The following is a 144,179-nucleotide window of genomic DNA, read 5'->3' as shown; positions in this document are numbered from 1 at the left end:
GGCTCAACATGTCTTCAAATTTGCGTGACTGGGCGCGCGTCACAACACAGGACTAACAGCAGCGGACGCAGTCGGACTTAACTCAAGCGCAGGATTTTCAACAACCTCAGGTGTGGGAAAAACTCTTTTTCCTGCCAGATCATTCCCGAGGATGAGAGTCACACCTGACATGGGCAAATGCGCATGTATGCCAATTTTCACAGGACCCGAAACAAGTGAGGAACGCAGAAATACAGTGTGCAGCGGAGCTCGCAGTGTACTCATTTTCACACCCCACACAAGGGCATCAGAGCCACAAAATGAACTGCCGGAGAAAGGCAAAACACTCTGCAACATCAGGCACTGATTGGCTCCCGTATCACGCAGAATTGGATCAGTACCTGATCCACATCTTCTCCCGTCAGAGAGACTGAACCTTGTAAGATGACAGGTTTGTAACCCTCATCAACTTCCTCAGTTACTTTTTCAGGGGGAGTGACAGGAGGCGGCACAGTAGCAGACTGGACAAAACCCACACTTTTCGGCCTTCGGGAGCTCTGGTTGTGCTCTTTGCGCTGCAGCGTGGGGCAGGCGGCGATACGGTGCCCTGTCTCACGGCAGTAAAAACATTCCCGACTATCGGAAGAAGCGGTGGGAGGACGCGGCGAGTGGATTTTAGCCATGTTCACGACGTGCAGAGGAAAAAGCAACCCGGTGAGTCAACACAAACTCATCTGTCAGCACGGCAGCTTTAGACAATGACTCAACTTTCTGCTCATTCAAGTATAGTAAGATTTTCTCTGGTAAGCTAGTTTTAAATTCCTCCAACAGAAACAGTTCGCAGAGATCAGCGAAAGTTTTCACCTCGCTCGCCGCACACCATTTATCCAATAGGACAGATTTTTCTCTCACAAACTCCACATATGTTTGGTTGGCAGATTTCTCACAGGTACGGAACTTTTGGCAATATGCCTCTGGAACCAATTCATAGGCACGTAACACGGTGGCCTTTACTATGGAATAATCCAAACTTTCATCAATGGATAAACTTGCACACACTTCTTGGGCTTTTCCCACCAGTTTACATTGCAGCAACAGACGCCACACCACCTTTGGCCATTTTAGCGTTGCTGCAATGCGTTCAAAAGCTTTAAAGTAGGAATCCACCTCACTCTCTCTGAATGGTGGCACTAAGGTAATGTGTCTACTTACATCAAAATGCTCTGGACATACTCACAGGGGTGGAGGCAGCTTGCTGCCACGGCCGGTCTAGCTCCATGGCTCTTAGGCGCAGGTGCATGAGCTCCACCTCACAGGTTTTTGTTTGGAGCTCGACCTCTCTCATGCGGAGAGCCAGTTTAAGATCCTCCATATCTACCCTGACGTAGCATCGCCAGTGTAAGTGTTCAGTTTTCTTTATAGCCTTGCTGCTACTGCTAGCTAAAGTCAAGCTAAGTAATGAATTAGCCGTTTGACCAATAGCCTTCACTAGCAGAAGTTAAGTAATGTTAGCCGATGCAAGTGAGCAGGGTTTACGTAGTAGACTCATGGTAAATAATCGTTTTCCAAAATGCATTTAACTTGTTCTATCCAAATTGAGGTGTTTTGCGTTGGATGTCGATTGTGGTATAACTCCGGTGAGTGAGACTGTTTCACCCTGATTTGGTTGAATGCACTGCACAGAATGATGGTGGAGACTTCTTTTGCAATTTAGTCACTCTGTTGTAATATAGCCTTGCAGTGTGTAGCCAATGCAATACAGAGAATGATGTCAACATCGTATTTACAATCTAATGAGTTGTATTTTTTTCTTGCTTGATTAGATTTTGGCAATGCATGTTTAATCACATCTAGAGGACATACGATTTTAGAAATTGTATGGTGGTGTAATTAGCTTTCCCTTAAATTGAAATTGCCAAAATTGTTAATATGACTTTGTAGAGGACTCTATTATGCACGATGTGGAAGAAGATTGGATAGGTCTCAGTGATTTTTAAATCACATCTAGATGTGACAAAATAAATTGACATTCATGTGTCCATGGACATGTCCTATCTGATCTTTCTCTGTCATGGATGGAATTGGAACACATTCTTTTTTTGTGCAGCATAGCCAGACCTTTCAAAGAAAGTTGGTTTTGTTGGGAGGTGGGTTGCATTGTATACCGCTGAACTCGCGGCCTGTATGCAATCAGGGGAAAAAGCAATTATCATGCTGTAAAAAGTTTAATTTGTATGTGCGCCTGTTCTGTTTTTTCCACACAGTCTCAGAATTCAGTCAGACTCAGCCCAGCGATGATGCTGATCAGACACTGCTAGGAGAGGAAGTCACGGCTACAAGTACAGGTGTGCACAATGTTTTAGGTACAACAGAGGATAGAATGCAGTGTATAGGCTAAACAAAATGCAGAAGTTCATTAGTGAAATATGAAAGGGAAATGTAATGATTGCAACATATGGAGAATGATACATTATATTGGAAAGACATGTAAGTGTGGATTTTTCATATGCAACTCATTTTTATACATCATTTATGTAATTGCGTTGCATTTAGCCATGTAGTGGTAATACTGTTGATAATAGCTGTTTTTATCTTATGTCATCTTAACCAGACATAGAGGAAGGGGATCTGTCAGTCAGTGCAAGGGAGAGTGAAGCCTCAGGGTCCAAGATAGAAACAGAAACTGATGAGGAGAGGGACAGAGGCTGGACCAGCTGAGAAGGAGACTGAAAGTGTAGAAGTTGGACCAGCTGAGGTGGAAATTGAGCGTATAGAAGTTGGACCAGCTGAGGAGGAGATTCAAAGTAGAGAGGTTGAACCAGATGAGGAGGAGATTCAAAGTAGAGAGGCTGAACCAGCTGAGGAGGAGATTCAAAGTAGAGAGGTTGAACCAGATGAGGAGGAGATTCAAAGTAGAGAGGCTGAACCAGCTGAGGAAGAGATTCAAAGTAGAGAGGCTGAACCAGATGAGGAGGAGATTCAAATCTTCAATTATTTTACCCATCCCAAGTCTAAAGATCTGTCTTTTTTTTCAATATCTGCCCCAACAAACCCCAAGAAGAACCTTGCCTAATATTTTTCATAGTAGGGATGGGATCAACTGCAAGTGGTTGACTTACTGTGAAGAAAGCCATGCTTATCATTTCAAAAAACAGTGTTAAATACTTAGGTGTTAAACTCACTAAAAAAACAGAGTTACTTTTTAAATATAACTTCACAGAGAGATTAAATGCCCTGAAAAAGAATATTGAAAAATGGAGAACATTGCCTCTGTCATTGATAGGCCGAATAAATACAATTAAAATGGTTTCCCTGCCAAGATTCCTTTATTTGTTTCAAAACATCCCAATTTTTATCCCAATGTCCTTCTTTAAAATGATTGACTCTGTGATTTTACCATTTATCTGGGGATATAAGGCGCACAGAATCTCTAAACAACATCATCAAAAGCCAAAGGAATTTGGAGGCCTAGGCCTACCATGCTTCTTACAATTTTACTGGGCTGCTAATAGCAGAGCGATGTTATACTGGCAACTGGCTAATGACCCTTATCCACAGACTTCCAGAGATACCATCCTGGTAGTTTGTTTGGCATATTCAAAGCCCTCTGCTTTTGACAGCGCTTTTGTTAGAGGAGGCATGCAATCCTGGAAGCATGTACATCAAAGAATTGAGGAGCATGAAAGAAGTCGTAGCTATCGAGACTGTGCAGAGGCTTACTTCTTGAAGGCACATAAAGGGGACATTGAGAGTAGATTAAGGGGGAAACAGCTCTCCCTGCATCAAGAGCAAGTCAGAAAAAAACGGCAGGTGATGGATCGTGTGGTCAATGTTGTCAAGGTAATAGGAAAACGGGGTCTAAGCTACCGGGACTCAGAATTTGAAGCTGCCTACACTTTGGAAGACCGAAGTTTAGACCACGGTAACATCCTTGAAATGATCATGCTCCTGAGTATGTATGACCCCTGCCTGCAACAACATTTGACTGTATCGAAAAAAGTAAAAAACAGCATGAAGCTGGGGCAAGAGGCAGAGGTTCATTGGTCACTCTGCTTTCAAAAGATACAATCAACAAGGTTGTCAAATTGATCAGTCAGCTGATAAGGGAGACAATTGCCAGTGAGGTCAGAGAAGCTAAAATGTTTTCTGTCCAGATTGACACCACTCAAGACATCACATCCAAAGACCAGTGCTCTGTGATTCTCAGGTATGTCACAGATGTGGTCCATGAGAAGTTGGTCGCTCTGGTCGATTGTGAGACCTCTACTGGGCAGTATTTTCTCAACCTCCTGAAAGACACACTCACAAGACTGAATCTTGATGTGTCATGTTGTGTAGGGAGTACTACAGATGGGGCAGCCAATATGCAGGGCAGTTACAAAGGCTTCTCTGCCTTTCTATCAGAGGAGGCCCCCAACCAAATCCACGTCTGGTGCTATGCACATGTCCTGAACCTGGTTTTAGCGGACACAACAGGCAGTGTTATTCAGAGTGCATCGCTTTTCACTCTCCTAAACGACATTGCTGTTTTCATAAGGGATTCTTACAAACGCATGAAAAAGTGGGAAGAAACCAACACAGAGAAGCGGCACAGAAGAATCTCTCCAATAGGACAGACATGGTGGTGGGCAAAAGATGCTGCTCTGACAAAGGTGTTCGGGTGTTTTGGAAGGCCTGACAGTGCCATGTATGTAGATCTAGTCTTGACTCTAATAGCAGTTCAACTAGACACAACCATGAAGCCTACTGCTAGAGCCAAGGCCAAAGGATACATTGAGGGTCTCCTAAAATATGAGACAATTCTCACAGCCCAAATCTTCTTAAGGATTTTTCATCACCCCTGTCCAAATACCTGCAGACAAGCGGGATGGATCTCCTGACTGCACAACGCCTGGTAGTGGGAACAGAGGATGGGCTGAAGAAGTGTGTGTGAGACTTCAGTGGCATTAAATAAGCTGCAGACCAGTTTGTGGAGTGGGCTAATGGTGAGCTGCTGGAGAAGGAGGACTGTGAGATGGAGGTGGAGGTAGCACTACCTGAAAAACAGGCTAAGAAACAGAAGATCATGCCAGGAGAGCTGGCAGAAGATGAGCCCTTAATAGCAGCTGAGAGGGACTTTGAGGTGACCATACATAATGCCATTATGGACACTGTCACTCAAAGTATTCATGAGCGCTTTGCTGTGATTGGAAAGCTTTGCTCAGATTTTGCCTGCCTTGATCCAAAAAACTTCCCTGAGGTAAGGGATAAGGGACTTCCAGGATCTGCAATGGAAAACCTCAGCAATTGCTTAATGAAATTTGATGCCAGAGGCACTACTGGTACCTTACAGGCTGAGCTGGCAAGCCTAGCCACACAGTGGGAGAGACTAAAGCTGTCCCCCCTAGAGGAGTACAAGGTGCAGAACTCAGGAGAAGATGATTCACCTGAAGGCACAGAGGATGGTGATGAAGAAGAACCATGCGATGTGGAAGGGCCAGAATTGGTCAATGTCAAGTGTTGTATGTGTAAGAATTGTGCCATTTGTGTTTACCTTATCTTGGCACAATACAATTTACTGACAAATTCATATCATGTAATTGGACTGGCCTACAAATTTCTTTTGAGAGAAGTTTTTCTACCCTCAAGTTTGTGAAGAACAGACTTAGGAGCACTATCGCCCAAGTGCACTTGGAAGCATTTATGCTCATGGCAACAGAAAAAAACATTCTCATGTCCTTGGACACTGATGGGGTGATCAACAAGGTTGCAGAGACCAGTGACCTTCTGAGACGACAGCTCATGTTTTAAGGTAGGACATGTTTCATTTGTCAAGATGTTTTGTTTTCATTAAAATTTAATATGACCAAAGTATTTATTCATTATGCTGACCAATTCTATTATGACTTGGTGAAAATGAAAGGCCCTTTTCCCTGCTCATGTTTTTCAGGCCAAAACTCCTACTTCCCACATCCATCTCAGAAGAAGGACTCTACTTTCTGTGCCCCTCAGGAGAAAACACTTATCTCTGTGCCCCTCAGGAAAAGACACATCTCTGTGCCCATCAGGAAAGGACACTTATCTCTGTGCCCCTCAGAAAAAGGACCCTTATCTCTGTGCCCCTGAGGTAAAGACACTTATCTCTGTGCCCCTCAGGAAAGGACATTTATCTCTGTGCCCCTGAGGTAAAGACACTTATCTCTGTGCCCCTCAGGAAAGGACATTCATCTCTGCGCCCCTGAGGTAAAGACACTTATCTCTGTGCCCCTCAGGAAAGGACATTTATCTCTGTGCCCCTCAGGAAAGGACATTTATCTCTGTGCCCCTCAGGAAAGGACATTTATCTCTGTGCCCCTCAGGAAAGGACATTTATCTCTGTGCCCCTCAGGAAAAGACACTTATCTCTGTGCCCCTCAGGAAAAGACACTTATCTCTGTATATAATCAGATGTCTATAGTTAACTATAAACCTATAGGCTACTCAAAATTCCTGATTAATGGTTTGTGGAACTCTTTGGAACTGTCTATATGTATATACTTTAATAGTTCTCTACAAACATTCAAAGTGCCTGGTTTACCAGTTATTTAATTACCTGTGTTATTAGGTTGGCATTGTCTATACTTACTTTTTTAAACGTATACAGGCAACTATTCGAGTGCTATGGGTCTGATACCCAGATACATGTCCTTGCATGATGCTTGAAATTTCTATCCCCCCAAAAAAGCTCTTTTTATACTGTACTTAAATATCTATAGTTCCTTACAAATGTAGTGAAAGTGCCTGGTTTTCCAGTGGTTGAATGGCTTGTTGTATTGCATTAGCACTATCCATAGTTCCTTTCTCCAAATGTATACAATGCTATTACTTTGATTTATACAAAACATATGTTCATATTCAATGCTGGAAATTATGAATGTACAGATTGATATGTATAGCAGTTGAATGGCCTGTCTAGGCCTGTATTGAAAATGTCTATAGAGATTTGGTCTTAGGCATCATCCAAGTAAGGTATAGTTACAAATGCCAGGGCATTAACTTTAGATACTGTAAAATATGTATATGTCCACTATTATTATTTGTGTTGTTGATCCAGGTCTGTCATACAATATAGTTTTATCATTTTATTTTGATGTTATATTTCAGCATCTGTTTATTAATAGAAAACCCATAAAAGCTTTAAACCTACACTTTATTGTCAATAATGTGCATTTGCCTAGTGCCATCTAGTGGTCAGATTTCATATTTCTGTTAAGTCCTTCCCAAATGCGTAGTCTTGGCTGGTGTTAGAACAGATGGAGGAATTCCACTCAAAGAAACATGACATAATCTGTCTTCATCCACATTAAAAAAATAGATTTAGTATTTTAAATTGACATAAATTTTGTTTGTGTTGTTGATATAGTGGTGGTGGTGGTGGTGGCGTTGGTGGGCCGTTGGTGGGCCAGTGCGATCAGAATTTAACCTGTGGATTTTGGTGCCCCACTCCGCCCCTGACTGTAACAGTGAAGTAGAGCAAGTGACAGATAAAGTAAGACAGCAGAATCAATCTGGATAAACTTACCTGTTGCTGACACGCAAAGTGCCAACGACAAAGCCGCAGAGTCCAAGAAGCGTCCACCCGCACAGAATCCTGTTTACCGACCCGTTTTGTTCGGTATCGATTCCTGCCGGCTGAAATGAACACGAACATAAATATTTCTGTGTCGTGCAAGTTGTAAAGATCATTGTACAGTTCAACATTACACAAAGGTCCCACGTCCCGGTTCTGTCCACACTAGGAAACCACATCAAGGGCGAGGCCGAGGTTTGGGAAAATTAAAAGCCCATATGCCATTAAAAGTCAACATCGCAACATCAGAGCTGATGGCTAACTAACAACACAGTGCATAATTGCATGACTTTGAGCGTTAAAATGGTTCCCACACTGCTCGGTTTTTGTACAAAAGAATGAACATTGGAATAACAAAGACGCAATATTGAATCATTGTATCTACATACACAATATATACATCTTAATCAATTATAAGTTACTTTCTCAACTCGTTTTCTTTACTTTTGTTTCAGTGGTTACAATAAAAGCTGATCACAAATCAAACAAAATGGCCCAGAAGCTGTAGGACTTACCTGTGGAGCCATCTGAGGCGTATCTGAGTGCATCTGTTCCCTCAGATCACAGCTCGGTCCAGCCTGTGGGTCTCTACAGCTTTCGACAGGAGTGGAGTCATTAGCCAGTTGCCAGGAGCTGAGGAAGTGGAGTGAGGACGGGCCTCCTTCTCCGACTAGAGAGAACAGACACCAATGTATTACACATTCCCACAAAGAATGACCCTTTATATTATATTGAGTATTGAGTATTTGTCTTAATTATTTTTTTCTCTATTGCTAAAAAGTTGCTTGCCAGGGCTGATCCTACTCTATACAACAAATAAACATGTAGCTATACACATAAGATATTAAAAGCTAAAGCAGTTTTCTTTTTACATAGATTTTACTGACTGAAATGAAGACGTATAAGAAATCCAAAGAAATCTTAAGAATATATTAAAGACAAGCCTTTTTCTTTAAAACAACTACTTATAGGCTTGAATGTCTGCTGCACAGAAAAATACTTAAAACTTTAAGCTAAATGCATCACATTTAACCCAGTTACTTACACTTAAGTTGGCATTTAATGGCTTATACCACACTACAACAAAGTCTCTACATTTTAGGATGCTGAAAAATACGTTTAAACGTTTAAAAGACAGAGGAGGCCTTGACCTAAAACCTAAAACTCGAGAGAAAGAAAATAAGTGTTAAAAGTCATACTTTTTCCATAACTGTGTGGAGGCAGGTCTGGAGTGATGTGAACGATGGTTTTAATGTGGATATATAGTCGCGTTTTCAGAAATCGTCGTGTTTTTTCTGTCTGTCTCTTTCCGAGTCTCACAGGAAAATGTTTGCTAATACCGTTATTCCAAATGATGCACGCGTGCACGCGGGTGGTCACCATGGTGTCACGCAGTGTGACGTCATGAGTCCGAGCGTAGACCGACGCGCTGCAGCACGAACGTGCAGTAATGACGCTAACAACAACATGGTGATTTCAACGACTCCTGTCCTTCATAGCACGTATGATTGATTATTGATTAAGTATTGATTAAATGTAACTATGTGCAATTACTGAAATACTATTGGCTACACATTTTAAGTACATGGGAAGTTAAACGTTTCACTTAACTACAGTTACTTGACAGCTTTAGAGACGAGTTACTGTAGCCTATAAAGATTTTTGCAAAACATACAAAGAAATATGGTGTTTGGATATGAATGAAACTGCCCTACAGTTGGACTGTTATTCAAGTACTACAGCTGAAATGATCAGTCCATTAAAAGAAAATTAAATAATTACAATAAATTCAACTTGTTTTAGCTCATTAAAGTCATTTTGCATTAAACGACATTTAATGGTTTGAGTTTTTCCAAATGTGATGATTTGCTGCTTATCCTTTTAATTATTCTTTTTTAAAAATTTTGTTCTATACTGTGTGGACCAAAAAAGCATTGTGAGGATGTCTCTTTTGGCTCTGGGTAATGATGACACCATTTTCAGATTTTTGCTTACAAACCAAACAATCAATCGATTGATCTAGAAAATATTCAGATTATGATCAGATGACATATTTTGTTAAATAACCAGCTGGCTGCATGGTTATGTAGTCGTATTTCTGGACAGTTGAGCCAAATTGTGTTTCCAGTGGCCTGTTTGGTCTGACTAGGGTCAGTCAGTGTCAGTTCAAACAGTGTGAGCTCTTTACACCAGGGGCAAGGTGGACGACGGACGGACGGACAGACAGACAGACAGACAGACATTATTACTCAGAACAATGCGAATCAAGAATTGTGTAAATCTTTATTTAGGTCATTACTCTTGGTAATACTTTCATTGCATTGGTTAATTATTAAATATACTAGTCACTGTATTTAATTAACTTAACTGCAGCTTCATATTCTTTGCTCAACAGTTGAATCAGGAGCATGCATATGTTACTATAATTTTCCAGTAAACATGAGATCCTGTCTAAAGATCTGATAATACATCTATTCTTTTTCTTACCCATGGACGGCTTAAACATATGGTTTGTGTGGCCTAATGTGGGGGAAAAAGGACATTTATGTGCTTTCCATCAAACCTAGATAAATGAGATTTTTTTTGCATTATTATATTGTCTATACTGTCTGCTAAATATTTGGATAACACTTTCACTAAATTTAAGACACAATTTTTTAATTTTACACACTTGACCAGTGGTGAAATGCTGACAAAAAGTGAGTCTTCTTCAGGTTGTTTACTCATCAACCACCAGGTGGCGCTTAAATCTGCGGCTATGATATGGTAGAAGCCCCAGTCACTTTGTTGTATCATATACTGTACGGTTAGTCAGTTAGGTTTGTCCCTTTTCTCATGATTTTGCTCCACTGCCCTTATTTAAAAAAATTCTCAGAATAATAACATGATCAAGATAAATGAATCACTAGTCTCAAGAAATGAAAACGAGATGACACTAATGATATCAAATTAATTAAGGTATATGACACCTAAAGTAATTTTAAATGTTGTGAGTGTGCTATGGTAATTCCAGTGACACAATCATCATGTTTTGAAGCAAATATAATTCCGTCTGACTCTTGTTTTTTTTTAACTTTTATATTCAACTTTTTATGGTTACTGGGTCATTACATGCTAACTCACCCAGGATTCAGAGCTTTCCACTTTCATGTAATTTCTCGAAAAATTTCATTTAAAGATTTCTATGAAATTCACAGGATCCTATGGCTGTACTCCAAAACACTTTTGAAGTTTGGTGCTCGGAGCTAAGTTTCATCATTTTTGTCATTCTTTGTATTTGTATTGTCAGCCTCACCAATTGCTTATTTTTCTCTGGATTGGCTTGAAATTTGTCCTGAACTTCCAAGAAACCCTATGGATAACTGATAGGATAAGTTGTAGCAGAGTGTATACGGTAATCAAATGATCAAATAATGATAGTATCTCCACTAGTTTTCACTTTCTCGTAACCAAATTCAGATTCTGTGTGGTGATAATGTAGTTCTACACACTTTTTAAGATATTTTGACTGTAGATTTTGTCAAGAAGGATTATTATTATTTCCTTAAACGTTTATTATGTGAAAGTGTTAATATTCATACAAAAAGATGTTTGTAGATGTTTTCTTTTTCTTTAATATTACATTTAGTGGTTTTATTTTATAGGTAGATATTGCTACTGTGTTCACTTCAATGTTTTCTATCTCTTTTGATACCTTTAGAGCAGTTATTTAAATTCGGTACAGGAAAATTGCTACAGCTTGTAATGGCGTGGTTAATTGTAGACTAACTTAGCTCCTTAGCTATTACACATGTATTATTTATACAACATTTTCTGAACTCATTTCTGACATCATCAACTCTGCCAAACTTGAAAAATCTATTTTTACATGAGTGTAGGTTGACAATTGGCTCTTCTAAGATTTTTTTCCCCAGTCGAGCAGGGCTCCATAATCTCACTATCACCTCAAACTGCTTAATGACTTCAGTCCACAGCTGTGATGGTACAGTGCAGGATGTATGTTACACACTGCGACCTGTCAGTTGTATTAGTTAGGTGACTGAGCCATATGTGATAGTGTTTGCTGGATGTTGACACAAATGGAGAAACTGTCTAAAGCAAAGTCCTGCGAGAAACCTTCTATAATGTCACCTTGACTGTTCAACGTCTTCTTGGAAACCTGTTGTACTGTAGCTGATGTATGTGTCTATCTGTTCTCCTGGAGTGATGCACTGAACAGTATGTATGTTGTCAACGATCTGTGAGGGTAACATTACATAGAGGGCAGTGTCCTCCGCTGTTGCCAGAATTGTGCGCACAGCAGACAACCAAACACACAACTGTGCTTATTGGAAGTTATGTCTTCTGTGGCAGCCCAGTTCTTGATCAACAAACTCAACCTGATCATCAACATTCTTCACTGATCCTGCAGACAGCTAGGTGACTGTTCTTTGTATACAATTGAAACTTATGAAACTGCGATGTATAGCATGAGGCGTTGAGTGATTGTTACTGACGTTTTTCTTTGTTGATCACAGCAGAGGAATGTTCCTGTCACAGAAGGTTGAAGTTCCAGTTTGGCATAGGTCTTACATAGCTTTACTCATACTGTATCTGAAGAGTCAACAACTGCACTGAGTGAGGGATTTTCACCATATTTCTGTAAAACAATTGATTATTATCACACAATTAAGGACTGTGGAATTAAAGCTGAGAAGATCTAAGAAGATAAAGAGTTTTGCTGTCATCTGTGTGCTGCTTCATAAATAATGGATCCATCTGAGACTGGTGAGCTTCCAAACACACTGTTAAAAATTGGGTCTCTGCCTTAAAAGGATAGCTTTCGAATAAAAAAGATATTTTATAACAGTCAACAAATAAACTCTCAGACGTGCAAGAAAATATATTTTAATAACAATAAAAGTAATAATAATGATAATGACACTTGAGCCACTGTGACAAGTGAATTTCCCTGGTAAGGGATCAATAAAGTCTTACCTTATGAGACCACGTCATTTTTTTCATCTAAAAGATTTAAAGGTATTTTAAGGTCCCAAACCTTGATTTGCAAGTTAATGAGAGACCAACAACCCTATTAGCTAACAGAGTGCAGTGTAATCACTGCAGGCAATTGCACAACCTCAAATGTATGTCCACTTAATGTGCTTGCTTTAACCACTGACTGACTCTGATTGTGATTATATTTTTTTGACAACATTATAGAAATAATCTGTATGCTGTATGCAGAAGAAAGTGTAGATACGCAACATCTACGCAATTGTGCCCACATAGGCCAAGTTAAAGTTGGATTGCAATTCAAACCTGAAAGAGTTGCCTTGTTTTTCCAGTAACCAAAACGGTAAAACTTTGCTCCATGAGCTGTGAGTAACTGTAGAGTTACCCTGCCATTTATTTAAAAAAGTGTAGTTGCAAGTTTCCAAATGTAATCATATGTCCATTGGACATCGTCTTATACATGTAATGTAAACAATTCCCCCTCGGGGATCAATAAAGTATTTCTGATTCTGATTCTGATCCTAACAGAGTTTTGTGCTGATTAATACCCTGGATTTTGTTATAAATGTCTCTCTATCTGTATCAACATGTCTCATTTTTCTTTGTCAGATCAGCTGAACCTTGAGATGCCTCCTGTTACACAGGACAACGGAGTCAACAGGTGAAGACAGACTATTACTTCATAAGCAATTGACTCACTAAACAATCAAACAGTCAGTCCTCAAGTACCTGTCTTTGTCTCAGTACTACTCCTGCCATGCTATCAGCCCAAAATCAATTGAAGAATTTAAGCAGCAGGCAAATGGATGGATAACTTCCCCTGTGTAACAGTGAACAATGATTCTGGTGGCAGCCCCATGTTTGCACAGAAGAAGCATGTAAAGTACACATTGCATCAACCTTGACATTATTTTATTGTGTTTTACAGATGTATCAGACTACTTTCCTTCCTTTCCCCTGGTAAGTTTTATGAGCATTCTAACATAAAATAATGGTACTGGACGAATGGACAAAGTAATTGTAAAAGTCTCTTGTGTCAAGTTTAAGCTATGATGTCCCAATTCAGGTTCCAAGTCAAGTCCATATCTCTCTTTAACTTGTCATTTGACAATTTTACACAGTGATGAACAGTCTTTATATCTAATCCTGTTTTCGAGAACTAATATTTAATTTACAAGAGCAAATACGTTTGGAAGTAAATGTAAAGGTTGTCTGACTCATGTTTTAAAAAAATTTTTTTATCAACATAAAGGGAAAAAAATGTTACTTTATGTTTCATCGTAAAATATTGATACTGCATGTCACAGTAAAAGGTTCTGGTGATTATGAGTGGGATTGTGTATTAATGTAAGTAATGTTGATGGTAATGAGGCATTCTTTGCCCTTTTCCATTCAATTCATGGGACGCTGAAACATCCTATAGCTGTGCTCCAAATTTTTCTTGTATGGTTATGAATTTTGTGTTCCTCCTCCTCTTTCTGATGACAATCCCTTTATCTTCAGGGGTACCACCAGTTATCTCCATCTTCTGCATTGGATTGGTGTCAGGAGCTGCAGGAGGTCTTCTGCTTGGAGCGACAGCAGTCGTTCTGCTTCAATCCGTGGAGCTTCTGGCTGACAACAGAAACATTTATGAATGACAGTGATCACTTTTTTAATGCAAATAATGAACAAGTGCATGGTATTTGGATATCAGTAATTGCAGTGACCCATGGTGTTCTTTCCTCAATATTGTCAGTAGCTGTAGGTCTCTCTATTGGATATTCAACAAATTCACTGTCTGAACGGGAACAGATTGAAAGAAAGGGTGAAGCAGCGAGTGGGAAGGCCCTGGCTGTGGCTGGGTCAGTGTGTCTCATGGTTGTCACTGCAGCTGGATGCCTTCTGGGCTTCGCTTTAGAAAGTTTTCTATCAATTACTTCATATAGCGCTATTCGGCTGTTTATAATTGTAGTAGCAGCATTACTAATGTTTCAAATAATTAATCAGATTGTTCATCCCTATGTTTCTGCATTTATAGGTTGTATCATTTTTACACTGTCTACAGCATTTGATGCATTTACGATAGGTTCTATGTTGAGGATAAGGTTAATTCTTGTAACTATTTTTTTTCCTGTGACTGTGGCTGTAAATTTACTTCAAAAATCACATTCCTTAAAACTACACACTATAACTGTGCGACTGATGTTGATCATCTCTGATGTTTATAACATTGCAGGGCAGCAGATTGTTGCCTTACAGTTTCCAACATCCACAGACACAAACAGTGTTGTAGTAGAGGCCATTTTTGTTGGAGTTTTAGCTTCTCTGATGTGGACGGTTACTGTAGGAATGTCTTTATTTGTGGCTTGGCAAAGGGGTGGAGCAGGTAAAATCTGTGCTACTGCTGCAGCTACTGGTTCAGCAGTTTTAGGTGCTATAAGGTTGGGTCTACCTGTGCTGGGTCCAGGTCCCACTATAGGAGCTCTGATAGGGGTGGCAGGGGCAGCAGGGGTATCTCTTGCTGCAGCAGGGGCAGTGACAGACCAGTATCAACGAGTAGTACACTGGTATGGATGGTTTGGAAGGTTGGGGGTGACAGTGGGAGCAGCTGTAGGAGCTTTTTTCATGTCAAGTGCCCACAGCGGGCTGTCAGCGATGTTCATGGCTCTGTGTGCAGCTACAATTCCTCCTGGAGCCTTTCTGTTACTGTTTGTACATTCCACATCATTGTCAAAGGAGCGTTTATATCTACACCTTGTACCTGTAGCTGTCATATTATTTACCTATGCTGGTTTATTTTATATAATGCCTTCAAACTTTCATGGAGGCATGTCTGTTTTTTTCATAATTAATTTATTTTTTATCTTTTTGTGGGACGATTTTTGGATCTGTGAATGGGTTTCGTCTAAGATAAAAACAGAAACATATCTGTCCTGCAATTGCATAAAATACAAATAAAAAAATAAATAATTCACAAACATTGGAATGTGTCCATCCATCCGAAGGCAGTAAACAGGTCAGGCACTGTGGCTGCTGAGTGCCCTGGGTTTTCTCCTGACATGGCCCAACCTACTCCCCCCACACCTCTATCCTCAACCTCCCAACCTCCATCATTTTGAATCTTCGTTTCTTTTTTCTCTGTTTTCCTGGTGCCACAGCCTCAACATCAACAACAGTATTATTTACACTGGTAAACAATACTAACTTTCACTTTTATTTTAAAGCTTTTACTTTTTTTTGTTTGTTTCAACTTCATTACAAAATGTTCAGAATAAAGACCTTAAAAAGAGTCTGTGTCCCGTGCCATCGTCATTTCTCAAGGCTACAGTAACAGTTCACTCACTGCCTGCGGAACTGTAGCAGAGAGTAAAGTAACAAAAAGAGATACTCTACAACAGAGTTAGTCATCACACAGAGTTAATCATGTTCTCCATAATTCATTATTTCCTTATTATTATATCCTTCTACAGATATCCCGAAAGGACAAAACTGCTATAACCAGTGATTTTGAGCCCAGAAGCAAAACAGACACACAGACAGGGTTTGAGCAAAATGAACAGGATTCTTTAAAGTTAATGAGGGCTAAGTGGGCGGAAGTGATGTCTGAATGTGGAAATGAGCAGGTAGGTGATGAGTCTCAGAACAGAGAAGCTGTCTGAGCTGCCACACCCAGGGACACACAATTCAGCACAAAAACTGAGAGAGACACACAAACACAAGGAAAGGAGAATAAACATGGCTCCTTGGCCAAGTCCATGACAGAAACCCTTTGGAAACTCTCTCCTAAGCTGCTCTCTTTTGTTTTTACTGTAAAGTACAGCCACTGGGTGCTGCTCACTAGGAGTTATATCTTCTGTGACAGCCCAGTATTTGATCAGCAAACTCAAAACCTGATCATCTAAATTCTAACGGACAAACATTTATTGTAATTATATCTTGTGTGAAGCAACCTGACATATTGTCAGCCCCAACTGCCAGCTCAGTGGACTTTAAACTGATATTAGCAGGAAGTGAATGATTTCTGGTTGAATTATTTCTTCAATCAGACACCTTTTAGATTTTGTATGTTTTGCACAAAATTAATGATGCTGCAATGCCCGCCCGCTTACTGCAATATTGGCACACTATGTCTAAATATGACAGAGTCAGTTGAAAATGACTGATCAACTAGGAACACTTTTTGTCTGATTGTGCTCATATTGCTTCTTTTATAGTTAGAGGTGAATGTTTTATTAATGCAGGGATTTTTCATCTTTTATTTAGGTATTGTAATTCAACCCAGAGACTATTTTCTCTCATTTTATTCTGTGCCTGATTCTGTTCTCTTACTTCAGCTGAGGGTTCACACGACCAAATATTGTGTTGAGTGTCATGTCAGCCGGGAGATAAAAAGCCACACTGATGAAGACACACTGCCTTTAAATGTCCCAGGTTCAGAATTTAATTAGACCCAGTGCAGCCTTTCCAAATAGTTTAAATAAGCAGTTAGTTGATTCCTCTTCTTCTTCTTCTTGTAGCGTAGTTGAAATCCAACATGTCACTTCACTCTCATTCAAGAACACTTTGGTGTTTTTGTGTTGTGATAATGTTCAGATATCATTTAACTCGACAGTAAGGAGAATACTTCCGGGTAGCGGGTCCTCCGGTCCGCCGACAGGACTGACGCAAAGCATTTACTGTACTGATTAAATTATAAATATATATATAAATTGACCAAGTGCCCATTTCTCTCTCACATAGTGGTAGGTAAGGTTTGAAATGCATAAATTTAAAATTGGCGAAACAATGGCGACAAATGTCCAGGTTACACTAGCTGTTGCAAATCCACAGAAGAAGAAAAAATACGTCATCTGTGGGGCGCTGTAAAATCGCCATTTTTTATTGAAAGAGCAGCATCAAACAGCTACATAAAAGAACACAAATAATAGAACAGCCCAGATAACTACACAAAGCGAAAAACGATACAAACAACGTTCAAGCCATGGTTTTCACCGTAGCAGTGTCTATAGCAACCACCATAGCAATGTAGCAGCGTCACAATTTCCTGCCGTCTTCGTAAAAACGAACAAACTAAAGACCACATACATTCACTGAGTGAGGATTATGAAAATAAAGTGCATATTTCTCGATAAAAATGTCATCAAAACACATTTTAATGTAATACCTATCTTAAAATATTGCATTTTTCACTCAAAATAAAAGGAATGGCAGCCATTTTTTTTTTTCTCGCAGCCAGAAAGTTGACGGTCACGTGACGTGGACGCAGGCAATAGAAAAGAATAGGCCGGGAAAAAAAAGTAGACATCTCACAATTAAAGCACCGTTATTGTGAAACTACTACATTTTGCCCTGTGGACCAACGTAGCTATTACACATTTTCACGTGAGACTGGGTTGCCATTTAAACGTTACAACGCTATGAAATGTGGGTAATTCCCTAAGCCACAGCCTGCAGAAATGCAGATTTATGGAGAGTGGCCAAAAAGATTTGACAGTAGGACAGCCCTGAACCCTCGCAGACTTACTGGGAACACGCCTCAATGTCTGTGAGTCTGTGAATGTGGACATTGGCATCGGGTCGAAGAGTCTCACAACCTGAGAAATGAAGCTGCTCTGTTGTCTGGTGGCATGTAAGTGGATACTCTTTTGCCAGATGGGACCAGGGTGAACAGACTGTGGCTGGGGTTGCTGTTGTTTTTTAGTATCACCAATGTCACTGATGCTGAATAAATGGGTACCCATGATGTTCTGGGCGGTTTTAATCACCCGCTGTATCTTTCCTGTCCTGCACAAACCATGTCAGTAGGCTTTCTAATGCCCCCTCTGTAAAAGTTTACAAGAAATTGGCTCCAGAATTAAGCCTTCCTGAATTTCCGTAGGAAGTAGAGCCTTTTCTGTGCTTTTTTCACCAGGGTGGTGATGTGTGATGAGCATGATAGTTTCTCAGTGATGTTGATTCCTAGGAACCTAAAACTGTTGAACCTGCACCACCTCAGCTCCACCAATGTAGACAGGGGTGTGTGAACCTGATCATCAACATTCTTCACTGGTCCAGCAGACAAACATTTACTGTAAAGCCGCCTGGCATAGTCAACCCCAATGTGTTTTATGTGTCTTGGTTTTTAAGTGCCCCAAGTTAGGAATTTGATTAGATCCAACATATTTAATAATAGTGAACTGCCTTTCCACAGTGCACTGTATTAGTTCAATTCTTTATTGTCCTTGTTCTTTATTCAATTGCAAACTATGAAATTGTGTAACAAGAAGCGTTGAATGATTTTGACTGACGTTTTTTTTTGTTGATGACAGCCGAGGAATGTTCCTCTTATAGAAAGCTGAAGTTCCAGTTTACCATAGATCTTATCAAAAACCCTTGAGCAGTCTTAAGCTTGATTCATACTGTATCTGAAGAGTGTTAAACAAAATCGAGTAAGGGATTTTCACTGTGTTTGACCACATTTAAGTAATAGCATAGAATTTAAGGACTGTGCTGTGGATTTAAAGCTGGGAAGATCTAAGAAGAAAAGGAGCTGAAGACTAACTTTTGCTGTCATCTGTGTGCTGCTTTGCAAACAATGGAGCGATCTGACACTGGTGAGCTTTCTTGAAGTCTAAACACACTGCTGAGATCAGTCTCAAACAGTCAGTCTTAAGGTGCAGGGTTATATTGCTGTAAACATTCATGAAGTTTTTTTCCAGTTCATATTGACCATTTAGAAACCTGTTCTAATGCTCTTCTAATGTAAGTTATGGGGGATGAAATCCACACTTCTCACTCACTGCAAAAATATCTTCCAAAGTCAATTTGAGGTTACTTTAACTTCTGAGTTAGAGATAGCACAGTGTAGTTTCATGTTCCCAACTGCAATCAACTGAATTAAAGGGTTTTGTGCAGATTAACACTCTGGATAATGGCAAAAGAGGTCAATAAATGTAATTTTCTCTCTTTCATCTGTATCAATGTCCTATTTTTTTATCAGGTCAACTGAGCCTTCAGGTGCCTCCTGTCGCAGAGGACAACAGGAGAGTCAACAGGTGAACTGAAGACAGACAGTTTATTATCTCAGTTACCAAATTATTCTCATTTTAAGTCTGTACACAATTAAACAGCCAATCCTCCAGTACCTGTCTTTTTCTCATATATCAAATATACTATCCATTTAATTCTTTAAAGTAGTGTTTAATATTTTATTGTAAAATCTGTCCAAAGACAAAAACATCTTTCTTTCTTTCTTTCTTTCTTTCTTACTTTCTTTCTGAAATGCATGTGATGGCATATGTGTCTTTGCATTTGAAAAAGTCACATTTTCTGTTAAATTATACATTGCTTTTCCCTTGACATTATTATTTTATTGTGTATTACAGACAAATCACACTACCTGCCTTTGTTACATCTGGTAAGTTTTGTGTGTTTTATAAACAGTATAAATAATTGGATTGGATTGAGTTTTTGGGTCTGAAAGATGAAGCCGAAGCCAAAGTGCCATAAATATAGATTCTTATTACCGGCCAGCAGGGGGCGTTACCCTCTGTCAATTCATTGATTTGAAGTCACAGGTCTCAAGTTTTTGCCTAAAATCCAATTCAGGTCCCAAATCAAGGCCAAGTCCTAAACATTGTGTTTTTTGAATCCTAAACAGGCCAATATGCCCTCTTCACTTAATATATAGCAATTTTTAACAGACTAACAGTAAAGTCATTTTGATAAGTTCTCTGTCATTACAGTACTTTCAGTCAAAATGTGTAAAATTATAGGTGTGCTTTGTCAATTCCTGTGACACATTTACAGTCATTTGTAACTTTTAGAGACAGAGAGCAAAAGAAATTTTACCATCGGAAAGTAAGGATCAGGTGCATGGCATCCACATATCCATATTTGCCGAGATGTTTGGTGTTTTTTGCTCAGCCTTGTCATTAGCTGTAGGTACCTGTGTTGGATTTTCAATGTATTCATTGGAGATTAAGAGAAAAGGTGAAGCAGCAAGGGGGAGGGCCCTGGTTGTGGCTGGGTCAGTGTGTCTCATGGCTATCACTCTAACTGGATGCGTTCTGGGCCTCACTTTAGAAAGTTTTCTGTCCATGACTTTAATTGTTAGCATTTTGCTTTGGCTTTTTATTTCAGTGTTGCCATGTCTTCATCCAATCACTCTTTTGGTTTTCACACCAGCTGCTACACTGATTACATTTCTATTAAGTTTTTTCTCTAAAATTCGGTTAATTCTTGTAGTTGTTTTTATCCCTGCAATTCTAGAAGCAAAATTACGTTCCATCCAGCTAGACATTGTAACTGTGCCATTGATGTTGACCATATATGATATATATAACATTGTAGGACAGCAGATTGTTTCCTTACCATCACCATCACCACCATCCACAGACACAAACAGTGTTGTAGTAGAAGCCATTTTTGTTGGAGTTTTAGCTTCTCTGATGTGGACGGTTACTGTAGGAATGTCTTTATTTGTGCATTGGCAAAGGGGTGGAGCAGGTAAAATCTGTGCTACTGCTGCAGCAACTGGTTCAGCATTTTTAGGTGTCATAAGGTTGGTTCTACCTGTGCTGGGTCCAGGTCCCACTATAGGAGCTCTGATGGGGGTGGCAGGGGCAGCAGGGGTATCTCTTGCTGCAGCTGGGGCAGTAACAGACCAGTATCAACCACAAGTAGGGTGTTATATATTGTTAGGAAGGTTGGGGTTGACAGTGGGAGCAGCTGTAGGAGCTTTTGCAATGTCATGCACCCACAGAGGGCTGTCAGGGATCTTCATGGCTCTGTGTGCAGCTACAGTTCCTGTTGGAGCCTTTCTTCAATCATCTTCACATTACAGGGAGTTGTATGTGTTTTTGTGGATATGCATGTATACAGTGTTGATATTAGCTACCCACACAGCCTTGTCAAGCCTTTGGTTCATGGACAAATATACGAGGGACAAAATACGTCCACTTTTTCAATATAAAGAGAAATTTTAAAAAGAAATTAAAATTATTTCAGTCAACACGAGCATTTTAGCTCCCTTTCAAAACTGATCCCCGTCCTATACCTTGATCTGCAGCTAAGCTAATGACGGATCAACAGCCCCATACACACACATGTATATGTACAGATTTATTATTGATACATTTATTATGTACTGTTCCAGGTCTTAAACAAACTAACCGCCATGACATCAAAGATTGAAGTAAATCTTCTTTCCTTTGCTTTTGTCTCAACCTAGTACAAATGAACACGCAATTGTGTCGGCACATATATGTAGCTGAGCGGGCCAAGTGATCTTCTGTTTTTTTTAAATGTGGGTTTTAATATCAAATGACATTTACAAGTGATTTGTACAAACATATTGTGAGATATTGTCTGCTGATGTGATGGTATGTGTTGGATGTGGACAGAAATTAAGTGAATTGTCCAAATGAAAACCTTTTATGACGTCACCTGATGGTTCACAGCCTCCTTGGAAAAACCTGTTGTACAGTAGCTGCTGTATGTGCTCCTGGAGTTTGACACATTCACTGTAATACTTTATACAAGACCTATGAGTGTGAGACTGATCATTGTAAATGTGTGGGCTTTTTGTTTTCATCAGAAAGAACAACTTCCTTTATTTGTGCACTTATAACCTGACATTAGGTGTATTTTTTCTACTTACTTCTAGCACTGCATAGAGGTCAGTGTCCTCTACTGTTAATTTACCACAACTGTGTACACATCAGGCAACTCTGTGCATCATTTGAGATGAAATTTGTTTTTGTTTTTTTAGCTGAACACAAAATGTTCTTGTTCCGAATAAAGAACCCAAAGATATTTCTGTGTTAACATTTGAACAGTTACAGGAACAGTTCAGAGCTCTGAGCTGTAAACTAATAAAAAAAGATACTCATATTATGCAATTATAGTTAGTAAATCACAATTTCCTCTATAGTCCATGGGGTTGTGTGATCATCTATGAAGTATTTTCTGTTTTTGCCTCTGTAGTGACCCCAGATGAACTTGGAAAACACTCAGCTGCTCTCTTTTGTTTGATCTGCACAGTACAGTCACTGGGTGCTGCTTACTGGAAGTTTTCTGTCTGTGACAGCCCAGTTCTTGATCAACAAACTCAGAACCTGACCATCAGCATTCTTTGCTAGGCCAACAGACAAACATTTACTGTAGATATCATCTCTGTTTGACATGTGTGCATCTTTAAGTGTCCCATGTTATGACCTTGATTAGATCCAGGGCGGTGTCATTAAAACATTTAAAGTAACATATTTAGTAACAGTCAACAAACTTTCCTCAGACAGCTGTTTTAGTTCCATGAGTCAGTTAATTCTTCAACAATGACAATAACATACAATTAAAACCAGCACAGAGTGAGGAATTTCCATTGTATTTGACCACATTTGAATAATATTGCAGATAAAGGACCTTCATATTAGAGATGGGAAGATCTAAGATATCTTCAGAGAGCTGTTTTAGTTCCACAAGTTTGTAATTTTTTCTCCTAAGTGTATAATAGAAGCTATTTAACTGCAAAGTGCAGCATTAAGTGCTGAATGATTTTTACTGATGTTTATCTTTGTTGAGGAATGTTCCTGTTAGGGAAGGTTGAAGTTCTGGTTCGGTATTCGTCTTATCAAAAACCAATGAACAGTGTAGAGCTTGATTCACACCATCTCTGAGGAGTCAAAAACAGCACAGAGTGAGGGATTTTCACTGTATTTTACCATTTGAATAATACCACTGAATATCAAGGACAGTGGAATTAAAGGTGGAAAGCTCTAAGAAGAAAAGGAGCCAAAGACTAACTTTTGCTGTCATCTGTGGGCTGCTTTATAAACAATGGAGAGACCTGACAATGGTGAGCTTTCTTCAAACCTTAACTTACTTCTCAAATGTGGGTCTCTGCCTTAAAAGGATAGCTTTACAAGTTAATCTGAGGCTTTTTATGTGTATTCTTACTTAAAATGATGGCACTCATTGGACAAGGTTATTACTTACTTAGCATGTCACAATTCAAGTCCATGTCCTAAACATTGTGTTTTGTCTAAATGCACTCTTCAATATATGTGATTAGTATCATATGATATATGATCATTTATATGATTAGTTATTATTATATGAAGCTCATTAAAATCAAGAGGTCGAAGTGAAGTCATGCATCATTCATATTTAAACCTTCTATGGCACAGTACAGGATGGATGGTACACACTGTGAGCTGTCTTTCATATTACTACTAATGAGAATCCCTTTGTCTTCAGGGTTGGTGTCAGTCATTTCCGTCTTCTGCATTGGACTGGTGTCAGGAGCTGCAGGAGGTCTTCTTCTGGGAGCGACAGCGGTTGTTGTCCTTCAGTCCCTGGAGCTTCTGGCCGACAACAGGCTGCTCATGGACCAGTTAGAACACTCTCTGAATGATTACTCCCTGGAAAGGATGATAAAAAAAGTATTACAATGGGAAAGTAATATTGAACAAGTGCATGTTCAAATATCCATATTTGCCGTGATGTTTGGTGTTTTTTCAGTCTTGTCATTAGCTGTAGGTACCTATGTTGGACTAGCAACCTATTCACTGGTGATTCAAAGAAAAGGTGAAGCAGCGAGGGGGAAGGCCCTGGCTGTGGCTGGGCCAGTGTGTCTCATGGGTGTCACTGCAACTGGGTACATTTTGGGTGTCACCTTAGAAAGTTTTCTATCCATGTCTTTTAATGGTAGTATTTCGCTGTGGACCATTATTTCAGTAGCAGTAGCATGGCTGTTTGCATTCATTACTGAGGTGTGGTTTAAATCATATTCTTATAAGACTCTCATTTTATTTTGGATTTTTACACCAGGTGCTGTATTTGTAACACTTCTAGTGAGTATGATGGTAAGAATGAGGTTCATAATTGGAGCTGTTTTGATGCCTATGATAATAGCTTCAAAAATACTTGAAGAACCACATTCCCTCAAAGTAACCGGCAATCATGTGCGATTGATGTTGATCATCTCAGATGTTTATAACATCTTAGGGCAGCAGATTGTTGTCTTACAGTCTACAACATCCACAACAACAAGTGTTGTAGTAGAGGCCATTTTTGTTGGAGTTTTAACTTCTTTGATGTGGACGGTTACTGTAGGAATGTCTTTATTTGTGGCTTGGCAAAGGGGTGGAGCAGGTAAAATCTGTGCTACTGCTGCAGCTACTGGTTCAGCAGTTTTAGGGGCTTTAAAGTTGGCCCTACCTGTGCTGGGTCCAGGTCCCACTATAGGAGCTCTGATGGGAGTGGCAGGGGCAGCAGGGGTATCTCTTTCTGCAGCAGGGGCAGTAACAGACCAGTATCGGCCTGAAGTGGACCAGTATGGATTGGTAGGAAGGTTGGGGGTGACAGTGGGAGCAGCTGTAGGAGCTTTTCTATCCACATGTGCCCACAGCGGGCTGTCAGGGATCTTCATGGCTCTGTTTGCAGCTACAGTTCCTGCTGGAGCTTTTCTTAAACTACCATTATGGGGGTTTAATCTGTATTCATGTATTTACCTCCTTATACCTGTAGTCCTTATGTCATTCTCCTACACTGGTTTTTTTTACATGACGTTTAAGAAATTTGGTATGATAGGCCTGTTTCACATAGTTACAATATATGCATTAATGTTTTGGTATATTGTTTCTTGAATTGTTTCTGTTCTGAGATTGAGAGAAATGGAAAAATGTACATGCCATATTTGCATAAAATACAAAACAAACAACCTCCACCCCCACCTGTCCTAAACCTTGATTTTAACTAAGCTAATGACAGAGCAACAGTTTGATTAGCAACACATATAACTCTATATTTATTATTGATACATGTATTAGTAACTGTTGCTTTCTTAAACAGAGGGCTGTCAGGGAAGTTTATAGGCCTTTCGTAAACTGCTGTATTTATATTCAAGGAATGTTTATAGCTCATACCTATACATTATTTTTCTTCACTGTGTTTAACAAATTGTTTATGACCTTTCAAACATTCTGTTTTTATGTATACATCTTTTTTTTTCTCCAAGTTGTGATTTAATGGATTCTGTTCTGAGTGATGGTAATAATAAGTCACTTGGTATTTATCGAGCTTGACTGTGTTCAGTTTAACCAGAACTCTAATGTGATGGTATGTGTTTGACATCGACATCATAACCTTTTATGATGTCACCTGATGGTTCACAGTCTCCTTGGAAAAACCTGTTGTACAGTAACTGCTATATGTGCTCCTGGAGTTTGACACATTCACTGTAATACTTTATACAAGACCTATGAGTGTGAGACTGATCATTGTAAATGTGTGGGCTTTTTGTTTTCATCTAAAACAGCAACTTCCATTATTTGTGCAATTGTTACTTGACATAGGTGTATTTTTGTACTCTGAATAAGGGTTTTTGTTGCACTCGCAGCGTTATGTACAACTCTAGCACTGAACACAGTGACGAGCCGATGCCAACACACTTTCAAACAGACCAGATACTGTAGGTCCGTGGGGGTTACATTAGAGGGAAGTGTCCTCCACTGTCAATCTACTAGAACTGTGAACGCAGCAGACAACGTGTGCAACTTTTGATTTTAAAGTTTTATTTAATTTTATTTCAGCTGAATACAAAATGTTCTTGTTCCAAATAAAGAAGATATTTCTGTGTCCTGTGTCACTTTAATTTCTCCAGGATACATAATGAATGAATGAATGAATGAATTACTTTTATTATTGTGTCATGCATACATATATGCCCAGCCCGCATGGGCTTATAAGACACCAGGAAAACAAACCGGATCTAGAGCACATCATCAGCACCTCAAAGAAGTAAGAAAACAAACAGGGGTTCAAAACCATTATCTAAAGAAAAAAGAGAAGGGAAGACAATGCCAAGGTTCAAGAGAACTCATCAAAAATTAATTAAACAAATTTACCTGTCTTCTTTTCCAAGCTTGCGAAATAAAGCTAGCAGTTTTAAACACATTGAAGTTAAACAACCACTCCAGCTTCTGCTCATCAGAGCACCAAAATATTTCAGGGTTTTGTCCACAGATTTCATGAAATAATACCTCTCTCAAATCATCATACTTTGTACAATATAAAAGGAAATGGGACTCACTTTCTACTTCATCTAGCTCACACATTTCACATATTCTATTCTCCTCGAGAATATTTTTAAATCGACCAACCTCAATGGCCAGAGGAAGAATACCAGATCTCAACTGTGCAACTAAAGATCTTTGACTTCTCTTTAAACGTAATGTAACATATAATTCAGGTCCAAAGTTAGATTTAATGTGATGTAGAAATCTTTTCCAGCTGGTATCTCCTGGAGAAGCGTTTTAAAGTTGAACTCGAGAATCCGATCTGTATGAGACTTAGCGGATCTCAGATAAACTTTTTTGAACTGGGTATTACTCTTCAGCTTCTGTTTACACCTAAGCACCGCCACCTTGTCCTCCACATTAGCGAAGGCAACTTTCACCACACCTGGACCGGGTCCTCTCGCTCGCATTCTCAGCTTTGCAGCAATTTCTGGCGCAGGTTCACACTCCAAACCACTCTCCAGTAGCTCTCTTACTTTTCCATTCAGATCTTCCCCTTCATCGTAGGCCAGGCCCAGTATCACAATCGACACATCAGGGTCAAATTTATCAGAGGGTTTGGAGCTAGTTGTCTGTATTTTTTCTTCAAGTGAATCCAGCCGCGACTTTAGGATACCTATTTCCAGGTCAATATTTTCTCGTATCTCCTTAACGGACTTCTTCAGTTCAACTTTCATCATTTTTTCAAGGGAACCATACACGCTGTCAACCTTGCTGCTGAACTGTTTTTCAATATTATCCATCTTCGTACTTAGCAATTTCATCTCCTTCAACAACACGTTTGTTTCCTTATCTTCGTCTTTGTCTTTGTCCTGTACTCAGCGCCCACGTCCCTCCGCCATCTTGAAAAACATATATAACATTTTAACAGTAACAGAAACAGTTCAGAGCTCTGAACTGTAAACTGATAAAAAAAGATACTCATATTCTACAATATAGTTAGTACATCATGATGTTCTTGATCAACAAACTCAGAACCTGACCATCAGCATTCTTTGCTGGGCCAACAGACAAACATTTACTGTAGATATCATCTCCAGCGTGTTTTACATGTCTCCATCTTTAAGTGTCCCAGGTTATGAACTTGATTAGATCCAGGGCAGTGTTATTAAAAAGTTTAAAGTACCATATTTAGTAACAGTCAACAAACTTTCCTCAGAGAGCTGTTTTAGTTCCATGAGTCAGTTAATTCTTCAACAATGACAATAACGTACAATTAAAACCTATGAAAGTGTGAAGAGCAGCATGATGTGCCGATTGATTCTGACTGACATGTGTAAGCCACAGTCAGTCACAGCTGGGGAATGTTCCTGTTACAGAAGGTTGAAGTGCCAGTTTTGTCTTATCAAAAACCACTGAACAGCGCAGAGCTGTAGGTTATCCAAAGAGTCAAAAACAGCACAGAGAGAGGGATTTCCATTGTATTTGACCACATTTGAATAATATTGCAGATAAAGGACCTTCATATTAGAGCTGGGAAGATCTAAGAAGAAAAGGAACTGAAGACTAACTTTTGCTGTCATCTGTGTGCTGCTTTATAAACAATGGACCAACCTGACACTGGTGAGCTTCCTTTAAGTCTCAACACATTGCTGAGATTTGGGTCTCTAGCTTTACAAATTTTCAAGTCTGTCTTAAAACAGTTAAGGTGCAGTGTTTGGTTCATATTGACCAGTGGATTTTGTCCGTCACTTACATTGGAAAAACACTTTCACAGTCCTCCCTCTGTGAAAAAAATATATTCTATAGTTTATTTGAGGTTGATATAAGGCTTGAGCAGTCTGAGTTTCTTGTGTATTGGACGTCGTCTTAATATGATATTCATTTTGGAACAGGGTTTTGTGCAGATTAATACTCTGGTTTCAGGTTTAGGGGGTTGATAAATGTAAATTTCTCTCTTGCATCTGTATAAATGTCTTTCTTTGTTTGTCAGATCAGCTGAACATTGAGATGCCTCCTGTCAGAGAGGACAACAGCAGAGTCAACAGGTGAACTAAAGACAGTTTATTATCCCAGTAAAAGAAGTTTCTAATGTTTTCATGTGACATTGTGAAATGCAAATGAAAGATATTTTGTCTTTAGCAAATGAATGGATAATTATCTACAGGTTTAATATTAATAAATGAAACGGAATGATTTACAGGTGATAGCAGTCCAATCCAGTTTCTTGGCACTCACCATTTTTTCAACTTTGACATTTTTATTTCTTTGTTTATTACAGAAATATTACACTACCTGCCTGCTTTACCTCTGGTAAGTTTTATTTGTATTCTTACTTAAAATAATGGAACTCAGAGGACAAGGTCATGTGGCCATTAATTCTCAATTCAGGTCCAACGTCATGACCAACAAGTCCCATCCTAAACAGTGTTTTGAGTCCTAACTAAGTCAGTACGCACTCTTCACCAACAATACAGCCATTTACATGTTTAACACAGTAACAGTAGGCCTGGTATACTCATGTCCAGTTAATAAAATTATATGTGTTGTCTAATTAATGAGCGTCCCTTTGTCTTCAGGGTTGGCACCAGTCATTTCCATCTTCTGCATTGGACTGGTGTCAGGAGCTGCAGGAGGTCTTCTGCTGGGAGCAACAACAGTCGTTCTGCTTCAGTCCCTGGAGCTTCTGGCTGACAACAGGCTGCTCATGGACCAGTTTGGGAAAAAAATTAATTACACTGATCATTACATTGACAGCAATTATCCAAACTATGACATTCAAATATCCATATTTTCACTAATGTTTGGTGTTCTTTCTTCAGTCTTGTCATTAGCTGTAGGTAGCTATGTTGGATTATCAACCTATTCACTGGCGATTCAAAGAAAAGGTGAAGCAGCGAGTGGGAAGGCCCTGGCTGTGGCTGGGTCAGTGTGTCTCATGGTTGTCACTGCAACTGGATGCCTTTTGGGCCTCGCTTTAGAAAGTTTTCTGTCCATGACTTTGAATGTTATTTCCCTGTGGTTTTTAATTCAAGTCGGAGTGACAAGTCTGTTTACAACAATCACTGGGGTGTGTTTCACCTCCCCACCTAGGGATTGTTTATGTTTTTTTTGTATTTTTGCACACATTGCTGTATTCTATACATACCTGTTTTCTTTTATGTTTCAATGTAGGCTTATTCTTGTAGTTGTTTTAATTCCAATCATAATAGTTGCACAGGGATATAATGAATCATGTCTCCGCAAAATAACGACTGTAACTGTAAGTATGATGTTGACCATATATGATATATATAACATTGCAGGGCAGCAGATTGTTGCCTTACAGTCTCCAACATCCACAACAACAAGTGTTGTAGTAGAGGCCATTTTTGTTGGAGTTTTAACTTCTCTGATCTGGACAGTTACTGTAGGAATGTCGTTATTCGTGGCTTGGCAAAGGGGTGGAGCAGGTAAAATCTGTGCTACTGCTGCAGCTACTGGTTCAGCAGTTTTAGGGGCTTTAAAGTTGGCCCTACTTGTGCTGGGTCCAGGTCCCACTATAGGAGCTCTGATGGGAGTGGCAGGGGCAGCAGGGGTATCTCTTTCTGCAGCAGGGGCAGTAACAGACCAGTATTGGCCTGTTGTAGACCGGCACAGACTGGCAGGAAGGTTGGGGTTGACAGTGGGAGCAGCTGTAGGAGCTTTTCTATCCTCATGCACCCACAGCGGGCTGTCAGGGATCTTCATGGCTCTGTGTGCAGCTACAGTTCCTGCTCGAGCTTTTCTTAAACTGCTGTATTTACATTTCACACCATGGCAGTTAAAGGATTGTGTATATGATTTCTTGGTTCCTGCATTTATCATTTTATTAGTCTTCACCCTTTTGATTTTTGTAATGTCCGGAAACGGTGTAGGGATCTATGTAATTTTAAAATGCTGGTGTCAGTTATGTGGTATGGTTTGGGTTTGTCTTTGTTCTATGGATTAAGTTTTGAGGAATAGACAGACATGGAAATATTTCATGTGCCACAACTGCATAAAAAAAAAAAAAATAAACAAACAAACAAACATACATACATAAATACATAAATATACAATACAGGTATATGGGGGCTGTTCAGTCACTTACGCTGTTTAGTCACTGAGTTTAGTGGATTCTCATGCCATCTATCATTAGAAAGCTTAGCCTTGTTATTTTGGTTCATGTAAACAACCCTTGGTCCATGTGAAGCAGAACTTAACTAACATCATCTTAGCAAAACCAACTAACAAATAACCTGACTACACAGAGATCACATTAACATTCGACCAGTGAACAGACCAAATACACCCAACACATGTGCATGTCATTAAGCAAAGTTAAGTTAGTGTTCTTAGCCATGCTATGCTATGCTGTATGCTATCTTCGCCAATGTTACCAGTCTCTGGAGAGAATGATGCTGGTGGTTCATTAGCTGATGCCAAGCTGGGGAAAATAATTAGCCCTGTGCTTACTTGGTTTGTTTCTCTTACTTGCGAAGTTAGTTAGCAGGCTTTGTGTCACAGCTGCCGGTGTTAACTAAACCTAGGTAACAGGCAGGACCTCGCGTTGCTGCCTTCGAAAGATGTTCCTCAAGCCTGCTGGATGTGCAGGCGGCAGGTATCAGCAGATTTTTAATTCAGGAGAAAGAGAGAGACCCGGGTGAGAGAACAGAGGAAGAGACAGAACAAAGAAGGAGGTGTGGGTTTTGTTACCCTGGTCAGGGGTGTAAGACACTCTGACCAATGATAGCTCAAAGCTGGGTCTTGGGGCAAGGTTCACACCTAGCTGTGAAGACCTGGAGGATTGTGCAGAACTGAGTTCAGTTCAGAGTTCAGTTTAAATCCCACAATAAACAATTTCATCTTTGGATCCCAACAAACAAACAAACAAACAAACATACATACATTAAAATACAAACAAGCAGATGAACAAGCATTTGCGAAGATTGGCAACTCAGCGATGAAGCATCTTCTGTGTGTTTCGGTAGTGAATCGAAATCCAACAAAAGCTGTCTTCTCCTATTCCCAAATGTCCAATAGATCTATATTAGTAAAATATTTGGATCAAAACGCAGAATTCCATGCATAAATGGTGACAAAATGGTGACAAAATATATGTTTATGTACATTTTTATGCGCTTTTATTATGTCCAAAAACTCATTCAGTCCAAAACACCATAGATGGCAGCCATTTTACTGACTGCTTACTTGACCAGTTGGAAGCTTCTTTGCCTGCACTAGCGCCTACAACAGCCAACAAGTGATTGTTTAGACAGAAGACCCACTCCTTGTTCCATCTCCTCTCTCCTGAGCCAATTACTTTTCATGCCAGCCACCTGATGATTGATGCATCATGTAGCCAATGAGATTTCAAATCCGGGATTATATACTTTTTGGGGGTTTTGAAGGGGTGCATTTACGCAAGTTTTCCCATGGACGAATAACCTTGTGACAACAGCGGTGTTACTGTTAGATAACACTGGGCTTTTTACAAGAACAGACTGTACAGCACCGTATTAATTTACTGCACAGGCAAATCGAACATTTCTTACAGCTGCAGCTTCAAATTAATCGCATTTACCTTTTGAAACATGGGTTGACTTTTATTATGAAGTAGGCTAGTAGCAGGAAATGCAATGTGTTCCGTAAGTTTAGCACTTACCTCTATCGTTCATCAAAAATGCATCTACCGGGCAAAACAACGCTCATCTTTGGCAATTGTAGACAGTGCATCACAATAAATTTGTCAGGGAATAGTTTTATAGAGTCTGTGGGAGTAATGGAACAAGGAGCAGCCTCAGTTAGCTGTCTGATGAAGAGCTGCAGGCAACAGGCCTCCACCTCCAACTTCTCAGCAAGGCAAAACAACTCCTTTTCCTTCCTTATCAGATTGCTTAGTTGCAGTGGGGTTTTTTTTCTTCAAAATATTGCCAAATAAGTGCCTCTGTTTTTTGCTTTGACAGCAAATCCTCCGCCATCATCTTGTTCTCTCCTTACTCTTACCATATTACAAGTGAAATATGACTCCTACTCTGTTGCTGGCCCTGCTGCTGCTCCAAGGCGTACACACCTGCTGCAGTTTCTAGTTGAAGCGTCCGTCATAAACCTACTACTAAGTATTGACTTTTCAAAAATCATAACAATGGTGGGGGGCAAGTTGTATAATCAGTGTATGGTCCACCACCTTGTAAGACCGGGAACATAGATGACCACGGAAAGCCTACAATTGACCTATTTATTCATTTAAGTATGAGAATGTGTTCAACATAATAGTATGTGTTTGATGTTGACAGAAATAAAGAGAATCATCCAAAGCAGAGTCCTGTGAGGAACCTTTTACGATGTCACCTCATGGTTCACAGTCTCCTTTGAAACCTGTTGTACATTAGCTGCTGTACAGTATGTGTCTATTTGTGCTCATGGAGTGATGCACTGAACAGTTTGTATGTTGTCAAGTCAGATACATTCATTGTAATATTTTATACAAGACCTGTAAATGTTTGATAAATAAAAAGATTGATAAATGTAAATGTGTTGGCGTTTTAATCAGGAAGAGTGACTTTTTGTTGCACGTGTAACTCTTGCACTGAATACAGTAAAGAGTTAATCGCCACACACTTTTAAACAGACCAAATACTGTAGATCTGTGAGGGTTGCATTGCGTGGAGAGTAGCGTCCTCTGCTGTTTATCTACCAGAACTGTGTACACAGCAGAGAACTTTTTTATTTTTTTATTTCAAAGCTTTAACTTATTTACTTTCAATAGAGCACAAAATGTTATTGCTCCACATGAAGAACCTGAAAGATGATTCTGTGTTCTCTGCCACTTTAATTTCTGCCGGTTATATAAACCGTGAAAAGAATGGTTCAAAGCTCTGCTACACTTAAAGTGATAGTTTGGATCTTTTGATGTGGGGTTGTATGAGGTACTTATCCATAGTCAGTGTATTACCTGCAGTAGATGACCGTCAGCTCTCTTGCTGTGCGTAGAAGCAGCACGTAGCAGAGAGTGTAAACCAATGAAAACGTTACAATACAGTCATTAAAGCATGATGGTATGAAGCGTTGTGTGATTATCCACAAGCCATGTTTGAAATTAACCCTTTACAGACACTCTCCTTAGTTGCACTCTTTTGTTTTTACTGTAAAGTAAAGCCACTGGGTGCTGCTTACTGGAAGTTATACCTTCTGTGTCCCTGTTCTTGATCAGCTCAGAACCTGATCATCAGCCTTCTTCACCTGACCAGCAGACAAACATTTACTGTAGATAACAACAAGTAAAGCTGCCAAATAACCCTGCTGCATCCCAGGTTATGTATTTGATTAGATCTGGGGCAGTCTTTTAAAATATTTTAAAGAAGCATATTTTGCAATACTTAATACAACTTTCCTCAGTGAACTGTTGTTATACCAAAATTGTTCAAAGGATATATAAAATCACAAACTCAGTATTCCTAACTTTCTTAATCACTGGCTTTATACAATGGATCTTTATTTGTGTGTCTTTGTGAATGCGTGCCACATAATAAACCCATGAATTTTCAAGCATGTGTGTTTGTGCCATGTGTGTGTGTGTATATATAAGCTCCACATGTGATAACATTCTCCCATTTCTCTCCGTGGAAATATTTATGCTAAGTCCTCATTTGAGCGTGCAGTTCAAACAGACAGGGTCCGGTGTTCTTTCCCCTTTTTCCAGACGTAGTCAGCCTCTGGGGGGCCTTCCCATACAAGACGAAGCATTGTGAGCGCGGGCCGCCCCTCCCCTTTCCCCTGCCTTTATATACGCGTGTTTATATCAAGACCTGATATCCATTTTCCATCACTCACTCTTGTAGCTCTGAGTTATTTATTTTTAGCAAGCAAGGAACAGTTTCAAGGGAGCTGTGATATGTAAATAGTTGTGATCTATCACAGGTGTCCCATCGCCCACAGAGAGGACGCTCGCTCTGATGATGTTTAAAGAGAGGAAGATGAAAAGGGATCAGCCAGTTAGGCAGTGGCCTGTACACAGGAGTATATGGAAACTACTTTCCACAGCAACTGGCAGGATTGTATGAGATAAAGGACTGTTACCTTAACTCTGGCTTTCTAATGTAAATATTTCACACCACAATGATTGTGTTGATATTAATGTGATCATGTGACCGTATGCCTAGTTTTATCACATAAAGCTTGAGAAGGTGTTTATCACATACTCTCTTCAAACCGTCTTCTTTTTAAATTGCGCAGCGCTGTATTCCCCCTCTGTTTGAGACAATCTGTTGTAGCTCCTGTCTCTTTCAGGCCCGTCCTCCCGAGTACCCAGTCTGCTCTGATTGGTCAGCTCGCACAGGTCTGAGCCACCACTGCCGACCGTGTCTCAGGTCAGCTCTGCTGGTGTTTTTAGCTTCCATTTAGCACATCTACCATTAATTTCCACAAGAACCACTTCTAAACGAAAAACTTAACACGTTAGAGAAAGATCATGATCTGTATTAGCCTCAGCCTCACTGCCCACATACTGGTGAGGATCCCGGAGCAAAACGGCCTTCATATAACAAGAAAGCTAATGCTAGCTGAGCTAGCACTTCAGTACAAACACAAAAAACCTAAAAAAAACTGTTGATCCAACCTCCTACTCATTATCTAGTTGGCTTCAAATGAATCTTAAAGCCTACACAGTTTCTCTTGACTGTCTCTCAGTATTACAACATTAAACCTGGAGGCCTACCAGACATATTGGAAGCATCTCTGTCGTTATGAAACAAAATGTATAAATGGTTCTGCATTGTTTACATCCATATGAACATTGACTGGCAGTCCTCCTCCCTGCCTTTGCTGGTGCATTGCTGTTACTTGGCATGTCTGCTGGGAACTGATTAGGGAAATAGCATATAACATGCAGGAATGTGTATTGCATTGCCGAGTGGTTGTGGGTGTTTCATACGGCACAAACAAAACAAGGCCCTGATCTTAAAACCCCTGCTGCATAGTGCTATAAACAAACTCAAAAACTCAACACTTTGCTTAGTTTACACATGATTATTCCCCATGGGAAATTCTTAATGTGTTTTTTTACATTAACTATTTGGAGGCAGTGGGCAGCCCCAGTACAAATCACGGGCACCAGTTGCAGTTAAGACCAGGGCCTTGGTCAAGAGAAGTGTAGACCTAGTATAGGATGCAAGGATACCAATGTACCAAGCTACATGATATAAGGTACAATGTGGAGTCTTTTTCTCTTGGATTTGTACAGGCTATAGAGGAACAAGAAGATATAGAAGAAGAAGAAGAAGAAGAAGAAGAAGAAGAAGAACTACATATATTCCACATACAAATGCAAATATTGTTGTGCCATGAAAAACAAACACCGTCATGGTGAGCAGTTGCGTGTGCACAAGAGAAACGGTATCATCTGTGGTCAGACAATAGAGTTTTCTTTTCTTGTTGTGGACTTGAGCCATCTTTGAGTTGACTCATAGGAGAGACTTTGAGATTTTCCAGCTCTGTATCCTAACAGTGCCTGTACAAAATAATTTCTCTACAGTGTTTTCATCAGAGGGAAGTGTCTTGCCTCTGAAACACAAAATGCTAACAATCAACTCAATTATTTTGTGGGGGTGTGGCTGTGGGCCATGCTGGAGGCTCACCCAGAAGTTTAGAGAGCAAAGTCCATGTTGGACCAGGACCGATGTTTGTTCGAGATGTAGCTAAGTGGTTGAAAGAAACAAAATGTCCCACAGGCCTCTCCTGATCCACTCACTCTTTCCTTTATACTGTGATTAGAGCTCAGTGCTGCAGTGCTGACTGAATGCCAGCTCCGTCCTCCCTCCAGGTCTGTGCTGAGATACTACAGCCAAGTCACTGGCAGTTAAATAAAACACACTGTCTCTGTTGTTTCACAAACAAGAAGAACTGTATTTTGATAAGAGGTGCTTTTTCTTGTAATATTTTCAATATTTTCAATTATATATTCAAGAGATCTTGATTGTGTATATTCATAGAACACCAAAAATTATTTTTGTTTTGGTTATTTGCCAAATGATGTCTGTTTATGTTATGTTACAGAAATGTTTCAGTATTTTATGTTGTGTTATGTAATGTTATGATAAAGAAATGTTACAGTAATATATGTTGTGTTATGTAATGTTATGATAAAGAAATGTTACAGTAATATATGTTGTGTTATGTTATGTTTAAGGAATGTTGTGTTATGTTATGTTATGTTATGTTATGTTATGTTATGTTATGTTATGTTTAAGGAATGTTGTGTTATGTTATGTTATGTTATGTTATGTTAAGAGAATGTTACAGTAATCTCCAATATGTGATTTTGTGTTACAGCAACATTTCAGTAATTTCTGTAATGTTATGATAAAGACATGTTACAGTAATATATGTTGTGTTATGTTCTTTTATGTTATGTTATGTTTAAGGAATGTTACATTAATATTTGTTGTGTTATGTTGTGTTATGTCATGTTATGTTATGTTATGTTATATTAAGAGAATGTTACAGTAATCTCCAATATGTTATTTTGTGTTAGAGCAACATTTCAGTAATTTATGTAATGTTATTATGTTACAGTAATCTGTTGTATGTTATGTTATGTTGTGTTATGTTACAGTAATGTTACAATCATTTCTATAATATAATATAATGTCATGTTACAGTTATTTGTTACAGTAATGTAACAGTAATTTCAGTTATGTTGTGTTATGCTATGTTAAAGGAATGTTACAGTAATCTCTTTTATGTTATTATGTTGTGTCATATTATGTTATGTTACGTTATTTTACAGCAATGTTATAGTCATTTCTATCATCGTTATGTTATGTTGTGTTATGGTAACATTATGTTACAGTAATGTTACAGTAATCTCTTTTATGTCACTTTTTTATGTCATGTTATGTTTTATGTTGCAGTAATCCCTGTTATATTGTGTTACGTGAAAGGAATGTTACAGTAATTTCTTTTATTTTAAGTTATTGTAATTTCAGTGATGTGGTGTGATGTAACAGTAATGTTACAGAAATTTCTATTTTGTTATGTTGTTAGGTTCCAGTAATTTCCCTTCATCTTCATCTTGAATGAATGCAGACCTGTCACAATTGTAACAGTATCACTTTGTTTTACCCAGCAAAAAACAAAGAATGAAAGAATGATTACCTAAGTCTCTGACCATTACTTCATCTGCCTGGAATGTGTTGTGTTAAAAAATCATCATATTTCTCTGTTTACAGAGCAGACATGCCATTTGGCTGAAAAATCTAGATGAACTCTCAAACCAGAAACAAAAACATTTGTGGAGCTTCCTTTAGAGTTTTTTTTTTCTTGCTCTTCTCTGAACTATATTGAAAGCAACGGCTGATGGTGCTGATTTGTGGAGAGAGAGGAAGGGGGGGATGAAGAACCAAGCAGCAAGAGGGGGGATGGTAGGACTTGCTTTGGAGGAAATCTGGAACCTATAAACTTGGGCAACTTCTATGACAAGAGGCAAACGTCACAACGGTTCAAGTTGGTTGGCTGTACGACACACCTTTGTCTCCGCCTCGTCGCTTTGATCGGACCAATCGCTTAAGATTCATTCTTCCTGTTGTTTTAAGCTCAGCTGTCCAAAAAAACGTCCTGCGGACCAATAAGTGAGTTAAATGGGTGGGCAGCTGAAAGTTTCATGGTTCCCTCCCTTTAAAAAGTCAGATTCAGGTTGCTGTTGTTTCACATGCAGCTACAGAAGCGGGACATGAGAACAGTTTGGTTTGCCGATGCAGTGTACATTCACAGAGACTGGGCAGAGATCATTGGCAGGTTTCCTCATCTGTGGATGAAGAAGCACTGTGGCAATCCTAAACTGACTGCTGATTACTCGCCTATTTTGGCTTGGTATGCTTAGATGTGACAAAGTGTAGATCTCACAACTGTTGGGGAAGAAGAACAACATAGCAGAGGGCCGGAGAAACACAGAGCGTAACAGAGGGAGTTCCTGAAGAGAAACGGAAGAGAGGAAAACTGCGTGAAAGAAGCAGAGTGGGAGAGGAGAGAGACATATTGACAGAAAGAGAGAAGCACTGGAGATATTCAACGGAGTGAAGGATACACATACAGGAGAGAGAAGACAGAAGAAAAACGTGGCCAAGCATGAGAGAGGAGGAGCAGTCTAACGATGATCACTCCGAGGGAGGGGTGCTTTCCAGCAAGGAGAACACGGGACGACTACGTTCTAACGCCTGTCCGGTCGTTGTAGCAACACCGGGGGTCACCGGGCATAAACGGCAGATGGGCTCACAGATGGAGGATCAGGTTTCAACAGTTTCTCCCACCACATCAGCAGACGATGGCAAAGTAAAGCCAGGGGACGACATCCAGATCTACACCCCAACTGGACCCAAGAGACTCAAGAGGAGTCCTCAGCATCGGCTGCCTTCTTCCGGCCCGTCCCTCTCTCCTGTCCCCGGTCCTAGTCCTGGAGGTCTCTCACCCCTCGAGGACCCACACGGCCAGCGGGTCATTGCCAACATCCGGGAGCGCCAACGGACGCAATCTCTCAACGACGCCTTTGCCTCATTGCGTAAGATAATCCCAACGCTGCCTTCTGACAAACTGAGCAAGATCCAGACCTTGAAGTTGGCATCGCGCTACATTGACTTTCTGTACCAGGTTCTGCAGAGCGATGACATGGACACTAAGCTGGCTGGATGTAACTACCTGGCCCATGAGAGACTGAGCTATGCCTTCTCTGTCTGGAGGATGGAGGGAGCTTGGTCTACCATGTCTGCTGGACACTAAACCGAACTGAAAGCAAGGTTTGTCTATTGATTGTCACCCTAATACGGATGATAAATCCTCATGAAAGGGACATGTTCTTACAAGTCACGGAGGGCTGAAGAGACGTCTGCTCATGGTGAACACTATTTCACACCTCAGCTTAGATCATCTGCTTGCTGCAATGCTGATGAAAGACAATGATGAGAAGAAGTTTTATATGAGCATTTAGACAGCTTATTGTAAGCAACTATCCCCTCATGAAACTCTTTTTCTTGCTGTCAAGCAACATATCAGATGTAACTATGGACTCTTGTGATTCTATTGTTTTGCTTGTTAAAAGCAACATTTAAGTATTAGAACAGGGAAAGTGTGTTCAGTGTATGATTCCTAGACATTTGCACTCTGTGTACATAGATGACAAAGAAGGACAGGACAGGTGAGAGACAAAAACAGCTGGACATCATTCTGTATTCATTCAACAGTCTGATGGTGGAGGACGTCCTGTCCTAAATGTTGCCTCAACATGACAGCACAGAGCCCTCTGTCCCATCAGCTCTCTCAGGTTCTCAAGTTTGACCTCTGGTTTCATCCTCAGCAGCACCCTTGATTTTATCACCCTAACTGCCATCATCATCATCATCATCATTACTATCGCCATCATCATGCATACTTTGGCCACATTTAAACTTCACTTCATGTTTTTTATTGAACGTCTTTTCTGCCTCAGGCTTGCAAGTGTAACAAAGTCTTGTACAATATATAAAGTGCAACAACAAGAGAATGCAGATGGAGGGACTGGAAGAAAGACAGAACTGGAAAGACAAAAATGGATGTTTCATGACAGATTGGACCTTTGACTTTTCCGTACCCTTTCCATTCCTACTTATCCAAGATCCTGACATGTTATGAATCCCTGACCACCTCTGAACCCAAGCGACAGTGGAAAAAGTAGCCGTGGGCAGCCGTCGTCCTGACTAAAGTTTCTCCTCTTTATACCCAAACCAAGCCCCTTTGTTTCTTCCAGTGCCAAAAAAACTCTCCTCTTGAAATTCTTTCCTCTCGTTCTGGCCCAAACTTGCTTGCGTTGCACGAAGCCGTGATGCAGCTACAGCGCGCTGACGAGGAGGCGTAATGAAAACAAACGGTCTCTAAAAGCCATGAATCATGTGTGTCACCATCAAAGGGGAGGCTGATGTGGCTCCCTGCTGGGCTCCCATAAACCACTGGAAGTGATGGAGGAGGTGAGAGCTGATTTATACACACACAAACGTGCACGCATGCATAGGTGTAGCCGTGCACGCACACACCATGCACACAAGCGCATGCATCCCCCATGTCTTGGAGTTGAACAACAGTGCCATTTTCTTTAAAAGTGAATATTCATAATTACCAAATTTTGCATGCAAAACAGCGATAAAAAGTCAGTTTTATGTTATAATACCATTGAGTAACACTTAATTATAACAATCATTAATAAATTGTACATTTATAGTTAATTAAACATTAGCTAATAGTTATTTAACGGTTAACAAATAATGAAATCTGTTTTCTCATTTATTAAGTGATTGTAAATGTTTTTGACTTAATAATAGTTATCCAAATAATGTCTATAGATGAACTATACAATATTTAGTCACCATTTATTAAGTATTATAAACATAGCTGCAGTTTAATAATAAACAATTGCTTAATACATGGCTTATAACGTCATTATAAAGGGTTGCCTACCACTACATTTTTTTTCTTGCACAAAAGGGATCTAATGCAAAGCAAACGAACATCACCTGCAAGGTTTAGCTTTAATTTCATATAAACAACCAAACTCTAAAGAGATGAAGGATGACAGACTATTTGTATTCGATACATATCCATGACAAACCACTTCTCCCTTCACTGCCAATACGCATGAAGCCCAGCAACCTATCATTACAGTGTCCCAGGGAGGTAGCTAATGTTTCCAGCTACCATGAGGACTTATTAAGTATTTTACTGAGCCCCACAGTCAGCACAGTGTGGTCTCACAAGGCTAACCTTCACTGACATGTTAGAAGACACTTGACATTTAAAAAGAATTCAGTTTGGGGCCAAAAGAGAAAAGCAGCCCCTGTGTATTTTGTATTTAAAGTTTGAGTGGCTGGCTCTATGGATCAGGGAGATGATTTTTTGAGTGCACATTAAATTTATATAGCATTTGTCTATATACTAAGACAGTATGACAGCTGCTTATTGGTATCAAACAGTGATGATGTGTGGAAATTGGCAAATTTAGCATCAGCAATAACCTAAAGTGCATTTAGGTTATTTAGTTCAATGCATCTCCTTGTATCATGTCATTTAAATGAAGTTGTATCTGTATTGGTCTATTAATGTTAGGATGTTATGATCAAAAATGTATATTTATTTCTATTTCATTTCTTCCAGTGTTGAAATTAATTAACAAAATAAGTTCTTTCTTCCTCTTGTGGCGCCGTAGACCATGTAAACACGGCGGCCATTTTCCTCTGCAAACACCGTCAGGGTGGGAAGCTTGAATGCTGGGATAGTGTAATGCTGCTGTGTTTCAGGTTGCAAGTCGTGGGGGGGGGGGGGGGGGGGGGGGGTTGCTTTAGGACTAATTTGTGCCTTTTCTATCGTATCCTGTAACACCATTAAATGGTAACGTTAGCAAGGAAGTGGCTGAATGCCAACGGTAGCTTGCTGTTATTTTTTGTCTTACAGAAGCTAATGGGCTATCAAATTTGTAATTTTACATTGAAATACAGCCCGATGGCCCTCCAGATTTTCATGATCCATTATCTTTTCAGTTGCTGATCAATCAGGAAGCAGTGAAATGATAACAATATGTGAGATTTTCTACGTTTATACGACTTGAAACCTGGAAGACAGCATTACGACATTTGAGCTTACCACCCTCACCGTGATGAGGAAAATGGCCGCCATGTGAATAGGGTCTATTGATGCCCATGTTGTTTGGGAGCAGTTTGTCCCGAATACAAAATCAAAGAGTAAAAATAAAAATAAAAAAATTGTCCAACATCCAATGATGAATACATTTAAATGTGTCTAATATGGCCCCTACATACCCTTTAATGAATACAAGTGGATACCACAGTAACACACCTGCCTTCTTGTCTTCCCAGCTGCTGAACAAAGTGACTGTGATCCTCCCTGCACATCTCTGCTCCGTGCTACATTTCTGCTATTCTAATGGACTTTGATGCAAATGGAACTGTTTAGGTACCTCAGCCTCGGAGAAAAGAACCATATAGGAATATTAATCAGGATGCAGACTGACATGGGGAAAGAGGACTTTTCTCTGAACCAACTCAGCCAACAAAGATATGTCATTTACCACAATGAAACTGACAATACAGGTTGGATTTGTGTTCACAATTTGTGTTTCCAGCTATTTTTCATGCAGTTAAAGCCAGACTTTCAACCCGGACAGTGATTAATGTATTTGTCTGTTGTCCACCAGTTTACCGACAGAGAGGAGCATTTACTTGAAGTATATACAGTATGTGGTGCTTTACGAAAAAAATAACTGACACTGATACAGTACTACTGTCTTGTGATATAAATATCACAAGCAGGAGAAGCCCTGGAGAGCTGGATGTATGATACATACAGCACATCATTATTTTTCTTAAAAATAAAAGCTGTCCTCAAACTGTTCACGAGATTCTTGTTGTTCTGGTAAAACCAGATGATGAACGGTGAAAAGCTTTATACTGGCACCACACCCTCTGTGTCTCCTGTCTCTCTTGTTAAACTGTCTCTCTTGTTTTCCTTGACTTCCTCCTTCCCCCGGTCTTTTTTTTGTTGTTGTTTTTAATGAGGTCTGTGTGCCTTCGCCTGGTCAGTCAGGAACAGTTAATTCCTCCACAAAGAACACGTTAATGTGCAATTAAGGGCTCTGGGAATATTTATAGCCTGTTTGGACCTAGACTCTTAAGTTGTAGCTTGATCTTTTCAGCTATGCTACAGTGGCCTGCAGGTTAACTGTTGTGTATCCTGATAGTTTAGCAAGAGTTCAGTCATTAAAGCTTTCACACGAGGTTAGAGTAACACTGAACCAGGGAAATAGAATGACAGGACTACATTGATCAGTGTTGGCCATATTTTATGATGTCAAAGGATGAAAAAGAAAAAAATCAACTAATAGTCACATAACTGTTATGAGACCTCATATATAGGAACAACAATGCTCTCTTCAGTCTGCTGACATGGTTAACATAGCACCCTTGTTTTTGTGGCTTCACCATGAGTACAGTCACATGTAACGTTTAGCTATAACTTAACTTAACCGGTGCTCTGTTCATCCATTCTTCTACAACAAAACAGCATGCTTTGAGAAACAGTTAACAGTAATGTGAGCTTTATTAAATTCTCATGCAAAAACATGCAAAACACTGGTGCAACTAGTGAAAAGGCTCTGCTCACACCCAAACAAGAGTGTTCCTAGTTTTGGTGACCACGCTCAGGTCCGCTCAGGTTGATTTGTAATGGAAATGACACGATGTCAGCAAGCTGTGCAAATGAGAGCGATAAAGGTGTAAATTGTCTGGAATTAACTGGTGCGACAAAGCTAACAGCAGAGTGAGGGAGATCACACCCACGCAGTCCTGAGGAGCGGCCTAACCAAGCAAGTGAGCCACGGCTCTGAAGCCTTTTTCTTTTCAGTAAAAGAATCTTAAACCCTGTTCTTAAAGTCTCTGCAACTTCTGTATCAGGTTAAGTAGATGTTTTACAGGGAAGGCTATTTAATAGCGTGCTGTGCTGAAGTGCTGTTGCGTGGCTCAAAGTTCTGATTAATATAGTCTGCAGTGTATACTATATTGTTTAAGTGCAATCAAGTTTTATTTCAAGTTTCAAGCCTCAGTTTTATCTTGGATGAAGTGGGAGGTTTGCTTGTTCTGTGGAAGTTTTTAACAGGTGACTGGTCTAAGAGGATGAACAATAATATGTGTATGTCTTCACATCATTTCAAGACAGACAGTCTGATTGAAACAGAAATGTACCCAAGTGCTCACATAAGATTTAAAAAAAAGAAGAAAGGAACAAGGTAAAAAAAAAGGTTGTAACAATGAGTCAAAGTGATTACTTACTTATTAGGTCTACCATTCACAGAAAAGATGGGAAATTTATGAACTAGAAAATAGTAGTCAGTTCAATGTATGATTATTTTATCAGTGTACACATTTAAAATACATATTGACATCATTTGCACTGAAATGGCACGTCTTCCTATTCAAATAATGCTTTATTTTTTTTTTTAAAAAAACAAGCAGTTGTTACTGATGTTAACAATACTGGTTGTTAGCTGCATCTTGGATGTAACAAGCAATACTTTTTCAGACAATGTTTAACGTTATAGATTAATTTGTGTTCAATTTTGACTGTTTTCTTACTTCTCTAGTTAAAACTTCCATTCAAACGTTCGGAAATAAGTCGTTAGGGACAACCCTAAATAGAACCATGTGCACTTATAATATAACAAAACAAGGTTTTGAATGATGGCTGAGGCAGACATCCATATTTATTTGAGTTTTCTGGCAACATTTTAAGGAGTCGCTAAAGGAAGGAATTGACTTTACAAAAGATACATTTAATTGGATTACATACAGTACTAGCTTGATAATTTGCTCAACATTTTCCAACCTGGTAATATTCTGTTCATTCATTTTGACGTCTGTTGACGTAACTTTTCAGAAGCACATAACATTTCTTTTTCTAATAAGCTTTTCTTCTTCCTTAATTCACTTAAATTACTAACAAATAATTGTTATACACGCACACGTTATCTGCAAACAACAGCTTTTATATTATGATGGTTGGACAAAAAGGCAAGACAGCAAGAGTCTTTTACTTGGAAATTATTTTTTTAATCAAGAGGAAAAGACAAAAATAACAGTACAAAATAGACAATCTTTCTATACATACACATGGTAGGAAATGTGAACATGGTAGGAAATGTGATAACACATGTAGGTAAATAATAAAGAATAGCATGAAACAAAGATTTCAATGTCATGTTTATAGATACAGAGTTACTGTAAGTCCAGTTAGTTAAGCGTTACCAATACACATACTACTGAATGCGTCAAGGCACATGTGTGTCATGTGTATTTTGGTCTTGGAGTTTCTATTTACAGTGTCTTTCTTTAAGAAGAAGGTACAAATGACATCAGTAATAAAGGGAATTAAGAGTTGAGGCAGTACTGGCCTCTACATAAGACTAAAAAAACAGCCACTGGGAATATAATACAGGAGAGGTCATTTACAGTATCTGACGGACAAACACACACACTCTCTAACACTTACAGATGCATTAACAAAGCACATGCAATCACTAACATTCTCTCTCTCACACTCACACATATACTCAGACAACATTTACTTCATAGACACCACGTGCACCGGCTGGGCACGCTGTATAAGAGAGACACAGCATAGTTTAAATGCCGTCACTTGCTGTTAAGAACACTATGAACAACACTAAATTAATGACACACTTTACAGTTGCACCCATTATAGAACACCAATGTAATAATTCCTACTGGGATGGAGCAGTGGGGCAACAGCAATGCGATGGCAAAGTCTTCACTTTTGGTTTCCACTGTCCTCTTGTTTATTATCAAAGCTCAGAGGCCTTCTGTTGGGCAGACGATGCCCAGGGTCTGACTAAAGCAAACTCAACACTCATAGTTTCCTACGTGAATGCTGGACTGAAAATACTTCCTTCGGTTGGTCATATTAACTCATTGTGCAGATTGTATTTATCTAGATTTTACAAATGCGGCAAATCAAGTCTCTCTTTATCAAATCTTTGCTCAGAAGAGCTGAAATATCAGATTGTGCTGCTTCAAATGCAATCATGGATGTAAAATCTCAAAGGAAAGCTCTCAAGCAACAATTCTCAGACAAAGCCTTGCAAGAAGCAGCTAACTAGTCAAATCTGAATTTCATTAGTCTCAGTTTTAGTGTCTAGATGCTTTTAAGTAGCACCCTGAAAAAAAAAAGTCTGGCCACAAATTTAAACATTTAGACTCGACTATCTGCAGCTTTACTCTAAAAACATTAGTATTGGTCATCAAAAGTCTAAACAGATCAAACCTTGTGTGCATCAACAAGCAGTATTTTGCTACACCTCCAAACTAAGAAACACGATCCTGTTATTTTTCCCTTCTGGAATGCAGAGCCCTTACGTGCTCGTGTAACAGGGCAGTCAGGAAATTCTTTGAATGAACGAGCGACATGACCTCGACTTCAAACATCAGCTCAGATGATGGACTGACACGTTTAGCGTGGCACTGTCTACGTTGACTGTAAGAGCTGCTACTATGGAAAAACACTCGAGTTCACAAAAGACAATACCTTACTTTTTCTTAATTAGACTGTGATAAAGCCTGTAACTCCTAAAAACAGCATTCAAACCAAGCCAGGTCACTGTACACATCATCAAAACAAACGGTATACAAAAGTCTGCATATATGATGTGAACCTAAATCCACAGGTTCAAACATTGTTTTTTCAAAGTAGAGTCGCTGTAAGAGCAGTAATCATACTGGTCCCTTGTGTTGCTTCCATACAGTTGCCAAGTGCAGGCTAATTTAAGGCAGTTTTCTTTGGGTGATGTCCATTAAGTGCATTAACATTATTGCTACTATAAGAACAATACAATGGTCCTCAGTGGTGCCACGGTGGAATGAACGCTCCTTTAGTCTCTAATATAAACAATATGATACAGTATTCAATACTAGTGGTACATCAAAAGTTCATCATTGCTTTGTACATGTGTGTGTAGGTATGTATATGTGTACGTGTGTGCATTTAAGACACTGAACAGCAGTGAAAAATATCCTGCTCTTAAAATCTTGCCTACTTTGCAGATTAACTTCATAGGAAATCTGACTCGTCAATATTTCGGCTGATACGTGTCCTTAGAGTGAGTCAGAGACTTCATAAGACATCTCAGAAGAAGAGTGGGAAACGTATAAGAAACATCATCCAGATCATCAAAAAACTATTAAATAACCTACAGAGAGGAGTTGGATTTTTTCCCAGAGCTTTGGAATTTCTTATGGTTCACATTATGGAATGAACAGTGCAATAAAACAACAAGGACATTTGCCTCTTCTTTGTTTCTACAAAACCACAGTTGTCCATTTTGTGTCTTCATTTTCTCTTTCTCACTCCAGTTCTTTGTTGTCTTCTTTAGTGGTTAAACTGTGTGTAATGACATCATTAAAACAGACAAATCTCCATATTCTTCCTTTCTGTGTTGTGGCCACTTCCTCTTGTTGAAATTTTTGCATTTTATTAATCAGCTGTATGCATATATATGCTTTCACCTGATGTCATTGGTTCATTCTGCCATTTGCATCCCATTTGGTCTACTTTTGCTTCAAAGTGGCAGAAGAGAAAGGAATTTATAATCCAAAGTCTCCATCTGAAACCTGATGTTGGTCCTTACGTTAAGGCAAAGTTAAGGCAACAACACAGCTGCTGGTACATAGTGCTTTGAGAAGAATCAGAGCTAGACTCTGAATTCTGTCTGTTCTTTTAAGGTTTGTGGTCACAGAGCTGTGGTACTGGACCTCCAACAACACACACACAATCCACTGTCAGTCAGCAGACATGAAAAGTCGATTACAAATCTTCTGGTATTGCTCTTTGGTGAGGTTTCAGAAGGTTTCTCAGTTGCAGGTAGTGCTGCTGGCTTCAGTTGAGTGGTGACCAGCATTGAGGTGCTCATGCGGCAGGTCTGAGGAGGTTCAGCATGGTGTGTCGGTGGATGTGCATGTGTGTGACTAAGGCAGATGGGCGGGGCTCAGTGGCATTACAAACACATCCCCTTTATTGGTCATGTGACAGCGCAGGAGATCCGAGGCTTCAGGTGCGGCCCAAATCCTGATAGTGAGTTCTGTGAGGTGATTGGTCAGATTCTTCTACATGGAGTCACTGTCGTGCTCCATTGGCTCGTCAGGGATGCTGGAGGAGAGGGTGAGAAACAGATGTGAGCAGAGAGCTGGGAGAGTTAGTGTCAACATCAGGCGTGAAAATGTGTGTGTGTGTGTGTGTGTACCTCTTGTTGGACAGAACTCCCACAGAGAGTGAGGCCAAAGCATTGACGGCATCTGTTTCCTCACAGTCTCTTCTCTGAGCAGCCAGGTAGGACAGACCTACTGATCCACTGTAGGCCTTCAAACTCTGCCAGTACTGACCTGCAACACCCACATATATACAGGTTACTGTAACTGTTATCATGCAACACCACACTGATGTGGCTGCCGTTTGGTTTCAGCAGGATTACATACAGAAATAAATAAGTGTCAAAATAACCACAGAAATGTGTACTGCTCACTTTGTAATTGTATGACAGTCTGCAGGGAGCGGACTGCGTTAGCGTTGGGCTTCTGGAGCAGGACTTCTTCTGCCAGTGGGTCCTACAGAACAGAGATACAACAATGGGACAATCAGCATACTTGTATTCTGGCATCTTTTCAATGGCTACATATCTAGTTAAGAAGCAACTAAAGAGATATAATAAAAGATATTCAGCTTTATATTGTTATCAGGGTCAATATTATATCCACAGCAAAACAATAAAAAAAATACTTCAATTACTGTCCAAAAGTACAGATACTTCCTGAGTCCATAGACGTATATAAATGTAAAAATGCATATTTTCTACAGTAAGTCGTATTACACTTAACTATGTATTCCATAATTAAGTGTTTCTATAAACTATTTGTTTAGTACTTTCTTCATTTTTAGTTGAGAAAAGTAAAAAGGAGAAAAATAACAAATTCCATCTCTAAATTTCGCTGATATTTTCTGTCATGTCTGACCTTTCCATAAATTCAAATTCCACAAAGCCTGGAAAGCATTTCAGCACTGAATACATACAATTCCTTCATCTGTTAAATAAACAGATGAGCCTGTTAAACAGACGTGTTAACAAAAACTCCATTACCCAGCATGCCTTACCTGTATGCCCAGGAGTGCACTGACACAGGCTTCAGAAGCGTCACAGATAGCTGTAAGGTCGTGACCTCCCTCAAGGGCCAAAACCACACGACCTCCTGCTAGAGACATGAGCTGGCGGGTCAGGAAGCTGAAACCTGTGGTGGACACACACACACACACACATGTTAACATGTTGTATGAACAATGACATTAAAGCTTAGCAATCATGAGACCTCTTACTGTAAGACTTACCAAATGAGTTATGTTAGAATTTCCAATATTGTATGAAAACAAATGTATATTTTTACCTTGTGGAGCCTCCCACAGAAACATACCAACTACTGATTACTATAATTATGGTTACATCAGTGATGCAGGGATCTACAGCAGAAGGCACAACTGCTGCTCTTCGGTCCACGCTTGACAGGAGCTGTAATAATCTATTAATATCTCTAAATACCCACAGGACCATAAAGTTCTTACTGGTATCCCTTGCTAAAAACGAGACTCTGAGGTAAAGAGTGGAGGAGACTGTGCAGTCTGTGGTAGAGTACTGTGCTTACATTTGGCGGAGACCTTGTACCCTCCCAGAGGAGCGGGGTTTCCCTCGGCGGCATCAAACCCAGCTGACACCAGGACGACGTCCGGAGAGAACTCCTGAGCGATGGGCATCACCACAGACCTGTCAACACACAATCACACAGGCCACTGTCACTTCACTGTGCTGTTGCAGTTCCTTCTGGTTGCCAACAGAGGTTGACACAAGTCATATATTACACAACACTGGCTAAAGGAAAACACCAGTGTGTAATTTTTAGTTATTTTTTCATTTAACCAATAATTCCAATGAAAAGCCTGCTGCGTTTGTTCTGCTGCAGGTTTGTGTGATCTCCTGGCTGTAACATGCACCCATTGTTTTATAACAACACACCAAAGAGGTCAGACACACACTGCTGCAGAGACAAACAAAATCCAACATTTTAAATGACGTGTGTCGTAGATATTTTCTGATATGTGCACATTCGAGCCTTAATTATATAGTTCAACTCAGAGAACAGAATGAGAGGAAACTGGTCATTTAGTCAAAGGAAGAGAGAGTTCCTATACAAGTCTCAATGATAACTTAAGAAATCTGGACTCTGAGACTCAAATCAACACTATTCTACCCGTCCACATACATAGTTTTGACCAACTATTTGAAAGCTATAAAAGAGGAAACTCTGTGGTCAATGCTTGTCAACTTGCAGCAACTGTCAAAAAGCAACGCTTACTACTGTTACACTGAAAAAACTACTGTTAATATTGCTGTAGTGACAACACCACTGAGACATCACTGAGAAGAGCTGGGTTTGGTATTTAGTAAGTCGCTTGGTATTAAAGCAGCATGGTTAAATCACTGCTGACATGTTGGCAAAATGCATTTGTATTGAACAAGATAGAAAGTAAGAGGAAAGAGGAAAGTACACTTATTAAAAGAAGCACATTGACCAAACAATCATATTACACATTCACAACCAGTTGCAGCCCACATCTCAGTTTATTTAAAGTTGCTGATGGATGGACTTTAACTCTGATTTATTTCATCAGTTTGCTCAGTAAGACCATCAGTGAAATGTAGCAGTTTCAAATCAAACCGGGCAGTCTCCTGGTGATGACACATATTTATGATCAAATCTAAAGAAGTTGTTAACGTGACAAGTGAAACCAAGGTTTGCTGATCCCAGACTCACAGCTCAAGCAGAGCTGACAAAGGACTATTGTTTCTCTGCTGGAAAAGCTGCACAGCCTCCAGTAAGACAAGTCTGCTTGACAAAGTCATATTGTTTTGTCAGTTCTTATAGCTGCTCCGTGTTATGTGTGGACTTCAAACAGATGAAGATTTCCTTAATGCTATTGTTGTCAGGAAGAGAGCAGTGCTGTCCCAAGGCGGAGAGAGGCTCAACGCTGCGGCTCGATGATGTCGGCGGAGTTCAAAGCCTGAGTGTGTGAGTCTGTTTCCCATTAGAGGCTTGTCACTCTCCTCACGTCATTGACAACACAGAGAAAAGAGGAAAAACAGTCCATCTGGGATCCATTTACCTTCATTATTCTGCCTGGGGACTTTGGAGACCTCCCTCCCTCCCGTTCATATACACACACATACACACACACATATTCGAGCACACACGCACATATCCAAACACATACTGCTGTCATGACTGCATGCAGATGGACAACATGAGCTCATGGACAAAAATGAGGACACACAGAGATAAAACACATAAAACGCATTCCAGTATGAGCACATACACGCAAACGCACAACACACACATATACAACACACACACATTTACAGATGCATGATAAATAAATAATCTTCCTGTTGGTGGAAATTTTTATTCATTAAATAATTTCAATCCATGAACAAAAACTTTATCATAGTCTTGTGGATATGAAGCACATTGTGCACACACTCCTCACTCCTCCCCACATATACACACACACCTAACCGCAAAACCCAGCCCCACCTCCCCTGTAGACCCATTAAAGCTGCCAGGCTCCCCCCAGAGAGAAACTACAGACAAACTAATGGAAAGATGGAGGGAAAGAGGGAGGGCGGAGGAGAGGAGGGGCCTCCTTATGAAAGATCAATCAAAGGAGGAGAGGCAGAGGGAGAATGTGTTTGTGTGTGTGTAGGGGGGTGGTGGTGATGGTGGTGGTGGTGAGGGTCGAGGTGATGGAAAAAAAGACGGCTGAGGGTGAAGGATAAGGTGCAAATGCAGCAAAGCTCCCCTCTGAAGTTGAAGCACTCACAAACTTTAACCCATAAAATGTATGCCATTAAATGGCTTATACACTTAATTGCATTTTTTTTTTTTCCACTGACCGTTCAACATTTGCAAACTTTATTAATTACAAAGCGGATGCATGGTGTGGAAGTGGTGGGTGGGAGGCGAGGGGCCTTTTAGATTTGGACTGCATGAAAGGAAAAATGCTGTTTTTGAGCTGTTAAGGCAGCGTGCCTCTCCATTTAAGCTTGAAAATAGATTATGTGGACCCACAGGTTAATCACAATGACTATTAGTGATTATTTTCAAAACAGCACAAAATATTAACAGCTTTTCATTCTCAGTAAATGCAGGGCATTTATTTACATATTCTGCACCTTTGCTGCAGCTATGCTCTGGACAACAACATGCACTAAAAAGATGAGATTTTAAAGATCTTTTTATTGTAAATTACCGAATGTCAAATTAGGGTTTGGCGACCGCTGATGTTTTGGGTCTGTAGGACATTGAGACATTGCATGTTATATGGCGCTTTACAGTTAAACTGTACTGTGACCTTTGACCTCAGTGGCTAAAATGGTGACAAGGTAATCGTTCAAGTCTACCTTTGATGCATGCAGGGCTGCAACTAACAATTATTTTCATTGTTGATTAATTTCTTGACTAACTGACTAGTTGTTGGATCTGTAAAACTTGATCAATGTTTCCCAAAGGCAGAGAAGACTTCCTCAAATGTCTCTTTTTGTCCACAACCTTAAGGTATTCAGTTAAACGTCAAAGAGGAGTAAAGAAACCAGCAAGTATTCACATCCCAGAAGCTGGAATCAGAGAATTTTGACTTTGTTCATAAAAAAATGACTCAAAATGATTAATCGATTATCAACATAGTTCTAGTAAATGACAACAAATCAACTAATTGATTAATCATTGCAGCTCAGATTGCATGCCATCTGTCTGTTGAACCACATTTCCTGTCATACATCTAACTATATATGAGCTAACAATGGCAACAAGTGACCTAAATGCTTACTTATATCTTGTACATATAAATGGCACGGATTCTGTTTTTCTATTTGATCGCATTGGTAGAAATCTGACTCTCTATAGCATACAGCTTCAATTTCATCTGGAACCTGGGATCACATCACATCTTAAAATCATTATTATTTTCTATAACTGAGCAGACAATGATGTGAAAAGTCTTGATGTGGTGAACTTTCACCATCTGGGGCTCCAGGCAGATTGAAACAAACAGAGGATTACTTAGAACTTCTATTAGGTCCAGATCTGAAAACTGGGCCATACGATTGGCATTATGTAATAAAAATGATACTTTGAATCAGTTTTGTCGTTCCCATTGAAGTTGAGGAGGCACATCCCTCTCAGCTGTCCCTGGATCTGATGACTTTGGACACTGGTTCAGTTCAATTTTGTCATTAAATACTTGTCAAAACATTTTCTGTTTTAAATTTGAAAACAAAAAAAATGTTTTTCCGTATTTTATCATGATATTGAGCTCTGGAAGGTACAAACATCTCTCTTTGATGTACTCTACATAGAGAACACAGAAATGTCCAAAAACTTTAGGGAGGTCCCTCACCATAAAAACAGAACACTGCAGCATTACCTCGTCCATTGCACTCACCACTTTGTCCAGTTCTGATGTTAAGGAACAAACAGGGAGGGACACATTTGAATCTAAATTATGAGCAGATGGATCTGCAAACATCAAATGTTACACAATTCAAAGCTACATTACATTATTTTCCTCAGACTCTAAGATACCTGAGACACTACTTGATTTCAGACTAAATCCAGTAAAATTGTTTTTCTCCAATCACTATCGAAAGGTCAATATATACCTACATTATAGGACCACTTTTGTCACCATCAGCCAGATGAATATTACACTTTTTCTCTTTTAACCAAATGCTTTGACTATCCCCCCAGAGACGTAATCTAATCTAACCGGTCTTGCTCAGCTTGCAAGTAAATTTTGAGTGTAGGCAAAATCGGACATGCCGCTCCAATGGAGGTGAACTGTTCCTCCTCAAAAACACTGGGTGCACAACCCCCCCTGCTCTGAGTCATTTTCATTGGTAAACTTGTCTTTCTGCTGCTGTGCTCTACAGGAAGGTCAGAGGTCAGGGTCATGCTATAAAGTGCTTGCAGGGAATCAGTGTTCAAAAAGACTTAAAAAGGCAGGACAGCCTCCTTAGCATCAGGGTTTCTGCCTTTTGATATCTAAAACTCCCCAAATGTTTGAATAAATCTCATTGATTGTAATGGATCTTTTGTTTTGTTGGAGATACACAGTAATGACAGGAGCTAAAAACACTGAGGCAGATCAATGGTGAAGATCGTTTTATGTTGAGCGTTTGAACTTGTGTGTTTGTGCACAAGTACTGTATATAAACATATGCATGAATCAAAGTCTGTGACTTTGCTACTGTGCCTCTTTTCCAGTAACCCTGCGGTTGCCACAGTTAACTTGGGGTTAGATGCACCAGACAACCAAAAAGCCCACACTACTGAAACTTTATTGGTGCCAAACACCCACCGATCACAATTATCCAACCCACAAGCAGGAAGTAACGGTCTGCAATCTGTCAAACACAAGACCTTGAGACCGTTTACTGTAAAGCATCTGAAGTTATTGGAAAAAGGGTGCGCCAGACACATGCTCTCCAAATGACAAAGATTATTAATTACGCAAGAAGTACGTCAGAGGCAATGTTAAGCTGATCAGAGGCTCAGCTTAAGTGTGTTTGTTGTGGCTCAGTTTAAAGGAAATGAGGGAAATTGTCTGATTAAAGCTCCAATGAATATCCTTATCCTGATCAATTAAAACTGGAACACAGCTGGTGGCAAAACTATTGGGACTGACTGGTGTCTAATCTACTAGATTTCACATCCAAGACATGAATTAAAGACAGATAAACTATCTGCTTTCAATATGTATTTGGCTAATGTTCAGAGCATGTTGAAACAGGAAGAAAACATCTATTTTTGTTCACTTTCTCTGATCATGGAAATTTTTTTTGCTCCATCCTTAATGAAAAAGAGCTGCTATGTCCTTATAAATAACTTGCAGGCCACCATTTAAGACAAAATAAAGCGAAAAAGGCATGAGTCAGCCATTTTACACTTTCTGTTGTCTATCACAGACACAACCCAGAAGATTTCCATGTTTCCATGAATGCCCCGCAACAACTTCCCTACATTAGATTCAATAGACAAGAAAAGCTTTTTAAACTTCTTTTTGGAAGTCTCATTTGAGAAGTGGTAGTATACTGTAAACTGTACAATGTGTCTGTACAATTCTGTCAATTGACAACCACAAACACACAAATGAGTGACAAATCAAATTTAAATAAGAAAGTGGCAAACCATAATGAATGCATGTACTTCAACATAGGGCTGGGGAGTATGGCCTTAAAATAATATGCCAATATTTTATGTCAAGACACACAATATACTGCATGTTATGAAATCTCCTTAAAGGTACTTCATAAATGGGACTGGGCAACAAAATCAAATATAATATATAATATCAAGCGTAGCGTTAGTTCTGGCAGGCCACGACGTCAAGCGCTAAATCAGCTTCAACAGCGTAGCTGTCAACACGGAGCAGATCAGCTGATGGCTCAGCTGACTCCCCGTGCCAGCTTCCTATTGGGAAATTGCATTCAGAGCGCACTATTTAAACTGCTCTAGCCCGACCTCACTTGCTGCTTCCTCTGCTGGCTCTTTGCAACAACCCACCTCCACCCCAGCGCCTCCTGTCATCTGTTATGAATATTACCATTGTATCTTGTCGGTTGCTTTGCTCTGTCTGGGTTTTTCTTTGCTGCTGCGCTCCCTGCTTATGCCGTTCATGATGGCTCATGAAGGGCAGGAAGGTGTGCTCTTCCTGCCTCAGGCTTTCCACGCAAGCGCGTGGAAGAGCAGGGGGTCCCAGAACAGTACCATACCGCCAAATGAAACTTGTGCAAGTAAATAAAGATTATTTTGACAAAGTGGTCCTGACTGAAATGATATTTTTAACCAACTTCCTTGAAATCGACACTGCAACAATACTTCAGTGATGATTATTGGTACTTTAAACAATTATTTTTTATAAATAATCATCAGTTATGTGTATATAATGACTAAGTGGATAAAGGCAAGTAATAAAACAACTAGAACAGTCTGGTAAGTTCAGGAAATTATATCATTACTCTAATGCAGCCTTTAAATCCAAGAAAAGACACTTATGCCATAACATGATACTGTAAATAATGATATATATTATATATAATACAGGTATATTGGCCAGCTCTATTTCCATTAAAAGCACAAGGCGTCACTGAATGTTTTTATGAGGATGCAAATTATTTAAATCATATTCTCTCTCCTTTGCAGTCACCAGATCTGAACCAAACTGAACACCTATGGGAGATTTTGGAGCAACATGAGGTGGTGATCACCCCTGCAGTGTAGTTCCAAACACTTGGAATACATGCTGTAAAAAACTTAACAACACTTAACGTTGGGTTTTTCCCCTAATATGACACAATCTTATCTTATAAACTTGATTTGCAGTGTTAAAAGAGAGCAGTAATTGCTTGAACCTGAATGCAGCGAGGTACTCAGCATCTCCCATGGGTGGGTCCAGTCCTCCTGTCCACGCCACATTAACATTGAAGCCCTCACCTGCTCCAGAACCAACCTAAGCCAAAAATACATGTTACATTTCATTCATGCGGTTCCATGATTCAATAAAAAATATGTAGTTTATTTGTAAGGTTCTAATCATGCATGGGCTTCAATGTGCCGGGGAAATCACCCACCTCAGCTGGAGACCCACTGCCAGGGAAGAAGTTTCCATCGTCATAGCGATGAAGAGAGATGTAGAGGATGCTAGGGTCACTGTAAAACACTTCCTGGGTGCCGTTGCCATGGTGGACATCCTAGAAACAGGATGAGGGGAGACATATTAATATAATAGAAAGCAATGCTATCGGACATAAATTCACAATCGAGTATCACAGACATGCTTTATCTCTACAAAGAGTATTAGGGGATTATTACAGTGACTGTGTTTTCATCAATATGAACAACAACAGTGAAAACACCAGCATGAGGCCAGAGCTGTCTTACCCAGTCAACGATGAGGATCTTGCTGACACTGAGCTTGTGTTGGAGCTGCTTGGCGGCAATGGCCACAGAATTGAAGTAACAGAAACCCCTAACAGACACAGACAGAAGAAAAAATAAGAGTTAAACTACACATCTAAGGAAAGAAAAAATACTGAATTTCTCTCTTTTAGCTCTTATTTCTTTTGCTCAGCTGTATAAGACATGATGAACAGTTATGGGAATGTTGGAAAGGCTCTGTGTACACCTGTCTGTTCTTGATACAAGATTGTAGCTCTCAGGATAAATAAGAAGAAGATTGGTAGTCCAAAAACAACACACACACAAAAAACACAAAAAAGTATTAATCTTCCTTATTTTGTCCCTGTGTTTTCTCTTTATCATGTCATAAATATCCTGTACTGAGAAGCTGCTGACAGTGCAGCAAGGGCAGGAAAATTCACAATGTTCAGGCTGAGCATGTAAATCTCACACACACACACACACACACATACACACTTACATTGGATTGGAGGGGTCTGCGTGATGCCCTGGCGGTCTGACTACAGCGAAACCGTTCTGTGAAGAAGATTTTATTAATCAGTGTTTCACACGATGAGAAACTTCAAATGTAGCAACTACAATCTTTAAATAATAAACTTAAGAACTTTTCAGTACTATTTAAAAGACAGTGAGGTTAATTAGAGTCAACTTCATCTTTACTATCCCAGTTAAACATTTCATGGATACACAACATCAAATGATGAGTTCTTACAATGTAAAGACAATGGAAGCCATTCAAGATACTTATTATCCTGTTTTGTATACATTCCCTATGACATGTATAGCTTAAAAACAACAGTGGGGCGGTTGTACTGTGGTTGTACTGTAGTGTTCTGGTTGTGTATGATCGCTGCTCAGTATAGACTGAGCCTTAGGGTGGTGTTTATTGTTTCTCATTCTCTGCCTGCCTGCCTTGTTTCACATGATCATTTTTGTTTTGTTTTGGGCTAAAACTGGATTGAAGCTGTCAGCTATAAATACTTCCTGCCAATTGTATTTTTACATTTGACCATTTAGAATAAAAAAAGAACAATTTCATGTTTATGCCAGACTTTTAATCATTGTGAAGAGGAAAAGGAAGAGAATTTTGCCATGATGTGGCCACAGGAAAACTCTTTTCTGAAAACCATTCATCTTTGAAGTGGGTTAGTAGTTCCTTTAGGCAGGGTGAGGTTTCTTTGCTGGATGCATTTCTAATTTGATGTGTCTTTCTGACCTTTTAGTTGACAAACAGGAACAAAACATGGCTGGCAGTGGATACAAGCTCCAGAATTACTTCACAATAACAATGAGTTCCCAAAGCTGTTTTTGGCCCTTGACCCAGTGCCTGAAAAGCAGTGACTCTGTGTGCATGGGTATAACGTTGCAAATGTAATTTTCATGTCTCAGTCAAAAAACACTGCTACTCCTATCTTCTGAGATGATAAATCTGCATTTAGTCAATACAGGTTTTTGCATGGGGGAGGTTCCTACTTGTCTTTGTTTCCATCCGGACAGTAATAACAATACAGCTACACTCCAATAGATTACTTTTTTAATACATTGTGGCATCCCCTTCCTGCATTTCATCCATACGTTTCTGATATTGTGGCTCTCCTTGTGTCCCTTCCTTCTGGCTCTTTCACACTCACCTTTAGCTCTCCTTTGGCCACTCTGAAGGCCAGCTCTACAACGCTGCCTGCTGCCATGCGTGATGCTGTAGATGTGTGCGACTCATTCCAGGTTGTGTCATTATCAACCTACAGACAAATGATGGAGGACACTGAATGACAGAACGAACAAATAGAAAGCAGCATGGAAATATTTATAATATATGCTGTATATAGCCTAACTATGTCTAAAATCCTGAAGGAAACTGAAGACTTTGTCTATAGCAGAGATGTCCAAATCTTCAGCTTTGACTCAAGAGTCAAAATGTCAGTTTGACTCTCCCATTTCAAGGCCAGATCCATATTGTCGGTAATTTTCCTTTCCATTCTGTTTTTTCTTCCCTTTGTTTGTTCACAAACTGACATTACTGTCCATCTGGCTCGGACAATGAAATCTGAGGCATTTCTTTTATCCCTGGTCATGGACATGTTGTTCTCATTAGTCTGAGTTGTCATGGTCCGACACAGACTGTCAGGCAAATGCTAACGTTGGGCCAAGCCAACTCTCTTTTCCTCTTTAATATCCTGTCTTTGTTGTAATTTTCTCTCGCTTGACTTTGTTGCTTTTCTTTGAAACGATATAGTCTTTCATCAACGCACTGATTGTGTTGTATTGTATAACTATCATTATGAGCTTTGGAAGATTACAGTATGATCAAAAATAGAGTTGTGTGTGTGCATGTGTGTGTGTCTGTGTGTGTGCGTGTTTTCTCTTACCCCTACACCCCCACATGGTAACATCACAAACATCCTTTGAGAGAGGATTCCTGAGAAAACAGAAACATTAACATTTCTGTAAATTTATACATTTATTCAATTACATTTTAATGTCTTATTCCTTTCAACGTGACTCTGTTTTGCCAATGAATGAAAAGAAAAGCCACATGCTGACTTGGCACAATCTATTGTATCAAGAGTATTCATGGTATGAGAAAACTATTTGTCATGACATTATGTACCACCTTCACATGTTTGTAATTTATTTTTAACTTAATTAACATAGTTCAAGGACAGAAATATGTACACAATTTTTGTCAGAGTTGTAAAACACAATTTTATGTTGTGTTATTGAGAAGGACTGGACATCTGGAGCACTGTTTGGTATATATGTTCCTGATCATATTTACTCTAAAAAAGAAGGACTTTCATGTCCATTATTAAATCACTTGAAAATGACATGGTTGGGCTCAGAATGATTAAATCATCAGTCTGAGGAATAGCGTACCGGCCAGTTTGCGGTTATCCAGTTTCAGTCTGTTGAGCGGGTTGGTGCCGTAGAGCAACACATGACGCTCTGTGTGGACTGACTGCAGCTCCTCCAGAGTGGCTTTACGACCTCGAATACTCTGTATGAACAGAACATTTTCATTTGAATTTCTCACCTCCAATACTTGATGCTGTAGGAAAAGACAATAAACCTCCAGTTTGTAGCCCAGACAAAGTGACATTACAAAAGGAATCATATGCACATGGATAATGCAGAATATGTAATGAATTACAATTAATGAATTACTATGTTGAACAGAGACAAAGACAGATTCTGCCAGAAACTCTTGTACCAGTTAACTCCTAAACTTTCTAATTTCAGAAAGACAAATCTTTTGTAAGTTAGATCAAGATGAAATGGATGATTTAAAATTCAACTTGGTGACCATACACCATACACAACAACAAGAAGACAAAATCAGTGTCTAGGCAGGTTCACAACAGACTTACTGATACCAGACTAGCCTAATCAGTGCTTGTGTGTATTAGTCTCCTGTCGTACCTCACACTGTCCCCTCAGGCCTCTCTCCTGTAGTCTGGACCAGATGCTCTGTATCCTCCCAGCATGCTCTGGGTGACTGCTGTTGTCTCCACATGTACACTGGTGCTTCAGCATCTGAGAATCATACACCAGGCCTGCACACACACACACACACACACACACACAAGAAAAATGTGATCTAATCATTTTGCACATTAAACAGTACATTTACATTACAAGCCAAAAGAGTACTGCTAACAGTGAATTTCAATCATTGTTCTCAGTATTTACTCCGGCTGCATCTGGATGATGATTTCTGTTTGACAATTATATACACAATTTCACATATTTATTGGCATTTGGCGGATCTTCACTTCAATTTCCCCCAGTTTAACGTCACTTTTATTTTTTATTACTTTCCAATGCAGTCAAAAACATTAAGTTTATATGTAACATTAGGTTAGTTTCCACATTAGACATTAAAGTCATTTTTATTCACATTTCTTCTTCATGTTTGTTTATTCCTGATAACTGTGACATTTACCACTGCTATTAAAAGCATGGTGCTTGATGCCATAAAGTGTATGGAATATAATTTTAGGTTGGCTATATATTCTTATTTTTATTACTACTATGATCATACATACCTATTATAATATTGTATAAGCATGTCTAACTCACCAGTGGTAAAGCGTGGTTTGCTGCTTGTATCCTGTGTGGCCAGGCTCAGGGGTTTCTCAGGCAGAGTGAGAGAGGTGGAGGCCGGGGATGACTGTGTACGCGACAGGGGGCGATGGACACCCAACCCACTACCAACCCCACCGCTGCCACGCAACATGGGTACTGCCAGCGTCTCCATCTGTCGATGCAGCTGCTGCAGCTGTTTCTGCTGTTCCCATAGCAATGACTACAGAAGGAGTGGGGATAATAAAGATGAAACACAGTCAAATCATAAATATATTTCAAAGCAAATATCATCAGCATGTAGTTTTTGAGAAGAAAGTGCAGAACAGAAATGGTAGAAAGTAGAAAGTCTAAACCAAGGAGAATATCTGTGCTCATAACATTCAGTTCTTTTGTCACACATATGGTATGCAGCTGTACATCCCACTGAAGCTCACCAAGTGATTTGTATTCTGGCTGATATTAAGTGCTGGAAGTCACAGAATTTCCTTCAGCTTAATGTCAATAAAATCTGAATTTGTTTTATTTGGCCCCTCTGATCTGACCTGTACCATCAAGAGCAGTCTGAGTCTGTCAATATCCAGTGTACTGCTTTGAAGCTGGAAGTCATTTTTGACTTTGATCTATTTCTCAAAAGTCACGTTACTAAAACCATTTAATCATTTCATTTCCTACAGCTAACATTATAAACACCACTGAAGCCTTTGTTTCTTCAATGATGGATTGATCTGTATTTTTGTTGCTTCAAGTTGTCACATCTTCTAACAAAGTCTGACTCCTGACTTGTAAGGTTTGTCCGATCAATGTTAACCTTTCTTAAAGAGTAATAGCTCATTCTACAGTACATGCACCATGTCATCATATGCTGAAGTAATTGTCAAACCACAAAACCATGCAACACCAACTACATTCATGCAAGTAAAAGTGTTAGGACGCCATCTACAGGACTGTTGGGTGAAGAACAGGTGAATGGTTTTATTCCATCTATCTACCTGCTTTATCTGTGTTCATGTGTATCTCATGTGTAAAAGTATGATATGTTTTCCAACCTGGTTGAGAATGAGTGCATGTTGCAGGTTCATTTGGTCTTCTTGGCTCTTGGATGCTGTTGGCTCCGCCTCCCTTAGTGACTCTGCCCTCACTCTGCTCTGATAGGTTGGCTCTGTGGGCGACGTCCCGCCACCATCCTCCGAGTCCATATCCTCAGAGGGGATCTGATGCAGTCTGGGCTTCTCAGACTTAGACATCAGCTGCAAGTACATATACACACATTAAAGTTGGCAAAAATACACAAACAAATATGAAACCAAGGATTTGCAGCTTTGAATATGACCTGATGCAAACGTGGCATAAGCCAGCATGTCATTCCAGTAATGTAATTACAGCCTCAGAAAATTAATTTATGAATTCAAATGACTAAGAGGCAAACTTAATAACAGATTTTCGGTTATCACTGACTAGATCGAGTTCTGCATTACCACCATCAAGCCCACAAAAAACATTCAGAGAATATCCAAACTCCAAACCCTGGATCACCTCCCATATCTAGCAGAGCCAGAGAGAAAAACAGAAGGCATCTCAACGCCAGGCCTTTAAAGCAATTGACAGATGGATTATAAATTACATTAGGTCTAGGCCCAACTCAAATATTGGAGACTAGATACATAAAACAAACCTTTCATGAAGTTAAAACTCTAGCTGGTTGTGAATCAAGACAAGACCATTCCACAATGACAGACCTCACTTTCCTCACACGGTCTGACATCCATAACCACTCTGCTACCAACAGCTGCTGGGCAGGTGCAAACCTGGCACAGCAGCAGAGCTAGATGGCGTGCCAGCTGGAGTGCTCAAACTTTGTGCCACGGAGCTCTCTCCCATCTTCCTTTTTATCTTCTGGGAATCCGACAGGACACCATCAATACCGACTCTCTGGAAAACATACACCGCCCTACCAGCTCCCGCAAAAAACCCCAACCATCAGAACCCAAGCACTGTCACACTCACTCCAATAATTACAAAATTCCTATAAAAAAAGGTTCTCAACACTATTCTGCCAGCCATCAGTCCATAACTGGACCTCTACCAGACTGCATTAGGGTCACATGAGTGGTAGAGGATGCTGTGACAGGTCTCCTCCACTCCATCCGTCAACACCTGGTATCACAAGGCAACTTCACTTCAATTGTTTTTAAGATAAGATAAGATAAGATGACCCTCTATTGATCCCCCTTGGGAGAAATTCACAGGTAACACAGCAGTACAGAGGGAAATAAGTAGCAGCACAAGAAAAATAGAGACAATAATAAAGAGATATTGGAAGACTAAAATAAAAATTTGAATAAAAAACATAATAAAAACTACTAGAATAAAGATAAATATAATATATACAGTAACTGTCCTTGTAAAGAAAGTTCACCGTCTCAAAATCCATCCACTTCTCATCCCCTGGATTCACAGGATGTAAGAATAGGCACAAAAACCATCATCCACCATCATCACCAAAAACTGTAACAGCCCTTCACCCATTACCACGTACTTCAAATACTCAAATGACACTGCCATACTTGGACTACTCAATGACTAACTGTTTCAGCCTATCAACACACAATTTCTCACTTCACACAATGGTGCACTGATAACTTCTTCCATCTAAACATAGACAAAACAAAATTAACTGAAGAAAAAACTGCTGTCCATTAACTATCCCAACAAAGACTCCATGTAATACGCAAACCCATAACACTGTTTGTTGCCCCCCACCTCCTGTTGTTCAACCCATCATGCTGTACTGTTCTCCACCTTCTGCACTGTTCTCCACCTTATCAGCTCACCACAGACTGAGTCCAAAATCATCCCCTCAATCCACACTTCACATTTCTGCCAGTTGGTCATAGATACAGGACTTCAAAATGAAGAAGTGCTCACCTTGGCACAAGTTTTGTCTCTTCTGGCACAGCAGCCCTGACCAAACTGCCTCACTGACACTGTTGTACAGACCCGAACATATCTTTGTAAGTGCAAATCTTTGTATAAGTGTGAACTGGGATACAGGCAGGGCCATGAATGTGTTGTTTCATGTATTGTGTATATCTGTGTGGAATACGTACTAGCTGTAAAATCAAGTCTCCCTAGTCTCTTTTTCATGAATACAGATGAGTGTGTGCCTTCACTTCTCAGTACCTTGCCCAGATGGGTTTGCTGTTTGAGCCTCTCCAGTAGTTGTGTGTTGTGCTGTTGTTGGAGGAGATGCGTGTGAAGGGTCCGCTGGCTCTGGGGGAGGGGCTCTGAGCGTGTCCTGCTCAGGGGTTTGTGGGTCTGACCGCCTCCAGGAGTCAGGTGATCTAACTGGGGGGCAAACTGTAGCGGGACCGAGTCGAGACCTGGAACTGGTCAGTGGAAGAGCAACAAATATTGAGTTCCATGTATGCACACACACAGTTACTCAGAAACACATAGCTAGAACGGAGTGAACCTTTTTCCTGATGCCTTATAAACTGATTGAATAATGTGTTTAATTTTATCATTTCTTTAAAAATATGGTTTACTTTTAATTCTATAACACATATAACATGTTTCTAATGTGTTGTTGAAGTGGATTAAAGGAGTCTAAATAGAACAGTGGTGGAGTAGATTAATTGCTAATCGATTGAAGAAAAATATATTATTCTAAATGTAACCACTAGGTGGTGCTCTAACATTTCAGACAATAAAATCAAAAGACCTTGTGAAATCACTGCTTCCTTGAAGTTGATAAATGTATACGGTTATATCTGTGGCTATTCGGTAACACGTTGGTTGTGTATATTTTGAACATTTTTTCAGGTGCATACAATCCTTATCTGAGATATAAATCAATTGCAGAAAACACTGAGGAGCTTTTGGCTGCAAGTGTGTATATGCATGTACATCTCTGCAGTAGTTGTGTCAGTATGTGTGTGTCTCACCAGTGAGTAGTGGAGTGTGTACCAGTCCAGAGGGCTCCAGGATGATGACAGGCAGGTGAGGATTCAGCTGCCCAGCCTGATCCTCTCTGCTCAGGGGGAGGAAGACCGACGAGCCTCCGGCTGTGACCACAGGCACCCGGCCAACTTTCAGCTGGGACAGCTCTCCTTCGGCCTGCACACAGACAGTTAAACAACTTTACAGCTACAGACAACATGCTATATGACGTTTTATCACAGCTTAATTTACAACACAGAATATGTAGAATATTTACCAGTCTGTTGACAGAAATCGACCAGTTTTGTCAAGGTGACGTGATCACACAAACTGCCTAGTTAAGTTAAATTTAAATATACAGTGCTCATAAGTCTCAGTGTCATAGTGAAATAGCATTTTTAGAGCACCATGCTTCCTTTATTTGATGTACTTCCCGTTTAAAACAGGATATGGCTGAGGGTAGATTTCATTCATTCTCACAACTCATTGAGATTTTCAAGTCATGGGATGTTACGTGAGCTTTTTCAAATTCACTTTTACACTGTACAGTCACTGCATCTTAGCAAATGTATCCTTAAGTAATTTTGTCCAGTACTTGTTTGACGACATAAGTATCTATAACATCATTATTAAAGCATAAATGAGTCATTATGATAGACATCTGCTGCATTTCATTGTTTACCCTGGCGTTGGCTGGTAGTCCCAGTGTGATAGTGGGCAGAGTGGACGGACTCTGGATGGTGAAGTTAGCTAGAGTGCCATCTCTGAGCAGCAGTTTCTGGGCCTGGAAAATGACAGAAAAAATAAACCAAATTTAACATTAAGACCAGTGTTAGTGATCTATCCCATTATACATCTCTGCTCTGCCATAGACAAACAGTAAGTCTTTGTTATATTCTCTTAATATTTTCTGCTGCAGTGACCAAGTGCGTTAGCAAAAAGTAAATATACATTAATCTAAACCAATGCAGTCTAATTAAACCTGAGCTAGTGTTTTGCCCTGAGCTGTCTTGACACTGGGGAATCATGAGTCAGACATCCACAGCAGGTGTGACAGAGGTTGACTTTATGTGATTAAATTAATTATGTATAAACAGCTGACAAAAACTCAGCGCTCCTTGTACTCCTGTGTCATTGCTTTAAACATGTCATTAATCAGCGTCTTGGCAGAGCTTATGTACATGAAACAACAAATTGTGCTTACTTGTTTAAAAAAATGCTCATGTTTTTTTTAAGACAAAAGTACCTGTCTGAATGACAAAAACATACAAAAATATATTTTTTTCTTTTTACATTCTACTATATTGGTGTCTTTATCTTTTCAACTTCATCATGATCACTGGTTGGGATTCGTGAGATTGGCTAGTCACCTTGTATTTTACTTGAGCAATATTCTGAAAGAACTAGGCAACTTCATGTGGGTGCGTGTATATGTGCATCTTTGCTAACCTCATGTGAGAGGCCGCCTGCAGATGGCAGTAGCCCATTCTCATTGGGCAGGCTGTCATTAGGAGAACTACAGCCAGAGACCGGAGTGCTACTGCTGCTGGGGGACGAGTCTGTAGAGAGACAGGCAGTGTATGAGTTTAGAATCTGATTATTCATCCTGATCATATTTTACTTACATTACATTTGACCATATCAGTGAAATCAAAATCAATTACATTTATCATGGTAAGATAAAACATTGTAAGACTCACTGAAATGATCACATATTAAACAACAATACTGCATTACCTTGCTTATTCAATAAGCGTGTGTGTGTGTGTGTGTGTTGTTACCCAGTGTGTCAGGTACTCTGTGTTTGATAGTAGGAGGGGCACTCTCTTTGCGGGTGAGCGGACTCTTGCGGGTGTTCAGGTGTTTCTTCAGCTTGTGTTTCACCTTCAGGTTGGGCTCAGATGCTGTCAAATCAAAGCAGGGTGTTAGAGAATGTTACTTAACAGGACTATGTGCACATGGTTTACTGCACTCTGCTGCTGACTGTTATACCACTGATGATGATTCAACCTATTTCCAGTTAATGAAAATCTTGCAAACTGACCATACGAAAAGTTAAAAAGGAAAAAATACATGACTGGCTGTAATAATTACAGTAAAATGTATCACTTAGCAAAATGTATCTTTAGCAGTGTGACTTCTTTTTAAATGCTGCAACACTGCAATTTTATTAAAATATGATCACTGATGCCTGAAGTAGTCAGTGGGACAAATTGATAAATCCATAAACAGTCAAACAACTGTTGTTTTTAAAAGATTGATATTTGTCAATGAATAAATAAATAGAAATCAACATGACTTTTGTAGGATCTATCTCTGCATGATTTCTATCACACAATCATCTTGAATTCATAATTTCATCATATACTATAGTCTGAACATTTACATTATGTTGCTTAAGGCTTGGATGAAGTCAAAGTGTGACAGTGGATGTCAGATGTTTTACCTGCTCTACGAAGCGGCGTCCCTTCTGAACCATCAGAGGAAGGCTGTGATGGAGGCGAGACCAGAGGCTGGGAGGATAAACTGGGGTCAGGGCCCAGCTTTCTGAGAAAACACAACACACACACATAAATAGACATACAACCATTAAGGTAAATAGTCACATCACATAGGCAGATGTTTATTTTAAATTCAGATTTTAGAATTTACAGGGAATCAAAGAATTATCTAAAGAATTGTCAGCATGTCGTAGATTTAAGCATTTAGCATAGTCAATTTCCTTTTGTGCTTGATTTGTTTTGTGTTTGTGTGTGTGTGTGTGTGTGTGTGTGTGTGTGTGTGTGTGTGTGTGTGTGTGTGTGTGTGTGTGTGTGTGTGTGTGTCACCTGTATGCTACAGGAGGTGCAGTCAGAGTGTTGGAGTTTGTTCTTTCCAGCGCTGCCTGTTTCTGCTTCTTGAGAATCACCTCCTGGAGTTTCTGTTTTACCAGGGAACTGGCTACCGCGCCTGTCAATCAATAACACAAAAAAACTATAAACAACATTACAATGACTCACAAACTGCTTCATCAGAAAAGGAGGAGCAAGGAAAGCCAAAGCACAATGTGCAAAACCAACCCCTGTAGCATGTTCTTGCAGGACATAATCAGTGATTAATAGTAAAATATATGACAAAGACATCAGGAACAATACTGTGACATAGTCGGTTCACTTGAGTGTGATGCAGGACATTGGTTGTCTGAAACTATGTTTGCTGCTGTCTGTGTCTGTGTGCGTGTGTGTAAAATGTGTGCACACACACAGGTGACAGAAGGTGCTAGGAGTGATCAAGTCAATATTGACCCAGTGACTTTATGTGCCCGGACCCAGAGCTATATTTAACTCTACTGTTGTAGCTCCACTTGTCAGGTTATATTTAGCTCTTTCATTTCAAAGTGGATTGACACTCTTCAATAAAGATCTCTTACAGGGACTTTCCTCTGGCCATGATTAGCATGTAATTATTTTTGAGATGTGGAAATAGTTTTTTATAAAGCTTAGTGAGAAAAATATCACAAAGTGAAACTTGTAGTAACATGTTAGTGTAGCTGAAGGTTACTATGTGAGTGTGAATGTACTCACTCTGTTGACTCTTGTCTTTGTGTTTTAGCTGCTGCAGCTCCTGTTGTTTCTCGTGGTGCTCCTGTTCTCGCCTCCTCTGCTCCATATTAAACTAAAACCCCAACAAACACACATTCATATTTTAGCAACATTAAAAATGAACACATGTAAGAGAATATAATGCACAATAACGTTTTTAATAAGCTGGTCTAAGTCTTTATTTAGACAAGCCCTAATGTATTTAATCTAGCACATGATCAGTCTTTGTATATGTTTTATATCCTTTACCCGGATGTGCTGGTGCAGCTGCTGTTGGGAGAAGGAGGTGCGAGGTTGAGGGGAGAACGGGGAGAGGAGTAATGGCGGGTGCAGCGGGGTGAGGAGTGCCGTGTCTGAACCAGGGCGCATGCCCCGCTCTCCCACCCTGAGGTCCATGGGAAACAAGGCCGCGCACGACACCGGAACTGCCACAGAGGAATCTGGGAAAAGAGAAGGGTGAGAGGGGAGGGAGAGGAGAGAGGCGTCAATTTACTTCATCCCTACTAAGAGCAGTTGATTTACACAATACTCTGAGGGGAAACCCTACCTGAAAAACAATGAGCACATGTAAACAGAGGCAAAATGAACCAGTGTTTGGAGAAAACATGTAACCAGAATTATGGTCTACAGGCATAACAGATACTTTGCAGTTGCAAAATTCACAGCAAAAACTTCTGGCAGAGCTGACTATATATAAGCAGGCCAGACAAACAAAGGTAACTGAAAATACTGTTGCATTATTGCTGTAGATCCATTCAGAAACATTCAATGTCAGATAAAGTGAACTGTCAGATATGGTAGACTTATTTTACAACTGAAGACACTGTGACACAGTAAACTTTACTTTACTATTCTTAAATCCAAATTATAATAACCTTCAATTGAAGCTAAGTTTAGCTTTTTTGGCTAGTAACAACTACTGTAACCTAGAAAATAAATTACATTTACACTAAAACAATTTTAAACTATTACTATAAAAACATAATCTTTCAGGCACAAATATTAGCCATGTAACAGTTTCTACTGTGCCACCTCAACTAGCCCCTGACAGCAAATGTATTTTCTCATAAGAAAGGTTGTTTAATTGTTTTATTTTCTTTAACTTTATTTTTACAGCGAACATATGATAGTGGGGTTTCTGTCCATATTTTAAGATCTACTACTGTACTGAATGTACTGCAAAATTTAAGCATGTCATTTTACTTTGTCAGCATTCAGGAATGACATATCCCATAAGTCCTAGACACATGGTTCAAGCCTCATGGGAGCCGTAGTTGGTAAAGGTTAACAAATAATTCAGTCTTATTGAAATGATTAAAGATAGTGAACAGAAAACCTCCGTGTCACTGGGCTTTCAGACAGAATGATGAGAAGATATAATGTTTGCTGACAAGTCATACAAGTCAACTGATTTATTAGTCATAAAAAATTCCAGTGCTCTGCTAAAAAGAAAGCAGAAATGTATCATTTTAAATAGACACCTTTTTTCATGTAAGCCTACAAAATGTATGTTGTGTGTTACATCTTAAGCCCTCACGACATCAGACCTCACAGTATGGCACTAGACTTGTCTATTACAGCTGACTAATGCAGTTCAGTAAGTGGTATAATGTGTGGGTGAAGAGCATGTGTGAGCAGAAGTATCGTATCTCATCTACTAAAGTTTGGTTGGGTAAAAATGATGATACATAGGCTCTCCAGTGTTCCATACAACATACTGAACCAAAAACTGTTCCAGCGGAAACAATTAAAAACTGACAATGACACTGGCTATAAAAGCCACTGCTCATTCAGGAGAAGACAAAGGTTTTTTCTTTCTACAAAGACAGAAAAAAATAAAAGTAGGTCAAATAAATACACACACACACACACACTAGGTATAAATTATACAACTCTTAGTGCATATTAATCGACTGTATGTGTCTTTCTTAGCTAATATCTAAACTTGTAAAACACACACACACACACAGTGACAAGTCTTTTTGTTTTCTGTGTGTGTCACATCAACTCACACTAAAGCTCGCTCTCTCCATCTGCGTGTGTCTCTCTCTCTCTCTCTCTCTCTCTCTCTCTCTCTCTCACACACACACACACACACACTCACACTCACACTCACACACACACACACACACACACATATGAATTTCCATGCTCTTTGCATGCTGTTGAGGTTATTTGCATTGCATGGCTGAGTCAATGGGAAAGATTGCCTCATCCGGCGGTAAAAACAGGATCCAGGAAGGGAACAGCTTGGGAAAAGGCTGGGGGTGGTTTCTGTCTTTGAGACACGTACACACACACACACACACACTCACTTGTTGATGCACATGCACAAAATGCACACTGACTCACACCCTAACACAGAAACACATATATAAACACATACAGACATTCAAATGTGTCCTACTAAATAGTAACATGGACACACATGTGGATAATACTGTAGCAAGTGACACACACAGACACACACACACATACTCGCAGACGTATACACACTGATTCATACATTAAATAAACCCCCAAACATAACCCTTCATAAAAACATTCACAACACACACACATTTGTGTGTGGCAAACTCATACACAGCTGCACACACAAGACAGGCTTGAGCAAACACCTATTGCACAAACCTGCCTTGACACTCAAACCAAAACTTTAAAACTCGCACACACACAGACACACACACATAAAGCAAGCCTTGAAATAACTTGTGTGACATCATCTCCGTACTGCTGTGCCTGGTGCTCAGATGTCAGGCTGCAATGTGTGAAGTAAATGTCACTCATACAGAGGTTTGGCCTGATGCCAACAGCTGCGCTGGAACTGAAGGGGAATGAGTGAATAGAAGAGAATAGAATAGAAACAAAAGTCAGATATGTCACTGGTTTTGGTTCTACAAGCTGACACGCACATACACACACACACACACACACACACACACACACACACACACACACACACACACACACACACACACAGTGAGCTTGAGTTACTGTGGTCTCATTAGCATTACGGATTGGGTTCATGTGATATAGAAATGTGTGTGTTTGACTTTGCAGTGTCAGTACTCCTCCATATTAGGACGTACGAATACAGAGACACAGTCTGAATGCCGACCATGGCTGGAATAACAGAAATCCCTTGGCAAACACACACACGCACACACTCAGCTATGCACACATATTCTCTGTAATGACAGCAAGGAATAACAAGGCTATTATTCTGAGGAAAAGGAGAGGAGAACATGCTTATACAAGGAAACAAAGGCTGCTACAGTACACACACACACACACAAAGTCGGGAACACCAGTATCTCTCTCCTTCTCTGCCTCCCATGGGTTATAAATAGCAAAACACACATGGTCCAGCATTTACCTACACAGGGCTTTTTTGTTCTACAATGACACACACACACACACACAAAATTTTTTCGTCTTGATTCGATTCTTTGGAGTTAATTTATGGTTTGCTGAGAGCAAGTGCAAATTGACCGCTTCTTCACTGTTCTATTATGACTTTGCAAATATTAGTTGAAAACATCCTCAGCATTGCAAAATGTTGCAAAACTCACTTGTGTTGCTAAAGAAATTACAGACATGGAATCAGCAAACAATGGAAATCACTTAATAATAAGGACCGGATGATTTTCACTGGATAACAATGTAAAATGCTTTTATGAACTTTTAATTCTCTAACTTTCTGTCTGTATACCCAGAGACGTTTTCATTAGAGACACTGTCCTGTTCAGCTCACAGCTCACACCTTTAAAGAGTGTGTTATACTGTTTGTTACCAAGTATGTAAAGCATGCAAAAAGGAGTGGGAGTGTTGGTTATTGACTCAAAACCAGAAAAGATAAGGTCGTGAAGGAAAACTTCCATGCTGTAGTGAATATAAATCTATTACAAAGGATGTTTGAAGCCCTCATTTATCAGCTGTGTACAACAGTCATCATCATGGTTGAGAGTACTGAGGTTTATCATAGTGATATTTGAGTATGCTTTATTAGTTAATACACTGTATGTCATTTCTTATGCTGGGTTCTCTCAATCAAAACAATGCAAAAAAAAATAAAAGATGTAGTTTGATAATGCTGTGTTGGATCATGGGAGTTGTTGTCCTCGTGCCCTGATGTGACTCAGGCAGAAATGTCTCTGACGTATCACCTGATCTTTCCCAGTAAGTTATAACGACAAGCAACCACATGACATGCACCGTTCCCTTAAATAAAATTACGGTTTCTCTGGGTTTGAACATTGTTGGAAAAGTTTAGGATTATATACTAGAAGTACACAACAGAATATATAATAAATGTGTAGTCATTTTTAGACATTTTGATGGGGAAATGTTACATATTAATTATAAAGCTACTGCATTTTTTAAAACCAACTTCTTCAAAGTACATCACAGCTTTGTTGCATTTACTTGGTGTGTAGTGAAACTTAAGCAATACATGAAACAGGAATAATCTCTCTGATCACTTAGCCCCCCTGCTGCCCAGTGAGTGGATACATGATGTCTTCAGTTATTGTAAAATAACAGATAATAACAGCGTTCCCATGTAGCCAACATGACTTTAAGTCTAGGAACCATGTAGTGGTTTAGTCTCTGGACCTCTGCAACCACATTTAAACCCTCCACAATCTTTCTCTCCATGTAATATGAGGTTGTTTTTAGTTCTCTTAAAGAATGATATTATGTTACAGTTCATTACATCTGCGTATCATACTCAGAAAAAGATAACAAATTTGACCCTGACGTTTTGATTCTGTGTCGATTTAATCAAAATAGCACATTTTTTCTGTGCAAGTAGAGTTAGGAAGGTATGCGCTAGAATAATACACAAAGCATGAACACACATGTTGGCACATACATTTAAGCAGGTCCATGTGAGAGCACAAGGTAATATTATATGCTTGCCTTGAGAAAGTCTTCACCTGTCAGGAAACTCAAATAATTAAACTCAAAGTGAGAAGAATTCACAGCACTGCTTCAGTTGAGAAGGAGCAGGGCTTCACTGCACTTCAAACAATTATGGATCACTATCGAAATATATCACAAACTTCCACTTAAAAACTGACACAAGCATTGATTTTGGATTGTCATCAACTGTGTCTTCAAGTTGCAATAGATTTTTAGGTTTGTGTGGATCAGGATGCCGCAGGAATTGTCCAGATTGCAAGCTGCATAGCTAACTGAGCTAACTATAATGGCAGCTACGGTTGGCAGCAGTTAGCAGTTACTTTGACATACTGCCACCATTTTTAAGTTTTAAATATGATTTCAACAGGTGGCCTAGCCTTACATATTGCATCAACACTTCTTCACACTTCTTCCCTCCTCCTTTTTTTTAGCATGATTGCACTAAATGTTGTTTTTCACTTTTGTTTCTAATGTTTGTCTTTAATGTTCTTTTATATGAGCCTGTCAAAGAAGAATTTCTGTCACTCGTGACAGACAATAAAGTTTATCTATCTATCTTTAAGAATTAGAACAATAAAGCAAAAAAAAGTGCTGTGCTACATAAAAGTTAATAAAATATATTAAAATAAATAAAGACAATGGATAAAAAAAGGTATTAAAAACCATGATAAAACATGACGGGCCACCTTAAATAAAAGCCAGGCTCAAAAGATATGTTAATGACAGAGTCGTATCAATGAACAGCTGATCAACATGACAGGATGTGTGCATGTACAAGACCGGACGCAAAATTCAGAAGAGAGTTCAGGATTACAGTGTTGGACGTCATGGTCGCTATATTATTCTTTACTAAAACCAAGAGATGCCTACATGTCAGCCCACAGTTTAAAGGAAAGACTGTACCAGTTTCTCTTCTTCTATTGTATTCCAGAAGGAGTAGCCGCTCAGGCTGTATATTTTGGACGGACTGGTGTTATTAAAACGCGATCATTGTTACCAGCAGCCACTACAGGCCAAAGGTGTTGCCAAATAAACCAGTTTTAAGTATTACAAAAGTATCTGACACCAAAATATTTTTTCAGTTGGATTTAATGACACACAGGTACAATTGTGTTCTGTACAGTCAGCTCCTCTGGAAACAATGCTCAGAAAAACTAAACTGATACGTTTATTGTACACGTACATGTGGAAATGTCAGTGTGTCATTATGGAAATCACCAACGACACAGTATGATACGGCCTGTCTGGTTATAGAGACCATTGGGAATGTGCTCATTTATCTTTAACATTAGGTAGATAAGGCACGTGTACTCCGTACAGACACAGTTAAATACTGTGTGAATGTACATGCATGTGACTGACAGTCTATCCCACGGCCTGGCAAATTAGGTAATCCCTTCCTACTGATTCCTCCCCTTTCTATTCCTTTATTCTGAACTTGCTTAGTCAGGACTGGTTTGACAGGTAGGACAAGGATATACAAAGGTCTCTCTCTCTCTCTCTCTCTCTCTCTTCCTATTTTCATCGCTCCCTCACTCCCTCCTCTTGGAGAGGACAGATTTTGACAGAGTGAAATATGATTTAACAAAAGTATGATAATAGACAATAAAAACAGAAAACCAGAAATCTTTAAGTATGGTTTGCTCATGCTGCAGTTTAGTCACTCTCTGCACACTTGAGGGGAGCTGACAGTCAGTAGTGCCACTAGTCAACAACCAACTGAGAAGACACCACCTCTTTGCGTCTTGTCACATGTCCAAATATAGCTGCAACGCCTGCTTCTGTGTTGACTGTACTGTGTGCATGAGTGTGTCTAAATCACACTATGGCTTTTAAAAGCAACAACTAATTTCAGTTGATAAAGATGTCATTACCTTGGCATATCTGTGAGGCTGCTTGCACAAAAAAAGACTTTGATGTAAATAAAGCCCTTTAAGGAAGGGGAAACACATACGCAGGGTTGTTAGATGTTTGAGAAAGAGGAAAACAGAGAGGACAGGTGGGAAAAAAAAGAAGCTGAAAGAAAATCAGGAGGGATGAAGGAGGGAATATGGAGTAAGAAACATTAGGTCATACCAGCGGGACTGACAGGACAGTCTGACATAGCTGAGAAAGTCAAGCATTCTCCTCTTGACTCCATCTCTATCACTCCCTTCATCCGCGTCTCGTCAAGCTTGGAGAGGCATGCATCCGCGTTATTATGTCTACGTGTGTGTGCGTATCTGTTAAAAGCTTGTTTGCAGGGTGTAAGTTGCAGCACCAACCCAACACTTCTGTCTTATGTTTAACTTTATGCCCCTGCAATAAAAACATGCCCATGTGATTTGTTTCCTGGTCCTGTCAATTCAGAAATGATTGCACATATTTGGAACACTTTGCAAGCATAAGCGTGTGTGTGGGTGTGTGTGTGTGTGTGTGTTCATGTGCACACCCAGGAGTAGTCGTTCCAGAGGATTACTGATCCAAGTTTACAGCATGTCTTTCCAGCTGTCTGCCAAAGAAAACAGTTCCCATTTCATCTAAAGCAAACAAACGCAGGGTCAAAGCCACAGGTTCAAGTCTGGCTTTTCTTAAGCAAGAGGAGATAATTTGCAAAACAAAATTAACACACTGCAGCAGGATGGATTTGAAATGGTCAGCTCTCAGAGTCACTTTTTAACATGCAGAGGAAAAGAGTTCTAGAAAACAAGTTAACCAAAAACATTAAGCAAACCAGAGTGCTGATATTGTGGTTTTATATTCGTACTTAAAACTAAATCTGGTTTCCTGTCTTTCATCATTTTTACTTGGGCTGCAACTTACAATTACTGTGTGATTCATTAGTTGATTGTGTTTTTCGTTGATCATTTAGTTTACAAAATGTCAAAAGTTTGAAATGTATATCACAATTTCCCAAGAGCAAGGTCTCATTAAAGTGCTTGTTCTGTCTGACCACTGCCACCCAAGAATATTCAACCAGCAAACCAGCAAATGTTCACTGACAAAATCAGTTATCAAGATTGTTGGCCTAATCATCACAGCACTAATTATTTCCCTACCGGAACAAAATTTAAATTTAAGACGGACTGAAAGTCTAGAGCCAATGGGCTACCAATCAAAATGTATGGAAATAACTCATGCCAAACTGTAAAGTTGTATATTGCCAAGATTTTACTATTCCTCACTTCCTGATTTAGAAACTCAAACACTGAACTTTGTGCTGAAATTGCATTTTTAACCTTCCTCTATTCGAATACCTTAAATAAATTTGCAATTTATGTCAATGCTAAAAAACATAATTGTCAATGATTTCAATTTGTTCATTTAAAAAAAAAAACAACTCTAAAATGGTGGTACCATTCTAAAAACATTTTTCTAGTTAAACATGGGCATCTTATATGTACAGCAGCTTTCCCATAGGAACAAACATGTGGGACACTAAACAAACCCAAAATAGCAGCCATCTCAAAACAGACAAAGTTACAGTGCAATAACAGACAGGCCGATGTCAGTGGCCTCCCGCAGCCGATCCCACAGCAGATGGTCTTATTCACCTTAAAAGATACATTTAAAGTCACCGTCTGTATGGAAATCACATGTGTGAGAACAAGGATAAGAGTGTTGATGTAAGATGTAAGCATGGATTTGTATGTCATGTGTATGGACATACACATGACATGACATGACATGACATGTGTGTGTGTGTGTGTGTGTGTGTGTGTGTGTGTGTGTGTGTGTGTGTGTGTGCGGGCATGAGAGAACAGAAAGAGACAGAAAAGACTGTGTGTGTGTGTGTGTGTGTGTGTCAGTAACGTAGGAAGGTTGATGTATAATGCAGCAAGGGTCCAGTTTCCTAAGTCCTCACTGAGTTTCCATAAACATCCAAGACTGCTGTCTGTTAGGTTAGTATGCTCTCACACACACACACAAAACATCTCTTGCATGGTGTTGCTGCTGTTAAAACAAGTGTAGTAGCAGTATCAGAGAACGGGTGAGACAGACAGAGGAGAATTAATTAACACAAGATCTCCCTCTCTATCTCTCTCGCAACTCCGGTCACGACCATCACAGTTTGTCACATTCACTAACACACACCACCGCAGGCTTCCAGTGCGCAGTAAGATCCAATGACTTTGACACAACAGGTTTCAGCTCAGATTCCCAAGATATAAACCACAAACTGCACACGTACAGGCACACACGCAGAGTTAATGATAAATAAAGTCAAAGTCACATACCCGTGTTTGTCTTGTAAATATCCGGCTATGTGAAAACCCCAGTAGCACTTCTGCCTCAGCCAGCTCACAGCAGGATCTATAATTAGACAGAGAGCTCCACTCCCCTCCAGTCATCTTTTACTGTCGGCCACATCCTCTTTTCTTTAACTCCGTCTCTTTCTTCTCCTCCCTCCCCTCTCTCTATCTGTGCCTCTATTTGTTGACGCTGTCCGACACCAAACTGTTGATTTCATCATTTCATTCACACAGTAGAAGCACCTTACCTGAGAATAAACGGGCATTTATGTAGAGTCCAGACAGAAAAGGCTTGTTAAGGAGTTTTTAACTTATTTTAAAGTTGCCAGGAGTTAAATATAGGACAGACTGAAAGCAAATTATGAGACAATGTAGTCAAAATCAGGCTGAAACTATAAATGTGCAGGCTAGATATTATTATTATATATTAGAGACCATTTTTAGACAAGTATCCTGTTGCACAACAAGAACACTTCAGCTCTTAAACTACATATGTTCTAATTGTCGCACTTTGTCCAGGGATGACCGTCAGCTCTTGACACTGCAGGATCTTTACAATCCATCCCATAAACAACAGGGATTGTAACCGTGGTAACGGGGGTGGTCAGGCCGGCAGGAAGTTGAGTCTATAAAAACACAACAATGAGAGAAGCAGGGTGGCTTCCTGTTTAAGAGCTGAGTTTAGACTCCCATTTCCTCCCCTCCCCTCCCCCTGCTGTTGTTGTGACGCTGCAGCCGTAGTGCCCTTGAGCCCTACAGCAGTTAAATGTCCCACTGGAACACATGATCAAACCAAAACAACCATGGCTTCTCTGAAGCCCTCCAGCCCTTTTACACACACACACACACACACACACACACACACACCCAAATCACTGTTCCCCGTTCCTCTCAATGTATGGCTTTAGTGTAAAGCTGAGGGCTTTGACATCCATTAACGACTCAGATTAATGACTAACAGTGGCCCTGAAGGCAACACAGTAATGTACTGAACACACAATCGCTCAGAAACACACCCATTACAGGAGCATGGAAAACTACTAAGTAAACTATTGACAATCCAGTTAAAATGTATTTCATCCATCTCTTTAGGAAGTTAGATCCAAGAATACCTAAGTATAACATTGATAATCTTGGAGGAACCCATTTGTGAATAAATTACCTTGTAACCTAGCGAAGTCAAGAACATGGCTGTGATACATGATAAAGTAATTCAATTTCTTTTTTCACATACTATTGAATTAAATTTTGGGAAATACACCTAACTGCTTTCTTCCAGTGACTGGAAACGGGTAGTAACAGGTAGCCTGGCTCTGTTGAAACGATTTTCCTACCTGAACCTTTAAAGCTCATTAATTGACAAGTTATATCAAATTAGTTTTAGCCAGACAAAGACCAGAGTCTATCAACAACTAGAACTACTTGTTGACTGGATGCAGTGACTTCCATGAGGTTGACAAGCAACCAGGAAACCCCAGGACATGACTGCACCCAGCCAGGCTGTAGGAGGCTTTTTTTTCTATTTCTACTACGGTATATCCCAGCATAGGTCATTTTAGCTGACTGCTTTAGCAAGGCTACTTTATGCTTTACTTTGGGAAGTGTAGTGGTGTTGTATTTCTGCAGAGATCACCTGTCGATCTAACCGGTTGCAGCAATGTGACATCTTTCTCCCAGGATGTTCTGTTTGATGACATTTGGTGGTGATGTTTGTTTTCTTTGTTTAACCATGGTGGGTGTTGCAGCTCATGATAATACCAAGTTTTTCCTCGATTTGTTCAAAACAATGATCTGTTCTTCTGGAACAATAAAACTTCCTGTGAACCAAAGCATTTTCCCAGACATGAACAAGACATCTATAGTTTTACACAACACTTTTATTGATAAAGTTTGACTCACTTACAATTAATATTAGTGTAGGGAAACATAAATTTATCAGTATTGAAGTGATTATTGCTCAAATAAAGTAAAAAGGTGCAGGAGGTGAGCGTGTATTCACTGAAAAAAATCTTCAGAGTTGCTAAATCAGTCTTGTGCAACACAGGATCTCTATGAATAGTCTGGTACTGACAGTTAGGATCACATGCTCTTTACTCCGGGAGCTCTCCGTCTCTCTCCCATCAGACCTCAATGCTGCTTCCCCCTCAGTACTGAAGCACCATGTACCATGGTTTGGCCATAGTCTTCACTCATTATTAAATCAGATATTTGTTCATTTTATGCACAATTTAAGATGTTCAAGTAATTTGGTTAAAGGAAATGCAGACAAATGTAGATAAATACTGTCAGTGAACTAATGAAAAGGTATAATTATATTATCTGTACCCACTGAAAGTTCACGTTTCAGGTTCTATACGTTTATTTCAATCTGCTTATTATGTGAAAAAAAGTCACGCTAAAATATCTAAATCTGTTTGAGGAGAAAAGAAATCAAAATATTCCTATGGGGCTTCACCTCTTTTCATTCCTCCTCTTCTCCGTCTCTTTTTTTGCCATTCTGGCTCTAGCTCTGTCTCCACCTCTTGCTCTCACTGACACACACTCATTCCTTCTCCAACTCAACTCCCTCTCTCACTTACTCCTTCTATCTCCTATCTCTCTTTTTCCCTCCTTCATCCTAAGGAATCCACAGCTGTCACTCCCATTCAAACCCTCTCGTCTTCCAATAGCAGCTGGCCAGACTGTGGTTTCTGTGTGTGTGCGTGTGTGTGTGTGTGTTTGTGTGTGTATGAGTAGGCCCGCCTGCCTACAACTGTCGCCAAACTATTTCTATATTTATGGTGTTGCTCTGTTGGTGCATACTTGAGTGTTCAAGTGTAAATGCTAGTGTGTGTGGCTGTCGACACGTTTAAGAACTACCCTCTGCTGTGTGTGTGCGTGTGTGTGTGTGTGTGTGTGTGTGTGTGTGTGTGTATCGGTCGGTGTGCACATTACAGGGGAACAGGACGAGGACAACCCTCTTAAGTGAGAACATTTTGCTGTTGCTAACATCTATGGAGGGTTAAGTGAGGACACCAGAGAGACCTAAATCATCCACGTGTCTCTGGTAGATCTCTGGCTCAAGAATTCATGTGAGCCTCCTTTAAAAGGAGGGATGATTTTATGTTCTCATCAATCACAGAAAAGTCCATGCTCCTCAGACACATCTATCATGTTCAATATATAAGGACTTTATTCATAAAGTCTTCTTCACTCACACTGCTCTATACTTTGATTGCTGGTTACTTATATTTCTCAGAATACCTGATGCATTCAGGCAAAACCGAATAATGTGTGATGATAATGTGTTTACATCATTTCTGTTTAGTACAACACATAGATGATTAATTATAATAAACATGAAACATCAGCATTTCTATTCTCGTTTTTAAGAGATTCTGAAGAAAGTTGAAGTAACAGCTACCATTAAAGAACAATAGTCTGCAGCCACGCAAGCAGTTTTTGCTGTCGATAGCATGTTTAGCAGGTATGATGATCACAATATTCTATTCTCTATAAAAAAACATCTTCATGTGAATGTACTATCTGTAGGCAAGGGGCAAGATTTTGGTATCAAAAGAATTGTGGTCTCTGTTTGTAGTCCAAGAAGTATTGACCAATCACACTTGAGCAGGGTTTGTTTGCATGCAGGATAACAGTCCAGGTGGAGAGCAAGAGAGGCGGAACATTGGCCCAAATGCAAACTCAGAACCTACTGGCTATCGTCTGATGACAATTAAGCTTTTCATTAGTTTTGAAAAAAATATATTTATTTGCATTCATGTGCAGATATACTCAGAGTCATCTCTCAACCTCAACTCCAGTCTTGTGTCTCATGTTGCTAATCAAGCTGTAAACAATGGCCAGCGCACAGAAGAGGAAGTCTTGGCCTGGATATCTGTTATCCATATATCCACTGGCTACAGCAGAAGCCCTGAAACACTGCCGTTGTCCTCAGAGGCTAAATCCAGTGGGATCTGAGTTTCACCATGTTCTGCAATGCATCCTGGTCTACTAAGGCCACAATGAGTGTAGAGGCTAATCTACAATGGTATTTACCTGGTTGGACTGAGTACCGTATTTAAAAGGTTTGTAGTTTAGGATCAAGGTAAAAATCTGGACAAAAGTCATGTTTGACACACAGTCGATCACAACAATGTTGTTTTCATCATACCTGCTGCTTTTTTTCTTTGCAAAGAGATTTATGGCTGTCGTGTGAGCTCGTCAAAGAGGAATCTAAGCAATTACATCCGGCTCTACTAAACAGGTGCTTTAGGATTCCACCAGTTCTGCATGCCAATAATAGATACATTTACATAACACACACACACACACATGCAGACACACACACAGACACACGCACACACACACACACACACACCCAGACACACACACACACACACACTACATAAACATTCCATGTGTCCCTGTCATCTTTCGCTTGTCTCAGTGCTGCAATTTGCCTGAAGCTGGAAACTTTATAACAATTCATTCATTACAGCCACCCACACACACACACACACACACACACACACACACACAAACCTGTTTCTGTCGGAGACACCAGGTGTGCTGTCTAGTTTGACAAATGACAGTGAATCCTCTTTCTGCTGCAGACAATAGAAGCAAAGCTAAGAGTCCCACTCAAGACTTTATTGACATTCTCATCTCTGTTTCCTGTCTTTATCAAAACTGATGTGTGCTGCTGAACACAACACACAAGAAGCTTTGATCAACTTTCAGTTACAAATCTGACTGTACTCAGATGAAATTCAGCCTTTCCAGTTCAAGAATGATTCTACTTTTCTGTTCAAAACACCTGTGTATGTCCTTGTTGGAATAATCCTCTGGCACAGCGAAAAGTGAGAAAACATTTTGTTTCTTGTTTGTTCAAACAGAAGTAGGTAGCATGAGTAGTGACAGCCACCATGACTGGGTGGACAAAAGTATTGTGTCTCACAGATAGGTGATCTATTGCTTTGCATCTCTGAATCATAACAAAGGTGAGGAGGAAGTGTTTCTTTATGTTGCATAATTGCCTCACTGTTGAGTTAAAAAAAAAAAAAAGTAAATACAAAATCTTTCATTAAAGCACTAAACTTTTCATGCAGTCATACTTGGAATCAGCTTCTGATCAATGCAAACATCTTAATTGCACTCTGTGGGTGAATTCTGTTTTTTCTGGGGGTTTTTTGGTTTTTTTTGGTGCTGTCCCCCATGGGGAGGTCAAAATTCAGGATCAGTAACAGATCAGTATCAGGCTGAAAGGCATTCACTGCTTTGCCCGTGGACACTTCAGTGTGCTTTGCATCCACTAATGTTTCTGAATGTTCAACCCATCAGGAATGTGTGTCTTATGGAACAACTGACAGGAACAAGAACTGTGGAAATGCTCTTTGGCAAAGCAACGTTTCCTCCAGCTGCCGCTATACAGCTGCTCGACTGTCAACAGCAGCACTGGTCATACTGAGCAGCTCCCAGTGCAACATGAGGGAACCCCTCCTCCTCCAGCAAATACACCTTCACCTTCCTTCGAGGCCAAAAGGAGACTTGTTGCCACCACTTTTATGTCTGTGCTGGACTACAATGACGTTAACTACATGCATGCATCTTCACAATGCCCACACACACTGAATACTGTCTACCATGTCTGCAACTGCTAGTTGTGCTGTTGCCCGTCTTGGCCATGACTCTCTCGTAAAAGAGGTTTTTAACCTTAAAGAGACTATACTCCTGGTTAAATAAAAACATGACTTGTATACGCAAGATTACAAATACACCTGCTTTTGATTAATTCACTCAGACAAACCCATTTAGTTTATAAGCACTGCAGTTTTAGCTACAAGGGCCGTAAGAAGTTAAAAAGAACTTCACGGTTTGAGTGTATCTTCAAACATGTAAGATGACAAATTAACTCGTATTATTATATCGCAATATTTCTATACTTCTGTCCAAGCTCCCTCTCTCTTTGACAGACACACACACTCTCTCTCTCTCTCTCACACACACACACACACACACACTCCTGCTCTCCCAAACATCAAACACATTCTCCACATTTCCCAACACAGATAAAGCCACTCAACACTGCAGCTCACTTAAAGGGATCTCCCCCTTTATCTTTTATAACACACACACACACACACATCACATGCAGTCACAGATACCAGTCCACCTTGATCATCACAACTCACAACACACTCACATTTCTTACATATGAACATAATGCTAGATGAGGCAAACAAATGCTACTGCCACTCAACTCTTTCTCAAGTGTCTGTTCTTAAATCTCTTCTCATAAATATTTTGCAATACGGCAAGGGAAAGTATTGTATGATCTGAAATATCTTGTTGGTTATCAGTGGTGAAAACAGTGAGTCATGAAAACAGTGGTGACTGATATACTGATAGCGTGTGGTAGTGGTGGGGAGATTGGTAGCTACAAAAGTACTACAATCTGCAGCAAAGGCTTTTCTGATGATAAGAACAAGTAGATATCTGCTTATCCTGCTGAAGTCTGATTCAGCCCTGCAGGCACGAGACGATTTGGCAAAGTTAGACTAAAACTCGTGTTAGAAAGTTGTTCATTTGATTAGGTTTTACGCCTTTTTAAAGAAGGGAGTATTCAAGACAGGTTCCCAATTCAATTTCAGTTCAACAACCATCTTCTGTTTACCCATCTAGAAATACTGGGCGGTCTGAGTCTTGTATGAGTCTTCCCATTTGGGAAAACATTAGTGAGAAAGTTCAATGACAAATTTTTCAGCTGTTTTAAAACAGACTCCAAGATGAATTGCTGGGCTGCCTGACCAGTTATACATTGAGATTTTTTATAATCAACACTTCGAGGTGGCTGACTGCCAGAGTAACTAACATAGAAAAACAACTTTGGTTGCAAAACATTAATGAACTGAAGCGTGTGAAACAAGATTTGCTGACAGGACTCTGACATCTGCCTCTGACTCTTGTTTTTGCTTTTCTGTTACCATTCTGTCTTTCCATTCCCCTATCTCTATTTATATATACACTATATTTCATACATATCTACTGTGAATCTTTCTATCTGCTCTTTTCTTCCTCTCCATTTCTACATCTTATTTTTTTATCGGCGTTCTTTCTTGGTAAAAGTTAACATGTTCCAGGAAGGCAGCTTCATGAATATGCACAGTCACACTCGGCTGTCTGCACGGACAACAAAGGAAGGAGACATTAACATTCCTGCACATGCTCTGCACTCTGGTTAGGGATGAAAACACACACACATACACATACACACACAAACACACATACACACAGACAAAAAAATCTATACATAAACAAAATTATAGACAAACCAACAGACGATACGTTGATACTGAAACATGCAAACGGGTTTAACAACACTTGAAAATGTGCAGGACCATGGAGCAGAAATAAAATGCCATGACAGGATAGTTTCAGTGTTTAGAAATGGGACGAGTTTCTAGAAAACTAACAATTATTTTTTGTTACACATGAACTGTAAAATACACTTTCCACCTTTCTTCCAGCTACAAGTTGGTGAACATCTAACAATTAGTCAAATAATGTTGAAAAGTATGTGATGAGTATTTGATAAAAGATTTATCTTTTTTGCCTAAAGAAAAGAAAAGAAAATGCCTAAAATTATCTAGTTTCTCAAATGTGAATATTTGCTGGTTTTCTTGTCTTTGTCTATGATGGGTTTTTTTTGAGGTTTTGAATGCTGGCTGAACAAAACAAGCAGTTTGAATATGTCAGTTCACGAAAATGTGATGGCCATTTATTACTACATTAATTTTTATAGAAATGTATGTATGTATAACACAACACACTAAATGACAATAATTGCTATTTGCCCTTCACTCTACTCTACTTCCCTCTGTTTCCAGTGAGAATTGGCAGTTAGCAGCAGAAATAACACTAACCCACTACACAACTACCTGACCTGGTTTATCAAGTCTCTCAGACCACAAACACAACAAATCATTCAGTGTGACTGGTTTGAATATTGGCAGACATTAGTTAGACATATGCCAGTTGTAAACTTTGGCTGTGTCATGACAGGAGTTAATATATTTTTTTCATCACCAATAGGGAAACATAAAAAAAACCCTCACACTTGTCAATCTATAGAGGGCAGTGTGTTTACAAAGACAGCCTGTTATAAATCACTGTATGCATATCAGTGTGCATCTAGTGCACTTCCCCCTTGTGATATTGGACCGATTCCTCAGGGCACATCTGTGATTTGCCAATTGTCAATTGACTGCGCAACATCTACTCCCCAACTGTTCTCACTTTTGCTCTCTTCAGTATTCTCCTGTTTTCTGCACCAACTATACGCACATCTTAAAAGGGCATCTCCAATACACACACCCACAGACAGACTCAAACACAGACGCACATTAAGTAAACATGCATTGTGTCTCAGTCTTCCTCTGCTTCATTGAGTTGTTGAAATTAGCCTGAATCTGTAAATACCATTGGAGACCATTCATTACACACACAAACACATGCACACAAACACTCTCAGTCAGATGTAAAGTCAGGGGTCCATCCAGATGAGAGGAGATCCTATTACATGTGCGCTATAACAACAGGCTATCCGATCTGAGGTCAGTGTCAGCCACCTCGGTGATCTGGAGTGAATGTGAGCCGTCCATTACTCTGTGCTGCACTTTAGGTCGGACAATATCGAAGTACAGAGCAGAGTCTGGTTCGGGAAACTTGTGATGAGGGCTAGACTGATGTATGTGGCCGGTGTTGGCCTTTTATCAGATATCACATATCAGACTGTCACATCCTCTATGCGCAAGATGATGAGCATTCCTGACAGAGCTACATATGAAACACAACTTCAAAGTTTAATTAAATGATAAGCAGGATTTTTAATTTGACAGATGTTTGTTAAACATATAATATTTTCATAAAGGAACCTGGAACTCACTAAATGAGTAAGGTTTGGTCAGAGTGCCTTAAAAAAGCTTTGTGATAGAAGCAAATGGTAAAACACAAATCACTGAGGCTCAAAAATGCTTTTGTAGATCCAAGGCTTCTGGTCTGGAGCGGTGGGTGTGACTGAGGTTAAAAAGGTTTTAATTCCGTCCAAATGCCACAGGAGTAAATCCTTACAAAAATAATTCCATCGACTTTAGTAAATTTCAATAGGATTAAGTGTGTTTACGTGTATGTGCTTGTGTATATGAGCGAGAGAGAGAGAGAGAGAGACAGAGAGAGACAGAGAGAGACGTCCTGAGGGAGATACAGGCTGCGGCTGGAGGCCAATAAGAGACCAATTACCCAGCTGACCACAGCAAGGAGCCTTTAGCTCAAAGGTTAATACAACATGAATTGATTTGACACACTAATAAAACATTAAGGACAATGTTACCTCAGGCCACACCACATACACTCAGACACAGCCTCTCTGTCCCATTTACACCAAATATGTTCAGGTTTATACAGAGAAACAGAAAAATGCACAGACTCACACAATTAACAGACATGAAAGGGAGAAAACTACACACACACACACACACACACACACAGCATTATGGGGCCCCTTGGAGGGTATTATATAACATTACCCCTGACATATCAAGTGATTTCACGTTCCTAAAGGCAGGACAATCGAGCCATTTGTTCAGCAGGTCAAAAATAGCCGCCTCCTTCTTTGCTGTCTACTATTACTATCGTTACTACTACGACTACTGTGTCTGCACTGCAGAGTGGCTTTAAGGGACCCCAGAGTTCAAAATGACCACAATATATCTGTAGAGGTTAATATAGTTGTTAGTAAGTCCATCAGTTTTTGGGCAGGAGCTGCTGAGATTTAATGACTTCGTACTGTTTTGGAACAAAAACGCTACACACACTGGAGATTTCAAGATGGAGAACAATTTAGTGTTGGATAAATAGTGTAGTAGCTGCAGCAGTGTTACCATTCCGGTATGTTGTTTAGTGATATATTACCTCTGTAGGCAATGAACTCTAAACCTGTTGATTAAATGTTAAAGTGAGCTCAGGTTACTCAGACGTACATAGAAGTGAGGAAGACTAGTGACAAAAATAAGTGCATTAAACCACAGGAGTTTATTCAACAGGAGCTTGTTCACACATTCTGCATTGATGCTGTTACAATTTTTTTTTGTCATCAGACATTTTTTCTATAAATGTATAATATATGAAAGCATTTACTTGTATATTAACCTAAAAAAAAGGACAATAACATGGCAATCATTTTTTAAAAATAATTTCGCTACATGTTTATTGTAAAGTTAATTGATTAATTATCGAGCAACCATTTTAATAACTGATTGTTAATCAATTGTTTATTTATTTCTGTTAATGTTGTTTTACAAAACAAAAACAGCCAAAAATTTACTGGTTTACCCTTTTAATTGTGAATATTTGATGGTTGTCTTATGATAATAAACTGAATATCTTTTGAGTTTTGGACTGCTGGTTGGACATGAAAATTGGGCTTTGGGAAAAGCGATGTTTTGTTTTTTTTGTTACTATCTTATTATTTTTTATGGACCTAATGATTAATCAATGAATTGAGTATAAACTCAACAGATTATTTTAGAATACAATTAATAATTAGTTGCAGCCCTAAATAAATGTTTTCTTCACTTCCACCATTTCCACTGTATCTACTGTAACTTATTCTTCCTCCATCAGCTCAGCAGAAACCACTGATAAAAGGAAGCAATGCGCCCAGATCAGCTGACCAGAGTATTTGGAAAACAAGGACCAGGAAGAGGATATGTGATCTCCACTGCAGCTATTACAATAATGCCTGTTGTTATCTGTCCCTGAAGTGTCTCCCTACTCAGTTTAGTGAACCGGAGAGGCCAGAATGAAAGAAACATTTAGAGAGGAAAAACAGAAAGAAGTAGAGAGAGAGTGTGGGCCTGCTGAATGTGTCCATGCATGAAAAAGCAAGTCCTGAAGTCCAGAAGAAAATCTGCCTGTACAGTGAATTTGTTCTAAGAACAGTATTATATCAAATTATTTTCATTTATTTTTTGTGGAAATTATAGAATTGGCTTGTTTCAATGTAACAACTGCTGATTCAAATAAAAACACTGAAAACAAAAGCTATTTTCTGACTCTCTTCACTTGTTATGAGGAAAACAAGATTTGAAAATTCCATCTTGTGACTTGTTAAAACTGTGACACAGAATGTGGATGGAATACAAAGATAACAAGCGTGCGTGTGACCACAGAATTAATTCCTTCTTGATAAGAACCATTTTATTGACCAAGGAATTTACTCCACACAATATTTCTCTGTCCATATATGTATGATTTGTATTTGCTGCAGGAGGAAGGACAGGAATGTGACTACGGTGTTGAAGGTCTTGGAGATTAGAGTTTTCATGGTACTATAAAAAGCTTCATAACTAGTGTATAACTGCGCCCTCTTCATGTAACTGCAATAGGAGATAAAGAAGATTAAGTCATCTTCAGGTAGACAGTGTTTTTATCTGTTGATTTATTTTCTGTGTGTGTAAAAAATGCATGGTAAGGTTACAACAAAAGAACTTACTACAGTATAAATGGGAAGTAATCCTGTTGGCCTGCAGGTCTATTATAGCAGTCATGTGTAGTTTAAAGGGCTGTTTCAGCTCTAGAGGCTTTTAAAATGGTGGTTTCACGTGTTATACACATCTGGCACAGTCTGCTACCACCTTAGCCTGCTAACCAGCCTCCAACTTCAGAGACGCCTGGCATCAGGGCACTCAGCAGTGAAAATGGTTTAATGTGGGGTTATTTATATGTATGTATATGTGCGTGTCTGTGAGAGAGAGAGAAAGAGTGAGGAGATGGAGATTAGAGAGGAAGACAAAGGCAAGAAAGCCAGTGTCAGTTGCCCTGCATGGACAACACACATGTAACCAAACCCTACAGCCATTGCCATGACCTCACTGGGTTTTTCCGCAGGCACACACACACAAACACACACACACACACACACACACACAGGGCACATAGCGAGTCCTTGGTTAGCATACAGTCAGCGGAGCCTGGCACAGCGAGAGCCAGCTTCCATTCAGAGAGTCATGCATTGTAATCCTACACAGTGTGATCACACAGGCATGCTTCACAGCAGAGAACGCTAATCTAAACCAAAAGGCAGGACACAAAGACACAGCCGGGTGACTCGTTTCTGATGGGTGGAGCAGCGGATCAAATACATTTTGATCTCGGGTTGAGGAAGAAAGCTTTGAGTGTTTCCCATGTGAGTCAGCACTGACCAAGCTGAGGTGCTGCGAACTTTTTAAAGTTCCTTACATCATGAGAACGGAGATAAGTTTTACCATAAAGAGTTGTTACTGCTGTCATGATGGAAACTTATGGTTATCATGAGGAAAGGTAACTCATTGTAGTCATCGATTTTTCTCAAAGCAGAGAAATAAGCACATAAGGGTTAAAGACAGGTTCACATCCTGTATCACACGAGCAGTCAAAGGGGAGATTTTCACTGTCTAACCATGACCACATTCACAATGAAAATGCAGCAATTATGTAACAAAAGAAAAATAGCTGCAACTTAAATTTGTAAGTAAAATATTTGCATAATTGGTGATTAGGGCTGCAAGTAACCATAACTTTCATTACCAATTAACTTGCCAATTATTTTATTTTTAAGATTAATCGATTAATCTTCAGTCCATGACGTGTCAAAACATTGTGAAAAATGCTCATCACAATTTCATCCAACATACCAAAACCCAAAGACTCTTCATTGACTATCACACGACAAAGAAGAGCAGAAAATCCTTATATTTAAGAAGCTGGACGCAGCAAATGTCTTCTTTTTTTTTTTACATCTGTTTAATGTCACCGTTGACAGATTTTTACATTCCCTGAAAGACTTATTAGAACTCAGGACTGGATTAAGGTTTTATAAACATATTATTCACAGCTTGATTATTGTAAGTTAAAGTTAACATTCACACATCTTTGTAGGACTTTGTGACACATGACAAACTACACTTCTACGTGACCTGCAGCAAACCCACACATGTAAAACACAGCGAACCGAGTATGTGTTTCAAACTAGGCCAACACCTGTGTTGTACTTTACTGCACTTTTTTCTGAGAACCAAACAGCTTAGATCATTCTGCGCTGGAAAAACTGCTGTCACCCAAGCCGTGTAATGTGTGTGTATGCCGTAAAAAAAAAGCTGTAAAGATGACAAAATGTAGTCCTGAGCAGACTGGCAGCATTTTTCCACATGAATGTTTCATCGCTGACGGATGTGGCGCAGCTTTAACAGGTTTAAGTGAAGTATTACATACTCACAACATAACTGCTTTTCAAGTTACAGCTGGTATTTAGTGAAGTTTCTAGAGAGGTTAAAAGTTGTACCTGCCACTGTGAAAAATATGTCGTCCTTTCTCTCTGTCTTTATGATGTTACCAGAGGTGCTGATTCCATCTGTGGAGACAAACAGGAAAATAAATGAGCAAAATGCAGCTCATGTACACAATGTGGACAAAGTTATACTGACTGGTGGCAGCTCATGAGCTCCAAACAACATCAAAATGTTGTTGCTCGTCTGAAATTCTCCTTTTTTATTGGGTAAAATGTCAACTGCAGCACACCATAAACTGCCCCAGAGGAGTTGTTGTAATTCCTGCTGGCAGCCAACAGAGGAAGATAGAAGTCATACATGACTTAATGCTCCTTAAAGGTCTGTATTAGCAGAGTTGGCCACCTGATGGGTGCGGCTGGGCACAATCTGAGCTGCTCTGTGATGTAAGCTCCACCTGTTATGTCTAATATTTGACCCAGATCTGGATCAGAAAGATCAGAGAGTGTGTATGGCAGCTGCAGAAATGAAGAGAGAGAGAGAGAGAGAGAGAGAGAGAGAGAGACCTGTTGCTGTTAAATTATGATGCTGGTCAACATCTGCTCAGCAGCAAAAAACAAACACAAGGGCCAAAAGTAAACGTGATGAATATCTGAGAAATGTCTGATAAGAAAATTACATGTTTGTGACCTCAAACAGCTTCAACTAGACATTGTCTTTTTTTGGCCTAAAAAAGACAAACAGAAAGGAAAAGATTTTCAGTTCTGTATCATTACAGTGACTTTATCCTACTTCGTCACACTTTTATCTACCGGCTATAGGCTGTTTAAAGGCTAATATCCTTCCAGTAATAGCGTGTCTATGCTAAATAACAACTAAAAAATGACTTTAAGATAGTTGCAGACACGTTTCTATCACTACAAGAAAGTTAAAGTAACTCTATGTGGAGTTTTCTAAAGTTAACAGTTGTTATTTTCTGACGCACTTCACTTTAAAGCGCTGGTGAGCAATTAAAGCAGCTAGTAAAACACCTGCGCAGGTAGCTAACCAGCCATATCTCCGACATATACACCCGCACATTTCACAGGTCCGGCACATTGCACCAACTCCCCAGCTGTTCCCACGTCAGGCCCTGTCACCAGCAGCGCTTCCTACCTTGTCAGACACAACCGGTTAACACCTTAAAAAAGCCTCTCGAGACGGTCCAAACGTGTGAAGATAATCCAGCTAAACAAATCCTCGGGCATCCAGCAGAGCGAGGAGCCGACGGGAGGTGATGGTGAGCGCCGCCGGTGTTGTCAGCGCTGCACGGTACAGAGGAGGAGGAGGGAAAGAAGAGAGTCTTATCGGAGGCAAGTTGCAGAAAAGAAAAAGTCCTGCCCCTACAGTCCTGCCCCCTCCCCTCCGCTCCGCTCCGCTCAGCTCAGCTCCGCTCTGCTCTCCTGCTGACAGAAATAGCCAGCGAGGCGGGTCCCACCAAAAATAGCTTTGCCTTCACGCGGACCTTCAGGACTATTGTTTTCCCGCACTAACTGACTCCCATTGGGTGCACACTGCAGCCAATCCGCGCCCGGCTCCTTATAACTTGGTCAACAGTCCTAACTTTGTTCCCCAGTGTGAGGACTTGTGTCAATTAAAATAATAGGCCGTAACACTGTGGCTCCATCTGCTGTCAAAAACCTCCAAACCAGGGCTGCTGTAGTGTGATGAGCTTCTGATGTTCTCTGCTGATATTTTATATTTTAACGTTTTCATGAGTAAATGTTTCAAATAATTACAAATAGTCTACTCGGTGTTTCAGTCAGTATGTTTATTCTGTCAGTCAGGGTGAAACAGCAGCAACAGACCAACATGTTACACACACACACACACACACACAGTACTCACTTGCAATGGTCTGCTTTGTAATAAACTGCAACTATTTGTCCATTGTAATAGTTCCTGAGCTTCTACAGGACATAACATACAGCAAGTATGAGCACTGAATAGTCTGAAATGTCTTCAGATCTTTCTCCCCCTTATCTGGGTTTCTGTCTGTAATGCAGGTCAGGACAAGGAAACCTCAGATTTCAGTCATGTACCAACTGAGCTAATGACTAGCGGATGAAACCATTTTAAAAATATTATTTTGGTTGGGGTCCACGAGAATGTGATAAAAGTTTCTGCACAAAACCGCATTCTCAGGAAACAAAAGTCCTCGTCTGAACCTAATTTGGTTTCCTTTTTAAATTCGATTTCCTGCCCGTGAGCACATTTCGGTGCCTATCACAGCAGCTATCTCAAACAATGCCCCAAATACATAAAATATACAGATAAGTTACAGAACAATTAAAGGCTTTCACTAAACAAAATCCACAAGTGAACTGCAAAATGGATGCTTTTAACACACCCTGTTGACTGATAACACAAGTTAAATTTGGGGAGCTTTAAAATTGTATTTGATGTTTGGACAATTTTAAAGGAGACATAATGCAAATTTTTCAGGCTCATAATTTGACTTTGGGTTACTAGAATAGGTTTACATACTTTTTGCTCAAAAACTATGTCAGTTTTCTGTATTCCCCCTCTGTCTGAGACGTTTTGCTCACTCCTGTCTCTTTAAGACCCCACTCCCAAATACCCAGTCTGCTCTGATTGGTCAGCTCACACATGCCTGAGCCAGCACTGCTTACCGTTAGTCTGGTCGGCTCTGTCGTGTTTTCAACTTCCATTTAGCTTCACCTCTACTCTGAATATAGGCATGAATTACACAAATGTGTAAGATTGTGACATGGTGTGATGTCAAGAAGTCACTGAATCAAAGGCGGGACTAATGAAGAGGTGTTTCAGGCACTTCAGGAGCAGTGTTTTCTGTGGGAGAGAGGAGCTCCAGTTGGCGCAGACTTTGGGCTTTTTAACTTTCAAGACCTTTTACATGCACAAGAAGAAGCAGAAGCAAAGGAAAAACGAGGAAAAAGCAGAAAATGTCTCCTTTAAAATTCTTTTAGTACATTCAACACCACTGCAATATTCTTTTTAACAATTTCAAAACTTGCATGCTTCCACTAGATAAGATCAACTTGTACAACATGTCACTAACAACCACACTAAGTTACATCATAATACACACTCCTCAACATTGTTTTCACATCCTCAACAGCAGTAGAACAAAGCCTGTTGAAAGGCCTCTCATGAGGAAATGTTTGGAATAGTTTCCGTGGGCCTAATCACAATGTCATTTATTGTTACTCGCTACTGTACATTTCATTCACTGTAAGCCCTGAACCGAGCCACAATAGAGTTGTAATCCATGAGATTAAAACTGTGACTTAAGTTTCTCATACCATGTAGGAGATTATGTAATATGTCTGTTGTGAAGCAAAACACATTCCTGTACTTAATATTGTTAGTGACTGAACTCCACAATAAAATATGGACTATTTCTGCGCTATTTGGTCAGTAGATCAGTTTTAAATACTGTAGAGGAGGACTGGTAGAAGAACATGTCAAGTAACGGGGGAAAAAGCTTTATTATGCTGTTGATGTGGAAAGCCAGAGCTAAGCATAGTTTCTCGCTGCTCGGAGTGGCTATTCCTCCGATATATATATATAGAAAAAGGCTTTTAGATTTCTGTTACCCATGGTATGCACAATCCCTGTGCGTAATCAAAATAAGCATGTAGCCTTAGTAAATAATTATCAAGGACTTGGCTTTCTTCAGCAATTTATTGAAACTTCTTTTAAAAAAAAGTGTTAGAGTACTTTGTTGAAGGAGACCTATCATGCTTTTCCTTTTAGTTAACAACATTAAAAAATAAGTTGAAATTATCAACAGAATGTGAAGAAATACGTTCTGACATTATGACGTCATGATGTGTTGCGGGGATCTACTGAAGTTAGCATGCTAACCAGCTAGCCCTGGCCCATCCCGGTCCAAAGCTCCCTTGCTAGCAGTGTTAACACCAACATTCCCCCATTGCTCCTAGTTCACAGTCTGGACTGCTAGATGCACGGCTAACTGAGTAAGGATTGATTTAGCACAGCTGCTCTGTTGTTGTTAGCGTGCTAGGTCAGGTATGTGTGACCTGACCAATCAGAGGAGACTGGGTAGGGGGGCCTTAAAGAGACAGGAGCTAAAACAGATGAAAATTAGCATAATATGTCAAAGAGTCAATAAAAGTTACAGTGTTATGAACACTAAATTATTGTTTCATGTTATATTAATACCATGATAACTATGAGTACAGTAAACTTAATGCATGACCATATAAAAACATAACCTGTTCTAAAGATACTTTACTACAGAATGTCTGAGAGTCTTCAGAGACAAAGGAGGAAGCTTTGAGGTAAAGATTTACCAACAGTTACTGTAAAACCAGGGATGTGGTGAAAGGTAACGCAGCCTTTGCCACATTTGTCAGCTGATATAATCCTTAACAAGGTCAAGTCATAATTGACATCATAGTTGTAAATGTATAGTTTATTATTATTAATTTGATTAGCGGGTATATTGATGTTTTCCTCGTTGTAAGACTGGAGGTTGAAACATTTTGTAATGCACACCTGCTGTAACACACAATTTAATCTCACCAGCTTTGTGTCATTGCAGCCTCACATATTAACTCGCTGTTTTCTAGAACACCCCGAGCACATGTAGGGAGGAAGTAGAGAATCCTGTCTGTGTAAGCCAAAACACACACATACGTTTCTGTGGTAGCCTACATGACGCAGGGACCATCGTCTTGTCGGTTTTTCTCATCCAGAGTCTTCCTAGAATCAAGAGGCTGCGTGCTGTTAGCAGCCACTCATACTGTGACATTCTTCAAACATCACGCCACATATGCTGAAGTGTGGTCAGCAAGATATACATCTTCGGTCCTTTCTCTGTTCCATCAGAAAGTCTGTATCATCATAAAAATCAATGCACATCCTGCACCACAAAACCAATACTTTAATTAATGCAGATTTTAATCTCAAAATGATAATTCTCAGTGAAACTTTAGAATAAAAAAATACCTACAATAACAGCTACAGTAATTAATCATAATTACTGCCTTTTTCCCATTAGTATATCTATTTTTGCATAATTGAGAGACGTAGGTACTTTTTATTGTCCACCACTCCCTCTTCCCTGTCCTTCTTGTTTTGTTTTTTTAAATTAACTCTATCTGCATAGTACGGTTTTAAAATGTTCTCAGGTAGAAACTGACATTTAATGAGTTTCACTAGCACTTCTCAGTGTTTTTCCCCACTTTCAACCGTCCTCTTGTTTCCACAGAGCACAAGCGTGTTTGTGTTTTATCCATTTTTCCGATCTCAGCGTCAGCCAGGTCAACAACTGGTGCTTCAGACCAATACTGAAACCAAGAAGCGCGTGTCTACTGCTGGTGGTGCTCCATCGTCCGCGCTCACCCTCGGGTGCCTCTGTGAACAGGGGGGGACCCAGCAACGTTCCCAGAAACCCTCGGTGTGTGGGCGTATAGAGCTTCATAACTGTCGGTGTGTGTGTTTGATTTTTTTCTGTGTTATGTGTGTTTGTGAATGTATGTGTCTATGTGCGTTGGCAAAAAACTGTGTGTCCAAGTGTATACGTGTGTGTGTCTATGTGCACATGTGTGTGGTTATACCATTCAATTACACAATCTACCATGCAGTCTGAATCACATCCGGTTTCGAGCTGAAAATAACAAAACCACAGGGTGACAGAAAAGCAGCGCAGCAGGCAACCGCCCACAGGGAGAGAGGAATACACATACACACACACATGCACAAGCACACACACTCACACAGTCCAGCACTGGTCAGTTAGTATTTTCCACAAAAAACATCTTTTTTATCTAAAAAGAGCTTTCCTTTTACAGAGAAAAGAAAAAGAAAACCAGTTCTGCTCTGAATACTTGACCGTAGATTATAAACAAAAGAAAATGCTTTATAAAATGATTTTATGAGTATGCAACTCAACAAAGTCACAAAAAAATGTGATAATTTCAAAATAAATTATGAAAAAACAAATATCAGCATGTGTGGTCAGTGCTTCGGTGTAAAAATCTTGGAATCAACATCAGATTCCACAAAGATGATGAGTCAAAACTTTGATTTAAATTATACTGAAACGACACAGTTAAAAACAGTCACCCTGACGTATGTACTGTAGCTTTTTTGTCAGTACTACACGGGGCAGGATGTGGTCAAATGTGTGCTACATAGTTGCCTCCCATCTGCAGAAATGTGCTCCTGCTACGACACAACATTTGACACAAGAAGCCATCTTTCACATCATACAACAGAGTCTGCAAAACTCAACTGAAATGAAACATGTTCGAGGGAAAACGCTGGGGTTTTGGTGCACTTTTTGATGACCTTCAGTACTTTTGTGTCTGTTTAACCAAATAAAGAGAGCTGTTAAGTTACACAAAGACCATTTTACTCAGGCAGGCAAGTGAATATGGGTGATTTTGTTCAATGAAAAAAAAGAAATGTTTTGGAGAATCATACGCCTATATTTCCCGAAGTAAGCGGTTAAAAAGAATTTCATATCTGTGTCAAAACAGGTATCGTAGCAACACTTTTCCAAATTTACGTAAACAGTACATTTTCAAATGATACCCAGGCCTACCCATGACACATACAGACACACATTCATTCCTGATATCAACTGGAGAACATCATATCATGTATCCAACCATTAATCTTTTTTCCGTTTCTGTCAAATTGTCTCTATTTCAGTACACTGCACATAAAACTAAAGCAGCTGGCGTACGGCTTTCATTTACAATCTGTGTGTGTTGTTTCAATTCTCCTTAGTGACGCAGTATCTCTGTGCGCAACATAATGAGGTCATAAAAACAGGAATCTGAACACAATTTAGGCTCATCGAGCGGAAATCTACTGTCAAATGAAACTTAATTTAGGACACGTTCAAACACACGCAGACACACTGAGCGATACCGGTAAACATGCTCACTTTAATAAAGAAAAAAGTCTTTGTGAGTGCAAGAGTGTGTGTTTAATCTCTTCTGCGAACATTTGTGCGTCTGGTACTTTATCTCCCATGTGCAGACAGTGTGTCGTTGTTAAAAAACACAGCACATGCCCTTGTATAAACATGAATGAGCCTGTTTTACGTAACAGAGAAGGGTATGACCCTTATTTCCACTAATTATGAAACACAGTGGTCTCAGTAAGCTGTTTTAACACAGTTAAAGTACAAGCAGCCACTATCTGTAAAAATGTTATTAGCGGGGATAGAGGTTTTAGAGGGAAGAAATGAGGGAGAGAAAGAACAAGGGAGGGGATTAGAAAGATAAAGTGAGTGAGGAGGAAGAGAGGGAGAGAGATGGGATGAGAGAAACAGAGAGAGAGAGAGGCTGAGAGCACTGTAATAATGTTTGGCCTCGGTCTGCCAGCGGGGTCCTTCCCCCTAAGAAGCCAAGAGGAATGCAAGGAATGCTGCATAAGAAAAAGAAGGAAGGAGCAGAGGAGAGGGGGAGAAACAGAGATGATGATGTGAAGGAAAGAAAAAGCCAAGAAGGAGAAGGAGGTGGAGGAGGAGGAGGAGGAGGGAGGAGAGCAGGGGAATCCGGAGCGAGATGAAGATAGAAAGAGGGAGACAGGAAGATGAAGGCAGGGTAGACACTGAGGAAAAGACTTATTATCTTTAGTGGGCTGAGTAAACACAAGAACAAAGAGGATGAAAATAATAAGGCTGGAAAATATTTGGGAGGAAAAGCTCGAGCTCTATTTGTGTGTTTTTGTTTTTGTGCATACCGATATTCATATATGCACACAACCGTGTGTTTGTGTGTAAGTAGTTGTGTTTATGTGTATGTGTGCTTGCGAGAGAGAATAAGGGTGTGGTCAGCTACAGGACTGAAATACGCCCAAAACTTTTCTCAGTGCAGCTGGGTTTCCTTTCAAAGTTTCTCTTTGCCAGTAAATCTCAGTGCCAATTATTTCACACCTGCAACATTCTACAGAAAATATGTATGACAGCTATTTCAGTAGTCTGCCTCAGTCTTGTGGCGGTCAGTTGACGATCATGAGATACAGGAATACAGAGACTTTGCACATTGGCACGTACACGCTCAAATCGCGTGTGACGGTCCTGCTTCATGGAAGATAACACGGAAGTTATTTAAAGCAGCAAATACGCAGGATTGAAGAAAATTACAGATTTCGCCAACACAGATGGAGCTCTCTGAAGACATGCTCACAGTTTGGCCTTACAACGGCAAAGAGTAGTAATTACCAATTGAGTTAGGGCCAGAAGTATACTATTTGGCATTTGTTTTACTATATAAAACATTATTATGTAGTAGGAATGTATAATTTCAGTGAAAACAGTCAAATTTGCAGTAACGGCACTCTCCATCACTTCTACTGCACAGCACAACTAAAGCAAGAGAGCTGTATCAAGTTTAAGCTAGCAGTTAGCCATAGCTGAACCTACCCCACCCCTTCCTGTCCTCTGCAGTATCTGTGACTGAAAAATAGGCCAGTTAATTAGGTAAGTAGCCTAGCTATCATATCTGAGTAGCAGTAACTGACGCCTACTTTGACTGTAACTTTACTGGAATTCATGCAAAGTGGTGTCTTTATTAAACATTTAAATTCAGCCCTGTCGCTAGAAAAAGACATTGGCATTTTACGTTTCTGCAAACCACAGATGCCTTTCATGCGTGTCATATCAACATTTTTAAAACTGGTGTCATAACTCCATGCATGACATGTATATGAGGTGGTAGTTGTGGCGTGACAGCAAGGTGGCTGCCAAGCCCGAGACATCAGAACATATTTTTAGCCATTATGTGGCAACAAAACTGGATGATTCAGATAAAACCTCGAGACAATTTCCAGCAATGTTTGTGTGCAGGTAAGCAAAATATGATCTTTTCCCAACCCAACTGATTTTTGTGCCAATACCTAACCAGACCAGAGGCACAGCATTGTTTAGGCACTCTGATAGCTCAGTTGGTAGAGCACAGCCCCATGTGTAGAGGTTGAAGTCCTCAGCAGCAGCCTAGGTTCAACTCCAACCTGTGGTCATTTGCTGCATGCCAACCTATTTCCTGTCATCTCTCTGGGCTGCCCTATCTCAATAAAGGCTTTTAAAAAAAAAAAAGGATCTTTAAAAAAAAGCACAGTATTGTCACCACTGAGAACTGTAAAGTTGCAACATCAAGAAATGTTAAGTTTCAACATATCTGTGGTTTGCAGAAAAGTACATTGCAAACATTTGTTTAAAGTACATATTAAAAGCAAACTGCAGATAAATTCATTATGTATATTTTAATGTAATTATTAATAGTAGTAGGACATATTGACACAAAAAACAGAGATGATTAATGCTGCATTAACCTCATGTCATAGTGGGAAGAACAGGAAAACCTGACTCTTTCAATTCAGGAGGGTTCACCTATAATTCCAATATGGTTAAAGTAGCTTTGTAGCCCGAATTGGTTACTTGTATGTATTTGGAGTGGTTTGTTATTCACACTCATTTTTAATTTAAACACCTTTTAAATTAGATGAATCGACTGTATTAGTCTTAATAGTCTAATTAGTCTTAGGATATTGTATTTTAAGATAAGTCCGAAGCAAACCATAAAGAAAAGTCCGTCATGCCCTAGAAATATTACCATTGTATCAGTTGTGTAGGGGTTTAAAGATAACGCTGATACATTTTAGCATATTTAAATGAAAAAGTTGCACACATGGTACGTCTAAACACATTAATCCAAACACACGCATTTTTATTATACCATATATACCGTGGAAACATAAATGGAAACTCAAAGATGGCACGATCATTTATTCCCTTACAAACTGTACACTATTTAAAGACACAAGCATGTACAAAATGTTTCCACGGTATGTATGTGTCTGTGAGAAAAGAGCAACGGAGCGAGTGTCTGAAAAGACTCGGCACATCGAAAGACTTGGTGACATGTACAGTCCGCAGAAACACAATGGATCGCTGACAGACATTTTCCACAACAGAGCATCTGTGTCATGTGTGCAGTCATCACTAACCCGTGTTGAGAGGTATAATGAAGAAGAAATGCGACTTTTTTTCTCCACAAGCACACATTGCACTGCATTAAAAATGAATCTGAGCTGCACAGAAACAGAAGCAGACAAATCCGAGCAACCGGTGCCACCAAAGACTGTTTGACTGACAGGAGATCTCTGGGAAGTGTCGTGCAGAAACACCACAGCAAAGACGGAGATAAAAGAAAGATTTAAAGATGGTTGTTTGGACATTTGATCTGGTTAAATCGAGAGTGAAGTGAGGTCAACCCCAGCCAAAGCACACGCAGAGTGCATAATGAAGGGCTGAGGATCCTTCACACCCTAAGGATGTTTGGAGTTATGGCAAGTTGTTCAAAACACAGCAAGAAACCATAGCAACCGCAGGAAAATCCCAGGGATATCAACACACGAATGCGCACACACACATACACAGACGAACCATCAAAACACAGAGTCAAATCAAATCAAAACTCACCCTCTTAACACCCACCATTCTGAACAACAACAAGGCTGAGAAGCGTGAGTGTGTGTGTAGGAAAACACCCAGACGGGCCAAAAATAGCTCTGCACTCTCGTTCCCCTATCTCTCGCTTTCAATCCCTCACTCTTTCTCTTTTTTCTCTCTTTCTCTCTCGGTCTCTCGCTTTTGTCACTGCAGACCATCGGTAGGAAAAAAATAAGCTAATGTTCCCGTACGGAAAATATCACCCACTTAACAGCGCACTCGAATGTGAGAATATCAGAGTGAGTATGTGATTGAGTGTATGGGGAGAGTAATGACTACTTTGGCGTAACTGTTGCACAAGGGGGAAACATAAAGCTTCTCACAGGAGGAAAACATTAGTAGGTTCAAGTTTGTCTGACACATCGAGCCGAGAAGGGAAGTCAGACACTCCTTCAGAATATCGTTGAAAATTACAGAAGTAATAATGTTGTTTCTGTTTTTTCTCGTGTCAGAATGAAGTTAGATCAAGCTGGCATGCTAAATCTGTATGAGGCCAGATTCTCCTGCACCTTTTTCACATTTTTAGGATGCTGTCACACCCACAGATATTTTGTTTTGGTCCAAACCGTGGTGGCGACTTCTGTTTAGCTTCAGGATGCCCAATTACAAATGGAGCAGTGCTTGTGAACTAAAGTCACATGGACTCACAAGTAGCATGTTTACTTCATAGTTTTAGAAACCTGTCATCCTGCAAGGTTAGAGATTTTTAAACAAAAGTAATTGCAGTCTTGGTTAAATAAGCAAAGCATGTTGGCGTGGACTTGTTTCTTCGGCAGTGTCAACCTGAGCTAGTTTACCTCAACAGAGTGTTTGCTTGAAGGATAATTCTGATTTGTTACAAGTTGGCCCTTATTTTTCATAGTTTCGCCCATCATACCTTTAAGATTCAATGACATTTTTTTCGCTCGAGTAATTGCTGAGCTCTGGGAATGTGTCAAGATCCCTACAACAAAGTCTGATGGTGCAAAAATGTGCGATCAGATGACCAATCAGGTTGTAAACAAGCCAGCAGTTTAGACAGATTTTCTGGAACACTTTATTTGGAGGTACAACACAACTGTGGCAAGTATGGTGGATCAAAGTTGGAGAAGGAAATCAGTCTGTAAACTGTGATGGATGTTTGCAGAGGACAGTTTAGGGAGTAATTATACTTTTAATCTTTGTTTTCTCATCTTAATAAGTTTGGAGGTTTGCTTACAATCTGTGTGATGATCTGACTGCTTGTGTTTCTTGTCCTGGCCGAGTTCTTTCCCACAATGTAGCAGCATTCCCAGATTTTAGCAATGAATTTAAAACAATTCAGTTTATTCCAGCAGAATCCCTCTGAGTAACTGTAACAGGTTGTTAACGAGAGAAAAACGGTCAGTGATTTGAGTCCCCAGTCAGTCAAATAAGAAGAGATAATAGTGAATGGAAAAAAAATGTGTTTGCAGCCTTGATTCAATTTATTTCAATGGAATAGCTGCGATTAATGGAGTCTAACTCGCTGGCTAACTGACCGTTAGCTCTGAGACCTGTATTTTCCCTATTCAATAACCTTGTATCAGATGAAATTGCGCACCATGGGAAACAAAATCCAAGAGAATGTAAACAAAATATTAGAGAAATAATAGAGAGCAGCTGCAGGAGCTTCACAGGGATGAATGACAGCAAAAATCATGTCAATAAAACCTTAATAATTAATAATTGGAAGTATCCTTGTATGATGATGCTTCAGCTGTTAATTTTCTGTCATAATTTTAATATTTATTTTAGAAGATCATGCCGTTTGGATTAGATCATGCATCTTTATTAATCCCAAGTGCATGGGGAAACTCATTTGCCACCAAATCAATCCGTACAGACAAAAACAATGAAGTCATTGCATTCAGAGTACACAACAAATACAAAATATTACCATTAAAAACCATGGGTGCTATGGATTCAGACCTCATCTAAAAGTGTGCATAGAAAATATGACTGCAGCTGGAACAAAACACCTTCTGAGTCATCTGATGGAACAATGAGGCATCACTAGTCACTCACCTAATGAGCTTCTGAGTCCATAAAAAACACTGTGTGATGTGTGTTGGCCTTCAAATGACAGAACTGTTTTGTTCTCTTTTCTACAGCGACCTCAAGTCAGGGGTAAGACCAATCACTGAGCCAGTATATCTGATCATCTTATGGATCCTGTTTAATCATCTGCAGAGATGCAGCAATGCTAATGTAATTATCAGTGTATACACTGGAACGTTGTTTGTTGGTGGTTCTGCTTTGGGCCCTTCACTGCACGCTGCTCACTCGACACGTGACAAAGACGTTGGCTGTCAGACGTCTGCAGCTTTGAAGCAACAAAACCAAAATCGTGTGTTTTGGGTTGTTTCCTGTTATTAGACAAGATTGACAGACCACAGCAGGGTTTTCTTAGAAGAGCTTGACATTTTTCTGCCATCTTGGTGTAATTGTTTGGTGACACTTGAGTTTGAATGTTGTTGTTGTCACAGGGCCAAAAGAAAAGGAAAGTTAAAGGAAATTCTTGTGGCCTTAGATACCCTGTCAGAAGGCACCTCTGTGCTCTCTAGCACTCAGTACCACAGCTGGATGGCAGTATTTTTCCAGGCTCAGTTATGCTGATATTAACATGAAGACTAAGTACATTTAAAAAATAAATGGGATGTTTCATTTTTTTCACACACTGTCTGTCTGGCTAAGATAAGATACAGTAAGGTAAACTTTCGGTCCCTGCAGGGAAATTTATCTTGGCTGTTGCAGTGAGTGGATGAAAACAGCAACAAACATCAGGACAGGATGGAAAAATCACAGTTATCATCCCACACTATAACACTTTATACACTCTCATGATAAGGCACATCAGATGTGCATTGCTGCTATCTGTCTCTGCCGCCGATGATTGATGTACATGAAGCTTCTCAGTCGGGAACTTGTGTTTTCTCTGGTGTTCTCAGTGAAAGGCTACACCTCTCCTCTCCACTGTGGGAACTTAAGACACAGACCGAGCGAGAGGGACAGAGAGACAGATGGGTTTTCCTCGCAGGATATCCTGTTCTAAGTAGAGCCGCTGGGCCCACTCTGACCTCCTCACCCCTCTTGACCCCCTGACCCGCTCATAGTTTAGGCTCAACATCTCCAACGTTTCCTAATCGCCCAAATCCCTTCGTATTCTCTCAACTTTGCTTTCTCTCCTTCCTAAGTCCTCAGTCACACTCACAGGTGTCACTTTAATTTGCCCTCCTCCCTTTTCCTCTTTGTTCCTTTTCTTGTTCCCACTCAACCTACTGCCAGCCTTCTTCTTCCTCCTCAGATCCTCTATATTTGTTGCTCTGTCTTAAAGCATTTGCCGCATTGCAACAGCCCCAAAAGTCCATTACCCTTACTTAAAGTACAAACATAGCCAGAAACTCAATATGCCGTCCACTGAATTTAAGGACCAGTCATAAAGTCCAGTTCTTCTAAAAAAGACACCTTAACTTTTCAAATATCTTGATTACAAATTAATCATTTACTTTTCAAGTAAAAGTGTTAAATGTTTGATGGTTCAACGCCTTTCCTTGTCTTAATGTAAAATGCAATATGTAAACATTGGCCACCTATTAAATCCATAAACAAAACAAACAGGGGGTAGCATATCACCAGAGTAACCGCTATATGTAGCTAATTTCAGTAGATATCTCTGCAATGCAATACAGAGACTTCTTAACATCATAACTGTTATTTTTCACACAGTGTTGATAATTTTCATGTCATTTTCTGAATTTTTTCGACTAGAATTCGTTCATAATGCACCTTTAACATTATAGCAAATTCAATTTCTTTGGCTTTTGGGCTTTTAGTTGGAGTTTAGTTTTAGTTACATAGCAACATTTTGAATCTGGTTAGTCAGTGACACCGCACCCTATTTTTTCACACCTACATCTGCTGTTCTTGTCACCAAAGACGTTTTAAGAGCAGAGACAAACCACTTTAAGCATATGGAAAAGAAATGTCAGTAATGCCAGAGATGGTGGTTGTATGACACATTTCCACCCCTTTTCACCAAAAGCCATTCTTCTGCTTTAAAACGGCTGAATCGGAGACATATCAGCCAATCCTGTTGTTGCACTGATGTGTTTCAACCGATTCTGTGCGTCTGCGGACGGACTTCTAATAGGCCTGGGACTGGAGGATATAACGCTAGTGCACACGATTACCAAGTAAAGTGAGGTTATTCAAACATTAGACATTAAATTTGCATTACTCCAAGTTCTCTGGTGGGATGAGCTGAGGGTGTCACATTATGGCACTCTGGACTGAGCCATAAAAGAAATTCAAGTGTGAAACTGTATCAAGTCATTTAACTTTTTAAGGGTTTTTTAATCAGATTTGACTGGTGATTCTATAAATGCAGTTTTAATGTCCAGGCGACTATCAAAAGTGAAGTTATGGCTCTCTCCATATTCATTTAGATAGGGGCCACTGACTCCTCTTCCACTGTACTAAGGCTGTTCAGTGTAGAAACCACACATGTGAAACAGACCGGAGACGATATGTGTTTAGAAAACTGCTGTATATGCTCTTTGTTACTCTCTTTGCAACCCTGTTCCTCCCTGTTCTCTCTGACAGGCTTCTTTCCTAAATCCCTTTTATTTTAAACAATGATCCATCCACCATAAATCCACTTGTTTTTCTGGACATGGTGCACTTCGTGTGCGTCATGTCCTGAAAACGAATACGCTCCTAATACTATCTTGGACAAGAGAAATAAATCTGTCAATGAGCCTGAAATTACTTGTTGGCAACATTGTTTCCTGAATGAAGTGCCATTTTCTCTTCTTGTACTTCTGGTGTGTTCTGCCATATTTTTCCCTGTTTCAGGATACCGAGCATAAGTGATGATGTCACTGCTTTGGCCGTACAAACTTGAAAACCAAACACAAGGAAATCTTGATTTGACTACAAACAGGAGTAAGGCTCTCATTTAGGCTAAAAACAACAGCATTAGATGGAGGCTCCTGCCCTCAGACGGCCTACTCTTTGTCACCCCCCACTTTCTCTTAATGTCAGCCTCCCCCCCTTTCTCTCCCAGCCCTCCCACTCTGCAGTATAACTGGAATCCATTAACTGATGAATGGTTGTTTGTGTTTTTTTAAGCTCAACAGCGCCACCCCCGACCTGCGTGGCCAAAGAGGGCGATAACAAAACATTTGCTGTGATTAGAGGAATAATTAGCCAATCATCCTGTGACCTGCGAGCCAACCCTGAGGTCAAAGATGCACAGAGTGGGCTGCTTCCCAGGTGCTTTCCCATGAAAACCATCAGGAAGCAAAGATATAGTGGAGTCATTGTCTGCAGACAGGTGACACACACACACACACACACACACACACACACACACACAGAACACATGCATGTCTTTGTCTGCATCCAAACTTCGAACTGGTGTGTAAGTGATGAGGATCCCAGCGGACCGAGAGCAGAGTTTGCCCAGAGAGGCTGCATTGGAAATCAACACTTCCTGCTTCCTGTGACCAGAGGAAGTGCTACCGTCGCTGTCCCCTTATCGCTGGATACACAGGCTTTGCAGTCCGGAGAGAGGAAGGCAGAGGAAGAGGAGAAGGAGACGGGGGTGGACAGCAGGCTAGACAAAGGGAGAGGCTGTGTCCACCAGTTATTCTGTTTTTCTTTGTTTTTTGTTTTTTTTTGTTTCTGGCAGAAAATGCTAAGAAAGCAGTAAATGATGACAGTAGGAAGACGATGATGAGGAGGAGAACATGTGTAAAATGTCTCCAGCGGGCTTTTACTGCATTTGCAATGATATAAAAGATTTAGTTAATGATATTTTTATGTGAGCTGAGCTGTTTGGCTGCCGCTGTCTCTCCTCTGGGAGAATACAATAGCATTTGGCTGGTTTATATTAGCCACTGAACTGCAAGAGACAGCATTTGACATGCATTTGTAGAAACCAATGGCCTCTTGCAACATATACATTGCAGCAGTCAATGTAAAACCACTAATAACTTCTTTCTCCAGCTGTGTCACATCATTAACACTTAGCTGCAGGTCAGTAGGATTGTTTAAATTACACAAAAATAGCTAAATGATGCAACGTGCATTTTTGATGTCCAAAACCCTTTATAAAGTAAAAATAATAAGAATACCTCTAAAAAAACACTTGTATTGAATCTATTGATGTATGTTTATGAAATTATATAAAAATATATTGAGGGTATTATAAAAAGTTACAGAATTATAAGACTTTATAGTCACAAAATGTCATACCGGGTGAATGCCCGGACTTTGTGGAGAAGTGCAAAAAGCGACAAAAAGTGTTAAAAATAAAACTTACCATCTCTGCTACATGCATTATTATATACATGTTGCCAATGGTATATTTAAATATTATAGAAAATAAGACATTTAGTTGATTGTTATGCTTTGGAGCATTTTTTCCCCAAAACTAACATTCAGCCAATGTCATCCGGGATAACAAGCAATCTGAAGCAATTTTATGGGGCATTTTATTTTGACATGTTATCAGACAGGATGTTACTCAATCAGCAGGATCCAGAAAGATCCCCGAACAATGATGAAAGTTAACAAGTCTCTCTTAAAATGCATTTAATCTAACTGTTTCGGTCACTGGTACACTATGTAGTAAAATCCTGTGTCATGCAGGATAAACCTAAAAACACAAATATAATGTTGGTTTCTGCAAATGTGTTTATTTGATATGAATTTACATCCTTGCTGCACTTTGTAGTTTTGAGGAGGAATTTTAATAAGAAGAGATAAATTAACAAACTCACTTCGTTTTCATGACTGAATAAACTGAATGGACAAACTGACCTTAAAGGACAACACAATTTCATACTGTGTTACTTTGTTTATATGTGGCGGACCCTGCCACCTTTCTAGCTTCAAACAGTGTTCTGGGACCTTATTTTCCTCTGAGAACAGCTTGTTTATTAACTTATGGAAAAGATAAATATTTCTGAGCTTTTATTATTACTTCATTAATATTGTAAATATTAAAATTCTGAGTTTTAATTTCTTCTCCAAAACTACATACTGCCCCTTTAAAAGTAAAGATAGCAGATTGTTATAGGTAGCATAAACAACTATAGGCAGCTATCTGTTTCGCAAATTGCATTATGTTGCAGGCGATTAAGAACTAAAGAAACTATAGTGGACGTGGACATGGAAAAGAGTAGCGTCCCCACACTCCTTGTGGAGTTTTTCATGTTGTTAGGAGCAACTGCATGCAGCATGCTGGCAGATAAAGTTCAGGCAAGGAGAGAGGAGCAAAGAGTCAGAGAGTGACACAGATTGTCAGGACAAGAAAATGAAAGGATGTGTCTGTCAGAAGAAGAAGAATGCATCACGTTGGATGCATTTTGCAGGTTGCAACCAAAATGTACCCGCGTGCACCTTATTGTGAAGGAGCAGTGGAGAGACAACGAGAAAGACAGAGGGAGAGAGAGGGGGGGAGATGTTTGGGATCAGGGTGGGGAAGCTTTCAGCACTTGGGATTGTCCCAGATGGACACAAGCCGCTCCCTCCCTTTATAAACAGCCTCTGGCTTCCACCTCCTCTCTCCTCTCCTCTCTGTCAATCTCTTCTTCTTTCCTTTGACGCAACTCCACCTCCCACTTTGCAGGGACCCTCAGCAGCAAGTATGAACAAATTGACACTTTTTGTTTGTTCCTCTTCTGACAATTTCATCTGTCCCCCCTTGCACCAGCCCCCCCTACAATCCTTGCCATTTCCAAAGTCAACATACCACTAAATGCCGGGCTGACTCACTTCCACTGTGGGTGGTTCTGTTTCCAATTTTCTCACCACCTCGGCCACCCCACCACCTCCGAAGAAAAGAGAAAACTTTTGTCCAGAAAACAAAAAAAAAAAAAAAGTTGCCAACCAGCCATGCAAAAGACAGGGACATTTTTCCCCCCGAGTTGCTTAGTTTTAAAGGGACAAAAGCGTGCACGAAGGTGCCGAGAAGGGGACATGGGGCAAAACCAAGCATGCTTCTCCCACTTCTTTTGTGGCTCTGAAATGGTTATCGCTGTTTTCCTTCCTTTCTTTCTCTTTGGGAGAGCGTGGGAGCGCCCTCAGAGTGCTGCATAGAAACCACGGGGCTCATAACAACAGGAGGAAGCCGGTAACTTGAGTAACTTGGGCCGGGCAGAAGAGGGGGAATGGGGAGCGAAGGAAAGGAGAAAGACAGCAAGGGGCAGAGAAGCGTTTCACATCTTCACATTGCTCAAAGAAACAAGAAATTTCAGCTCACACAAATAAAGAAAAACCCAGATTTACAAATGACCTGTTGCATTCCAGACAAGTGTTTCCCACACGCACACACACACACACACACACACACACAAAGTGGCATTTTCACACACACTCATCTCCACACTCCTTTTGAAATTAGACAACTTTCCCGAGCAAACCGCTGCCTTACCAGTCTGTGGTGTGAACATTCAGCATGAGGAGCGCGTTAGAAAGTCCCGTCAGTCATGTTCACGTACAGTTCAGTCCAGAGAGATCTCGAGAGTGGTGAGGACACCCAAACTACACACACACACATACACACACACACACACTCACTCACAGGCAGAGTATCAGTTCCCTCTGTCCAAGTGTTGAGAAAGTGAGGGGCCGCAACAAAAGGCAACAGAGGGAGGGAGGGAGAGATCGAGGTAGAGAGAGAGTACGAGAGAGAGAGAGAGAGAGAGAGATTAACCCCTCTGAACTGACTGGCGGACTCTCTCTCTCCCTCCCTCACACACATACACACACACACACACACTCACACACAGTTGGTCTGCCATATCACTGACTTCTTGTGTTTTCTCTCAAGTGCCAAGAAGAGGAAGGGAGAGCAGAGGGAGACCATGCAGTGTGTGTGTGTGTGTGTGTGTGTGTGTGTGTGTGTGTGTGTGTGTTCATGGTCATGGGTGTGTGTGTGTGTGTGTGTGTGTGTGTGTGTATTTTAAGGTAGGAGGGACCGGCTGGCTTAAGTCCAGAGTCAGCCAGCCTGGTAGAAAAAGACAATAGCAGGAAACACTATATCAGGAGGAGGCAAAATACCAGCACAAAAATAATTAACAGACAGTGAAAAACAATGACATCCACCGTGGAAAACACAGCCTGCAGCCCGCCAAGAACAATGATAGTGGAAACAACGAGCAGAAAGGGCTTTTTTGTTGTTGTTGTTGTTGTCAGCACAGGATATAAAAACCCCAAATCCAGAAAGATCGACTGGGTGTCTGGCGATGAATGTCGGAAATGTCAGTGTTATTTTTGTGCTTTGAGCTTCTTTGCACTCGTCACCGTTCCAAAGTTTTTAGAAATGACTCTCACACGCTCGCTCCATCACAAGCATGTAGACGCACATTCCCATTGAAATCAGTCAGCCATGACTCCCACACAAATCTCACCCACACCACCACACACACACACACACACAGACACACACACACACACACACACACACACACACACACACACACACACACACACACACACACACACACACACACACACATTCCCCCGGCTGTAATCATATCTAGTGATAAGGGCAGCTTCCCCCAGCGGTCGCTGGCTCTCCGACTCCGACCACATTGACTTACAATGGCCCTGTATTCCGAGCCTGCTCTGATTACACACACAAGGAGCTGCATTACACCCTGCTAATTCAATTTCCTCCCCCCGGGGTCAATCTTTGTGTGTCTGTGAGTGTGTGTGAGTGCATAAGGGGGAACTGATTAAGCAGTTGTTGAAGGGAACAAGCTGCTTGCACAAAAACGAGCTTTAATAATCTGTGAGGGGGGGTTGATGGAGTTGTTGATCAATACCTTATTTATTAGTCCAGTTCCTGAGATCTTTAGCTGTTCTGTGTTGGGAGTAAATCTTCACCTACTGGAGCCAAAACATGAGTCATATAAGACAAAAGCACCAGTTTGCATCAAATCGTGCCAAATCAACTCTTACCTTGATTCTTTTTCTGATGGTGCTGTTTGATCCAATTAACCCCCTTGCTCCTCTCTACTCGTTAAACATTGACTTAAAGGTCCACTTTGTAAGATATTTGATTGGTGAGTCTCACTCCCAACTCGTCAAATACTGACGCTTTGGGTTGGTAGGTCGGGCTTGTCGGGTAGGTCGAGTTCAGTAAGTATTTGATGAGTTCTGACTCAACAATCAACTATCTTACAAATTGGACCTTCAAAGGTACCTTGAAGAGTTTGTGAGTGAGTGAGTTTTTTGAGCTTGCAGTAGTATGATGGAGAAGAAGAAGACCAATTACAGAGGATGTAAGGTGGAGAGGGACCATCTCAGCTGGAAAAGGTGAAGGGTTAGGGTTAGCAGCACGTCAGATCACCCAAATGATACAATGATTTAAAGCAACATTATGCAAGAATTGGTATTTTTTATGATTTGGACAGCTGTCTATGTGCATTTGTTATAATTACGTTACTTACATCAAGCAAGTGAAACATCCCAACCAATAGCACGCCAGCTAATATTACTTACTGTCCAACAGTAACAGGTCTACCTCAGCGTCTGTCTTGCAGCCTTTTTTTTTCACAAAGCACACATATGACTGTAAGTCCATCTCAAATTAGCTCAAGTCCAGCCTCCCACTCGATCACTGTCTATTTTTGTCTTCTTAGTTTCCTCCATTAACTCCCTTTTTGGTCTCTTTGACTCTGTCATGACATCTATAGAGGCTGCTGAGCCCAGTTCTGTTGCCTGCTCACCCGACTCCAGCTCTGGTGTCCATTCCAGCATTGCACCTCGCCAGCATTGTCCGCTTCAGGCCTTGAAACCAACTGATCCTGGTTGTACAAAGCTCCTGTGCTAGTGATGTGAAGACCAACAATCCCCTGGTGCTCCAAGCTCCCAGTGTGGTCCAGGCAGAGTCAGCTAGCTGCACAGCTACCAGAGCTAACTAGCTAATGGCAGCTACAGTGGTTAATTAAGCAACAAGTAAAGCTGTTATTCATCAGGAAATTACAGCGAACGGGGGCAGAGCAGCAGGAAAAACATCAGAAAACATTTTCTCCATAAAATATGTTCCAGTTTCACCAACAAGTTGGCGATATCTGACTTAGTGCTATGCAGGAGATCATATCATTCCACACAAGTTACATAGTGCAAAAACAGGTGTTCAAGGCGTGGTGTGGGAATGGCAGAGACACCATTCTCCCAACCACCACATGAAGCTGTTAAAATCGTTACATAATGTTACTTTAAGAGATTCAATGATGCTTAATAAGTACTCTACAAAACATGTTATTGCCCCATAAACAACACTAATGAGGGTTTGTCAGTTTCTTGCAAAACCTATTGAAAAAGAAGATTAATTTGTTTTCTGATCTTATGTCTATAGTTTTTAAATTCATGCACAAAAATGACAAAAGTAGTTTGATTTGGAGTTTAAAGCCACACTAGCTAGAAAGTTCATGGCAACCCTTTCAGTAGTTTTTGAGACAATTAAGTCTAGGTTATGGTTGGGAAAATATTGCGGTGAAATAACACAAATGTTGGAAATGATAAGCAAAGAAAAGGCAGTCCTCTGTATCAAAGTCACCAAGCTACGCTCCTTGACCTCAGTACAAGGTTTTTCAGCTCGATAATATCATGACTTTTCTGCCAAGGCTCATGTAGCCCATTGTGGTCCTTGTCAGTTTAGTTTGAATTCAGTTTGAACAAACAACTGATGCTGACAAAGATTACCTACAAAATGAAAGGAAAGACTCACTGCATTTTCATGCATGCATTTCATTGACATTTGGTGGTTGGTGGCGCTATGAGATGTAATAATTCACTAGTGAAAGACAGGGATAAAGATGACTGCTAGGATGTAAAACAAAGCAGGAAATGCACCACAGCCTTCAAATCAAAGCTTCAACCTTCATCAACTTTCATTTATCTTGGAGAAAAACTATATTTCTCCTGCGTTGACGCAATGTGGCCAACCTGAAACAAAATTTAATTTATTTTTAAGGTTCTGATGAGTTTCAGTGCAGGCTGTAGCTTGACATGCAGTTCAAAACGCTATTCAGCTGTAAATGTCCTGCACGTATTGTTCAGTTACAATGAAGTCTACTGTTGCACAAGTATGGTGCACATGCCAGAGATTCATTGTTGTTGCCAAAAGAGTTTAAAGTCTATAAATATTACTCTAACAGCACGATGACACAGTACAGATTTAACTGCAGCGCAGTGAGATGTTGTGCGTTTTTTTTTTTGCTTCAATAGAAAAAGACGGAGCATGTTTTGGTTTGCTGTTTGACATTAAGACAGATCACTTTGTGTTACGCTGAAGGAGCTCTCGCGGTTATATTTACGCAAGCAAGCTCTCCTGTGACCAGTTAAGTACGGAGTGTATTGAATAGCCATATGAGCTGGGAGTGAAGGTCATCCAACATCATCTATTTTTTACATTACATCAACGCTTTTAATTCATAGCTTTACAGTCCAGTTGCTAAAGCGCTAAACACTAATTAAGGCTGAGCCTTTTTTCTCTCTGTGGAGGTTTGTCTGACAGCCTCCAAAGAAAACAATGCGTGATGAGTCAAAATCACTAAAATCAGGGTGGAGGTGCAGAATGCAGAGCTATATTAGTTTATATGATGAGAATCAGTTGTTGGGCTGACTTTGTTCCCCTCCCAGGTTCCTTGAACTGGACCTACGAACCCAAAATATTTTGCCGGCCTGCATCTGGCAGGTCCCACAAGAACACAAGTTAGCAATATGTAACCGGGGTCCCACAGTAAGACACTGGAGTCTCATTTGGATCCAGGGGATGAAATATTTCAATAAAAAACCTTGCTTTAATTTGAGGCAAGAGGTCAGATCTGCAGGCTTTTCCACTGATTCAGTGAAACGCACCCTGATGAAGCGGCTGGCTTGCTGCAGGTTGTTTATCAGACCCGTTCAACACATCTGAGTCTCATTTTGGCCAAATAAAACAATGCTGTGCATCACTGTCAAATGCATGGAAAACATACGGAGTGTGTGTCCTCATGCGTGTGTGTTAAAAAAGAGAACGAAAGTGTGTGTGTGTGTGTGTGTGTGTGTGTGTGTGTGTGTGTGTGTGTGTGTGTGTGTGTCCAAAAGTAGAGAATATGTTTGTCATTAAAATGACTGAATACAAGGGCGAGGTCCCTTTGGAAGGGTGGGTAGCTACGTATCTACTCACACACACACACACACACACACACACACACACGCACACACACACACACACACACACACACATAATGTTTAATGTTTCTTTTCACTTCCTCTTGAAGTTCAAAGAGGTTACATGTTGCCTTTGTTGACGTCACTAGCAGGAATTAAACCGGCAACCCCTCTGACTTCTGTGCAAAATCAACAAACCACAGACACATGAATCTTTGTCCTAACCACACACATACACACAAACCGTCACACACCTTTCTGACGGTCTCTTTGACTAACTCCTGTTCACACTCGCCGTCTCCCGCTCACACACACATGGAAAGATGACTCCAGATGTGGGTGTGATGCTTGTACACACTGATTAGTGAGCGAGCTCGCTGTGTTGTGTGTTTCCAACTCCCCTCCTCTGTTTTGGTTACGGGCCTCATCTGCTCAGCCTCACTAATCAGTCCCGCTGTCAGGAAGAGAAATACAAGATACAGAGGCCGAACACTCAGAACAATTCACAGACAATGGACCGTCTTGTCAATCACAGGATTCCCCAAACACCAAACAACCTTCAGACAGTAAATTTAGAGCCTTTCAGATTATCCACAACTAGGAAGATTAATCATTCATTTCCCTTTGGAGGAAATTCACTACATGGTAATGCAGATAGTAATGAGAATGTCTGTTCATCTAAGTCATAGATAAGATTATGTACGGTTTTACAATGAGATTCAAGTTAATCTAATCAGATGCAGCAAGAAATGTATGTTCTCATAGCAGGTAAAGATATTTGGAAAAAAGCCCATAACTAGCAGCCCAGTCATCAGGATTAAATTGTTAGCAGTTAACATTTCTGCAAACCACCTATACATCCATAGGTGTCAGTGGCTGCGTACCATATTGTCATATCACGTTCACATTGCATGTTTATCACCTGGCTTTCATATCTGAAGGTGGAGGGGATGGTGGTGAAGTTACAGGCAACAAGGCAGGCAAACCGGTGACCGCAGTACGCGTTTCTGAATTTGCAAGTGAGAAACTACTGGATATTTTTGGTGCTGGACCACGGTGTTTCAACATTTGCAAGTGTGACACCCGTGTATATTTGTAAGAAAACCTCTGGACACTTCCAGGCATGTTTGTGTCGACAAAAGAGGTATTTTAAGCAAAAGCATAATGTTTTCCTAACCCTTACTAAGTGCTTTTTGTGCCTAAATCTAACCAGAGAATAAGCACAGCATTGTGACAACAGAATAATCGAAAATTTACTGTAAAGATCTGTAGAGATGCAACATAAAGAAACAAAGTTTTTACTTATCTGTGTTTTTGCAGAAACGGAGACTGAGTTGATAACTAGCTTTCAGTCGGTCAATTACAATTTCCACTGCTGGGGAAAACCATAGATAAGAGAAGACGATTCAGGTGATCATATCAACATCTTATTAACCCCTCTTGTCTCTCATCAGGATCTGAGGGAAAGAATGAGAGAGACTTCAATAACAAAATCGTCCTGAACAGTAAAACAAATATACAGCCTGGGAGCACATGCTGCCTGAGACACAAAATTAAGCTGCACTATTCAATAACTCTATATGAACAATGGATGAAATGACTACAGTGTGTTTAATGTCAAAAGGGTCACTTGTAGTGAGAAACCCATGAAGAATTGTCATCTTACTCCACGGGTCCCTTTAACTCTATGAAGCTTTTAAGCCTCTTTTACTCATTGTTTTGTTTTTTCTTGCCTGCCTCATTAACATCATTGACAGCAGCATGTGGCTGGGGAGAAAAAGGACAGATGAACCCACTGTACACTACCCTGCCCTGCTTCATTAACTACAGAATGACAAAATTAGTGACTATAGGTGGAGCATTTAATAGCTAAAGAGAGAGCAGAGTGAGAAATGGATTTGCAATCAGCGAATGGCCAAAACTACAAATGAATGCTTCTGTTAGATGCATAAATAATTACTTGCCACAATTACTGCCTCAGGACAACAGAGCGTTTTGGAGGCTTTCAAGTCAAACTTTGGTTTTACTTCTCTGCTCTGGTTCACTTTCACCTGTTGCGTCAGCCCCATTTCCAGTGGCAGGTATTGGTGTTCATCAAAAAATATTAATAAACCTGCTGTGTGCTAAACTACGCTAAAGTATGCAACTAAACTGCCAGATATTTCCCTCAGGAGTTTGTACATAGCATGGCTAATGGAGAGTTAAAGTTGGATTATCATTCGCCAGTCAGGCAGAAGCACAACTCCAAACAAATGCTAACGTTGTGTTTTTTTGTTGGAAGCAAAATGATCTTTCAGTGAAGCTCTGAGAGCGATCAAGTTTTTCACCTGTTGCCTGGTGGACACCTAGGACTCAGTTTATTGATCAAATGAAGGGGTGGGAACTTCCTCTATGAGCCACTGCAATGAAACCCACATGTAAACAGTGTGGTCCAGTTATGTAAACCTAAAAATCAAGATGTTCCAAACAACCAAAAGTTAATAGCTTCAGTCAACACAAGTCCGCCCAGACTATTGACTCACTCTGCATGAGTAAACTGATGAAGTTAAACCAATCCATGTTTGTTTGTCAGGAAATGTTGCAGGTAACTTTCAAGTTTAGACAAGCGAACAGCTGCGGTTATGGAAATGGTTTAGATTAGGCAACTAAAACTACTTGGTTGGGATTAAGTTAATAGGATGTGGAGACAAAGAATGATGTAATGATGTGGGTGTAAAACAAGGAAACAAGGAAAGGAAAGGAAAAGAAAGGAAAGGAGCAGCAGGACAAAGAGGAGGTGGAGCAGGAGGAGGAAGGAGGAAGGAGGGGATAAGATGGGGTCCAGACCCCTGATCCCAGCAGCTGCTGCTGTTTTGTGGGTCAGCATTACATCAGTAGGTTTATGGAAAAGGCTGGGAATCACTTCTCTACTTGACCTACTTAAAGAATGTTAGTGTTAGGTGACATGCAATACTCCCCGACTTCCCAGCACTCACTCACTCACTTCCTACCCAACACGCTGCAACACACATTGTTTTGTCATCTTGTTTTATTAGCAGTTGCTGAAAGACTGCATAATTTAGGAAGCGGGGCCTCTAAAACGTTGGCGAGGTGAATTGTTATGAATTTCTAACCTTTGTTTCTTTAGTATTTACGTCCACACATTTAATGTCCTAATATTTTTTCAATGCAGTGCTTGTCAACTGAACTTTTGATACGACATCTGCACAGTTCATTTTTTGTTTCGTGGAGAATGAAAACATCAAGAACATAATCATCCACAAAAATAACATTTCACCAGCATGTTTTTCTTCTTAAGCACAAAATCTTAGCCCACGCTTCTCACTTCTTATCAAAAATGTAACAGAGCTGTTTGAACCCCCGGTGTCAGAGTGCACGGCTCGTCAATATCACGCTCGATTTAACGTGCCAGCTCTCTTTTCGGGGAGAATTATGGTTTTAACTTCTTATAAAAAACAGCATCAAACCCAGAGGAGTCAGAACAATTCTGCAGAAAAAAAATGAAATGTGCTGCTCAAGAATTTATAGGTCTGTTTGAATTTATGTCATCCATATGTTGGGGGAATTTACGGTGAATGGATGTGGTGAGGATCCTGTGTGTGTGTGTGTGTATGTGTGTGTGTGTGTGTGTGTGTGAGTGTGTGTGTTATGCAGAGGTTAAGTGGTGTGGTTCTGGCTTCTCAGGCAGCAGCCTTCCTACATGGGTCATGTCTTTTTCTTTTTTTCTTCACTAGTGAACCACATGGGGCGCACACACACACACGCACACACACACACACACACACACACACACAGAACCTATAGCACAAATGAGGTCATCAACAATATAAAGCTGCTGCACCACCGACTGAATATTTGACTGACAGTGTGAATTATGAAGGAGAGGATTTGTCCAAATCACCCATGGGTGCTGTCGCTGTGGCAACAAAAGCCGCCGTACACTCCTTCATACACACCTAATGAGGCGAATCCAGGGCTTACTTCTCGATAACATCATCAAGACAGAGCTGTCTCTCAGGAGACATTGTTGATATTCACAAATCCAGGTTCAAAAAACAATGTGCTGTTCTTTAAGCAAAAGCGACATCACCCTTTGTGCACCAGTTGTGTAACAGAAAGATGATCTGACAACCCATCTGATAAAAAAAACACAGATATGAATCAGCCCCTAACAACAGCACATTGTTCGAGTACACAGCCCGCACTCATATTTCAGTGTGTTTAACAGCTTGTTGTTACGCCCTTACGTGAATGTAAATAAACCCTGGTTTCATCCAAACATCAGTGTGTATGTGATGCTGCCAGTGATGTACACAAGTGTCATGGAGGCAGTGAAGACAGTTTATTCTGTCCAGCACATTACAGCTGTTTAGAACAGCAACAGAGTCATAAAACAGTGTTGGAAATTACTGAATGAACATAAAATCTCCTCTGTCAGAGAAGAACAAAATGAAGAAGAAGGGAAATTAACCTATACATGAATGAAAAGGTCACTAATATACTATTTAAGAGATCTAACAGTGACTGATGGCTGAGTATAAACAAGCGTGTCAACCAGCCTATGATCCCTGTGAAGAGAAAATGAGCATTACAGTGTGCCGTAGCATCTGCACAGACTGATGTATGTGTAATTTAGGGTCTACCATGCGATAGCATTTGTGAATTTAGACATCTGGATATGACAAGCACATTTGATATAGTCCATTAAAATGACACACTAGTTATACAGCAGCTCTGTGGATACAGTGGCAGCACCTGTGGGTGATTTATACAGAGGCAGAGTGTTATGCAATGAGCCTGGAAGCCATTGTACCACCTGAAAAATGGGCTGAAGAGTAGATTTTAGTCACTTTCACCAGCTGGAAACAGAGGTGGTGAATACAAGCATCAACTTGTGGCTAAATAATGACTAGAGTTGGTTAATTTCTGGTCTTAATGTTGGTAAGACTCTGCACTTTCGAAAGGATTTTGAGGATAGTAGACCGAGGGCAACCTTCATAAAGTTGGGGGACGAGAGAGACAGATTTAAAAAGGACTGTCAGAGGGGAAGCAGCAGACCTCTTTTACACTAATATGATCTGTATCTGGGTGTATTATCTGGACATCTGATCATAGGCAATTACATTTATACCTGATACTAGGAAATGTTCTCCTCAGCTTGAGTGTGGCCACATGGGGATGGAATCTCAGTATCATATTATGTAGGAAGAGCTGGTGGACTTTAATAATAGTGCAATAAGCATCATTCATTTCTGAATCACTTTTTATGAGGAAAGAATTGCTAACAAGGGCTACTACTGTACTTGTAGCGGTCGCTGAGCTTGTTTAAGCTAGCAAGTCACCTCCAGATTTGGTCTGGCTGATTTAGTCATATTGTGATTGAACGCCATGAGGGAATTTCCTCAAATTTTGCACACATGTCTAATATGATAAAATGCTCCGGCCGTCAGCATCTTGGTAGTGCTTGACTCTGCCAAGCTCCCGCCTAATCCAAAAATGGCCATAGAGGTGGAGTGTGGGTGGAACTGAGGAAGGCTGAATGAAGGCTGTCACTCAGAGAATCCTTTGAGCCTTAATATAATTTAAATGAGTGAGTTATATAAAAATTCACCCAATTTACAGTTGCTGTAAACATGTTTATTTCTGCTGTAAAGATTGGCATTTTCAACACGGGGTCTCTTGGGGATTGACTCTCTTTTGGAGACAGCCTCAAGTGGACCGTTTGAAGTACTGCATTTTTTGCCACTTCTACGTTGGCTTCATTTTTAGCCCCGGAGGTTGCCTCTTGATCAAGATCCAAAAATAATGGATTATACATTTCCCATAATGCAGCTAACTCACTGACCCTCTCAGTCAGCTAATGCCACATCTTCAAGCTTCATGACCTCAGTTCGTAATGCAAACTTTTTGTTGTAAGTATGGTCTCAAACACATCATCAAGGTCATTTTCTCGACTTCCACCACCACTGAGAACTTTATTTCACTGGTTTTACAGACTCAGTAGCCCTACCTATCATATCTATTGTTGAAAAGAACCAGTCCAGACAATGTGTTGGACTCAAGTATGTGGCCACACCTGAAGCGTGTTGTCATATTAAAGGAAAAAACAAAATGAATTGCAAATTATGGAGACACCCATTTTCAGACTGTCTCTCCTGGAAGGTTGTCATAGTGTTGCACTGTACACAAGAAAAGTGACAGAAATAATTGTGTAACAAGTGAAAAATGAATGTTTGAGAGAGAGAAAATCTTGGTTCTGATTGCTAGTTGGAAAGTTAAAGAAGCCGTTGGACCCAGCCAACCAAATTCCAACATGGGAAAGGTGTGGGGTGAGGGGGTTTCCGAAGATCTCCCACCAGCCAAAAAAGATACCAGCAATTTAATGATCTGGACTGTAGTGGCTGTGAACGACATGCTGTGTTACTGAACCTTCAAACTGGCCAGAAGTGAATAAAAACAGATACTTAATGTTCTGGTATTGAGCCAAAAGAAATAATTGAGACGATAAAAATGACCAAAATAGAAAATCGAGCTAAAAACAAGACATTTCCTGTGTCCATGTATCTTAATTTAGAAACATATCTACTTTATCAGCCTGTTCACTCAGAGCAAGACAGAAATGAACTCCATCCAAACCACAGCCGTCTTTTCAGAGACATAATATCCCTGTTATATATTTAGATACTATTTACACACAGCCAACTCTCTACTTGACGAAGCCAGATGGGGCTGATAGATTTGCGATATCCGAATGCCGAGCACGGATTTGCCGAGGATGTGGAGATGGATGGACGGAGGAAGGAGGTGAAGAGGGAACACAATGGGTCTGGGAGAAAGGGAGGACGGAGGCTCTCTCAGGGGGAAACTGGAAGGGGATTTTTCCTCCTGCCTCTCCATCTCCCATCCTCTCATTCACGTCTCCCCCACCTCCTTCATTCAGAATCTAGCTTTTCCTATCTGTAGCTCTCTCTCTCTCTCTCTCTCTCACACACACCGCACACACACACACATGTCTACACACACAGATGAGGTTTTGTCTGGAGGAGGCAGCAGTGTGAGTAAGAGCAACAGCTGCAGGGATTAGAGACAACGGAGGGAAAGGGAAGGAGGACTGTGTGTTTGTGTGTGTGGGCGAGTGTGTAGGGGTCGAGAGAGCCAAAATGTTGTCAAGCGAGGTGTGTGTTTGTGTGTGTGTGAAGATAAAGATAGAGTTGTGGGTGAGAGAGACAAATGTGACGGAAAGAGAGATTTTTGTGTTTTCTTGCATGTAGTGTTTGTGTGTGTGTACAGATAACATCAGCAGCAGCATCAAGGACCCTATACATGAAAAGCTCTATAGTAAGTGTCTATATGTTGGTTTGTCTTGGCGGTGGGCTCGTGGTTTAAAGGCAGTGTGTGTGTCTCTGTGATCAGACACTTTGTTGTCGGAAACACCTGTACCTTCACTGAGCCAGAAGTCAACAGTGTCACACGTGTAAAAGATGTAATCTGCAGCAGCTCGCTCGTCTCTGCAGGAGTTCATATTTTCCCTGTGAGTGATTTAAATGAGAATAGGAGGGACCTCGCCAAAAATCACATGAGCACACATCTGGATGTGGGACTTCTTCCATTAGATGATTATCTGTTTTTAATCATATCTGTGGAATGGAAATCTTACACAAAGGAGGTTTGCAAGGTGAATAAATCTTCAGGCGAAAAGAACAATGTCTTAAGGTGCAAGCTGGAGAACTTTTAGCTTGGTACCCTCTCATCTTCTACATTTATTGTGCTTGTTAATTTGCTGTTGCATCAAACAAAATGTGATCGATGCTGCTGTGATTCAGTAGATTTAGCAGTTATTCTGGAGCAGATTATAGAGAGTTGAAGTCACGCCCCTTCCAGTTTGCCTCGTGAGACCTGATTTCGGAAAAAAAAATCTCTATATGACCTTCGTCAGCAGCTGCAGTTGCCCAATCTTTATGGAACTTCAAGCACTTCTCAACCACGTCAGCTTGAAACAGCTCCACCTGTTAGCAATCCTCTCCCTCCTCTCCACATCACCACATGAACGTGGAGCGGTGATCACCAGACAGGAGGATCCTGCTCTCTGCACGTTCACGAGCAGACAGGACTGCCTCTTTATGGAGTTCTCTTTCCTGATTGGATGAAGTGTGCAGGGATACCAGCAAATTTATTTTCTCTTATACTGCATGAGCATGAGGAGGAGAGGCATGAGTTACTGAGCAAACACTCTATAACAGTGATTACTGTTGGAATAGAGTTATTTAACACCTATTTTAATAATAAATGTGTATGTAAGAATTTTAAGTTGAAAACATTCAAAAATGAGCTGACATTATCAACACAAACTGAAGATATAACAGTATTGACGCTACAAAGTCTACGTATTGTGTTGCAGGAATATCACCAGCACTCCTCTGGTGCTATGAGCTCCCAGTCCAGACCACTAGATGCACGGCTAAGTGAGCTAACTTGCTAATAGCAGCAACATAAAACCAGTAACTTGGTTATATGCTGCCCCCTGTTTGTATAAATTCCGATCGGTGGCTGATTCCTACATATTGCACCTTTAATGGGAATCAAAAGCTCCCATTAAAGTGCCAGTGCAAGTGCCTCCTCCAAGGTCAAGAATGAACTTTGAACCTCAGCTTTCAGGCCAACATAGAAGAGAAAGGAAGAGAAGGAAAGGTTCACCCAAAATGGAAAATTCAGTCATTATTTACTCACCCCCGGGCCGATGGAAAGGCGGGTGAAGTTTTGTAGTCTGCATAACATTTCTGAACAGCGTCGCAGCATTCTCCTAAACTTGGACTGGACTTGTTTTAAAACAATAGAAAACCACAGGAAAATAAAAACATAAAATGGCTCCAAGCAGCTCTTTAAAGTGCTAAGAAAAAATGTTATTTGTACGTCTACAAGTCCATGACAACCAGACAAACTCCATCTGTTATCGAGGATGTGATGAAGATCATGTGCTCTAGAACAGCTAATAAATGAACCTTGTGGTGAGATCAGGGCTGCAACTATTTTCTATCTGATAATTGATGATTATTTTTCATTATCAAGAAATCTACAAGTTATTTAGTCTGATGTTTGGTTAACTGCTTTGTCTATAAAATGTCAAAGAATCATGAAGCATGCCCTGTATAATTGCCCACCAGAGCCCAAAGGTGAGTTCAGATTGTTTAATTCAATTAAAGCGTCTGTAAGTGATAATTTTCTAGTAAAATATGTGTTAATTTGCTCTATATCCCAACAGTAATTATTGTTATAGTGTTTGGTCAGTAACCCATGTCTCTCCTCCTCCTGCTCATGCAGTGAAAGAGAAAATAAACTTTCTGGTATCCCTGCCAACTTCGTCCAATCAGGTCTGATCAGGTCAGGCCTGTCTGCCCAGGGAACAAGCGGAGAGCAGGATCTTCCTGTTTGCTGCCATGTCTGGCGATTACTGCTCCACGTTCATCATGTAAAGAGGAGGGGGGGGATTGCTAACTGCAAAATGGACAGGAGGTTAGCTCGAACAAAGACAATACTTACAGCAGCTAGTCAAAACCCAAAGATATACAATATACTGTTACATAGGCCAAGGTAAAGCATCCAATTTTTACATTTGAGAAGCTGTGACTGTGTGCATATATATACTGTTGTTGGCATTTGTGCTCCAAAACTGACAAAAAACTATGAACCGATTATCAAAACAGTTGGAGATTCATTTTCTTAGATTAATCGCAATTTATAATAGCAGCTCTGGGTCAGAAACCATTGTTTAACCATAAACTTTGAACTGCAGTTAATTCATGCTGTTTCCATGACTTTAAAATCTCTTTTTAACTGTATCTTTTATGTCTTTCCAGCACCCATCCCTGACATTCATAGAGCTGTATTCATTCACAGCTGGGATTTGCCAGCACAAGTGGCCAATCTGCAGCTGTAAAGGAGCAGATGGACGTTCAGGGTTGCTTCAATAACCTCCCTGTCATTAAACTGCCACTTACAAAATGGAGACAAATCAAAGAAAGAAAAAGTGTCTTATGAGGAGTTTCTTCAGCACCAGCAAACAAGAGCAGTTTCAGTTTTCCTTTGCAGAACCTCCAGGGCTTGCAGGGGGTTATAAACTCTCTCTTAATTATACATTTCACTAAAAAATGTAAAGGCTATCTACAGTACATCTCAGTGTTGTTTTATTGACCCAAGAGACTCATTCGGGCGTCCAGCAAGAGTGGGACGTGCAGCCCAAATGTGGGCCCTGACCTGAAGGTTGAGAAAATATCATTTCCCAAAAAATACAGAAAAATCTGGAGGTGCTATTTTAAGAGTGTCTGCTACATGTAAATGTAGTGGAAATGATAGTCCGGTAACATAAAAGTGTCCGCCCTGAGGTACACTTCAAATGAAGCACAATGTTTTCTTCCTGTTATTTTGTTACACACACACACACACACACGTACACACACACGTATACACACACACAAAATGAAGGCAGACACGCCGTGCAAATAAGGACAACAAGCTTATCAACCACTGTGGAGAGAATGTGCACTAACACATACAAGAAGAGGACCTTGTGTCAACGTACACAGTTTATTTAGACCCAAATACACACACACACACACACACACACACACACACACACATTCTTCCTGTGTGTCAGACTGTCATTACGTGGTGCTCTGGGACTATTTAGCTGAGGGAACAGCTCAGTGAGGGAGTCGTCAAAACAGGAAGTGTTTTATGTAGCTGAAACATTCCATTTTTAACTCTCACACAGGCTGGCTAAAATAAATAACACACTCAGCACCCGACCTGGGAGGTGACAGGTCGGAGTGTGTGTGTGTGTGTGTGCGTCTGTTTAAAGTGCCTTCATGTGTGCCTTGTTTTGTTTGCTTGTGTCTTTTACGCGTGCAATTGTGCATTTGTGTGTGGCAGCCTGCTGTGCACATTCATGCATGCTTGCATATCTTTGCAGGTGTGTGTGTGTGTGTGTGTGTGTGTGTGTGTGTGTGTGTGTGTGCATACCAGCCCTCCCCCCAGGCACTGCAGAGGCCTCACGGTTTCGTGAAGTCATTTCCTCTTTGATGGGGGACCTTGACTCTGTGGCTGCGCACACACACACACACACACACACACACACACACACACACACAGATTTACAGTCCTCTAGACCAGGACTCACTGTGGGATCCAGGTACTTTTAGACCAGTGAAGCCCAAAACCACCTCCGGGTCAGTCTGTGTCGCGATGATGAATTTGATGCATTTCATAAACTGATTGTAGGATTGATTGATACTACACTGTCTCTCTGAAAGGCTGCAATCTAAGCTGATCGAGAGGTTCGTTAAAGATTTAAAGGTAAATCATAATTGGTATGATATCTGTCCTCACATCTGTCCAGCAGTAGTTCCACTGACTTCAGTATCTGAGGTGACAAGAAGCTTTTAAAAACACATTAATCCTCTGACCAGGTCGGAGGGCGGAGACCTTCTCCTGACCTGTAAAAAAAAAAGGAACTCCAGGAATGCTCTCCACTCTGTTTAGAGGTTTAAATGACAGAGTCAATTATAGATGATGAAAACAGCTAAACAAACAATTCAGTGAGTGGAGAAACTATAAATACACGTTATGTTGATCTTCAAATCATATTTTCCATAAGCTTAAAAAAATCCAACCAACTTGACCCAACCAACTCCAGCCTGTCATTCAAATCTCAAGTGTGTTTTCTTGATTGAACAAAGTACAGAGAAATGTGTCTCTATATGTAGGGCTGGGTACTGTTCACATTTGAATCAACGCCACCACCTGGAATTCGGTATGGGGACCCAGTGGTGCCTGTTTTCGGGAATGTAAATTTGCTCTGTAATAACAAAAATGTAATTTCAGTTGTAAAAAATGGAAAAAAGGAATGTCAAAGTTTTGGCTAACGCTAGTCAAAATGCTAGGAGAAAAGTCCAGTTATCTCCAACAACAACCTTTCCAGCCTGCTAATTAATTACATGGAGCTGTGGATGAAGATGTCGCTGCTTCGTTCATCATGTAGGAGGGTTAGACTCTCTGTGAACCAGCACAGCTCTGGCTGCAGGGCGTGCTAACACCAGCTGCGGCTGCTGCAGCAGACCTGGCTTCCACACTATGAAACATGGTACACTTTTTAGCTTTTCAACATATATTTTATGTTTGACCAGATCTCGCCTTAGGTTAGATGTCACCTTTGTATTTTGCATTACAAATTTTTATAGTGTTGCCCTGACTTGCTGTTGCTGGAGCGACATCTGGCTCTCTCTTTGCACTGCATTTGATTTAACGTGAATTGATACTCAGTATTTCCAACGTAATTCGGTCAGTATCCTTAAAACCCTTTGTTTTAGTGTTTTGTATATTTGGCATGTTGTTACTTGTAATGTTACTGTTTTTGTTACCTGTCTAAGAACTACGGATATAAATCAGCATTCTTGCTAGACCTGGCATGTTTACATGTTTGCATTTCTATGCTGATGTTCAAATAAACAAATAAACAAATACATAAATAAAATGTTAAGCTGGACTAATTTTGTCAAGTTCAGTTCATCTGCACCACAGGCCTTTTTACAGCAGACATATTGACTCATCGCAGGAATTTCCCAGGTGTTACTAATAACATTAACAATGGTTCTGTTGTATCAAAGTGTGCCAGCATGTCAAAACAGTGTGACAGTGAGTCAGCACAAACAACGCCATGAGTTTCTGCCATCGTTCATTTTATTATTTACAACTGTGCTTTTCCTGCTGCGACATGTTAAAATGTGTTCTGTGAAAAAGGACTTACTTTGCGAAGACTATACATGGAGAAGCTTAGCTGCTTCATGGCCTTATCCCAACCCGATCGACAGAATAAATGTTTGCAATGTAAAACCACAGATGTGTTGAAAACATATGTTTGATGTTGAAACTAAGTCTCTTGATGTGGCAACTTTACGTTTCGTTACGTTCGATTATCAACTTTAAGTTGTGACAGCACTGTGCTTATGCTCTGGTTAGGTTGAGGCACAAAACCACTTGGTTAGGGTTAGGAAAACAAAATGTTTTAGCCTACCTGTTGCCACAAACACTGCTGCAAATTGTCTTTGCAAAAATACCAAGTTTTGTTGCACTGACATGGCTGGAAATTCCCGTTTTTGGCTGCAAATTGTCCCCACGTCTCATCAAAAATACATCTTTTGTTGCCACTAACACAGATGGAGAATGTCCAAATGATTTGTCAAAAATATCACGTGGTTTCTTGCTTACAAATATTGAAATACCATCTTAAACACTGGACTCTCACTTGGCAGCTGTCTCGCCTAGCTGTTATGTTAAGCTGACATGCCGCCACCACAACACCAAATGTACAGTATCAAACATTTATCTGGTGACCTGACCGCCATTTTCTTGAGGAAGTCAAGAGTATCTTGGAGATTTAGTTCAACTACACTAAATGCCTGTGACAGTCAGCCAGTTTTCCTTATTGTCTCTGCGCCTCTATCATTAGACTTTTTATGGGATTGGTTTCATTTTATAGTATTTGCTGCATCATATTGTTTTCACTTTGGTTTTTAGTTTATTTTTGTATATGTTTGGGTAGAAATCAAAACTTCAAAGTGATAACTAATGTTTGGTCTCCCTTCTAGGTCATGCATTGTGTTAGGTAATGAATCACTGGATGTCATGTTTCATTTCTTTCATAATTTCAGAAAAGACAGTCTGGCTGGCTCCAGTATTTGATTCCTGTTTGTTAACATTCTACATTAGAGGAATAGTTTCACATTTTGGGGAGTACGCTTACTCACTTTCTTTCTGAGAGTTAGATGAGTAGACTGATATCAGTCACACGTCCGTCAAGTAAATATGAAACTGGAACTTTCTCAATTTACACAAAAGGACCCAAATGCAAGACACACAGAGGGAAAAAACGGAGGAGAAAAAAATGCAAAAGTAATACAAAAACTGAGGACAAACCAGAGAAACACGGGGAACAAATAAGGAACACAAGGACACGGGGAGCAGGGGAACAGGCACAGGAGCACAGGAAGAGCAGGACTGACACAAGGGTGAATAAAGATGCACCAACAACGAGTGAGGGAACAACACAGGCTTGAATACAAACTCAAATAATGAGGGGATGAGGTGCAGGTGGAGAGACACTGAAGAAGGGCAGTGCTAATGAGGCTGATGTGAGACTGGTGTGGGGGAAATCAGGCTGGGAAGGAGCACAGGAGGGAAACAGAGCACTGGGATCACAGGTGAGAAGGAAGTAGAAAGTGGCAACAAGACACAAGAGGATATAACTACAGAATAAAAACCGTCAGAAAGATTGTTTTCTTGTCTTGTCTGACCTTTTTTCACCGGTGCACTAATTATTATAGCTGCTCTAAGCTTTGTTGTCATTTTAACTAACTTATTGTCCGTTCTACAGTTAGCAATCTCCTCCCTCCTCTCTGCGTCGCCAAATGAAAGCACAGCAGCAATCACCAGACATAGCAGCAAACAGGAGGATCCTGCTCTTCACGTTCATGAGCAGACAGGACCGCCTCGTTATGGAGTTCTCTGTCCTGATTGGATAAAGGGGGCAGGGATACCAGAACATGTCTTTTCTCTTTCACTGCATGAGCAGGAGGAGGAGAGACATGTGTTACAGACCAAACACTCTATAACAGTGATCACTGTTGGTATATGGAGTTATTTAACACCCATTTTAATAGAAAAATATCACTTACAGCAGCTTTATTTTGACAAAATGACAATCAAATATCTGACAAGAAGTCAAACATCATATTTTATGGGTTATTTTAAACAATTATTTTACTTTAAGTACAATAACGTCATAATTAGCAGCCATGTTGACTCACATTGTGCTGATTATGCTCCTCTAATACCATATAAAGTCTTTAATGAACATCTGTGTCTTCCTTCTAGGTGTTGTGATTCTATGCTCTCCTTGTTTCTGGTTCCAATCACTGCCGCAGCCTTCACACAACCACTTTGTATATCAAACAGAATCCAAACGATGTTTTGAATATGAATTTCTCCTGCAAACACTCGAACGAATGCACTGCGCTGCCACCCCCCCTTTAGGACTTGTGCACGCCTGAGCCCAAGCGCCAGTGTTCTTGTGCAACATATAACCGTCTGTACATTTGTTGATATTTGTGTACGTGCACATGTTTCTTATTAGTCACAGTGACAGCAGCCTGCTCAGTCCTAGCCACACCCAAGTGACCGGCTGAGTGAAGAAAGCTGTGGTCAGTGCTGACGTGGACATAAAGCCGCTCGCAGGCAACATGCTAAAGAAAAGTGAGCGATGGCAGTCGTGATACAATACTATATTTCAGCTGTTGTTCATCTTAAAAGTAATGTTTTGTTCCTGTGGTTTCTACTCTTAAACTGCTGTTTTCCCTGAGTTTTTTTTTTTAATGTATCACACTTCTGCCCCAGTTCACCACATATCTCCACTCTGCCTCACACCAGTAACTGCTGATGGCAACAGAACAGCTACCAACCACAGACATCCCCTTTTTGTTTCCAACTAAATGTCTGCTCAGACATCAGCCCACGCAATTAGGAGTGTCAATTACAAGACAAGGCGAGATGAGACTGGACATGATCACTTTAATACTATTGTCACTGAAAAGAGCAGATTTGAGCTGTTTCACCATCACACTTTGATGATGATTTGTCATTTTAGATTCAACTCTATAAAGAATAAAGAACATACACTGCTGTTATTACCACTTTTCTTATGCAATAGATAGTGACTGACTGGTCACTAGCATGCCTGGGTTTTGCTTATATATGCTAAGAGTGTTCCAGCACTTTAGTATTGCATGTTGAATACAATCTGGCAAAGTGACTTTACAAAAAAAAAGAAAGTTTTTTTTGTCTTTAATTGTCTTCTTTACTTAGTAATTCTGATGAAATCAGTTTCCTGACTTTTTTAAAGTAAAGCCAACTTTTAGAATTTACAGCGTAGGTTCAGGGACAACTTTATTATCAAAGCTCAACCTATCCTGACAAAGTCTGACCTGAAATATTAAATCATTATTTGTATATTTGTATTTGAATACTTTGGGGATTTTACTTGTTATTTTTTAATTATTTTTTATTTTTGAAGAGGAAGGAGACGTTGTGTCGGCCGCACCCAAAATGGGCCAAAAGGCAGATAAACCATGTGAAATAAAAGGTTTTTGTCTCAGAATTATGATTGTTTCCTCATTTCTTTCTCAGGTCCTCCAACAATCATCTTATTTAAAGAAACATGCTAGTTGTGAACTGAATGCACATCTCCTGCTCTTCTTGAAATTTGGATTGACTTTTGTAGTTGAAACCTATTATGCTTGTATGTATAAAGACATTATATTTGTCTTGGAAACTGTATACGGACACATTGTGAAATTCTTCCCAAAAATGGTTTTCAGGACAGCATTAATATTGACTTTGTCCCTAATATACGTCAAACTTCAGCAGTGCTGCACATTTCCCTAATGCACCTTAATAGCAGCCATCCATTAGGCCCGAGCTGCTGCCTGGTAAATGCTCACTTATTTTAAATCTCTAGTTTCTCACATAGGCTATATGTTGAGACAACCTGAGTTTATCCTGATGACCACACTATGACATCATTGGACTTTATTTCTTTTTTCTTCTTCTTCTTCTGCAAATGTCCTGCAGAGTCACATAATACATAATAACATTGTATAAAAAAGTACAAAAAGTATAAAAGCAGTACTTGTCATGACTAGAAAACTGACTGATATATGTAATATCTGCAGAGTGCCTCTTTAAAGTGGCACTATGTAGTTTAAAAGAAGAAATTCAAACTCAGAATTTGTCATTCTTAACATTTTGAATGTGTTTATTTGTTTTCTAACACGCCCTAAAGTAACACGCATATATTGACATATACTGAAAAATATAATATGTTGAAAAATATCTAATTTTATTTCAATGCATGACAATATATTGTCATTGCTACGAGAATATATTACAAAATACAAATAATTACTGAAATGTATTAAAAGATAAACAGTATTACATGCAAATATTTTGCATATATTATTAGATAATGTTTTTGGTAAATATATGGTATTTCTTACAAATACATTACTGAATATATATTTGAATACATATTCCAAACTTGAGCCTGTGTCAACTCTTCATATCATTGTAATTTGAATTACAAGGTTAATAAATTGTCATCACTGTTTAATTGACACAAATAATCAATAAAAAAGATATATGATCTACATATATGTTACATATATTTCCGTTGCATTAGGTGAAGTAAAGAGTGTTGAGACAGGGATGATTTGATGATTTTTATGGTGAATATTTGCAAATATTCAAGGTTCAGCTGCAGGATTTAGACCAACACGAGGCACAAAACCCCTCCACTGAAAGCACTAACATTCTTCTCTGGTGTGTTGACAGCTTCATGGCAAGGCGAGCTTTCATACTCATTGACTGGTTGGAAACTCACATCACTGCCTTTAAGCGAAGAACGAATTGTCAAAGGTCAAAGGTTTCACAGGGAAGAACCTCCACAAAATATCGATGACAGCTCTGGATGGAGGCCAGTATCAGCAAAGTCAAATATTATAAAGACTTCTGCAGGTTAGCTGCAGTCAGACTCTGGGTGAAGAAAACAATTTACTCGCCCACCATCCCCCTTGATGCAATCTGAGCAGGTCGCCCACCCTGCACAGGAACTGTTTCCATGAATGCAGCAGCAGCAGCGGTAGTAGTAGTAGTAGATTGCCGTAGCAGACATCATGTTAAACACAGGTCAAACCAAGAAGTCAGAGCGGAGGAGGCTTTTTCCTATCCCAGAATTCCTCCCAACCCACACACACATCCTACAGTGACAGCCATCGAGTTCAGCTGAAAGGAAAGCAGGAGGGAGAGTGGAGAAGAGTTTTAAAAAGAGATGACAGAGATTAATTATCCCCGAGGAGCAGATTTACATACAGCGGCAGGAGGAGGAGACGAGGAGTGATTTGTTTAATCTATTAAAAAAGTGTTTTGGGCAAAGTAATTATCAGTGCTAATTGTTTGGAGAAATTACAGTGATATTAAAAATGGCGACCGGCTGCTGTGGTGCTTTTCTATTGTGTCTAAAACAAGACCCAAATTGTTGTTTTCACATGCTCTGCATTATGGAAATGGAGGAATAAAACAAACAAACAAACAAAGGAATGAATGAGTGATGATCTCTCCCGTCCTGTCCCAGCCTTCAGAGAGTGGGACCCTCGGGAGATGCTCACCAATCCTTAATTCCATTCCCCAAAAAAGACTTTCCTATTTTTACCCTGCGCCGCCGCGATGATCCCCTGAGGGAAAGCACCCGCTCCGGGCCGTTTGGTTTTCCCGCAGATATGTCGTCCCTCAAGAGAACCCAAAATAAACATGCGGAAAACCACGAGGATAAATTTGGCTGCTTGTGCGGAAAAGCTTGGAGTCTCCGTGATTGCGCTCTCTCACATGCTTCTTACAACAAAAAAAGAAGAAGAAGAAGAAGAAGAAGAAGAAGAAGAAGAAGAAGAAAGATAGCTGAGAGGCAGCGAGTCGGAGATGAGGAGAACAAACAGAGGAATGGAGAAAGTTGGGAACAGATGGATGACATGAGAAGGAAAACAGGGGCTGATGGGGGAAAGTGAGGACTCCTGTCGAAAGTTTGTGACATGAGTCAACATTGTGAACACACACTGGAAAAGTACACTTGGGAGTGCAGCATAAAAATTATCTTAAAAGGGTATTTTTGGAACTTCTCTGAAGACATGCTTCAAATATCTTGATATTAAAGGAGCACTGTGTAGTTTTGGAGAAGAAATTCAAACTCAGAATTTTAATATCTACAATATTAATGGGGTAATAATACAAACTCAGAATTATATTTTTTTTTGTTCAGGCATAAATAAAAAAAATCACTTATTATCACAGTGCTCCTTTAACCCAGAAGAACCCAGACCCATTTTAGGACATTTCAAGTGTTTGTCACAAGCGTGTCACCATGGTTTCCTATGGGTTAAGTAAAAAAGAAACCATGACATGGGGATGAAAAGGAACTATTTGACTACACAATGGCACAGAAGGCCCCCTACCAAAGCTACAAAAAAGCATCGCAACCATGCCAAACAATAAAGGATGCCTCATGTCATTGGAAGATTTCCATCAGCCGTTTCTGGAAAACAGAAGGAAAAAAGCAGCGCTCATATTCAACTAAAAATAGGCCCTCCTGCAGAGTATTTCTGAATTCCTGTTTATATGACCTATGATCTGCTGTATAACTGCCTCGGCAGGAAATCAACCACATGCTTCACCGCAACGATACACATACCAAGCGTTTAGGACAAGAGGAAGAGCTGGGTTGGATTTCTGATTGAAGATACCATACCATAGAAAAAGAAAGAAAAAAAGAGCGTCTGGAAACTGAATTTCAATGGTGTGAGAGTTTGAGGATGGAAGCACTCTGCTGAGGAAAAGGGAAAATAATGACTTCTGCATTTGGTTAAGCAGGGGGGAAAAAAATGTTTACTGTATGGTATGAATCCCTCCATCTGTCGGCTCCACCCAAAACTTGAACTTCTCTTCCCTGACAAGAGAGCACAATGTAGCCTGAAGCCAGACGAGCCAAACTGCAGTCTGAGGAATGAGGTGCTGTGCTTTGAAATGGTTTACATGAACGTTTTATTATCATGAACTCTTCAATGTAAGATGTTCATCATCATGAGGAAAGTTTTATTCCTTTTTATGTTTGACTCCAGAGTAGGTGGGACATACTGTAAGAGGCAGTCAAGTGCACATGAGAATATTCATCATCATTCTCAGTGTCTCTGATGTTCTTGGTGAACTTCTGGTAAATGATCGAGCGCCCCAACGGACCCCTGGGTTCACATTTGGGATGGATAGACGAAGACAAGAGCGAGGAGATGGTGATCAGCTGGAGTGATGCAACAATGTACTTTTACAACATTGTTGGTATCTTGTAGAGCCATCAGCAGTGTGGAGCAGGGAGGATCAGATAAACACTCTCACTGCTTATTCTGCTTATCACTGTAAAAGCTGCTTCGGCTGCATCTCAGCACTCCCAGTCCTGTTTTTATGACTACAACCTGACCAGCACAACATCAGTCTGGTTCTCAGCCGACTTTCACTCCCTCTGTGATTCATGGGACTGAAGCTAGTAGACTGTCATGCGATGAAATGTAAGATAATAAATTATGGAAAAATTGAATTTTGGAACATAATACATCGACAGAGCTTGTAGAAAGGACTAAAAGTATCTCTTTTCCTTAAAAACATCATTATGATGAATAATTTTACAATGTTTGTCAGGTCGAAAATTATTTTTTTTTTTATGTCTGTGTAAGAATTCTGACTGTTGGTTCCAGCTTCAGGTTTGTGAGCCGATTGTATAACGCTGTTGGTATCAGGTGGTATCTGGTGTGTTTCGTCGGCATCAACAGTCTCAGTAGTCGCCAGTTTGTGGGAATATAGTAGGAATATAGTTTTATGGTGGATTTATGTACTGAAAATAAATAATAGACTACATGAAACAAGACCAACCATGTGCATGCTAGCAGCTGTATGACGCTGTTACACTAATTACAGTCCAAAAAACAAAGTCATTGGGTTAAAAAGACTGAAAAAAGACAAAAAAGTGAGAGAAAAGAGAATTTAGAGAAAAGACATTTATTCACTACATTTGAAGCTAAAGCCAGCAGGCGATTAGCTGAAGCCCACTGCAGATTTTTTTTCTTTGCAGTAACCCAGTGAATACTGGGACAAATTGGCAGCAAGGCTAAGAAGAGACATCGTATCCAGCTCTCTTAATACATGTATTTTTTTTATTATTTCAACTTCCTGGACGGATCGTGTTTTGTCCTTTTGTCCTTTGTTTGGCACGGCAGACGGATATGAATACTACAATACCCATTAGCAATTCCCTTCTGTTGTCATGGAGAAGAGGCTGGTTAGAGGTGCAAATCAGAGCAGGAGCAGTTCAAAGGTAAACTAATTATGCTGGGCGTTGTAAAATCAGTTTTCTCTTGTTAAATTGCACCTTATCAATAGGTTTGTACCTGAATTTTAACTTTTTCATAAAAAGAAAAAAAAAAACTTTCTCAGTCAGTTGTTCATCTTTTGTACTGATGACTGAAAATAGCTACTTCAACTGTGTGTGAGTTATGTTACATCATGGGGAAAATTAATTTAAATTTATTTCTGGAACAAGAATTACATCCTCCTTCTTCATAACTCTGTGTTGGGCGATTTGTTCACGCCTTCGCCTTCGGTCTCAATAAGACACCTATCATGACATGGCTCTCTCCATCTCTCCTTTATAACCTGTGAGTGAACAGACCTGTTGTTCATCATTCCCACCCTGACGTCTCCACCTGCTGCTGCTGCTGCTGCTGCTGCTTTACTTCTCGGCTTGTCTTCTTGGGTTACCCTGGATATTTTGACTTTTTCACCCTGCCGTACTTTGGTTCTGACTTAGTTTGTTTGGCCTTTTTCTGAAGTGTCAGATTTATTTAAACCGACTCGTGAGTCTTTTTGGTTTCATTGTTATTTGAGGAGGAGGAGGAGAGAAAGAAGGAGGAGGAGGAGGAGTGTCTGGGGTTTGGTCATGGTCCCTTGTGGTAATATTTAATAACAAACATTAAAAATACCACAGAAATCCTTCACCACATTCCCACGCTCCGACTGGCCAGAACACACACACACATGTTCACATAAGCATGCAACCGCACACACACACACACACACATACGCAGCCTGTATACATACCGATGAGACCGTCTATCTGTCTCACTTGCAGGGAGAGTGCACACGCAAACACACAGATGCATGTATTCACATCCCTGTGCAAAAATAAAAACACTCGAGTGGTCACGCAAGCATTACAGACACAGAGAGGCACACACACACACACACACACACACAAATGCATCTGTACGTGTGTGCACATGCTATCGGACAAATCAGAAAACATATACAACATAAAACAGTGTGCGTGTGACATTTATGGTGGAAAGCTGCACAATAGAAAGGCTCGTTCAGACTGTCAAACAAACAGCCAAAACGTAATCCATTCAACACACTGGCTAATGTCAGAATGCATGTAGCTGTAAACACACACACATCAACACACAGAGGAGTGCTGATAGAGGGCTGTCCCACAGAAACAAACCCTCACTCTACTTTTTATTAAAAATAATGTCTTCTGAAGGTGTGTGTGTGTGTGTGTGTGTAAGGGGGTTCACCACTCTGTTCCCTCGCTCCCCTTGGCTTCATGATCATAACCCCATCATTGATTATCACCTATTAAACTACTATTTACTGTTATTATTACTCTAGTGTGTGTGTGCGTGTGTGCGTGTGTGTTCGTCATGTCGCCAGTGGCTTTCTGACCTCGTCTCGAGGTTTGGTGATCCCTGCCAGAGATTCCTTTCCATGCCTCCCTCCCCTCCGTGTTTCACATGTGCGTCAGCAATGTTACCGCAACCTCTCTCGCCCCCCCCCCTCTCTCTGTAACCCCATGATCCTCCTTGTTTTAAAACTACCCCACCCTCCTGTTTTCACCCGATGCCTCCTCCATCTCCATCTCCCTCTCTGTCTCTCTCTTTTTCCCCTCCACGATCCCCCTCTCCTTTTTATCATCTTCCTAGACTCTCTTCCTTTTCAGCTTTCTTTCCTTCCATCTTGTTTTCTTTCTCTTTCTCTTCCTCTACTTTCCCGTCTTCAGTTCCAAATAAAGACAGCAAGGTCACAGTACAGTTCACCGCCTAACTTCCAGTTTCAGATTCCTAACGTTGTGATGAGTCCCCTATTCAGGTTACTGAAAGAAGGAAGCAGTTTAGAAGTGGAGCAATTGGCATGTAGCAACGGAGGAACATACTGTATATTCATGTACAGCAGAAAAAAATGATTTCTTAAAGATGTAAAATACAAATGTCAAACAAAAACCATCATAACTCCACCAGGGTGTCCATCAAAACCAGGACATGTTGCACAGCCAACAACTGTCCAAACACACAGATCTTTATTTGAATTTCCAAAAGCAGAAGCAGATTTTTCAGCTACTGAAAGCTGCATTAGCCAATAATTTCATGTTAACAACAGGTTAGATCTGCAATTCCCCTTCGCTGTACAGAGCATTTTACCATAATTTCAATTTTGGCACCACTGCACTCTGAAATGGCCGAGGCAACAGCCGCACATGCAGCAGCCGGTAGCTCCTCCACATTTTGCAACATTACCAATGACAGAAATATTAATTAATCAGCACTGGAGAAGAGAGTGCAGGTTTAAGATTAGTGCTGGTTTCGGATGGAGTTAAGGCTGCTCCTGGCTAATGTCTGGTCCAGACTGTTGTGCCCACATCTTTACAGAGAGCTGACTCCACCCCAACATCCCAGATCAAGCTGTTGAAATTGAAAGGTGGACTGTGTTCCAGGCCGACAGAGCGCAGGACTGGGGTGGACTGTGTGTTTACGTCATTGATGCATGGTGCTCGCACACAGTCAAAGTTGATGGACTGGTACTTTTTAATGCGAAGATGCCGACCAGATTATCATCACCATGTTGTTGCTGTTGTTTACGGAAATTTAAAAAACAAAAACAAAACATTCACACAACCTTCTTTATAAGGTGATAATATGTCAGTTTTGTGTTTACAGATTGTTCCACTGCCTCCAAAATACAATGCAGCTGTGAGGTGAAACTTTAAGGGGAAACAAAGTGTTAAAGTTACCAAAAAAAGGTCATAAAGTTATAAAAGAAATGTTGCATGTTGTTTTATTTCACCACACCTGAAAGGGGAAACAGATAACATGACCACTCATCACCTTACTGAAATCCTGGGGCTTTTTTTTTGTTTTTAAATGGAAGCTCTGGAAATTTGGAATCATACGGCTACTTCCACGTTTTTACTGCTGTGGAGAGAGAGTTTAACATTTGTTCTAGGTTTATACGATGAAAATAGAAACCCAGCTGCATCTGAAGCAGATAACAACTGACATCTGCTCAGCTGGTTACACTTGTGGTTAGATTTTGACACAGACAAACATCCAAAGAGATCTGGATCTTTATTAACATGTACAGTAAAGAAGTGTGGGATCTGCCTCTGGTTGTGGAGCTGTGTGTGTGTGCGTGTGTGTGTGTGTGTGTGTGTGTGTGTGTGAAGCAGGGGGGTTGCTGTATGTTACACTGTCTTACATTTATCATGTAAAGATGTGAGCATAAGCCTGATTAAGTGTGAGAAACGGGAGGTGTAAATATAAATGTAATACTGACGACAACTCCTTCTCCATTTGTCTGCAGCCGCAGCTGTGGATGTCGGACGCTTGGCTGCAGGGACAAGAATCTTATTCACTAAAACACTCCTCCTCCTCTGGGAAATGTTGATGTGAAAATGAGACAAGTAAGAAATGCTGGAGGTGACTCCCTTCTGGGCTTGGACGGGTTCTACATACAGCGTCCTGGGGCCAGAAATACAAGTGTGTCTTAATCCGCTGCTGGAAGTAGTCACCAACAAAAGCAGTGTTTACTCCTGACAGAGTGAAGCTGGGTGGCCAGCTGTTTAAGGAGATTACTGAGCCTTTTCTATGAATGAGATATTAGATTTTGGGACTTGTAAAGACATATGTCTTTTTAGGACTTGGCTGCATGGCACAGAAAATACAGGGGAGACAGAAAGCACTGAGAGACGGACGAACACATAAAATGTGGTTTCATGGAGATTCCATCTGTTAGCATGGATGCTAAATAAAGTGCTCCACTAAGATGTGTGTTAACATGCCCCAGAGCATTTAATCACGATATATATTTCTTGACATGCACAAAGTGGTTCGACCCGCTGTGAGGCGTCTGACCTGTTTGAAATATAACAAGTAAAGTTCTTGGTAACACTTTCTATGAAGCCCGTGTCTATAATGCATTTTTAATGCAATATGAAATGACTTATAATGTGTTATAATGGCCTATAATGCTGTATAATAATAGTTATAAGTATTCACAATCACAATAATCATAACTCATAATGACGCCAGTGTCTATTATAAATTTAAAAACATACTTATAATGTGTTCCAGTGTGTCTATAGTTATACTTAATCAATATTGAAAATACGACTTATAAATCATTTTATAATAATTTATAAGGTCAAGTATCAATATTTCAACAAACAAACAGACTATAAGCTGGTAATAAGTAACTCTGTTATAAGTGATCACTGTTTGCTTCACGTAGAGTGGAGACAGTGTGATTAAGTTAGGGTGACTAGACATGCTGAAAAATGTGGGACAGTCCCGAATTACAAGCCTTCATCCTAAATCCTGAATCCTGTCCTGTTTGTCCCGATAATTCGACTAAATCCAAGTTGATTGATTGGTTATAGTCAAATAAAACATTAAATAGTAAGACATTCTTTAGTGTTTCCATAGACGGGCACTGTTCTTGTGCTCCATTGGCTACAACAGGGACTGAAGGGTTACCTTTTGAAATGTAAAAGTCTGTCACTTATGGCTGCTGTAGTTTTTAGTTATTTATATTATCGTATATATTTTTTGCCGTGTAGAGTAAAGCTGCGAGTGGGCTGCCGTGGAGAAGGAAGGATCTGACAAGCTTCGCCCTGATGGATCCAGTAGGCGCTGCACTGATTAAATGGTTAAATTAAATTATTTAACGGATAATGATTCACACACAGTTGCATACAACACAGTCATTGTGTTTATTTGTCCTGATGACAGTCAGTTGACTTAATGAACATAAATGATCAATTCTGGCATTACGTTTGGACTTTTACATGTTCTACTGTTCGTTAACATTGAATGTAATGTAATGGAGGCCACGCTCACTGTCGCCACATGACCACACCTACCCCAACTCCCCTGTCCTGAATTTCACACATTCTCATCTCGTCACCCTGGATTAAGTCAATGCAAAAACAGCACACAAAACACTGTAAAATTATATTTAAAAAAATGTTTTAACAGTGACTAACTTAGACTTACACTGATATTTATAATGCATTTTTGACATTAGTCTAGTAATTAGTTATGATTATTGTTATAAAGCATTATGCATCGGTCTGTTTAACCCGGGCCTGACACCACCCCTCTCCATCTGATTGAAAATTCATTCAGATCGAATTGGATCAGTTTCTTCAGATTAAGTTGTTTACATGAGGCATTTTTATTCCGACTGGGCTGTTGTTCTGATTATTAGAGGAACATTAGGGTCCATGTGAGCGCAGATAATGTTGGTTTTGGTCACTTCCTGGGAGTTACCAAAAAGAAGAGAAACAGAATCACTCCAGTCTCGTCCTTTAACTAATAACTTGAGTAATAGTTTGGATTTCAGAGGAAAGCTTTAGTGTCTCAATCAGGTTTTGTTGGTTTTTCAAACCTGACAAAAACAGAAATTCTGTGATTTTGGTATTAAAATGGTCAAATTCAAAGATCTTGAATCCCAGCATTGGTACTGGCATTCAACACGTGCCCCTCCCTTTTGAAAAAAGGCAAACAACTTATAACAACAATAATAGCTGAATGAAACATCAGTCATGTCTCTCATGTGTCTCTTAAAATGACTTCAGTCAGACTTCATCAAGTCCTGATTTGCTGCAACGTTGCGTACCATCGTCGTCAGAGCAGTTTCCCGACACCACTGTGTGCACTAATTACGCAGGAATGTGACTAGTAACACTTCAGACGCTTGCTTTCTGTGCCTCATCCCAACTGTAACTCTGTTTATACGAGCCGTGAAAGCCAGTGAGATAATAGTCAATCAACACAGAGCAGCGTGAGCCATTAGCATCTGGTCGGCGGTTGGAGAACTTAATATGGGAGAAGCAGTCATTATGGGAACCACAATGGGTGGAATATAGTAGAAGTGTTGACGGCAGCCTCGCCGAAGTTTATTTCAAGCATGAGAACACAGTCATCCAAGCATGAGGAGCTGTGTCATTAACATAAACAAAGGAGCACACTCACTAAACTCAGAGGAGGCAAAACATTTTTATCATTTTTGTCATGAGAGTGGTCAAATTTAAAGCTACTCAGTAATTACATCAGCTTTCTAAAAACTCCATTAGTCAATCAAGGACGTCTCCCCTCCTCTTCTTCTCTCTTACCATCCCTCCTTGTCTGTCTTTCCAAGAAGTCCCAAGATCTGCATGTGAGGCGTCTCCAGCAGGGTCACATGGAGGAAATTGTCCTAATGTTGTTTGGATGACTCTCATCACAGACAGGCCAGGCACTCTGTCATCCTCCTGCCGACCAGCCCTGGGTCATGTAAGGGTCTGCGCATAACTCTCAGCCGTTTGTTTCATCCTGCTCACCGGGTGGGGTTCGTCAGAAAATGTGTAAATCAGGAAGTGTCACATTTGTCTGCAATCAAAGAGAGCTCTGAAATGATTCTTATACTTTTCCCAGCTCTTGTTGAATTATTACATGCTGAGCTCCATCTATCTTGTGCTGTATACATCATGTCAAACAGGCTGTCGTCTTCTCTTTCCTTTCATCGTACCGCAGCTGCTGTCTTATCACTAGAAGGGGGGGAAAGACAACCAACAAACCATTAGGAGGAAAGTGAATGTTACATCCTTTAGAAACAGGGAGTGTCCCTTTTCTCTTTCTGAGTCAAATAATAGTGATTTGTAAAGAACTGCTGGATCGTTAAAAAGTTTAAAGGTGCAGTACGTAGTTTTAAGGGAGATATTTTAAACAGAAGAGAAAGATCTAATTTTGTTTATGCCTAAACAAACTAAATAAACAAACTGACCTTAAATGACATCAAAGTTTCATACTGTTTTACTTTGTTTATATTTGGCGGACCCTGCCACCTTTCTAGCTTCAAACAGTGATCTGGGGACCTTATTTTCCTCTGAGAGCAGCTTGTTTATTCACTTATGGAAAATATAAATGTTCCTGAGTTTGTATCATTACCTCATTAATATTGTAAATATTAAAATTCTGACTTTGAATTTCTTCTCCAAAACTACACAGTGCCCCTTTAATATTGTTATAATCTGAAATACTGCAGCGTTTGAAGACGGTGTATTTTTGAAATTTTATCTTCAATGGAATTTTATATTTCAAGCGAGGTCGTTGTATATGAAGACAACAAAACTGCCCAACAACGCACCTCAATATTACATTTAGTAGAAAGTATACAGTGAAAGAAGGCTTCCCAATGGATCTGCTGTAATACAAAAAGGAGCCATTAAATGTTAAGCAAAATTAAATGTGACAAAACTTTTATGTATCATTGATAATTCCCCCCAGAAAGTCAGAGCTTTAACTTGTATTAAAGTTAAAAGCAGAACAGCCTACAAGAAGTTTGTCCCTCTTAGATTGTTTAATTTGATGGATTTCTAGAAGCCTGAAGTGCTTTTAAAAGTATCCAGTATTTTGCAATAAAAAACATTTTCAAAAATCCATTGCATGGATATAATTGAGTAACTTTGTTCTCATCAAATATGACTAACCTGTCTTTAGAAAATGTGACATTTTATTAGTCTGTACTTACATAAATCCACATCCTGTTTAAAGCAGAAATATGTGACGAATAAAGAATCATCTTAAACCTTTTAAATTGTGACTTTTAAAGAAGCCATTTAGAATAGGAAATTAGGGCAATTGTGTACTTTCTTTTGTATGCACATGCATCCACACACACACACACACACACACACACACACACACACACTCAGACAGTGACCTATTCTTCAAGTCTCTCCGCTCATGTTCATGACTACAGTAGCGTGTTAGCACCCTCCGCTGACCAAACACAAGCATGTGCACAATATTCAAACACTATTTCACTGAGTGTTATTGTTCAAATGCTATGTTCAACTATATGATTAAAAACAAACGGACAGCCTGAGGGTCTGTGATGGATACTAGAGACAATAAACTAAACTGAGGATACATTAGTGCATTGTGTGTATGCTCTGTCATTCCTTTTCTTTTTTGTAACTTGTGGCTTTTTCAACATTTTCATAATGTTAGACAAATACAACAGAGATGAAAGGCATTTCACTTGTGGTGCTCACAGAAAAAAAAGACATTTAAATTCCAGAACAACGTGTCGATCCTGGGGGAAAAAAAACTATTCCAAACAAAAATTATTTCAAATTACTGCGAACAATTTCTATTACTATTAATTAATTATGGTTGGAAAAAAAAATCAAGTGTTTTAAAGTA

General features: G+C 40.1%; 2 protein-coding genes across 4 annotated transcripts; one reads left to right on the top strand and one right to left on the bottom strand.

Moving 5' to 3' along the window:
- The first annotated feature begins 38,664 nt into the window (after nt 1-38,664).
- On the top strand, nt 38,665-39,312 carry LOC141000207 (twist-related protein 2-like). The gene has a single exon (XM_073470864.1). The coding sequence runs from the start codon at nt 38,665-38,667 to the stop codon at nt 39,310-39,312; it is 648 nt and encodes a 215-aa protein (XP_073326965.1).
- Nucleotides 39,313-47,355: 8,043 nt separating this feature from the next.
- hdac7a (histone deacetylase 7a) lies at nt 47,356-110,319 on the bottom strand. 3 transcript variants are annotated; one of them, XM_073469912.1, is made up of 26 exons: nt 92,430-92,588; nt 91,331-91,399; nt 69,065-69,255; nt 68,798-68,888; nt 68,063-68,183; nt 67,681-67,781; nt 67,016-67,138; nt 66,684-66,793; nt 65,917-66,018; nt 65,240-65,411; nt 64,476-64,681; nt 62,342-62,542; nt 61,290-61,515; nt 60,630-60,763; nt 60,087-60,207; nt 59,579-59,628; nt 58,844-58,951; nt 57,673-57,728; nt 57,174-57,261; nt 56,864-56,983; nt 56,645-56,742; nt 49,827-49,945; nt 49,285-49,418; nt 48,659-48,740; nt 48,380-48,518; nt 47,356-48,285 (listed from the first exon to the last, which is right to left on the bottom strand). In XM_073469912.1, the coding sequence occupies exons 3-26, from the start codon at nt 69,209-69,211 to the stop codon at nt 48,243-48,245; spliced, it is 2,892 nt and encodes a 963-aa protein (XP_073326013.1). In that variant the 5' UTR covers nt 69,212-69,255; nt 91,331-91,399; nt 92,430-92,588; the 3' UTR covers nt 47,356-48,242. The 3 variants fall into 3 exon arrangements, with proteins under 3 accessions (XP_073326013.1, XP_073326012.1, XP_073326014.1); XM_073469911.1 differs by lacking the exon at nt 92,430-92,588 and adding an exon at nt 110,231-110,319 and having other exon boundaries at nt 48,159-48,285; XM_073469913.1 differs by lacking the exons at nt 91,331-91,399; nt 92,430-92,588 and adding an exon at nt 77,956-77,973 and having other exon boundaries at nt 48,159-48,285.
- Nucleotides 110,320-144,179: the final 33,860 nt, after the last annotated feature.

This window comes from Pagrus major, chromosome 7, assembly GCF_040436345.1.
Source record: "Pagrus major chromosome 7, Pma_NU_1.0".
In the NCBI taxonomy this organism is placed as follows: Eukaryota; Metazoa; Chordata; class Actinopteri; order Spariformes; family Sparidae; genus Pagrus; species Pagrus major.
Note: the sequence above shows the minus strand (reverse complement) of the source record. Positions and strands in the feature narration are given on the sequence as shown.

Bases quoted from the DNA above. Each gene is read 5' to 3' on its own strand.
- hdac7a (XM_073469911.1), bottom strand. The intron at 60,208-60,629 runs GTACGACAGGAG...CTGTTCATACAG, and splicing joins GCCTGAGGGGACAGTGTGAG to AGTATTCGAGGTCGTAAAGC. The intron at 49,946-56,644 runs GTTCAAGCAATT...GTGTGTTGACAG, and splicing joins GAGTACCTCGCTGCATTCAG to GTCTGTGGTGATGCCCATCG.
- LOC141000207 (XM_073470864.1), top strand. From the start codon at position 38,665: ATGAGAGAGGAGGAGCAGTCTAACGATGATCACTCCGAGGGAGGGGTG.